This window comes from Heteronotia binoei, chromosome 3 (assembly GCF_032191835.1).
Source record: "Heteronotia binoei isolate CCM8104 ecotype False Entrance Well chromosome 3, APGP_CSIRO_Hbin_v1, whole genome shotgun sequence".
Taxonomy (NCBI): domain Eukaryota; kingdom Metazoa; phylum Chordata; class Lepidosauria; order Squamata; family Gekkonidae; genus Heteronotia; species Heteronotia binoei.
In genome coordinates this window covers 4,164,975-4,309,153 of record NC_083225.1, presented here as the reverse complement: position 1 = coordinate 4,309,153, position 144,179 = coordinate 4,164,975, and positions in this window count along the sequence as shown.

Genomic DNA, 144,179 nt, shown 5'->3' with positions numbered 1-144,179 from the left:
ACAGCTTTTCAATTGGCCATTTAAGCCAAACAGCTGAGTGGCAAAGATCTCCATGCTGCTCAGCTGTTATTCATGAACAGCCAGAAACTGCACCAAAATTAATGGAGCTGTGGGATGGGAGACCACCAAGGACACCACCGTACCTCCACCAGAGTCTCTGCCAATAGCACGGAAAAATGAATTCTGTTTAAAGAACCATGAGTCCAGCTTCAGTTTGGGCAGAAAGTTAGGTTTATAGGGAGGGGAAGGAGATTGTAAGCTGCTCTGAGACTTTAAGTGAAGGGCAGGGTATAAATTCCATCTCCTCCTCCTCTTCTTCTCTTTCCGCTTCCAGCCACCACTTCGTGAATGAAAGTAGAGGGGGGGGGGGTTAAAGGAAGAGAATGTCAAAATAGATGGAAGAAAAAGAATGGCATACTTTTAGATGGCTCTATATAGGACAAAAGCAGGCTCACAGTATTCTCTGGAGGAAGAAACTTAAATAAATATATTATCTTTTCTAGGAAACATTTCTTCCTCCCCCTCATAAAATAAAACAAAACCTGTTAGGCCTGTCATGACCATAACTCTGATAAAACATTTTTTTTCCCCAGCCAGTACCCCATTCCATCTTTTTTGTAGTCTACAGAATACAGGGGGAAAGTCGAAGTAGGCCTGGGCAAAAGTAAGTCCTATCTCTAATGGAGCTTAATCCAGCAAATTCTTCTCAGGGTTGCAGTAGTAGTCTATCGAATGTCATTTTATGGCTGTGGGTGCTGTCATTATGAGAAGACAAGAGTTGCTGGAAAAGACGATAATGGCAGGAAAAATTAAGAACATAAGAGAAGCCATGTTGGTTCAAACCAATGGCCCATCCAGTCCGACACTCTGTGCCACACAGTGGCCAAAAAACTCAGGAGCCATCAGGAGGTCCATAAGTGGGCCAGGACACTAGAAGTCCTCACACTGTTGCCCCTCCCAAGCACCAAGAATACAGAGCATCACTGCCCCAGACAGAGAGTTCCAACAATACGCTGTGGCTAATAGCCACTGATGGATCTCTGCTCCATATGTTTATCCAATCCCCTCTTAAAACTGGCTATGCCTGTAGCCGCCACCACCTCCTGCGGCAGTGAATTCCATGTGTTAATCACCCTTTGGGTGAAGAAGGACTTCCTTTTATTGAAGTTGAAGGCAGCAGGAAAAGCAGAAGACCCAACATATGATGGACTGACTCAACAGAGGAAGCCACGAGGGCCTTCAGTTTGAAAGACCTGAGTAAGGCTGTTAATGATAGGACAGTGTGGAGGTCATTAATCCATACAATCCCCAGAAGTCAAAAGTGACTGGATGTCACTTAAGACACAACACACAAAAGTGCTGAACTTGGACCCTTCATCAGAACCACGTCTATAAGTTTTAGCACTAAAGATGGCAATTATTCTCTGAAATCCATCTTTCTTCTGAAGGTCAAGTGAAATCAAAAGATTACTGCCAGACATGCCATTCTGGACCCCTGAAATTTCTGCAGATCTACAATATCCTGGTTATAACATGTGCTTCATGGTGAGATTTATTCCCAAATCGTTATATTTTATATTGTCTATTGTCTTAAGAGTTGCCACAAATTAACTCATTTTATAGCCTTCATATACCTTCTTACATCACTGGGTCATCGTTTAGTCATCCACGTTTTATCTTCTTCTTTCTGCTCATAGCCTGATGGATGGGATTCACAGGAGACAAGTAAGGTGTAACAAATACTACTTTGTTCCAGCCCATTTGGTGCAAATCTATTTTACTTCTGCACTCAGGGAACAAAAAGAGGACGTGATGTCCCCAAGTGTATTGTACTGTCCACTTTCCCAGCTTTCTGTTTCCTTATCTCGCTACCTATCTCCACAGCGGACAAACCCTCCAACACAAAAAAGGACTGTCCTTAGAGGGAGATGAGTCAAGATTAGCATGTGCAATGTCCATATAATCACTGTTTTATTCAACACCTTTGAATGGATAAATCTCAACTCCAATGGGACTGCGAGAACTGAGAAAGCAAACAATGAATTCCAATCAAGCCGCAAACCTCAGCCACAAATAAAAACAGTGACAAAATTAAGCTTCCAATTAAGAAAAATAAGTTCAACAGATTCCCCCCCCCCCCTGCCACCATCTCAGGGTAAGATTAATTTCTGTAGGGTGACACTTTTCCTGATACTTCAGAAACTATATAAAATAGGCTTTAAAAATGGACAGTTCTAGCAGAAATTAGCCCGATGAATGTCTGGGCCATTCACCTACCCATTCAGATCCTAGAGAGGGGAGAGGAGCAAGCCTGGATTAAAAACTGTGGAGGCCCCTAGGCAGTCAGAATCTCAAGGGCTTCCTCACAAATTATTTCAGAGTGGGAGTGTCCGCCCCACCATCCACGGCCCCTGCTGCAGCCTGCAGGCACCTTCTAGGGTTGCCAATCCCAAGGTGGGAGCAGGGGATCCCCTGGTTTGGAGGCCCTCCCCCCAATTCAGGGTCATCAGAAAGTGGGAGTGGAGGGAAAGGTCTGCTGGGTACTCCATGATTCCCTATGAAGACCCATTCCCATAGGAATTAATGGAGAATTGATCTGCGGGTATCTGGGGCTCTGGGGGCTATTATTTGAGGTAGAGGCACCAAATTTGCAACATAGCATCCAGTGCCTCTCCCCAAAATACCCCCCACATTTCAAAATGATTGGACCAGGGGGTCCAATTCTGTGAGCCTCAAAAGAAGGTGCCCCTATCCTTCAGTATTTCCAATGGAGGGAAGGCATTTAAAAGGTGTGTGGCCAGAACTCCCTTTAGAGTTCAGTTATCTCACAACCATGTTCCTGATTCCACCCCCAATGTCTCCTGGCTCCACTCCCAGAGTCCCCAGATACTTCATGAATTGGACTTGACAACTCTAGCACCTTCTCAAAAGCCCCTTTGACAAAGCTGCGGGGGAGAGGCAGAGAGAGGTAAACATGGCAATGATGCCAGCATCAGCCGCACCAGGCAAGTTGGGCAAAGAGCGGCTCAATAGATGGGCCTAAATGCGAGCGTGTTGGATCGAGCATTGCAACAAGCCCACCCTACCACGCTGGTGGGGTGGGTGCAGTTACCTGGTGTGGTCAAAACCAACATGAAGAGAGTGGCCCTTCAATGACAGCAGCAGCAAGGGGGAAAGGGAGGATGTGAGTCTCGGTCTGGGGCAAAACCAGATGGGAAAAAGGCCAACCTCACAGGAGGAGCTACCAAACCAGCTACTCCGCGACGTTGCTTCTGATGTGGAGACCTGAACCACTTGGCTGCGAATTGCCCCGAGTGACCTCGAGGTCCCCCTTACTCCAAAGCCCGGCACCCCAAAGCCAAAGAAGAGCGAGGGACACCAAAAGGATTCCGCCAAAGAGAGCACCATTGCTGCCACCTCAGCGGACAAAGAAACCATCATAATCGATGAGCTGAGCAAGACGTCCTGGGAGGACGAGCCAGCGGGAAACAGGGACGGCCTGCACTGAGAGGTGCCAAGCAGCAGGTCGCGGAACTAACGGCACCACTAAGGGTGAGGATAACTGGAACTTTATTTTTCATTCCCCTGATGTTGTTGAACCCAACCTTAAAGCGATTTATCCATGTTTGGACCCTAATCAATTCTGGGTGTACAAAAGACATAATTACACCTAAGCTGGTGGAAGCCCTGGGCCTCCATAAAACATTACTAGCAAACCCCATTCAATCGAGCAAATGGATGGGACTATAATGAGAGGGGAACCATGTGTGGAACAGACGCAAGAGGTGCCAGCTGGGATAGAGAACCACTGGGACACTGAACTCTTTGTAACAGCCCCCTCTTCATCCTTCGACATTGTATTAGGGGTGGGATGGTTGGCGAAGCATAAACCTGACAATAAATGGGGGGGGGGACAACTATAGACTTTACCAATAAAAGGTGTGAGCACCATCACTGGGACAGAGACTGGGGAGCCAAGCCCCCCCCCCCCCAGGAATGAAAAGCTGTGTTTGACAATAGAGGAGGTATGTTCGATCCCTAAAGAATACAGAGACTTGAAAAGAATGTTTAGTGAAGAGGAGGCAAATGAACTTCCTCCCCACAGAGACACTGATTGCGCTATAGAACTCATCCCAGGGCAGGAGCTCACTAGAGCTAAGCTCTACTCAATGGGATGGGCAGAGAAAGCCGAACTAAGAAAGTTTTTGGACAAAAATTTAAAAAGAGGTTTTATTCAGCCAGCCACAGCCCCTCACACCGCTCTGGTGCTCTTCAGGAAGAATAAGGACGGTGGGCTTTGGCTTTGCACGGATTTTCGAGGGATTAATGGGATTTCCACCTCGAATGTTTACCCCATACCTCTGATCAAAGATCTGTTAAGCACAGTATCACAGGGGAGGATTTTAACCAAGCTAGACTTGCGAGCTGCATACTTTTGGATGCGCATAAAAGAGGGAGATGAATGGAAAATGGCTTTCGACATGCCCATGGGCCAATTTGAATACTTGGTCATGCCATTTGGATTACAAGGGGCACCTGGGGTATTTATGAACTTTATAAATAAAATTCTATGAAAGTACTTGTACAAAGGGGTCATGGTGTACCTGGATGATATAATTATTTATTCCAAGGATTTACAATCGCATGTGAAATTAGTACGGGAAGTGTTAAACACCTTATATGAGCACCAACTGTATACCAAATTGTCAAAGTGTGAATTCCACAAAACGGAGCTTGGCTATTTAGGGTACCGAGTGTCCAAAAAGGGGTTAGCCATGGATCCCGCCAAAATTCAAGCAGTATTAGATTGGGAACCCCCGAGGACATGTAGACAGCTCCAATCTTTCCTCAGTTTCGCAAATTTTTACCATAATTTCATACAAGGATTTGTGCAAACGATGTTACCCCTGACTGACCTTCTAAAGACTAAAGGAAAAGGGGCTGAAGCCAAAAGACCAGGGGCTAAATTGGAATGGACAGCCAAATTCCAAGAAGCCTTTAATAAATTGAAGACTGTTCACCAGTGAACCTATCCTTATTCACCCAAATGAGTTAAAACCCTTCATGGTCCAATGTGATGCCTCCGATTTCGCTGTGGGAGCGATACTGATGCAGCCCGATGAAGAGGGAGGGTTGAAGCATTGTGCATATATCTCTAAAAAGTTTCCTCAGGAATAACGGAATTGGTCTGTTTGGGATAAAGAGGCATTCACGGTGATATTTGCACTGAAAACCTGGAGGTCATGGTTAGAAGGGGCGAGGGTGCCATTCGAAATTTGACCAGACCATAAAAATTTAGAGGCACTCACGGGATGCAGGAAGTTAACAGAAAAGCAGATTTGCTGGGCGGGTTTCTTTGCCAAGTTTGATTTTACCCTGAAACACATCCCGGGTTCTAAAAACTTTTTAGCCGATGTCTTGTCTTGTCTTCCCCAACATAATAGCCAAAGAGAAGAAGTCATTGACTCTATTATCTCGCCAAGTCACTTGGGAGGGGCCGTAACCACCTATTCCAAAGCAAAACGAGAAAACCTAGAGAAGTGGGAGGGAGAAAGACTGATTGCAGAAGTAGAAAAAGAAGGCGCACAGAAACCTGATGGAGTTATTAAGGGAGAAGGGGGTTTCTGGTACCGAGAGTGGAAGCTCTATGTACCCGAAAGCCTGAGGAAAGAAGTGTTATAATTTTGCCATAACAGTAAACTGTCTGGACATTTTGGGTATGTGAAAACTTTTCATTTAGTGACTCAGCAGTTTTGGTGGCCATCCATGAAAAAAGACATTTCAAATTATCTGGCATCTTGCCCAATATGCATAATGGCCAAGAAAAGGGGAGGGAAACCCCTGGGGTTATTGCAACCTCTGGAAACCACTACCAGACCATGGGCAGTGGTGTCAAAGGATTTTATAGTAGAACTCCCGATGTCCCAAGGGAAAACAGTAATTTTGGTGGTGGTGGAGACATTTTTGAAATAGGCGCATTTCATTCCCTGCGCCCAACTCCCCACTGCAAAGAGACTGGCCCAGTTGTTTTTCCAACACGTGGTTAAACTACACTCATTCCCAGATAAGGTCATTAGTGACAGAGGACCTCAGTTCGTTGCCAACTTTTGGGAATAGAGCAAAGTCTGAGCTCGGTGTATCACCCTCAAACTGACAGACAGATGGAAAGGTTGAATGCGCTCCTAGAACAGTACTTACAATGTTTTGTAAACCACCAACAATCAAACTGAGTGGAGCTCTTACCTTTCACGGAATATGGATATAATAACAGTGTGCATAGCTCCACCAAAACCTCTCCCTTTTTGGTGGTGAATGGGTATGAGGGGAAACTTTCCCCCTTATTACCGGGTAGAACCACCCCAGAATTGCCTTCCTCTTTCGAACATTGGTGGGGGAATTTGGGGAAGACATGGAAGGTAATACAAGAGAATCTAGAAGCAACTAAAGACACCTACAAGAGACATTATGACAAAAATCATGCTTCTGTGTGGGACTTTAAAGTAGGAGAGATGGTCTTTGTGTCTACCAAGAAATTACCATTGCCTCAACCTTCCAAAAAGCTAGCATGTAAATTTCTTGGTCCCTTCAAAATAAACAGAATAATCAACAAAGTGACCGTAAAACACATCCTGTTTTTCATTGCAGTCTTCTCCGTCGAGATCCTGGAGCTACGTCTTGGCACCCTTGACCACAATCACAACCTATCCAGATTGGGGGTCAGAGTCACCATGAAGTTAAAGAAATTTTAGATGCTAAGCTAAAATGGGGGGTGTTGTATTTCTTAATTAGATAGAAGCATTTCTCACTGAGCCACAATGAATGCGTAGAGAGCTCGAATGTACGAGCGAAAGACTTAATAAGAAAATTTTACGATTTGCACCCCTCCAAACCCCGAGCAAGATCTTGTGGGGGGGGGGGCAGTATGTCAATCATGATATTTCTGGTTATTAATTTAGTATGCATTCTGTGCTCATACCTCCACCCTCCCTTCCCGCTTGCCCTCTTTTATGAATAAAGACTTCTCTTCAAAGTCCCCCCCACCTGTTGACTCTCAAGGATGTAGGATATGCAAGTAATCTTCCTATTGTAAAGCAGAAATGCCTCTCCCCCAAGTTCCCATACATATCAGCAAGCCAGGAATGTGTGGGAAACAGGAGATGTTGTAGTACCGAAATGAATAGTTGATGGCATGCTTTGAACCCTTTATATAATCCACATCTGTATGTTATGCTTTTGAAGTTATCTGAACTTTGTCTTTGAAGTGGCTGTCAAGCATGGTAAAAGCTCAATGGTAATCTATGGTTTTAGGGCCCTCCATAAAGATGGTCTGTGAAACATCATGGAGAGTCAGTGTAGTTTGGCTCTGTTATTCTTTCTCTTCCCCCTTCTTGCTATATTGCTTTGGGTAGTAGAATAATGTGAAACGAAACTAGCAGCAGAAGGAGAAGAAGGAACATCTTCCCATACATTCCTACATGGGAGTGTATGCCATCTGGGAAAGCAAGGACAAGACACTGATAACATTGTGGGAACATAGACATTTATGATAGTTTTTGTGTTGGCTGGCATTCCTTATCCCCTCCTTTGAGGATTCTTTGAAGTATGTCTTAAAAGAATTGTATCAATGTGTTTCTAGCATCACTCTCAAGGTCCTGAACCAAGAGAGCATCTCGATTTAACAATAAACGTAGTTTTGTATCTACTTGACTCGTTCTTTTGAAAATCGCATGTTTGACAGTGGCCTTTAAGATGCTATGCTGTGTAACATTCTGTATCACTTCCAAGGTATCGTTCCTTGGAGCAAGTATTGGATTATCAATAAAATGAGTCTTTGATTTAAACAATAGCTCGATTATTCAAAATACCGATGCTTGACAACCTGGACAGCCCAGGCTATCCTGATCTTGTCAGATCTCAAAAGCTAAGTCGGACAGGGCCTTGCTTAGTAATTGGATGAGAGACCACCAATGAAATCCAGGTTCACTTAGGTAAAGTATGAACCACCGTTGAAATCCACCAATTTGGATGGGAGACCACCAATGAAATCCATGTTCACCTAGATAAAGAATGAGAGCCAGTTTGGTATAATGGTTAAGTGTGCGGACTCTTATCTGGGAGAACCGGGTTTAATTCCCCAGTCCCCCACTTGCACCTGCTGGAATGGTCTTGAGTCAGCCATAGCTCTGGCAGAGGTTGTCCTTGAAAGGGCAGCTGCTGTGAGAGCTCTCTCAGCCCCACCCACCTCACAGGGTGTCTGTTGTGGGGGAAGGAAGATATAGGAGATTGTAAGCCACTCTAAGATTCTGAAATTCGGAGTGGAGGGCGGGATATAAATCCAATGTTACCATTACCAAAGTTACTCTGTCTATGGGTATGTTCCTGACCCTCCATAATTTCAAGAAAACAAAAGAAATTATGGTGTCCTAAAACCACAACTTGTACAGGTCCTCATAGGCTATCAGCTGTTGGTTTAGATAGCAATCAAGTGCATTTAACAATTGAGAAGAGGAGGAGAGAAGAGATTGGATTTGTATCCCACCCTTCACTCAGAGTCTCAGAGGAGCTTACAATTTCCTTTCTCTTCCTCTCCCCACAACAGATACCCTGTGAGGTAGGTGGGGCAGAGAGAGCTCTTTTGGGAACTGCTTTTGAGAAAGCAGCTTTTTAAGAATGATCCAAGGTCACTCAGCAGGTGCTTGTGGAGGAGTGGGGAATCAAACCTGGTTCTCCTAAATGAGAGTCCGCACACTTAACCGCTACACCAAACTGCAGAAAAGTAGTCATTGGACAACTAAACCATACTAGATCCCTGTGCCCACAAGGTCATTTCATAATCCATGTAGAAAAGAACTTGGAACTGTAGTAAACCACAATCTAAACAAGTGTTAGATGTGGATGAAAAATATACTACTGTGATTTTTAGCCTGCATTAACAGAAGCACATCGTCAGAATGACAAGTTAGAGGGCCAATGTACCCCATGCTTAGGAGCCCTGTGGCACAGAGTGGTCAGCTGCAGTACTGCAGTCCAAGCTCTGCTACAACCTGAGTTGGATCCTGGCAGAAGCTGGGTTCAGGTAGCCGACTCAAAGTTGACTCAGCCTTCCATCCTTCCGAAGTCTGTAAAATGGGTACCCAGCTTGCTGGAGGTAAAGTGTAGATGACTGAGGAAGGCAATGGCAAATCACCCTGTAAAAAAAGTCTGCCTTGAAAATGTCCTGATGTGACATCACCCCATGTAATAACCTGGTGTTTGCACAAGGGACTCCCTTTTTTTTACTATGTCCCATACTTAGATCCCATACCATTTTAACTCTGGGTGCCATATTTTAAGAAGCTCTTAGCTGCAGTGGAACAAGTGCACAACACATGATAGATAGTCAGGTCCAGAAAATAATCCCTAAGGTTAAAAGAACTGGTATATTTATTGTCAGAACTGGCAGAACGTCAAACAAGACCCAAAACTTGTTGCAAAGTACAGGCATTTATTCGAGAACTACAGTACTGGAGCTTCAAGATAACACTGATGCCTGAGCCTGGCATCTAGTTACATTTTATGCAGTTAAGACAGCAACAATAAAGCAATCTTTCACACGGTTTACAGACAAGTGTCTCGTTCTCAGGAGTTGTTATCAGAAGGGAGGATGCAGTCCCGCTGAGAGGGCCTGATTCGCCTGGCTTCAAAGGGCCACCTGCAGATGTTGACCAGGGGTTATCTGTCACCCTCCAGTGATCACAGGGTGTTTGAAATGCAGAGCATTTTGTGTTAGTTACAGAGGCAAAGCATTATGTGTTAGTATTGGATTACAATATGGAGTCAGTATGGCTAATATCATGTAAGAAAGTTACAAGTTCTGACATTTATCCTGTAGAAGAGAAAATGGAAAGAGGACATGATGACCATCATCAGATACCTGAAGAGCTGTTGTATGGAATAATTTCTGTTGCTGCAGAGGTCAAGACCAGATCAAGGCAGCTTCATGTGTTCATGTGGTTACTACATGAACTTGGTACTCTTGGTTCCTCTTAGAAAGGATATGGGCTGTACTGATTTACTCTACAATACATATAGAGTGTTTGTCTCGCAGCTCTCTCATGGACTGATTCCGCACTAACCTTGCTCCATGCCAGGTTTCCATTTCTCTCCGGAGCAAGCTGGCGATTTCGCACCAGTCACTCCACGCTGCCATTTTTACCTGTTTTTACCTGTTGTTTTACCCTGTTGGTCACGCAAATCTGATTGTGTGACCCATAACCTGTGAGCCACCCTGAGCCTGCCTTTGGCAGGGAGGGGAGGATATAAATTAATTAAATAAGTAAATAAAAATTTTGTGCAGGGAAAACTCATGATTTGCCACGCCACAGCATAAATCTGTTTTTTCAGGTTTACACTGCAGTGCAGCAAATCATGGGTTTTCCCTGCACAAAATGGCGACGCGGAGCAACTGGTGTGAAATCGTCAGCTTGCTCCAGAGAGGAACAGAAGCCTGGCACAGAGCAAGATTACTGCGGAATCAGCCATAGTGACTCCATCTCATTTTCAGGACAAGAGACATTCAGAGCTGGTTTGCCATTGCCTGCCTCTGCATAGCAACCCTAGACTTCCCTGTTTGTCAGGTGCCCTTGCCATGTATTCACCTTTGCAATGAATTGGTGTTTTGCTTGCTGTAGTTCACTGTCTACTCCATAACAGAAACAAGAACGCTGCACCCCACCCTCTGAGGCAGCACAGACTGTCTCTCAAGGTCTTCATTCTCTAACTGTGGAGACAAAGTAATTGCTTGCCTAACTTTTCAGTGAGAATTAACTGTATTTGCCAAGGCGTGCTTTTAGAGACTTGAATTTAGGTGGGATGCTTTAACAGTTCCAGATAAGGTATGTAACCTGTAACCTTCATTGAGACCCTTAGTTCTGACACTTTTTTGGGAAGTGTCTGACCAATTTCCCACTAGCCTTTTGCTGCTCTCACACTCGTCTTCTCAGCCGGGCTTCTGTCGGATTTCACACTGTCTGCCCCGGGGCTGCAAGTCGCTTTGCCTTTTTTGAATGGCAAACAGAAACCAGTTTTTAGAGGATCTTGTTTGCTGCGCAAAAGAGGAGGAGCGAGTTGCAGTTCTGGGACAGATAGTGTGAAATCTGATGGAGAAGAGGAAAGTGAGAACGACATAAGGATAGTGGGAAATCGGTCTCTGTTTCTGTCTATCAATAAAGGAACTTATCCATACAACCTGGAGAGTTTCTTTAATTGAGGAGACCCATACAGCTGATACTGACGGCCTCCCATCCAAGTACTGATCCTGCTTCGCTTCCAAGTTCTGATAAAATAGGGCTAGTCTGGAGTATTAGGGCTGCTACAACGTACATAAAATGTCAGATTTTAACTGCTGGTTCAACCCCTCCTCCAATCCCTGTATAAATGTTGCATCTCTCTTGTGTGAATCAAGCCCATGATTCTTTATTTGCACACAATTTTCTCGCAGATTGTTTCCCATGAAATATGCATATTTGTCAGTGTTTTTTCTGAGAATAAGTCAGCATTATGCATTATATGTATATGATACATCTATATTGCGTACGCGGCGTATAAATATTGCATGAAAGCTGTACAAGATGCCTAGGCATTCAAACAAATCTACAAAGGCAGCATGAAAAGCAGGAAACCAAAAGTGATGAGAAAGATACAGAAACATATACAAAGAAATGAAATGGCAAACATCTGTTTTTGTTTTAATGTGCCGTGCCTCTGTTCGTTTTATAAAATTCTTGATTTCCACTTGTACGTTTTGCCTGTTTGCTCTTCTGTTCATTTGTATGACGTTACCAGGCCTTGAATTCAGCAGGAGCTCACAGGAGCACAGCTCTTGAACCTTTCTGAGGGTTCCTCCTCCTCCTCCCCACCTACCTACCTTGTCCATTGAATAATAGGTGCAGCTGCATAACAATCCCTGGATGAGCTCCACTACCTATTTTTCTGCAAAATGACCCCTGGATGTTACACACATCCCCATTCAAAGGAGGAGCCCGACAAACTTAGAAAACTGTGGCTGATGCCCCAAGAACACTGTGCTTGGAGCAAGCCCCATTGAATAAAATGGGATTTATGGGGTTCAGGTAGCCAGCTCGAGGTTGACTCAGCCTTCCATCCTTACAAGGTTGGTAAAATGAGTCCCCAGCTTACTGGGGGGAAAGTGTAGATGACTGGGGAAGGCAATGGCAAACCACCCCGTAAAAAGTCTGCCAAGAAAACAACGTGATGTGATGTCACCCATGGGTCAGTAACAACTCAGTGCTTGCACAGGGGACTACCTTTACCTTTAGACCTACTTATAAGCTTCCTCCCTAGATCAAAATAACTGTTGTGTCGTTGTGTCAAAGGGGGAGGAAAGGTAGGGTAGTATAGCCCACTCTTCTCAGATCTGGGAAGGTAAGCAGGGTCAGTAAGGAAGGAAGTAAAGAAGGAAGTAAGGAAGACCACTGAGGCAAACATCTAACCACCTCTGCTTCTCACTTGCCTTAAAAGACCCTTGCTACGGTCACTGTAAATCAGTGAGATTTACACACAATTGAGTCAAAACCAGATTGAAATCAATGTGATTTGCTTCCAGTTTGTATGCATCCCTAAACTATAATCCTGTCCAGAGTTACCTGGGAGTAAGGTCCATGGAACACCATATGATTTACTTCTGAGTAAACAAGAAGGATTGAGCTACAGCTTTTACTTCTGCTGATTATGAGGTCCTTCTGTTTCCTTTTAACAAAGTTAAATTGATAACTGGGTTTTTTTTCTTGTTCTACATTTAGATCTCAGTTCAATGCTAATAGCTGGATTTGCCAACCTCCAGGTAGGGCCAATTGATCTCCAAATTACAGAACTCCGTTCCCCTGGAGAAAATATCTGCCTTGAAGGGTGGGCTCTATGGCATTATACCCACTGAGGTCCTTCCCCAAACCCTACCTTCCAGCAGTCTCCATCCCCCAAGTCTCTAGGAATTTTCCAGTCCCAGGTTGGCAACACTATTAACAGTGCAATCCTTAAAAAGATGGCATCCTTCTAAAACCGTTGAAGCCCATGGGTTTAGCAATGTGGAACTAGGCTAAAAATGACACTGTGAGTGTTCTCTTTTGTACGCTTGTTTTAGTGATCCCTCAGTTCAGGGGTTGTTTTGTAGAAAAATTGGTGGCAGAGCTCATTAGCATAACTCATTAGCATATGCCACCACCCCTCACCAGACAAAAGCAACCCAATGCAAGAAGGGAGAGCCCCAGGCGAGCAAGGCCTGCTTGGACTGGCTAGAGATCCAGTCAACCCAAGTATGTCTTGCTCGTCTGGGGCTCTCCTGGGCTGTTACCTCCCCAGTCAAAAGGCCAGCAAGCCACCCACCACCCAAAATCACATCAGAAGTGGAGAAAGGGTGGTGCCGGCTTCTCCAGGCATTAATGAGGGCTGCTGGGGGTGTGGCAAAGCCCCTGATGGCTGGCTGGCTGCCCACTTTCCTAATCCAGGGATTGTTATGCAGCTGCACCTACTATTCAATGGAAAGGTATGTGGGGAGGAAGAGGGGGAACCCTCAGAAAGGTTCAGGAGCTGTGCTTCTGTGAGCTTCTGCTGAATAGAGGCCAGCCTCAGTTAAATATTCTCATTTATTGATTCACATACATAACTATCATTGTGAAAAAACTGATTTCTCATTAATTTTATTTTCCTGTATATGTTTGTTCTTGTCCAATCTGGAAAACTCCTAATGAAGTTTTTAGAAAAGAAAGAAAGAAAGAAAGAAAGAAAGAAAGAAAGAAAGAAAGAAAGAAAGAAAGAAAGAAAGAAAGAAAGAAAGAAAGAAAGAAAGAGAGAGAGAGAAAGAAAGAAAGAGAGAGAGAGAGAGAGAGAGAGAGAGAAAGAAAGAAAGAAAGAAAGAAAGAAAGAAAGAAAGAAAGAAAGAAAGAAAGAAAGAAAGAAAGAAAGAAAGAAAGAAAGACCTCAAAATGGATGTACTTAATTTGCATAACCAGCTATTTGCATAAAATGCTAATTATTATGCTTGGATTTGGAGGACTAAGAGGTGCAGCAATTCCAAATAGGCCTACAGCCCTCCTCCCCAAGTCAACACCTGAAATGCCAAAGTCAAGGAAGACTTCTATAACCTGATTCTGCCAACTGTACAAGCTGAAAACAGTGTTCAAGAATACGGCTCCCTCCCGACCAAGTCCTGTCTTCAGTTTCCACACGCAACCCACCCTCTTTCTTCCTGCTTGTTCTTCCCCAGTCCAGATGCTGATCTGTGGAAATTTCTTTTCCAGCAGTAGCATCTGTCTCCCTGGCAGCTTCTCCTTCCCTTTCTTCTGGCACAGCCGGCATTTGTCTTTAGGCTGTGAAGTGATTAGGATGCTGATGTGATATCTTATTCACTTGGATGCCAGTTGCTTGTAGCAAACTCCCGTGCTTCTGTAGATACCCCAGCAGTTTTATGTAAATGCAATTGCTCTCAAGGATTTCTGCACAAAATGAGGGAGAGCAGAGAAAAGGGGGGGGGGCAACCCTGATACGTGTGTGTGTGTGTGTGTGTGTGTTTTGAGAGCCAGTTTGGTGTAGTGGTTAAGTGGGTGGACTCTTATCTGGGAGAACCGAGTTTGATTCCCCTCTCCTTCACTTGCAGCTGCTGGAATGGCCTTGAGTCAGCCATAGTTATCTCAGAGCTATCCTTGAAAAGTCAGCTTCTGTGAGAGCTCTCTCAGCTCCACCTACCTCACAGGGTGTCTGTTGTGGGGGCAGAATGAGCCCTGTGGCACAGAGTGGTAAAGCTGCAGTACTGCAGTCCTAAGCTCCGCTCATGATTTGAGTTTGATCCCGGCAAAAGCTGGATTCAGGTAGCCAGCTCAAGGTTGACTCCCTTCCATCCTTCTGAGGTTGGTAAAATGAGTACCCAGCTTGCTGGAGGGAAAGTGTAGATGACTGGGGAAGGCAATGGCAAACTACCCTGTAAAAAGTCTGCCGTGAAAACGTGAAAGCAACGTCACCCCAGAGTCAGAAACTACTGGTGCTTGCACAGGAGACTACCTTTACCTTTTTACTTGGTGTAGTGGTTAAGTGGGTGGACTTTTATCTGGGAGAACCAGGTTTGATTCCCCACTCCTCCACTTGCAGCTGCTGGAATGACCTTGAGTCAGTCATAGTTATCTCAGAGCTGTCCTTGAAAAGGCAGCTTCTGGGAGAGCTCTCTCAGCCCCACCTACCTCACAGGGTGTCTGTGGTGGGGGAAGAAGGGAAAGGAGATTGTAAACCACACTGAGACTCTGATATTCAGAGTGAAGGGTGGGGTATAAATCCCACTAGAGTCAGAGTTGACATGGGGAGGGGCATATCATTTTTCAAAATTCACTTTTTAGGTACAGAAATTGGTTCTCCCCCTCCCCTCTTTTGTTTGTTTGCTTTATTTAGTGTTCCCTTAGAGATCCCTTCTTCCTGCCCAATGTTTAAATTGTTGTGTGTGTGTTTTGCTTTTGTTTTAATGATACATTTCATCTTGGTGTTAATGGCTTTAAATGCTTTTTTATTATAAAAGGTTTAAATCTGTTAGTCACTTCGGTAGCCCCTGATGAGGACAGAAGGGTGGGGTATAAATTTTGTCATTAAATAATGACACATTCAAAGGAGCCAATCAGGTGCCAGATATCCACCCATTCTGTTCATGCCAAAGAGCTGCTAAGTCTGAAAACTGGTTTGCATCATGTGTTCAAAAAACTGCATGTGCAAAAATACCACTGAACCTTAGTAAGGACTATTCAAATAAACACGGAAGACATAAGACAGTGCAAGGGTGGCCAATCAGCCCCAGCCATTGGCCATGCTGGCTGGGTCTGATGGGAGTTCTAGGCAAAAACCATCTGGAGAGCTACCGTTGGCCGCCCCTGAGATAGTGGGTTCAACGCATGGAAGAAACGAGGTCACTTTAAAAACGATGTTAAAACTTAGTCCTCCCAACAACAATGGCCACCGATGTTTCTCTCTGGTATTATAATCCTAGAGTAGGCTGTTTACTTCGTTGACTTCCTTCCTCTTCCTCCAATACTTCCTGCTTTTCTTGCCTTCAAATCTCGTTTCACTGGTAGAGAAATCTCACGATATCTGACGTATTTCCTGTGTTGACTGTGAACATTGCAGATCTGTAACACTGGAGCTGCCTCCTCAACCACAGATAGACTAAACAATAAATTCCTTTCTTCTTTTAAGTTTACAAAGTTCAAATTTAGCCCCTTATCTTCTCCTTTCAGGCTTTCAGTATTTCCAACTCCCACCTTTTACTTTTGTTTAGTTTAACTTTAATTAGTCCCGGAATAAAGAGATAGCAATCAGTACCTTTTTTCTGTAGTTTATCCAAATTAACACCAGTCCTTTGTAGATTAGATGTTTAAAATTGTAAAAGAAGGTTTGGATCCTGTCGAGCTTATGCCAAATTGATGACTCTGGGAACTTCTGCAGACGATGAATATGCAACTTCTCTCTGGAGATCCCTCAAAGCCTCAAAGGAGCCCCCCCCCCCGGGACTCCCTTTCAGCCAAGGTAAGTCTCCTCAAAGTATCTGTGCATATCTTGGACAATTCTCTAGCTGAGAAATGTAGGCAGAAGGCATTAATTTGCCGTTTACTACCCTGAGCAGAAGTGCCAGCCTGCCCCCATTAGGGAAAGCAACTCAGCTCGCCATTTTCCATTCCCGGAAGAAGCAAACCTAGCACTTATTTATGACGGATTTATAAGATTTGTGAATAATTTAATTGCCTATTTAAACAATTGCCCACTGTAGATACCCCAGCAGTTTTGTGTAAATGCAATCGCTATCAAGGATTTCGGCACAAAATAAGGGAGAACAGAGAAATAGAAAAAAGAATGGGAGAGTAGTAGTAGAACATAATTAGACTGTGTGAGAATACATATGTACAAAATGCCAATTGAATGGCATGGCATGGTTAGGAAACAATATGATGAAGGAATGCAGTGAAGCAGCTGTTCAAACACTGGTCAAAATAATCAATGATGCATTGAACTGATAGTAACCCCCCCCCCCAAAAAAAAAAAAAAAACAGCAAACATGAACATGAGAGGAACATAAGAACATAAGCAGAGCTCTGCTGGATCAGACCAGTGGTCCATTTGGTCCAGCATTGTGACTCACAGAGTGGCCAACCACCTTCACTGGAGGTCCAGCAACTGAGCAAAAAGGACAAGGAGAGCCAGTTAGGTGTAGTGGTTGTGTGCGGATTCTTATCTGGAAGAACCGGGTTTGATTCCCCACTCCTCCACTTGCAGCTGCTGGAATGGAGTTGGGTCAGCCATAGCTCTGGCAGAGGCTGTCCTTGAAAGGGCAGCTGCTGTAAAAGCTCTCTCAGCCCCATCTACCTCACAGGGTGTCTGTTGTGGGGGTGGGGAAGGTAGAGGAGATTGCGGCCACTCTGAGATTCAGAGTAAAGGGCAGGATATAAATCCAATATCTTCTTCCCCTGAGATTGCCTCTTGACACTGGTATCCAGAGGTTGATTGGCTTTGAACATGGAAAAGTCCTTCAAAAAAGTCTATGTATGTTCTCCCTCATTCCGCATCTCACGGTGAACAAAAAAAGTAATTAGAGCATCAAACCCCAGATCCAGCCTCTGCCCAGCTTCCTTCATATCATTACCTTTATTCTGCCCTGTCCAGCTCCAGGCTTGTCTCTACAGCCTCTGGAACAAACCAGTGGGTTTGTAAGAACCTCTACCCTGATGCAGGGGTGGAATTCTAGCAGGAGCTGCTTTGCATATTAGGCCACGCCCCCTGTTGTAGCCAGTCCTCCAAGAGCTTACAAGGCTCTTTTTTGTAAGCTCTTGGAGGATTGGCTACATCAGGAGGCGTGACCTAATATGCAAAGCAGCTCCTGCCGGAATTCCACCCCTGCCCTGATGCAAAAGGCTATTCCCGTGGAACCATTGGATAGGGGTCGCCAGCCTCCAAGTGGTAATAAAGAAAGACTGTGGAACTGTTAATGACACCAAATTTATGAATAAAGATTACTCTGTGCCCTTATGTTGTCACTAACCTCCAAGGAGATCTCACAGAATTACAACTGGTCTCCAGACAACAGAGATAAGTTCCCTTGGAGAAAACGGATGCTTTGGAGGATGGATGCCATGGCATAATATCCTGCTGAGTTCCTTCTGCTCCCCAAACACTGCCTTCCTCAGGCTTCACTAGACTCCACCTCCTCCCCAAATACTGAGGCAGCCTCCCCTCCCCCGCCAGGAACTTCAGCTATTCTTGGTTAAAACAATTTTATTGGTAACATATGGTAACAAAATTATTTCTTAAATCTTAATGACTTCTTTTATCTACCCCACATATTACTTTCTACCCACCCCTCCCTCCGTTACTTGACTCCCGCCAGTGTTATTTACTTAAAAGTTAATATTTAAAGGTACCCATAACTATTAAAACAAAAACTTATGTTCTTCTTCTTCTAAAACTTAATCATTATCAAAAATTGTCCAATGTCCTTTTATTTTCCACTTCTTTTCTACATATCTTCTAAACTTTTTCCATTCTGTCTTAAAAACTTCTAAATCATAGTTTCTTAATGTTCTTGTTAATTTGTCCATTTCACTCCATGTCATAACTTTTATAATCCAATCCCATTTCTTTGGTATTTTTTCTTGCTTCCACAACTGTGCATATAATGTCCTAGCAGCTGAAAGCAAGTACCAGATTAAAGTTCTATCTTCTTTTGGAACTTTTTCCATTTGTAATCCCAACAGAAAAGTCTCTGCAATTTTCTTAAATTCATATCCCAAAATCTCAGTAATTCCTTGCTGAATCATCTGCCAATACTTTTTCGCCATTTCACAAGTCCACCACATATGGTTGAAAGAACCTTCATGTTTTTTACATTTCCAACACCTATCTGGCATCTTGTTATTCATCTTTGCCAATTTTTTAGGAGTCATGTACCATCTGTAGATCATTTTAAAACAGTTCTCTTTAATACTATGACACGCTGAAAGCTTCATAGAATTTTTCCACAAGTGTTCCCAAGTTTCCATCTGTATTTCTTTATTTACATTAATTGCCCACTTAATCATTTGAGATTTCACTACTTCGTCTTCCATGGACAATTTTAACAGTAATTTATATATTTTTGAAATTAATTTTTCATTATCTCCAAGTAGAACTATTTCCATTTTTGTTTGTTCTTTTCTTATCCCTTCAGTTTTGATATCATTATCCACCAAGCTCTTTATTTGTTGCATTTGGAACCAATCATATTTATTGTTCAACTCTTCAGCAGTTTTCAATTCTGCTTTGCCACTTTGTATTTTTAATAACTGACTATATGACAACCACTTTTCTTCACCTATTTCAGCCGTTATTTTTATTACTTCAGCCAGCGCTATCCATAACGGTTTTCTCTCATCCCCATATTTCTTGTACTTCATCTATGTATTTAACAAATTATTTCTTATATAATGGTAAGAGAAAAAAACATGCATCTTCTTTTTTCCATAATACAAATTCGCGTGCCAGCCAAATTTATTTCCGTGACCTTCCAGCACTAAGAGTTTTTTGTTTAACAGTGTTATCCATTCTTATATCCACACCAAACAAACTGCTTCCTGATATAATTTTAAATTCGGTAGTTGAAATCCACCTCTTTCTTTTGCATCTGTCAAAACTTTCATTTTAATCCTTGGTTTCTTCCCAGCCCACACAAATTCTAAAATTTTCCTTCACCATTTATCAAATCGTTTACTTTCTTCCACAATGGGAATAGTTTGAAACAAATACATTATTCTTGGTAGAATATTCATTTTAATTGCAGCAATTCTACCCAGCAATGACAAATTAAGTTTGTTCCATTTTAACATATCTTCATCCATTTTACGCCATAACTTCTCATAATTGTTTTTGAATAGATCAATATTCTTCATTGTTATCTCCACACCCAAATATTTTACCTTGGAGGTAACTTCACAGCCCGTTAGTCTCTGTAGTTCTTTTTGCTTATTTAGTTGCATATTTTTGCATAGAAATTTTGATTTTTCTTTATTAATACCAAGTCCCACCAACTCCCCCTATTCTTGTATTTTAGCTAACAACAAAGGTGTAACTTGTATGGGGTTTTCATTTATAAACATTATATCATCTGCAAATGCTTTATATTTGTAAATAAATCCGTTTATTTTTAATCCCTCTATTTCTTTGTCTTCTTGAATCTGCATCAGTAATATTTCAAGAGTCATTATTAACAACAATGGGGAAAGCGAACAACCTTGTCTTGTGCCTTTGCTAATTATCATATCTTCTGTAAGGTCTGCATTTATACATAGCCTTGCACGTTGTTCAGCCTTGCACGTTGTTTATCATTCTAATAAAGCTTTCTCCCAACTCCATCTTCTCCATTACTGCAAACATAAAGTCCCAGTTTAAATTGTCAAATGCTTTCTCTGCATCCACAAAGAATAATGCTACTTCCTTTTCTGGATGTCTTTCATAATAGTCTACAATATTTACAACAGTTCTGATATTGTCTCTTATTTGCCTTTTGGGAAGAAACCCTGCTTGATCCTCCCTTATGAAATGTATCAAATGTTATTTAAGCCGTTCTGCCAAGATTTTTGTATATATTTTATAGTCATTATTTAATAACGAAATTGGTCTATAATTTTTTACATTCGTGACATCTCTATCTTCCTTTGCTATCAACGAAATAACAGCTTCCTTCCATGTGTTTGGTATTTTCCCTTTTATTCTTACCATGTTCATCAACTTCTGCAATTTCAGTGTTAACTCATCTTTTAAGGTTTTAAAATATTTAGCTGTATATCCATCTGGCCCAGGTGCCTTTCCAATTTTCATTGCATTAATTGCAGCCTCAATTTCAATTTTTTCAATTGGATCGTTCAAAACTTTTCGCATATTTTCTGTTAAGGGTTCTATTTTTATCTTTTGTAAATACTCATCCATCTTTTCTTTCTTTATTTTAACATCTTTAAACAACTTGGCATAATACTTAAAAAATTCTCTTTTTATTCCCTTTTGATTAACCACCTCTCTTCCATCTACCACAATTTTATTAATAATTTTATTTTCTTTTTTTTTTCTTCAGCTGCCAAGCCAAATACTTTCCAGGTTTATTTGCTCCCTCAAAAGATTTCTGCTGCAGTCTTTTCAAATCCCATTCCAATTCTTTATTTAACAAATGTCTCATTTGCGTTTGTAGTATTGTAATTTCCCTTATAATTTTCTTTTTCCCTGGCCTTATTCTCAACTCCCCTTCTTTTTTCTTTATTTTATTCTGAATGTCAAACAACTGTTTTTCTTTTTCTCTCTTATCTTTATTATTCAAAGTAATCAATAATCCTCTCATTACTGCTTTATAGGCATCCCAGACTGTCTGAAATTCCATATCCTCTTTATCATTCACTTGAAAGAAAGCTTTAGTTTCATTTTCTAGGTATGTCACTATTTCTTTATTCTGTAGTAAATCTTCATTTAATCTCCATCTTCTCAACTTCTTGGACAATTTTGTAATCCACATTATTGGGTTATGATCAGCCCCAATTTTGTGTAAAATCTCTATTTTCCTTGTTATAAGACCTAAATCTTTAGTGCCCCACAACATGTCAATTCTGGAAAAAGTTTTATGTTTTGCTGAAAAAAAGGTATAATCCCGCACCTCAGGGTTAAATTTCCTCCATATATCCTCCAAATTTTCTTGTTTGACCAGTTTAAAAAAAGATTTTGGCAATTTTCCTTCTTTGTTATCCCCCCCCCCCCCCGGACCTATCCAGAGAGTTCTTAATTGTTCCATTAAAATCTCCCATTATCAAAACTTTTTCATACATAAGTTCATCAAATTGTTGTGCAATGTCTTTTTTAAAAAAAAAAACATCCTTTGCACCATTAAACGCATACAATCCCAATAATAACGTTTTCTTTGCATTTAATATTATTTCTATTGCTACTTTCCCTGGGGGGGTAGAATTCCCAGAGGGAGCCCACCCCCCACCCCCCCCACCTGGCAGATGGTCACTGCAATGGCCTCTCCTGCATTACTGCATCCGTAGCAACACCTTCTCGCTGGTCCCCCCCGTTTTCACAGAGTTTGCTACGTCATGGTGCGACCGAATTGTCCGGCGGTATAACCGGATGGGCAGGCTGGGCCCACCAACCTCGTCAGCCTAAGAGAAGGAAAACTCTAACATCAAACCCGGGCAGATAGAGCTCGTTAATGTAACACCTACCACATGGAGGACTCACTGCCGGCGTCCCGGCTTACTGGGCCATGGCAGATGACCCCCAGGTGAAAGGGTGGAGCCAGTACCGCGCACACTGCGCTTCACCTAAAAAATTCCTCTGCGCAGGCCTGAAGGGCATATCCACACACACAACCCACAACGCATCAAGTCCTGCAGCGATAGGCAAGGGGCGAAACGGCAGGTGGAAGGTGCCACTGGAAGCCGCAGTCCCGATCCTGCATGTAGGCGGTTCAGGATATTGGTCGCCTGATGCTAACGCGGAGACGAAAGCATCTTTCGGCAGCACCCTGAACGACCAAGCAGCCTTATCTAAGGACAGCACTGCTTGCTCCACACGGAGAGGGGCCTAGAAAAGGTGGCCTAAACAAAGCTCGTCTCCCCCACCCCAGTTGGCTAGCCGCGGTCAACGGGCATCCTTACTTGCGGTCGAAAAATAACAACAAAGAAAAGGCATGCACCTGCCTCACAAAGTGTGCAAAGACTAAAGCTTGCGTGTTGGAACATCAGAACCATGCTTGACACAGTAGGCAGTGGTCGCCCTGAACGACGCTCTGCTCTAGTTGCCCACGAACTTCTCAGGTTGAATATCGACATAGCAGCTCTCAGTGAGGTCCGTTTCCCTGAGGAAGGTAGTCTTCAAGAACACGGTGCTGGCTACTCCTTGAAGAAATCCCTTAGCACCTGTCACATCAACCATCACCAGTGGTCTGACCTAGCCTCAGATCGCAAAGCATGGAGGCACACCATCCACCAGGCTGTCTCTTCCTTTGAGAACACACGCATAGCTGGTCTTGAGGACAAAAGGAGATTGAGGAAGAATCGCACTGCTACAGGACCAACCCTAAATCAGACTTTTCCCTGCAGCCGCTGTGGCCGGACCTGCCTGTCCCACATTGGTCTTGTCAGCCACCAGCGAGCCTGCAGCAAACGTGGACTATTGCACCCTTCTTAAATCTTCGTTCGCGAAGCCAAGCCGAGAGAGAGAGAGAGAGAGAGAAGATTGCTACAAATCTTCCATCTTTATCTTTAAACACTAATTTTGGCTCCAGTTCTTGTTTGATGTAAAAAATCACTCCCCTTTTTTTCTGTTCAGCCAATGAAAATTTTTAACCCCAATTGTTTATTCCATAAACATTTGTAATCCTTTTGTTTAATATGCACTTTTTGTAAACAAACTATGTTACAATTTTGTTTTTTAATCCAATGAAATGTTGCCCTTCTTTTTTGTGGTGAATTTAGTCCATTTACATTCCAAGACAATATTTTGTAATGTATCATGGTGCAAATTCTTTATGTTCATCATAAAAACTACGCAGTTCCTGTGCATTTGTGATTGTGATTCTTTTCTCCTGAAGTTCAAAACTCAAACCTTCAGGTGTTATCCACCTGAACCTCATTCCATTGTCCCATAATTTTTATATGTTCTTCTATCATTTATCACTTGCCTTGGCAACTCCTTCATGATTCTTAATCTGCTGCCTCCCACTATCAATGTCTTTTCAAAGTTTTTACTCATAATCTTTCCCACCATTTCTTTTGTCATGCATCTTATCACAACATCTCTTGGTAAATTATTTTTCTTGGCATAAAGTGAGTTCACTTTATACATATAGCCATAGCCATATAGCCTCTAAAATTCTGCAATTATTTTTATGATATATTCTTTTAGGTCACCATCTTCCTTTTCAGGTACTTCTCTCAGACGTATCTGAGTTTCCATCAATTTGCAATCATGGATTGTCACTTTTTCTTGCATTTTCTTTGTGTTTAAAACAATTTTATTAATAACATATGGTTACAATATTTAATTATATCCTTGCTATCTCTAACCCATATGATATTTTCAATCCCCCCTCCCTCCATTACTAGACTTCCGCCGAAGTTATATACTTAAGTTCAATTATGAAGGCACCCCTAACCAATCAAAAATCAATGTCTTTTTTTCTCCCATTCATATTAAAAAAATTGTCCAATGTCTTTTTACATTCCACTCTTGCTCTATGTATTCTCTAAATTTCTTCCACTCCTTTTTAAACAGATCCAAATCATAGTCTCTTAAAGTTCTTGTTAGCTTGTCCATCTCACTCCACGATAAAACTTTCACAATCCAGTCCCATTTCTCTGGTATTTTTTCTTGCTTCCACAACTGCGCATACAATGTCCTAGCAGCTGAGAACAAATACCAAATTAAAGTTCTGTCTTCTTTTGGAAATTTTTCTATTTGTAGTCCTAGCAGAAAAGTCTCTGCAACTTACTTAAAGTCATATCCCAAAATTTTAGGGATTTCTTGTTGTATCATCTGCCAAAACTTATTCACTTTTTCACAAGTCCACAACATATGAAAAAACCCTCATGGTTTTTACATTTCCAACATCTATCTGACATCTTTTTACTCATCTTTGCCAGTTTTTTCAGAGTCATATACCATCTATACATCATCTTAAAACAATTCTCTTTAATATTCTGACATGTTGATATCTTCATCGAGTTCTTCCAAAGGTATTCCCATGTATCCATTTGTATTTCTCTATTCACATTAATTGCCCATTTAACCATTTGAGATTTTACTACTTCTTCTTCTGTAGACCATTTCAATAGTAATTTATATATTTTCGATATTAATTTTTCATTGTCTCCAAGCAGAACCCTTTCCAATTCTGTTTGCTCACGTCTAATTCCATCAGACTTAATATCATTTTCCATCAAGCTTTTTATTTGTTGCATTTGAAACCAATCGTACTTATTGTTTAACTCTTCTGCAGACTTTAATTCAACTTTATCACCTTGAATCTTGAGCAGTTGATTATATGACATCACTCTTTCTTCATCAGATTCAGCTGTTATTTTTATTACTTCTGCTGGCACTATCCAAAGCGGCTTTCTCTCATCGCCATATTTCTTATATTTTATCCAAGTGTTTAATAAGAAAAAAAGACCATCCATCTTATTTTTCCCATAATACAAATAAGCGTGCCAGTCGAATTTATTCCCATGAGCTTCTAATCGTAGAAGTTTTTTTATCTAACAGCATTATCCAATCTTTAATCCATGTCAAGCAAACTGCATCATGATAAAGTCTTAAGTCCGGAAGCTGAAAACCTCCTCTCTCCTTAGCATCTGTTAAAATCTTCATCTTAATCCTTGGTTTTCTTCCCAGCCCATACAAAATCAGAGATCTTCCTTTGCCATTTATTGAATTGTTTGCTATCTTTCACAACCGGGATAGTTTGGAACAAATACATTATTCTTGGCAAAATATTCATCTTAATTGCAGCAATCCTACCCAGCAAGGACAAGTTAAGTCTATTCCATTTCATCAAATCTTTGTCCATCTTGCACCATAGCTTTTCATAATTATTTTTGAACAAGTCAATATTCTTCATAGTTATTTCTAGACCAAGATATTTAACTTTAGAAGTAACTTCACATCCCGTCAAAGTCTGCAATTCTTTCTGTTTGTTTGGTTGCATATTTTTACATAGAAATTTTGTCATCTCTTTGTTTATACATAATCCTGCTATCTCTCCATATTCTTTTATCTTGGCTAACAACAAAGGTGTCTCTTGAATAGGGTTCTCTATAATGAACACAATATCATCTGCAAATGCTTTATATTTGTAAGAGAATCCTCTAATTTTTAATCCTTCTATTTCTTTATCATTTTGTACTTGTTGTAATAGAATTTCAAGCATCATTATAAACAACAATGGTGAAACCGGGCATCCTTGTCTTGTACCTTTGCTCACCTTCTACTCTTTTGTAAGATCTGCATTTACACACAGTTTTGCATGTTGTTCCATGTATATTGCTTTCATCATTCTTACAAAATGTTCCCCTAAATTTATTTTTTCCATTACTGCAAACATGAAGTCCCAGTTCAAATTATCAAAGGCTTTTTCTGCATCCACAAAAAATAAAGCCGCTTCTTTTTCTGGATGTTTCTCATAATATTCCACAGTATTAATAACAGCTCTTACATTGTCTCTTATTTGCCTTTTAGGGAGAAATCCAGCTTGGTCTTCTTTTATAAAATTAATCAGATATTGCTTCAGTCGTTCTGCCAAAATTCTTGTATAAATCTTATAATCATTATTTAGTAGTGAAATTGGTCTATAATTATTTACATTTGTGACATCTTTATCTTCTTTAGGAATCAACGAAATTACAGCCTCCTTCCAAGTATTTGGAATTTTCCCTTTTTCTCTTATCGTGTTCAACAATTTTTGCAGTTTGGGTACTATCTCATCTTTAAGAATTTTATAAAATTTAGTTGTAAACCCATCTGGCCCAGGAGCTTTACCTTCTTTCATTGCTTTTATAGCTGTTTCAATTTCAATTTTTTTCTATTGGATCATTTAAAATCTTTTTCATGTACTCAGTCAGGGGTGCTATTTGAATATTTCGTAGATACTTTTCCATTTTTTCTTTTCTGATTTTCACACCTTTGAATAGATTTGCATAATATTTAAAAAATTCTCTTTTAATTCCATCTTGATCAACTATCTCTTTTTGATTTACCGTGATTTTGTTAATAATTCTATTTTCTTTCTTTTTCTTCAGTTGCCAGGCTAGATACTTCCCAGGTTTATTCGTGCCTTCAAACGATTTTTGTTGCAAACTTTTTAAATTCCATTCTAATTCTTTATTCAACAAGTATCTTACTTGGGATTATAATATTGTGATTTCTTTTATTAACTTCTTCTTTCCTGGACTTTTTTTTAATTCCCTTTTTTTTCTTTATTTCATTTTGTAAACCTAGCAACCGCTCTTCCTTGGCCCTCTTATCTTTATTATTCAATGTGATTAGTAATTCTCTCATTACTGCTTTGTAGGTATCCCAAACTGTCTGAAATTCCACATCATCAGTCTCATTTATTTGAAAGAACGCTGCAGTTTCCTTTTCTAAGAATGTCACGGTGTCTTTATTTTGTAGTAGATCCTCATTAATTCATCTTCTTGTTTTCTTTTGCAATTTTGTAGTCCAGCATATTGGATTATGATCTGCACAAACCTTTGGTAGAATCTCCACTTTTTTAGTTATGAGGCCCAAACTTTTGGAGCCCCATAAGATATCTATTCTGGAAAAAGAATTATGTCTTGCTGAAAAGAAGGTATAGTCTTTTACTTCAGGATTAAACTTTCTCCAGATATCTTCCAAATTTTCTTGTTTAACCAACCCGAAAAAAGAATTTGGTAGTTTTCCTTCTTTGTCTATCTTCTTTTGGCTTGATCTGTCAAGTCGGCTGAATTCAATAACGAGTCTCTTGATGAAATAGAGTAACAAGTTTATTGTAAACAGAACTAGAGACCATGGCAGAAATTGAAGGACTGAAATACATAGGCACTAAACCAGCATTTAAGGTATGGATTAAAGGAATTCCTACGGTGGGGGTAATCTATGCAACACATTTTCGCACTAGGATGCTACTCCCTTCATTCCCAGGCCGAAGCCTTGACGCCCCATCCTGCCACGGAGAACAAGGCTGGGAAGGCGCCACTATCTTTTTCACATGTTAGCATTTCAAAGCAGACTACACAACAAAGGCCTCTCTAGTGAGGGGGCAGGAAAGTGAGCTAGCAGCAATCGGTGTACACTGTAAAGTACCCAGACTCCTTCACTTCAGAACCAAACTTAATACAGGTATTGAGTAACTCATAGCAGACTTGACATACTGCCCCCCCTAGGCCCCCCCCCCCGCCGGGCGGCCTTGCAAGGAGGGCGAGTCACATTTATGGCTCAGCAACTCGGGCCCCGAGAGGCTCCGGCACTCCCCCTTCGAGGGGAGGGTTGGTGAATCTTGTGAGTGCCACTTGGATGGCTCCGGAGATCGGCGCAGTAGGCTGCAATGAAAAACAGGGTGGACTTTACCAAGAGCAGGGGGGAGGTCTAGCTCTACTGTCACCGGGTTGATTACCCGCTTGATCTTAAATGGCCCTAGGAACTTAAAAGCTAACTTCCTAGACGGTTGTACCAGAGGCAGGTTTTTTGTTGACAGAAATACAGAATCCCCCACCTTCAAGTCCCAGACTGGCACATGGCTTTTATCATACTGTCTTTTATACGCCTCTTTGGCCAGCTTCAGGTTTTCTTGTATGGCTGGCCAACATTGGCTGGGACCTTGCCACCATTGCTCGAAACTTGAGCCCGTCAATCCCTCCCCCCCTGGCAACATGGGGATCGGCTTCCCCTCATACCCAAACACTGTTGCAAAGGGAGATGCTTTGGTGGAACTGTGAGCGCTGTTGTTGTAAGCGTATTCTGCGAAGGGGAGGAGGTCCACCCAGTCTGACTGGCGTAGGCTTACAAAGCACCGTAGGTACTGCTCTAGCACCCCGTTCACTCTCTCAGTCTGTCCGTCCGTCTGGGGGTGATAGGCAGAGTTTAGCCCCTGTTCCATCCCTAATAATTTACAAAACTCCCGCCAGAAGGTGGCAACGAACTGAGGTCCCCTGTCACTTATGACCTTGTCAGGGATGGAGTGATGTTTGGCCACGTGGTCGAAAAATAAAGCTGCTAGTTTCTTGGCTGTGGGTAACTGGCTGCAGGGGATGAAGTGGGCTTGTTTTGAAAACGTGTCCACTACCACCAGTATGACTGTTTTTCCCCGGGAGGATGGCAGCTCGACTATGAAGTCCATGGACACTACGGCCCATGGCCGTTTCACTGTTTCTAACGGCTGTAGGAGCCCCGGGGGTTTCCCCCCCCTCTTTTTTGCCATCACACACACCGGGCAACCAGCCACAAAGTCCGACACATCCTTCTTTAGAGACGGCCACCAGAACTGCCGGTGCACTAAGTGCAAGGTTTTGACATAGCCGAAGTGCCCAGCCAGCTTGGAGCAGTGACACAGTTGGAGAATTTCTTTCCTTAAGGTTTCCGGGATGTACAGTTTCTCTCCCTTGTACCAAAGACCGTCTTTTCTTTTCTGCAACCCCTCTGGCCGCCCACCTCCCTCCCGTTCGGCCTCTAGGGCGATTCGTTCTTTGCTTAGCCCACTCAATTCCTTTTTCCTATGCGAGTGGGTAGTGACCATAGCCGCCACTTGCGTGGGGGGGATCAGGGAGTCTACCACCTCCTCCCTCTGGCTCTCATGCTGTGGGAGCCTGGACAGGGCGTCCGCTAGAAAATTGCGGGTCCCCGGGATGTGCTTCAGGGTGAAATCGAATTTGGAGAAGAAGCCCGCCCACCTGATTTGTTTTTCACTCAATTTTCTTTTCCCTGTTAGGGCCTCTAAATTTTTGTGGTCCGTCCATATCTCAAAGGGCACCCTGGCTCCCTCCAACCAGGACCTCCAAGTTTTCAGTGCAAACATGACAGCGAAAGCCTCTTTGTCCCACACCGACCAGTTCCTCTGCTCCTCCGAGAACTTTCGCAAAATGTAAGAGCAGGGTCTTAGCTTCCCCTCCTCATCCCTCTGCATGAGAATGGCTCCTACGGCGACATCGGAGGCGTCGCATTGGACCACGAAGCCCTTCCGCTCATCTGGGTGGCTTAAGACCGGCTCGCTTGTGAACAGTTGTTTAAGCCGGTCGAAAGCCGCCTGACAAGTCGGTGTCCAATTCAGCCTGGCCCCTGGCCGCTTTGCCTCTTCCCCCCTCCCCTTCGTCTTCAGGAGGTCTGTTAGGGGCAGAGCGATTTGGGCGAAGCCCTCAATGAATCCCCTATAGAAATTGGAGAATCCGAGGAAACTTTGGAGCTGTCTACGTGTCCTCGGGGGGGCCCACTCTAACACTGCCTGAACTTTGGCTGGATCCATGGCCAGCCCGTCCCCAGACACCCGGAAGCCCAAATAGTCTAGTTCCGTGCGGTGGAACTCGCATTTGGACAACTTGGCGTAGAGCTGGTGCTTCAACAGGGTGGCCAACACTTCCCTCACTAGTTTCACATGGGACTGTTCATCTTGAGAATAAATAATGATGTCATCAAGGTACACCACCACCCCCTTGTACAGAAATTTCCGCAATACATCATTTATGAAATTCATGAACACCCCAGGTGCCCCTTGCAATCCAAACGGCATGACCAAGTATTCAAATTGTCCCATCGGTGTGTTGAACGCCGTCTTCCACTCATCCCCCTCTTTGATGCGCACTCGGAAGTACGCGTCCCGCAGGTCAAGCTTTGTGAAAATTCCCCCCCCCCCGCCACCGTTCTTAGCAAGTCTTTGATGAGGGGGATGGGGTAGGCATTTGACATGGAAATCGCGTTAATCCCACGAAAGTCAGTGCAAAGCCTAAGACTGTTGTCCTTTTTCTTCCTAAACAACACGGGGGCCGCGTGGGGGGCCGTCACGGGTCTGATGAACCCCCTTTTCAAGTTCAAGTCTAGAAATTTACGCAACTCCTTCTTCTCAGCCCACCCCATTTGGTAGAGTTTGGCCCTGGGAAGGCTTTCCCCGGGGATCAGTTCTATCGCACAGTCTGTGCTCCTGTGGGGGGGTAGCTGGTTGGCCTCCCGCTCACTAAAAACTTCCATTAGGTTGCGGTAGGCGTGCGGGACATGGTGCACCTCTTCCACCAGGACGCACGCCCTCTCCCGAGCGGCTGGCGCTCGTGGCCCCCATGTCACTTGCCAAAGGTGCTGGCTGCAACTTGGGTCGGGAAATCTGATGGTCTGGGCTCTCCAGCGGATGAGGGGCTCGTGCTTCTCCAACCACCCCACTCCCAGGACCACGGGGTAGCCGCAGGCGGGCGCGATCACAAACGTCTCTGAGTCCCAGTGGTCCTCAATCCCCAGGGGGCACGGCTCAGTCTCTTGCGTGCAGGGTTCCCCCCCCCCATTACTGACTCATCCATTTGTTCAAAGTGCATGGGGTGGGGCAGTTGTAAGCGTTCCAACCCCAGAGCCTCCACCACCTTGGGGGAAATCAGCTCTCTATTACAGCCCGAGTCTATGAGGGCCCGGATCTGTAGGAACCTTTTTAGCTTTGGGTTCAACAATTTGACCACTATGAAGTACAACCTTCCCGTGGGTCTCACCGTTAGCGGTGCCTCCTCCCGGTCGACCTGCTGGTTGGCACCGTTCAAAGCAGGTCGGCGTCGTTTCCCGCCGGCTCCTCTTCCCACGCCAGCTCGGCCAGCTCCTCGGACAGACGCACCTCCTCCTCTTGCAGGTCCTCTTGCACCAGGAGCGCGCTGCCCTTCGCCGCATCCTTAGGGCGGCCGGTGGTCTTCTTGGGGCCGGGGGTGCCCGGGCGGGTGGCTCCCTGCGGTGGGGCAGCCCCGGTGGCTGGTTGGGGGCAGCCGGAGGCCAGATGGTTGGGGTCCCCACACCGGAAACAACGTCGGGGCCCCCCCGGGGCAGCCGCCGCCGGCTTCTTGACTTTAGGTGGCTCAGCCTTCCCGGGGGCTGCTTTCGGCGTTCCCCTGCCGGCGGCTAGTGCTTGGCGCAGCATTGCCACTCGTTTCAGGTTGGTCTCCACCTCCCCCGCCAGCTGAATCCACCCCACCAGGGTATCGGGGCTGGCTTGCGTGAGCGCCCTATCCAGGATGCTCGGGTTCAGCCCATTGGTGAAGTGCTCGATCTTCATCACCTCGTTCCAATTCCGAGCCCGGGCGGCGTTGGCCTGGAAGTCGGCCGCGTACTCTCGGATGGATCAGGCCCCGTGCTTCATGTTCCGCAGCGCCGCTAGCGCTCGGGTTTCTTGCAGGGGGTCCTCGTACTGGGTCAGTAGAGCTTGCACGAAGGTGTTTACGAAGTGGAGGACCGGGCTGTTAGTTTCGCATAGGCTCACATACCACTTCTTTGCTGCGCCCCGCAGCTTCGACCCAAGGTAGTCCACACGGCTCATCTCATCGGGGAATAGGTCCCCCCAGTAGTACATGTAGCTGTTCGCCTGGATCGCGAAGTAGTTCACTTCCTCCGGGTCTCCGTCAAACGTGGCGTCCAGCTCCTGGCCTCCCCCCAGGTCTCTTTGTCTGACCGGGGCAGGAGGGGGCGCCGCTGGGGCTTGCGGGGCCGCTCTGGGTGGAGGGGCGGCAGGGCCCGGGTGAGCCGGGGGTCCCCCGCAGACCCGCCGGGGCTGGCTGCTGCTGGCGAGCTCCGGTCACCCCCAGCGCTCTGCCCAGCTGCGCGGTCAGGGTCTGCATCTGGTTCTTGAGGTCTCTCACCGCCCCGTCGATCTCCCGGCGGACCATCGCCCGAAACGTTTTGTAATCCTCATCGGCCTGGTCCTTGGGTCTCGCCCCTCCATCATCCGCTCCGCACTCGGCCCCTTCGCCTCCACTCCCGGGGTCTTGAGTCCCCACAGCTCCGGCGCCTTCGCTCGTCTCGCCCGGGTTGGCGGCGGCGGCCTCCGCCAGTTGGACCCGCTTGGTGTGGCGGGTCATGATCGCCTCCCGTCGGACCGGGGCTTGATCCATCAGCGTGGTGGAGGTCCTTGGCTGGTATTGCCGTGGGGTCACCACCAGCTGAAACTGGGGAGGGGAGGCCGCGGTCCTTCTGGCAGTATGGATGTGCCAGGGTGTCTCGGCCCCCTCCACTCTGGTTGGGAGTTCTCCGTTCTCCGGAGACTGTTCGGACATCACCTTTTCAGTTGCCGGAAAGGTTGAACTCCAAGATAGGGCAGTCCTTCAAAATGTCAAGTCGGCTGAATTCAATAACGAGTCTCTTGATGAAATAAAGTAACAAGTTTATTGTAAACAGAACTAGAGACCATGGCAGAGATTGAAGGACTGAAATACATAGGCACTAAACCAGCATTTAAGGTATGGATTAAAGGAATTCCTACGGTGGGGGTAATCTATGCAACACATTTTCGCACTAGGATGCTACTCCCTTCATTCCCAGGCCGAAGCCTTGACGCCCCATCCTGCCACGGAGAACAAGGCTGGGAAGGCGCCACTATCTTATTCACATGTTAGCATTTCAAAGCAGACTACACAACAAAGGCCTCTCTAGTGAGGGGGCAGGAAAGTGAGCTAGCAGCAATCGGTGTACACTGTAAAGTACCCAGACTCCTTCACTTCAGAACCAAACTTAATACAGGTATTGAGTAACTCATAGCAGACTTGACATTGATCTATCAATATTATTTTGTATTGTCCCATTAAAGTCACCCATCATCAAGATCTAGTCATATGACATTTCATCTAACTGTCGATTAACGTCTTTAAAGAACTTGTCTTTCGCTCCATTGGGCACATATAATCCTAGTAACAACGGTTTTTTTGCATCCATCATCACTTCCACTGCAATATATCTTCCTTCTTTATCCTTAAATATCAATTTTGTTTCTAATTGTTCTTTAATATAAAAGACTACCCCTCTTTTCTCTTGTTCTGCCAATGAAAGAAATTCCAGTCCCAAATTTTTATTCCACAAAAATTTATAATCCTTTTGTTGTATATGAACTTCCTGTAGACAAATTATATTACATTTTTGTTTTTTAATCCAATGAAATGTTGCTTTTTTTTGTGGTGAATTTAGTCCATTTACGTTCCAAGATAGTAACTTGTACTCCATTATGATGCAGAATCCTTATTCTCTTCAAAAAAACCTATACATCTCTTGTTCATTCTTTATTGTAATCCTTCTTCCATGTTGTTCAAAGCCAAGACCTTCAGGTAATATCCATCTGTATCTTGTGCCCTCCGCACGCAACTTCTCTGTTAACCTCTTGTATTTCTTCCTGTCATTAATCACTTGTCTTGGTAACTCTTTCATTATTTTAACTCTACTCCCTTCTATTATCCAAGCTTTTTGAAAACCTTTGTTTAGAATTCTTCCTGCTATGTCTTTAGCCCTTCATTTTATAACAATGTCTCTTGGTAGGCCTTTGTCCTTTGCATATGCTGAGTTAACTCTGTAGACACTATCCAGCATGCTTCTGAATTTTTCAGGATCTTCTTCTAAGTATTCAGCAATGATTTTCACCAAGTAATCCATTAAATTCGTCTCTTCCCCTTCAGGTAGTCCCCTCAGACGCACTCGTGTTTCCATTAATCTGCAATCATGAATTGTGACCTTCTCTTGGAGTTGTAGAAGGGTAACAGCATGTGTATCCACTTTCTCTTCAACACCCTTAACTCTGTCCTTGATCATACCCAGTTCATCTTTAAAGTCCTCAACATCTTTTCTAAGATCTCCAATATCTTTTTAAAGTTCTTTATTAAGGGCAATTAACATTTTGTCCACCCCTTTCATCATCCTGGCTTCTAAGGCATCAAATTGCTTTGCATTTTGTCAAAAGAATGAGCCTTGCACGAGTTACCCTTCCTTCTGACATAAAAACCTCACCAAAACTTAAAAAGGTCTCCAAATCAAAATCCAACACCAAGTCCAATAGCTTAGAACATGCTGTTTAAAACAAGACTAATTTCGTCTTTCTCCTACCTTCCTGGGCTGAGATAATGATTTTTAACAAATTTGGCAGTTTTCCTTCCTTTCAAAATGGCGATCGTTGTTTCTCTATGGTTAAAAGAAGTTCCTAGTGAGGACTTTCTTGGTTGTGGTCAACTCCTCCCTGGTTCAACTGTCACAGTCTTTTTCATTGGCCAGCAAGCTTTTACTTCCTGGTTTAAATTGCTCAGTTCTCTTTCACCAAGTATCGCAGCCTTTGGAGCTTGTTATGTTGATTAAAAGTGTAGAGCAAGAAGCAAAAGAGCCTGCGTCATCAGCCACAGGTATTCAAAACAATTTCATTCTTCTTCAAATTTTATTAAAGCTTTTAGTTTAAAAGAATCCAAATTAGGCAGACTCTTATCTTCATTCTGTTTCACATCAGTTCTGTTTATTTTTAATTCTCACTGTTATTTAGATTAGCTTAGAAAAGTCCCGGAGCAGAAATATAAATCAAGGTACCTTATCTGTTATGTTCTTGCACTTCGGCCTTTCTGTTCATTAAGTTGTAAATCAGTCCTTAAAGTGAATGAGGTCCGACAGGCTTAAGCCAATTTTTATGGCTTTTAATCCTTTGTAGATGATAGAAAACATTCCCTCTTTAACGCCGGATCTTCTAGGCTTCCAGAAGGCAGGTTTAATTGCCTAATTTCAGGCGAGATCTACGACTGAAGGTATTCTGACGTTATCCTGGTCCAATATCTAACTGATATTGGTGGGCAGAGATCCCCAGAGGGGTCTTTACTACCCTGAACAAAGGAATAAAATTCCCCCTTAGTCAGAGGGATGCAGCTCTGTAGGCCACTCAGACCGGAAGCCCCTTTTTCTTGCATTTTCAACAAGATGGAATCATATACTTTCATTCTGCCTTCTACCTCCTGCACTTTTTTAGATGCTTCCTCTGTTTCTTTTCTGAGATCTTCCATATCTTTTTTAATCTCTTCATTAATTTCTTTTTGGATTCATTTATCATCTCTCTCTTACCTCTCATCATTCTGGCCTCCATTGCTTCTAATTGGTCCTGCATTTTTTCCAATGAAGTAGCCCTTGTACGGGGTTGCTTGTGTTCTGACATTTAAAAAACAGCGAAAATTTGGACCTCACCAATTTCAAATTCAACTATCAGATTCAAAAGTATAGGAGTTCCCTTTATAACAAGCCTAATTTCGCCATCCTCAGAGCTCCCAAAGCCAAGATATTTATTTTTAAAGTTTTTAAATCTTTCAAAATGGCATGCACAACTTTTTGTTGCTCCTTACATTTTTTCCCCTTTTAAAAACGCTTAAAATCCACACAAATAATATGTCCAATAGTACTTATCTTCTTGTCCTCTTCTCAATTAATTCCAACAAAATTCAAAAGCCTGGGGGTACTATTGGAGTCCTCCTTAACGATGGAGGCTCAGATAGCAGCCACTGCCAAGTCCACTTTTTTTCATCTTAGGTGGGCAAGGCAGTTGGCCCCCTTCCTGGAGTGCGACGATCTAGCAACAGTGATCCATGCCACGGTCACCTCGAGGTTGGACTACTGCAATGCTCTCTACATGGGGCTGCCTTTGTGCCGAACCCGAAAGCTACAGCTAGTGCAGAACGCCGCGGCCCGGCTGTTGTTAGGACTCCCAAGAAGGGAGCACATCCGGCCAGGGCTCCGGGATCTGCACTGGCTGCCAATAGCTTACCGAGTCCGGTACAAGGTGATGGTTATTACCTTTAAAGCCCTATATGGCCTAGGACCTGCCTACCTGAAGGACCATCTCTCCCCACATGTGCCCCAGAGAGTACTGAGATCGGGAACTCGAAATCTCCTAGTTATCCCGGGCCAAAAGAAGCACACTTAAAATCCACCAGGGACCGGGCCTTTTCTGTGGCGGCCCCCTCCTGGTGAAACCAGTTGCCGGAGGAGCTGAGGGCCCTGTAGGACCTTGCCCAGTTCCGCAGGGCCTGTAAGACAACCCTCTTCCGGCTGGCCTATGACTAGCTGGTACAAGAAATCCAGGTGTAGTTATATTAGAGGTTGCTGTCCCTAATGTTTTAAATGGTTTAAATGTCTTATAATTTTAAATATTTTATAATTTTAAATGTATTAATTAATTTTAACTGTTTTATGTTTAAATGTTATTATGTGGAATTTTATGTTGTGAGCCGCCCTGAGCCACTTGTTGGGAAGGGCGGGATATAAATTAAATAATAATAATAATAATAATAATAATAATAACAACAACAACAACAACAACAACAACAACAATTTTTAATGTCCCGAACATTTTAAAAACCTTATTTTAATTTTGACCTCCAAGCAATGGCCGCCGCTATTTCTCAATGGTATTATATTCCTAGAGTAGGTTTTCCATCTCCTACTTCCTGCTTTACTTGCCACGAAGTCTCATTCACACTGGTAAGGAGATCTCACGATACTTGACATACTTCCTGTGTTGCTTGAATATACTGCAGGTGTGGGATGATGGTGCTCTTTTTTTCAAAACTGCAAGTAGACCAAACAATAAATTCCTTTCCACTTTTTAGCACTGTCCTTTATATTTACAAAGTCCAAATTTCAGCTCTTCCTCCCTTCTTCTTCCAAGCTTTCTAAATTTTCATTTCCCACCATTGAAACCCTCCATTAAACTGTAAATAGTCCTGGAATGAAAGATAGTAATCTGTACCTTCTCTTTTTATTATCCAGGTTTCCACCAGTCTTATGTAGCTTTAGATGTTTAGCAATGTCCAAGAAGGTTAGGATTCTGTCGAGCTTATGTCAAATAAATGACTCTGAAAACTTCTGCAGATGATGAAAATGCAACTCTTCCCGGAGATCCCTCAAAGCCTCAAAGGAGCCCCTCCCGGGACTCCCTTTTAGCCAAGCTAAATCTCCTCAAAGTTTCCTGTGCATATCTTGAACTAATCTCTGACTGAGAAAAGTAGGCAGTAGGCATTTATTTGCCTTCCACTACCCTGAACAGAAGTTCCAGCCTGCTCCCGTTATGAGAAGCAGCTCAGCTCGACATTTTCCTCCCCCGGAAGTCCAGGAACTTCAGCTATTGATCAACCCCACCACCCTCTTGCAGCAGTAGACTTCAGGAGAAGGCCACAGGAAAGGGCTGTAGCAGGAACTCCTTTGCATATTAGGCCATGCCCCCTGATGTAGCCAATCCTCCTGGAGCTTACAGGAGGCCCTGTACTAAGAGCCCTCTAAGTTCTTGAAGGATTGGCTACATCAGGGGGGCATGGCCTAATATGCAGAGGAGCTCCTGCTAGAAAAATAGCCCTGCTTCAGTTTCCACAATTTTGCATAACAACAATAATAGATTTTTGTATATAAAGAGTGTGTGTGTATGTGTGTGTGTGCACGCATGTGTGTATATACATGCATTCTGCATTCAGGGGTTGTTTTGCAGAAAAATAGGTGGTGGAGCTCATCCAGGGATTGTTATGCAGCTGCACCTACTATTCAATGGATGAGGTGGGGAGGAGGAGGGGGAACCCTCAGAAAGGTTCAGGAGTTGTGCTCCTGAGTGCTCCTGCTGAATTCAAGGCCTGCATACATACATGTACACAGTGTATGTGTACTGTATATATCCTGTATGTGTGTATGTATACATATGACTGATTCCCCACTAACCTTATCCCGCTCTCACGCTCCTCTTCTCTGTGGGACTTCCAACCGATTTCATACAAACTGCCCTGGGGCTGCAACTCATTTCGCCTCTTTCATACAGAAAACAGAAACTGGTTTTTAGAGGATCTTGCTTGCTGCATGAAAGAGGCAGAGTGAGTTGCAGCCCCAGCGGCAGCTTGTGCGAAATCCGACGGAAGCCCCGTGGAGAAGAGGAGACTGAGAGTGGGACAAGTTGAGGCTGCGGGCATCTATTCTTGATCCATTCTTGATTTGGTTGGCCTCCCCTGTCGGCACTGTCATCTGTGCTATAAAATGGAATGATATCTGCCATCTCTATGGGATAGCATCTCATCATGATGTGAGACAGTCAGGCTGGGCAATATTGTGATGATATGGAAAGTTTTCTGAGTGCTGTTGAGTTGTTCGTGTATAAATGTTTATTTATTGTTTTTTATTGTTTTATTATATGTTGTACTCTGCCCTCAGCCCTATGAGAAATGGGCAGAATAGAAGTATACTACACAAATAGTGGGGGAATCGAGTGTGTGTATAGTACTTATGTATGTATATGTGATTGTTTGTGTGTGTGTGTGTATATATATATATATACACACACACACATACATAGATATACATATAAAGGTAAAGATAGTCCCCTGTGCAAGCACCAGTCATTTCCAACTCTGGGGTGACATTGCTTTCACAACGTTTTCACAGCAGACTTTTTTTACAGGGTGGTTTGCCATTGCCTTCCCCAGTCATCTACGCTTTCCCCCCAGCAAGCTGGGTACTCATTTTACCAACCTTGGAAGGATGGAAGGCTGAGTCAACCTGGAGTCTGCTACCTGAACCCAGCTTCCACTGGGATCGAACTCAGGTCATGAGCAGAGTTTGGACTGCAGTACTGGAGCTTTACCACTCTGCGCCACGGGCTCTACATATACAAATACACACACACACACACACACATACATACATACTCTGTGTGTGTGTGTGTATGTATGTGTGTGTGTATACAGTATACACACTACAACTCATTCGAAGTACCTAGCAATGTATATGTTCAGTATCATCCTCTGCCCACCAATTGTCATTGAGAACAAACTTGTTATTCTACTTATAATAATGTGAAAGGAAGCAGATGGTAGAGAGACCTGCTGACCAAATGGGAGCGGGGGGACAGAATTTGGATGGGTCAGCTTCTCTGTAATGGATAATCCCGGCTGTCCTTTACACACATCAATTATTTCCAGCGCCTCTGTGTTTTGTGTAATAATTTCACAAGCTGTACATCTTTCCACAAACATTTAAACCCAATCCTGTTGAGACACTATTCCAGCATTCTCTCCCAACGGACCAAATTGGTTTATTCAATCCTTCTCTCCGATCAAAAAATTAATAGACATAATTGTATAAGGAGGACATTTGGGATGTAAAAACTCACTGAGATACCAAAACAGTTGTGGGACCTCCACAACAAACAGAGATCTGAAATTTCATATACACATAATGCATGATGCCCTAATTTCTAAACAAATCTGAATTGATTCTATATTTGTCCCTTGAAGTCTGGGATGTAGCATACTTAGACAAGCCTCAGAAAGGAGGCAGCTGAGAGGTGATATGATCACCATCTTCAAGTACTTGAAGGGCTGTCGCATAGAGGATGGCGTGGAATTGTTTTCTGTGGTCCCAGAAGGTAGGACCAGAACCAATGAGTTGAAATTAAATCAGAAATGTTTCTGGCTCAACATTAGGAAGAACTTCCTGACTATCAGAGCGGTTCCTCAGTGCAACAGGCTTCCTCGGGAGGTGGTGGGCTCTCCTTCCTTGGAGGCTAGATGGCCATTTGACAGCAATGAGGATCCTTTGAATTTAGGGGGAGGTATTTGTGAGTTTCCTGCATTGTGCAGGGGTTGGACTAGATGACCCTGGAGGTCCCTTCCATGATTCTATTATTCTAAGTTTTTCACAACACCCCTAACAGGATTCCTCTAATGGCTATCGGTAGGGCCACCTACAGATAAGGTAGGGGGTTCTGTATATTTAAGGTGAAGAGAAGTTCACTACTATCTCCCTGCCAGGTCTCAACAAACACTTGGCCATTTCTCACTTATAGGTGCTCACTACATCTAATAATAATAAAAAATATTAAAGGTTAAAAAGCACCGAGTCATTACCAGTTCATGGGGCAACATCACATCATGACGTTTTCTTGGAAGACTTTTTTTTTACAGGGTGGTTTGCCATTGCCTTCCCCAGTCATCTACACTTTCCCCACAGCAAGCTGGGCACTCATTTTACCGACCTCGGAAGGATGGAAGGCTGAGTCAACCTTGAACTGACTACTTGAACCCAGCTTTCACTAGGATCAAACTCAGGTCGTGAACAGAGCTTGGACTGCAGTGTTGCAGTTTACCACTCTGCTCCACGGGGCTCCTCCAAAATAATTATTACATGCCATTAAGTAAGAAGTGACTCATGGTTATGGGGTCTTCAAGGCAAGAGATGAGCTGAGGTGGTTTGTCATTGCCTTCCTGTGTATAGCAAACTTGGTGGTCTCCCATTCCGTCACTATCTACATCCAGCCCTGCATAGGGTCCAAGCTCTGGCAAGACCGAGCTAATCTGGGCTATTAGGCTGCTCTAGACTCCTTACAAGGTAGAGTTGAAGTAATTAACATCTTTATAGCATCCCTTACAGATGTTAATTACATGTTAATTGCACATGTTAATTACATGTTAATTACTTCAACAGTACCAATTACCTTGCACTAGACCTATTTTATGTTAATCCCACGTTGCCTGTCTATCTAAAGTTAGGAGTGGTCCTTGCCCACTTTCAGGGTCTGGTTTATTATTTGGATTGGCTATTGGTTGAAACCTGACTGCCACATTTTGACCCATCCACCTGTTTGTGGTTTGGGGCTTTGAGTATTCAGACATTTGCCTAATAGTTGAACATGTCATGAATGTGATCAAGGAGCAGGGGTGGAATTCTAGCAGGAGCTCCTTTGCATAGGCCACACACCCCGATGTAGCCAAGTCTTCAAGAGCTTACAAGGCTCTTTTTTGTAAGCTCTTGGAGGATTGGCTACATCATGGGGGTGTGGCCTAATATGCAAAGGAGCTCCTGCTAGAATTCCACCCCTGTTAAGGAGGCTCTTGTTCCCAGAAAGCAATTTGGTAATAACAAATGATGATTTTTTTAAAAAAAAATGTGCCGGTGGGTTCCTGTTTTCTTATGCTGAACACTCGGGGGCTTACCAGGCATTCTGTAGAATGTTAAGGAGAGTGAACATTAGTTAAAGGGGCAGAACAGAGGTAAGGGGAAATTTGTGGTAAGTGTGGTAAGAACATAAGATTATTATTAATGCTGGATCAAGTGAAGGAAGTGCTTCTTCACCCAAAGAGTAAGTAACACATGGAATTCACTGCTGCAGGAAATGGTGGCAGCTACAAGCACAGACAGCTTCAAGAAGAGATTGGATAAACATATGGAGCAGAGGTCCATCTGTGGCTATTAGCTATAGGGTATAGAGGAAACACTCTATCTAGGGCTATGATGCTCTGTATTCTTGGTGCTTGAGGGAGGAACAGTGGGAGGGCTTCTGGACTTTTGGACCCACTGGTGGACCTCCTGATAACACCTGAGATTTTGCCACTGTGTGACACAAAGTGTTGGACTAGATGTGCCACTGGCCTGATTCAACATGGCTTCTCTTATGTTCTTATGAAGGACAATCTACACAGAGACATCATAGATACTCCTGTGGTGGAGTATCTGCTTTACACAGAGATTGCTCCCATATACACTCTCAGGCATCTCCATGTTGAAGGATGAAGTCATGTGAAAGACCTGTCCCCAAGACCCTATTGAGCTGTTGCCAGATTCAGAAATACCAACCTTGATAGACTAATGGTGGTGGTGGTGGTGGTGGTGGTGGTGGTGGTGGTAGTAGTAGTAGTAGTAGTAGAAGAAGAAGAAGAAGAAGAAGAAGAAGAAAAAGAAGAAGAAGAAGAAGAAGAAGAAGAAGAAGAAGAAGAAAAAGAAGAAAAAGAAGAAAAAGAAGAAGAAGAAGAAGAAAAAGAAGAAAAAGAAGAAAAAGAAGAAAAAGAAGAAAAAGAAGAAGAAGAAGAAGAAGAAGAAGAAGAAGAAGAAAAAGAAGAAAAAGAAGAAGAAGAAGAAGAAGAAGATGATGATGATGATGATGATGATGATGATGATGGTGGTGGTGATGATGATATTGGATTTGTATCCCACCCTATACTCTGAATCTCAGAGTAGTCACAATCTCCTTTACCTTCCCCCTCCCCCAACAATCACCTTGTGAGGTAAAAGGCAGCTCTGTGTGTTTATGTGTGCAAGAAGAGCAGCCATGCTGGATCAAACCAATGGTCCATCTCAGGGCATTTTTTTGTAGCAGGAGCTCCTTTGCATATTAGGCCACACATCCCTGATGTATGCAATCCTCCAAGAGCTTACATTAACCCTGTATGAAGAGCCCTGAAAGCTCTTGGAGGATTGGCTACATCAGGGGTGTGTGGCCCAGGGCTTTTTTTCTAGAAAAAGCCCAGCAGGAACTCATTTGCATATTAGGCCATGCCCCTGAAATAACCATTGTTTCACACAAAGCTTTTTTCTAGAAGAAGACCAGCAGAAATTTATTTGTATGTTAGGCCATACACCCCTGACACCAAGCCTATGTGTTCCTGCTCATAAAAAGCCCTGGTGTGGCCTAATATGCAAAAGAGTTCCTGCTACAAAAAAAGCCCTGGTCCTTCTTATCCAGTGTCCTGATCCAATCTGCAGAATCATGCATAAAGATGTGTGCGTCCCCCACGATTCATTGCCTCCATGTTTATCCCCCAAGATCCATGCAAGTCCTCCATGTACACATACGCACAGTTTGTTTCAGTTAGGCCTATCTCATAAGTTTTGTTTTTTCCCCTGCTACTTTACATATTTTGTATTTCGACTCTGTAGTTCTGACTGTAGTATGTTCGGTCAAAACAGACCAGTGCCTAATTACCGTATTTTTTGCACCATAAGACTCACTTTTTCCCCAAAAAAATGTGGAGGGAAAAGTGTGTGCGTCTTAAGGAGCGAATACTGCAAAAAATTCACACAAATGCCTCTAAATTCACACAAACAGCTCTAAAAACTAGGTGCGTCTTATGCTCAGGTGCGTCTTATGGAGCGAAAAATACGGTAATTCTACAAAGCTGCCATAATCTTGATGCAACATAAAGGTCACACTTGGTGATGTTCTGCTAGCTGATTACATGCTCCGTCCTAAGCATTTATTTGCTGAAACAAAAAGTCCTCACATCGCCAGGGGAGGGGGGGGGGGTTTGCTTTTTTGAAAGACCAAGAAATATTCTGTCAGTCTTACTGTTTAGGACAACAATCTTGTTGAAGAAGAAGAGCAGTCACAATCTCCTTTACCTTCCCTCCCCTCCACAACAGACACCCTGTGAGGTAGGTGGGGCTGAAAGAGTTTTCACAGAAGCTGCCCTTTCAAGGACAACTCCTACAAGAGCTATGCCTGACCCAAGGCCATTCCAGCAACTGAAAGTGGAGGAGTGGGGAATCAAACCCAGTTCTCCTAGATAAGAGTGCACACACTTAACTACTACACCAGACTGGCTCTCCAGTTTGCTCAGTTTTTTCTTTTTTCTTTTTTTTTTTGGGGGGGGGGAGTTGGTTCATGACTCAGAAGATGTTTTCTGATTGGATCTCACTGTTGTGAATATGCCTAGCAAAGCAAAACAACAGAGCGGGGAGGAATATTCTTTCCACTTCTGGCAGTGGCTGAGAATATACAGATAGTGTCCCCCTGTGCCTCTTCAGCCTCTTTTATGATTATTGCAGCTAGTACAGATGTTTTGCCACCAGCTCCTCCAACTACTGAAGCGGTGCCAGCCCCCTTGGTGGGAAAGGGACCTGAGCCAGCAAAGAAGTTTGAGGATCACAATCTGGGTCTTAGAAAGCTTACCTTTCCACAAATAAAGGTTTAATAAAAGCCAAGAGATATTCTGAAATCTGAGACACTTTACATAGCAATTCTTGCTGTTTGGGTTTTTTTTCTGCTTATGCAGCTGGCTAAATCTTTAAATTGTGTTAATTGAAAATAATCCACTATGCATTACTAGACCCTGAAGCCATTTGATGCAATCTTATTTTCTTCCTGCAGAGGACAGAGTGTGACGCTGCAGACTATAACAGGGGTGGCCAAACTTGCTTAAAGTAAGAGCCACATAGAATAAATGTCCAGTGTTTGAGAGCCTCGAGACATGAACGTCAGATGTTTGAGAGCCTCAAGACCAATACTCCATCTAAGCTGTGGGCTCTTGTGAGCAAAAATTCTGCTTCATGAGCTACTGGCATTAAAGCTGTGAGCAAGTGATTTGACTACTGCATAAATTAGTTTGCTCTGGGGCCATCCGTCCTAAGTGAGACAAAAATGTGTGAGCTGGAGGCTAAAAAACTGGAAGCTAACACACTAACTCAGCTTAGAGGGAACACTGCTCAAGACATGAACATCAGATGTTTGAGAGAAGGAAGGAAGGAAGGAAAAATAGATTGGGGAGAGAGGAGAGAAGGAGAGGTGGAAAGCAACCAACTTTAACATTAAATGCATTCTCCAAGCCACTGGCTGGCTTTGCTTGGAGAAGTGATTCAAAGAGAGAACTGCTTCTCCAAGCTGGCTGAGGGGGCGGTGGGGGCTTTGAGAGCCGCACAACATGTGTGAAAGAGCCGCATGTGGCTTCTAAGCCACAAATTTGGCCACCCCTGTACTATACCATCAGTGCAGCAACATACCAGTCCCCAGCAAGGAAAAGCTCTTGGCTCCACCCATGTAATAGTCAGTGACCAGTTACTGCATACATATGCCTCAGGAAGCGCCTAGGGTTTGTTGTTGCTTCAGGAAGCAGAGGTCAGGAAGCATAGCAAGCATGAAGACAGGATTGCCAACCTCCAGGTGGGTAATACAACAAAAAATGCACGCTAGTGACCAATTTCCTAAGAAGCATATAGAAATCAGTCCAAAGGTCCAAAACATGTATATTCAAGTCCCAAAGTAGTGTGGTGACAAGCCAATCGATTAAGTACTTGTTTCTTTCCAGTCTTCATCAGACCTGGGACCAATATTGATTCAATTATATAGATTCTTTACACAATTTTCGCAATTGCGCAAGAAGCCACATACTGAGCTGTAGCTGATGTGAAATTGCTGCTGGAGATGCTCTGCGTCCCTCTTTTTTGAAAATTGTGTAAAGAATCTATATAATTGAATCAATATTGGTCCCAGGTCTGATGAAGACTGGAAAGAAACAAATACTTAATCAATTGGCTTGTCACCACACTACTTTGGGACTTGAATATACATGTTTTGGACCTTTGGACTGATTTCTATATACTTCTTAGTAAATTGGTCACTAGCTTGCATTTTTTGTTGTGTTATCCATTCTAGTGACCTCTCTTGGATTGTATTCTCAACCTCCAGGTGGGGCCTGGCGATCTCCTGGAATTGCAACTCATCCCCAGACAACAGAGGTCAGTTTTCCTAGAGAAAATGTATTTTTGGAGGGTTCGTTCTATGGTGGGGTTGCCATATTTTCCAAAACAAACAAGAGGACCTATTTCCTGACTAAGGCAATGGCAAACCACCCTGTAAAAAGTCTGCCATGAAAACATTGTGAAAGCAACATCACCCCAGTCGGAAACGACTGGTGCTTGCACAGGGGACTACAGTTACCTTTTTTCAAGCAGGTGATCACTGTGACAAATCTCATTTTAAATGCCCCTACTATTTAAGCTGTGATAATTGCTACTAACTAGGAATATTCCTGATCTTACAACCCCCAAAAAGGACATTTTTATCTTTTAAAAAAAGCCCAAAAGAAGATGGGCACAAAAAAAGAGGACATGTCATCTAAAAAGAGGACATCAGGTAACCCTACCATATGGCATTATAATCCACCTGAGGTCCCTATCTTTCCCAAACACCTCACTTCCTACTCTCCCCCTCCAAAATCTACAGGAATTTCCAAACCAGGAATTGGCAACTGTCACTGAAGACAAGGGTAGGGACAGAATAGGCTGCAATGGCCTAATACTTCCTATTTGCTACATTATCATAGAGGATAGGGGAACATAAGTACATAAGAGAAGCCATGTTAGATCAGGCCAATGGCCCATCCAGTTCAACACTCTATGTCGTACAATGGCCAAAAAACCCAGGTGTAGGGTTGCCAAGTCCAATTAAAGAAAAATCTGGGGACTTTGGGGGGTGGAGCCAGGAGACTTTGGGGGTGGAGCCAGGAGACATTGGGGGTGGAGCCAGGAACAAGGATGTGACAAGCATAATTGAACTCCAAGAGAGTTCTGGCCATCACATTTAAAGAGACAGCACACCTTTTAAAATACCTTTCTTCCATAGGAAATAATTAAGCATAGTGGCACCATCTTTTGGGGCTCATAGAATTGGACCCTCTGGTCCAATCGTTTTGAAACTTGGGGGGCATTTTGGGGGGAGGCACTAGATGCTATACTAAAAATTTGGTGCCCCTACCTCAAAATATAGCCCCCCCAGAGCCCCCAATACCCACGTATCAATTTCCTATTATTCCCTATGGGAATCGTTCTCCATAGGGAATAATAGAGTGCCCAGTAGACATTTCCCTCCCCCCCCCTACGCTTTCTAAAGGGGGGGAGGGCCTCCAAACTAGGGAATCCCCTGCCCCCTCCCTCTCACACACACTTACCAGATCTTCCTCCGGACAACTCTACTTCCTGTGAAAACGAAAGCAAAAGAAAGGGAGGGGCCGTTCTCAGAAGCCCTTCCTGCTTCCTGCCCAGCCTTAAAGGGGCAGACATTTTGCAAACGGCTCAGGAGCTCTACAACATGAAGCCTAAAGGTATGTTCTCCCCCCCCCACCCTTGCTTCCAGAGTTTTGAAGAGCGGGAGATGAGGCTGCGAACCCAGAAGTCTCCCGCCAGAGCGGGAGGTTTGGGAAGCCTACCCAGGTGCCATCAGAAGGTCCATCAGTGGAACCAGGACACTAGAAGTCCTCACACTGTTGCCCCTCCCTAGAATGCAGAGCATCACTGCTCCAAACAGAGAGTTCCAACAATGCGCTGTGATTAATAGCCACTGATGGATCTCTGCTTTCTAGAAATTTCTAGAGTTCACTGTATAGACATACTTAAGGAACTATCTCTCCCCATATACCCCTTGGAGAGCCTTGTGCTCTGCTGACCAACATCTACTGCCTATCCCTGGCCCAAAGGATTAGCCTCAGCCAGGGCAGGGCCTTTTCTATCCTGGCCCCCACCTGGTGGAAAATGTTCTTGTCTGAGATCAGGGCCTTGCAGGACTTAGTACAGGTTCACAGGGCCTGTAAAATGGAGCTATTCTGTCAGGCTTTTGATTGAGTTGGCACACATTCAAGCATTTGGCCTCCCTGCTGAAAGCTGCCATATTGCATCTGTCCATGTAGAGTGGCATTACTATTATTTTGCTGTGGCTCTTGTTCTGCCACCTTTTGGGACCATAATGTAACGTACATTTAACCATCTTTTAACTGATCTTTACATATTTTACAGCGATAACTGGTTTTTAATGTTTTCGTAACTCTTGGTGTACCCACCCTGAGCCCACCTACAGGATATCTAACAAATAAAATAGTGGTTACTTCCCCCCCCCCCCCCCACTCCTCATTTCCTTGTAGGTGGGAAATTGGAGCTGGGTGCTGGTAATTCACTGCCCTAAACAGGTAAAGACCCAAGTGAGAACCAGTTTAGTGTAGTGGTTAAGTGCACGGACTCTTATCTGGGAGAACCAGGTTTGATTCCCCACTACTCCACTTGCACCTGCTGGAATGCCCTTGGGTCAGCCATAGCTCTCACAGAGTTGTCCTTGAAAGAACTGTTGTGAGAGCTCTCTCAGCCCCACCTACCTCACAGGGTGTCTGTTGTGGGGGGAGGGGAGGTAAATGAGATTGTGACCACTGTGAGACTCTAAAATTCAGAGTACAGGATGGGATTAAAGTCCAATTTCTTCTTCTTCTTAAATTGTAGGACTAGTTGCAGAAAGGATTGTCAATCCTAGGGTATAACTCCACTTAGAATTGCACTAATGTAATAAAATCCTTTGAATTTATTTGGAAAGGGAGACCTTCATTTTATATTGATCATCAAACTCAGCCAGGGGTCCAGAGCCCTATTTTTGTATTTCAACCATGGAGCCAAAATAGGTAACGTTTTCTTTCCATGAAACAGCACAATATCACAAATGCGGATATCCCTCCTGAAGCTTTTTGCCGTGTTGTTTATCCAAGTTCTCTCATTGATAAATGCAAAACTGTGATTTGCTTTTAAAAAAATTTAAAAGCTGTGAGTGTCCATAAATCAGTTATGACAATCATTGTCAAAGCAATCGATAAGCAAGGAATCTGCATTAATTCAAATAATATCAATGGCCGGATGAGTGTGCATCAGACTTCTATGAAATAAGAAAAATGAGACATCTTCTTGTGGAATCAATATCTCCCCGTTTATGTCACTCACTTGAAGTGTATCAATAATACATTACTTTGTACCTTGCATGTCGGTGGCCTCTGAGATATCAAGGTAGCTTACATATATATTCAAGGAAGACTGAGGGAAAGAACATACTCAAACAACATGTTGCCAAAAAGCTTAAGTTTCCTGTATCACTAGGCTGGGTCTTGGTACTAAACCGAAATATAGATGCAAAGCATTTATAGATGCCAGCCTCCAGGTGGGATCCCTCAGAATTACAGCTCATCTCAAGACTACAGAGATCAGTACCCCTGGAGAAAACGACTGTTTGGGAGGGTGGCCTCTGTAGCATTGTACCCCAGGGGCCTCACACCCCTGTCCTCCCCAATAATGGAACTTGGGTACTCTGTTTCTGTCCCGTCCTGTCGGAGAGTGAACCCAACAAGCCACAACTCGCTAGTAGCATTCTTTCTTCTTGCTAGCCCAAAAAGTTACTCAGGTGGGCACACGTTAAGGTGAAAAATACAAGTTGCAGAATTACGACCTCCATTCATCACAAAAGAAACATTTTAATTGGTTATAGGTGGGAAATATCTACTTGACAGTCAGTTTCTCACTTTTCACATAAGTGCCTTGCTGCTCGGATGCCTAATCTTGTTTAGTATAGGGAAAGTAATTTGACATGAAAGTACCTCGATGGCTGCCGAAAATTAATTGCCAATTAAAAAAGAAAAATGTTTGTGCTACTCTATAAACAAGCCAACGTATAAACCTTTCAGTCTTGTTCTTTTATTTATGTCTTTGTAGATCTGGTTTCCAGCTATTTGCATACAATTTACAAATTCACATTATAATTCTCTGGTATATTTATGATTTTATAGTTGTATATATTTTACCTCAATGAAAAATATTTATTTCTGGGTGCTGCTGTTGCTTATTATTTAACAAAAAAAACCCATTTCATTACATTTGATAGTTTATGTGTCTTCTTTAGAATGAGGCATTTTTTATTTCCCAGGCTAAACAAAAAAACCCTCTTCTTAAACCTGCATGTTAACAAGAATACAGTATTTCCTAATTTCTTTTAATTTCTATGTGGTGTCTGAGGTAAATACAGTCACAAGTCATTGAGAAAGGATGAAATTCAACTTGTCCGTGTGATACAGAATATCAGATTTGGTTTCGCTATCGGTGGGATTTGAAATTTGGCGTTCTAGTTTGTAGTACTAAGAAGCTCCAAGCATTCCAAATCTGAAGAATCAGAGCCAGTAAAATTCTCCTATTTTCAAAAAAAAAGAAAAACCCAGCAAAGTATTAAAGTACTGAAATTTTAAAAATATAAGGAAATAACTCACACTGCAAAGTATAACAATGGAATAACAGCACTAACATTGATGAACTGTCACTCATCAAATCATGTTCTTAGACTTTTTAGCTAGTTTAAAGCAGAAGAATAGATGCTTTTGAGATGTGGTGCTGGAGAAGAATCTTGAGAGTCCCTTGGACTGCAAGAAGATCAAATCAGTCAGTCCTAAGGGAAATCAGACTGTTCCCTGGAAGGTCAGATGCTGAAGCTGAAGCTCAGATACTTTGGCTACCAAATGAAAAGGGAGCACTCACTGGAGAAGACCCAGATGCTAGGAAAGACAGAAGGCAAAAGAAGAACGGGACAGCAAAAGATGAGATGGCTGGTCAGAGTTACTGATGTAAAAAACACGAATTTGAGCAGACTTTGGAGGATGGTGGAAGACAGGAGGGCCTGGTGTGACTTTGTCCATGGGGTCGCAGAGTCTGACTCGACTGTGCGACTGAACAACAACAAAACTGACACCACAACTAATATTGGCTACTATGCAATACAGGATGAGGGAGTTCAGAGGTGGGTCCTTGGCAGGGAGGTGAACGTAGGCCTGTGCATCGTAAGATAGAAAGTGGAGATCTGAGGTGCTATCATACAAGAGATTTGGCCCGACCTAGCCACAACCATTCAGATTAAATTTGCATGATCACATGATCACATCTGCCCTCCTCTCACTCTATCTCCTATCTGGAATAAAAAGCCATATGGATCTTCCCGGTAGTTTCCCCCTGAATTGCATTTAGGTCACATATTTTCTGGCCATCTGAATGCCCAACCTGAGTCATAAGGAGGAAGTCAGAGCCTTGTGGGACCTTGCCCAGTTCCGCAAGGCCTGCAAGACAACACTATTCCAGCTAGCCTTTAATTAAACTTCCGATATAGCGATGCAAAGGACACCTAAGAGCACAGAATACCATCAAAAATTAATCTGATATTAGCACCAAATTGTTGTTATTGTTTTAAACTGTTTTAATTGCTGGAACTGTACTATTGATGTTTTAGTGTAATCTATTGCTTCTATTGCTGTGAGCCACCCTGATCCTGCTTCAGAGGTGAGGGTGGGATATGAATCCAATAAATCTAAATCTAAACAAGTGGAAGAGCAGTGTGATCACATCAAGCCATTTCCGACATTTGAGGATTTCCTCCCCCCCCTAACCCTGCTCTGGGGAGTGCTTGTGCACTTCTCTGCTTGAGCACACACACTGGGGGACTTTAAAACAAAAATCCTTTCCACGGCAGATCCATGGTTGAGGAACAGTAGCAGTGGAATGGCCAACTATGGACCGCTGTCTGATAGCCTGGAAATGGGTCAAACTCAAGTGGCTTTTTTGGAGCCAAGATAATATCATACCAATTTCCCAGTGTGTTAGCACCTCCGGTGTGCACATAGCCATACTCAGATTATTCCCAATGCTTGACAGGGGAGTCGGAGGGTTTAGGCCCACAAAGCTAGGTCCACTATCCTTTGTGACAACACTCCTACCTAATATCTTGAACACATGAAGCTGCCTTATACGGAATCAGACCTTTGGTACATCAAACTCAGTATCGCCTACTATGACTTTAGGAAAGGAACCCCCTATTGTCCTCTGTATTCCATGAGAGTGGAAGGGCACCATCTTTTTGCCCAGATGCTTGATTGTCACACCCCAAAAGTTTTGGGATGCTCTTCTCCTCATCTCATTTTACGGGCAGAAATCTTTTTACGGCTGCAACCATTTTCTCGGTCTCTGCTATATTGATTGCCGCTGTTGAAAGGGAAGGAGGATCCTGATTGCATTCTACATGAGAGATTGTTAATGCAGAACAAACCTAGAGATGCTAAGCAGGTCACTGGACAGTCTTTCATAAATATTCAGCAGCAACAAACATCGTGAAAGACACTAATGCTGATAGAATTCGCAGATATGCTAAGTAAGAGTAAAGTATTTCCTGCCGAGACCTCCTGCTGAGACTATATGGCCTTCTGCTTTAATGAAGTTATACCATCGCCTAATGGAAAATGATGTCAACATCTTCTTTCTTCTTTTTTTTTTTTATCACGTACATAAATCATTGGGATGATGAAGTGCTGAGCTGAGCAGTTTAGCGGTTGGTTCTTTTGGATCACAAATGGATTTCCAATAAAGCACAGTTTCAAAATATCACTTTTCTGCTGTGATCACACACACTAAAGAATGCACTTTCAATCCAGTTTCAATGCACTTTCTAAATGGATTTGACTGTGTGAACTGGCAAAATCCAGTGGGAAAGTGTACTGAAAGTGGATTGAATGTGCATTATTAGTGTGTGTGATCACAGTCTTCTAGAATCAAAACTCTTTGTCATTACAAAAAAACCCATATTCTGTCACTGGGTCAAAGCAGCAATTCTCTATGCAGGGTCTTTCCCCCCTCTTAAGCTTGAACCCATTCTGTCAAGCAGTCTGCTCTCAATTGCTTATTATATGGCAGTCCCGGAATTACTTCTCTTTGTCATACTCCAATGTGACGGGGATTAGAACTCCGTGAGAGAGAATGTGGCTTTGAGTCTCGATGTCTTCATTCAGTTTTATAAAACAAAGGAAACAGGTGGAAAGATGCTTAGGACAAAACATGCTTACATACATATGTCTCAGTGCCTTTTAGGTCCATGCTCTTTTAGATCCATAGATTTCTCAGTACTCTTTTAGATCTATGAATTTCTCAGTACTCTTTTAGATCCAGGGATTTCTCAGTGCTCTTTTAGATTTATGGATTTCTCGGTACTCTTTTAGATCCATGGATTTCTCAGTGCTCTTTTAGATCCATAGACTGCTCAGTGCTCTTTTAGATTCATGGATTTCTCAGTGCTCTTTTAGATCCATAGATTGCTCAGTGCTCTTTTAGATTTATGGATTTCTCAGTACTCTTTTAGATCCATGGCTTGCTCAGTGCTCTTTTAGATCCATGGATTTCTCAGTACTCTTTTAGATCCATGGATCTCAGTGCTCTTTTAGATCCATGGATTGCTCAGTGCTATTTTAGATTCATGGATTGCTCAGTGCTATTTTAGATTCATGGATTGCTCGGTGCTGGCACCCATGGTGGTGAAAAGTGCTGACAAGTCACAGGCAATTTATGGCAACTCCTCATGGGGTTTCTGAGGATAAATATGCTCAGAGATGGTTGGCCATTGCCTGCCTCTGGGTAGCAACCCTGCATTTCCTTGGTGGTCTCCCATCCAAACACTCACCATGGCCAACCCTGCTTAGCTTCTGAGATTTAACAAGTCTTGACTAGCCTGGGCGATCCAGGTCAGAGTGTGGCGCCCACGCTATGTAACAATCCAGGAAGGCTGTTCCTATCAGGATGTGTTCTCCTGGAGCATCTTGTTTTTAAAAGCTTTCCTATTGTAAATTTATAATATTTGGGGTTTTTTAAACTCCAGTAACTATTTTTGTTGCTAATTCGTAATCTTACTGCTTCTTTGATTAAAACTCATTCTATGTAATCTTTAATTGCAATCTTTTAAATTATAAATTTAAATTATAATATTTTATTTTTTAAAATTTATTTCTGCACATTTCTATCCCACCCTTCCCAAATGGGCTCAAAGTGGGTCACATCAGAGATAAAACAATTACAGAAGTAAAAAAGCATGAAATCAAACAAACAAATTCACAATTAAAATTCAATAATTACCATTTCAGATGGCGTCCATTTCAAAAACCTGGTCCCTGGCTGAACAAGAAACAGATAAATAGATGATAAGAATCAAAACAGCCCTGATTGGACCAGTATGTGGCAGGGATGGCATATTGATGGTCAGTGATGTCTACGACCTCAACTAAAGGCCTGGTGGAACAACTGAGTTTTATAGGCCCTGCAGAATATTATTGTCCATTGCACTGAGCCCTTGGTGAAAAGGTGAAACGTAAATGTTACGATGGATGGATGGATAGACAGACAAATGGATGGGTGGGTGGATGGATGGACAGATGAATGGATGGTTCAGTCCTATTAATCTCCCTATATATGTCTTCCCAACGACTTCTGCGAGATGTGTATCAATACTTACATAACTGTTTTTAAATTGTGTTATGTATTTATTATTATTGCTTTTAGGACTGTTTATTGAATTGAATTTTACTTTGATGTAAGCCACCCCAAGCCTTGCTTGGCGAGGGAACGGCAAGGTATAAATCTGATAAATAAAATAAATAAATACTTGGGAATGTAGCAAAAGTGGGTGTTGAAGAGCACTTTTCCTAACACAGCATCTGAAACACTTTATAAGAGAAAATAATTGAATTCAGGGATGATGCTGAGGGCATAATAGGAGGCTTAGAAGGCTTGGGCTAAGCCACTTCCCAAAACACCAGTTCCCAAACTTTCTAAAATGTTTTGCTGCCCTGTTACTATCCATTATTTAAAAGCATATAGTCATTTCAACAGCTGTTCTAAGGACAGCTGCTTGCATTTCTTACATGCCCATTGAAACCAGTGCTCATTGCCTTTTGCAGCATTTCCCCAGCCATCAAAAATGCACAACTTCTACAAGTACACAGCTAGAAACAAACACTAGCTACAGTTTATCGCTCTGAAAAATAGAAATGGCTTGATAGGTAAGCACAAAACCTATTATAACTTCTCTTCCTATTAATTGCATAGCAGGTATGCCACGGCCTTTTGATATTTCTGGGAAATTATTAGCAGCACTGTTCCTCAGTTGATAGTTGCATAACTGTAGCAATCCCAAATTGGACATCAATACTCGGTTCATTCTGAAGGCATTCACTCAGCAGAACCCCAAGACCTACCCTGGAGATCAAAATAGGGACACATGAATTATAACATAATCTATACTCCGGGGAGGGGGGTTGGAGGGGGAGGTTGATCATATAGGAAACTATAGGATACAAGTTCACATTTTGTATGCACACATGCATGAAGGCCCATTTTCTAAGCCCATTCACTTAAATGGATTCTTCTTCTTCCTTCTCCTCCTCTTCCTCATTCTTTGTACCGGGTTTCATTGTAACATATACCAGTCAGCTTTTCAACAAGGACTCAGTGCAATGGACAATAATATTCCGCAGGGCCGGTAAGACTGAGTTGTTCTACCAGGTCTCTAGCTGAGAGGCAATGTGGTGTAGTGGTTAAGTGTGTGGACTCTTATCTGGGAGAACCAGGTTTGATTCCCCACTCCTCCACTTGCAGCTGCTGGAATGGCCTTGGGTCAGCCACAGCTATTGCAGGAGTTGTCCTTGAAAGGGCAGCTGCTGTGAGAGCCCTCTCGGCCCCACCCACCTCACAGGGTGTCTGTTGTGGGGGGAGAAGATATAGGAGACTGTGAGACATTCTGAGTCTCTGATTCAGAGAGAAGGGCAGGGTATAAGTCTGCAGTCTTCTTCTTACTGTTTTCATATTCACTGTTACACTGAGATTTTTTACAAATCACTTGTTTTGAGCACTTACAATAAACTTGTTAGTCTTATGCTGCTTGGGTCCTCACATCTCTTCGATCCTGGACAGAAGGTGTTTTGTTAAGAAGGAAGACACGGGGGTGGGGGATGCTCTGGACCCTCCCGGACAGACCCTTACTAGCCAGTTGAAGGCCCTTCCTGGTCCTCTGCTGTGCGACAGCACGGGATAACCCCATCCCATCTTCGAAGGCACCCATTTTGGCCAGGGGAATTGATCTCCCCCTGAAGTCTGGCAATCCTACCTGAGCCTCAAATATACAGCTACAGCCTCCTTACCACATTATAAAGTAACACAAAGATGAACCACCATAAAGTAGAAGAACTCAACCCGCGGTATTTTAAGTTGCAGTCCTATGCACACCAATGGACTCCATAAGAGTTAATGCTGAGTAAGTGTGGGTAGGATGGGGTTGCTTATCAGCGCTCTGGCTTTGAAAGTCAGAACATCAAAGAGAGCCAGTTTGGTGTAGTGGTTAAGTGTGTGGACTCTTATCTGGGAGAACCGGGTTTGATTCCCCACTCCTCCACTTGCACCTGCTGGAATGGCCTTGGGTCAGCCATAGTAGTTAAGTGAGCGGACTCTTATCTGGGAGAACCTGGTTTGATTCCCCACTCCTCCACTTGCACCTGCTGGAATGGCCTTGGGTCAGCCATAGTAGTTAAGTGAGCGGACTCTTATCTGGGAGAACCGGGTTTGATTCCCCACTCCTCCACTTGCACCTGCTGGAATGGCCTTGGGTCAGCCATAGTAGTTAAGTGAGCGGACTCTTATCTGGGAGAACCTGGTTTGATTCCCCACTCCTCCACTTGCACCTGCTGGAATGGCCTTGGGTCAGCCATAGTAGTTAAGTGAGCGGACTCTTATCTGGGAGAACCGGGTTTGATTCCCCACTCCTCCACTTGCACCTGCTGGAATGGCCTTGGGTCAGCCATAGTGGTTAAGTGTGCAGACTCTTATCTGGGAGAACCGGGTTTGATTCCCCACTCCTCCACTTGCACCTGCTGGAATGGCCTTGGGTCAGCCATAGTGGTTAAGTGTGCGGACTCTTATCTGGGAGAACCGGGTTTGATTCCCCACTCCTCCACTTGCACCTGCTGGAATGGCCTTGGGTCAGCCATAGTAGTTAAGTGAGCGGACTCTTATCTGGGAGAACCTGGTTTGATTCCCCACTCCTCCACTTGCACCTGCTGGAATGGCCTTGGGTCAGCCATAGTAGTTAAGTGAGCGGACTCTTATCTGGAAGAACCTGGTTTGATTCCCCACTCCTCCACTTGCACCTGCTGGAATGGCCTTGGGTCAGCCATAGTGGTTAAGTGTGCGGACTCTTATCTGGGAGAACCGGGTTTGATTCCCCACTCCTCCACTTGCACCTGCTGGAATGGCCTTGGGTCAGCCATAGTAGTTAAGTGAGCGGACTCTTATCTGGGAGAACCTGGTTTGATTCCCCACTCCTCCACTTGCACCTGCTGGAATGGCCTTGGGTCAGCCATAGTAGTTAAGTGAGCGGACTCTTATCTGGAAGAACCTGGTTTGATTCCCCACTCCTCCACTTGCACCTGCTGGAATGGCCTTGGGTCAGCCATAGTGGTTAAGTGTGCGGACTCTTATCTGGGAGAACCGGGTTTGATTCCCCACTCCTCCACTTGCACCTGCTGGAATGGCCTTGGGTCAGCCATAGTGGTTAAGTGTGCGGACTCTTATCTGGGAGAACCGGGTTTGATTCCCCACTCCTCCACTTGCACCTGCTGGAATGGCCTTGGGTCAGCCATAGTGGTTAAGTGTGCGGACTCTTATCTGGGAGAACCGGGTTTGATTCCCCACTCCTCCACTTGCACCTGCTGGAATGGCCTTGGGTCAGCCATAGTGGTTAAGTGAGAGGACTCTTATCTGGGAGAACCTGGTTTGATTCCCCACTCCTCCACTTGCACCTGCTGGAATGGCCTTGGGTCAGCCATAGTAGTTAAGTGAGCGGACTCTTATCTGGAAGAACCTGGTTTGATTCCCCACTCCTCCACTTGCACCTGCTGGAATGGCCTTGGGTCAGCCATAGTGGTTAAGTGTGCGGACTCTTATCTGGGAGAACCTGGTTTGATTCCCCACTCCTCCACTTGCACCTGCTGGAATGGCCTTGGGTCAGCCATAGTGGTTAAGTGTGCGGACTCTTATCTGGGAGAACCGGGTTTGATTCCCCACTCCTCCACTTGCACCTGCTGGAATGGCCTTGGGTCAGCCATAGTGGTTAAGTGTGCGGACTCTTATCTGGGAGAACCGGGTTTGATTCCCCACTCCTCCACTTGCACCTGCTGGAATGGCCTTGGGTCAGCCATAGTGGTTAAGTGTGCGGACTCTTATCTGGGAGAACCGGGTTTGATTCCCCACTCCTCCACTTGCACCTGCTGGAATGGCCTTGGGTCAGCCATAGTGGTTAAGTGTGCGGACTCTTATCTGAGAGAACCTGGTTTGATTCCCCACTCCTCCACTTGCACCTGCTGGAATGGTCTTGGGTCAGCCATAGTGGTTAAGTGTGCGGACTCTTATCTGGAAGAACCTGGTTTGATTCCCCACTCCTCCACTTGCACCTGCTGGAATGGCCTTGGGTCAGCCATAGTGGTTAAGTGTGCGGACTCTTATCTGGGAGAACCGGGTTTGATTCCCCACTCCTCCACTTGCACCTGCTGGAATGGCCTTGGGTCAGCCATAGCTCTCACAAAAGTTGCCCTTGAAAGGGCAGCTGCTATAAGTGTTCTCTTAGCCCCACCTCCCTCACAGTGTGTCTGTTGTGGGAGTGAAAGATTGTGAGCCACTTTTGAGACTCTGACTCAGAGAGAAGGGTGGGGTATAAATCTACAGTCTTCTTCTTCAAAGGTGGGAGAGGGTGCATGGATAAAGCTCAGTCATCCATTCAGGTTCAAGCCTAGAGAAGACAGTATACTATCCTCCAGAAAGCATCGCCTATAACCGCTGAAAGGTATATTTGCTCAATAATTCACCTTTTAGTTTTAGAATCTGGAATTTTGACTCTGGAACCACAGCCTGAAAGAAAATTTTCTCCTCAAAAGTCAAGTCCTTTCAACATCTCCAATATGAAATCAAACATAACTGTCTGGTCAAAAAGATAATGATGTTACGTACAGGGCTTTTTTTTTGTAGCAGGAACTCCTTTGCATATTAGGCCACACACCCCTGATGTAGCCAGTCCTTCTGGGGCCCTGTACTAAGAGCCCTGTAAGCTCTTGGAGGATTGGCTACATCAGGGAGGTGTGGCCTAATATGCAAAGGAGTTCCTGCTACAAAAAATGCCCTGGTGACATACAAAATGCCATCTGCCCAACACCATGGGGTTTTTTGCTTTCTTCTTCTGGACAGTCAACGACCTAAGTGTATTGTTGTTTAAGCATGCTTTGGTGTTCTGAGAAGTCCATCTCGGAGCAGCAAAGACAGTTTTCAGGGAGGGAAGCTCATGGTTTGTTCCCTCCTGTTATGTTGTTCTCCCTGATCAACGCAAACAAAAGGCCACTGTGACAAAGCGTATGGGAAAGCCTCTTTGTACAGCAAGATGTAAAGTGGAAGCCCGAAGTGGATTCCCGAGCAGCAAAAGAAATGTTAGATTTTCCTTAGCGGTAGACACAGCTTCATTTACAGCAGCTGAGTGCCAACTTACTACAGCAGCTCCAGACTTCCTTGGGACTAATATGAATCTATTTATAATATGATTAGGCAGGCAAAGAACACTTAAATGCTCTCTTTCGCTCATCCTGTGATCGCTATACAGCTGTAGTGGGACCCTTTTGACTTCCAGTGGGTTGAAATAGCAATACTTACACATATACTTATATCTTCAAATTAAGACAGACTTGGCCTCAAATACGGCAGCAGTACCACAAATACTAACAGGTTTCTTATGTTTTTATTAGCCATAATTTTCTCACTCAAACTGGGCATTTCACTGAAATCTCAATATCCCCAAATGCGCCATTCAAAAATACACTTTCCCCTCCCCTCTCAATCTGCTATTTTCCCCCAACGCTTATGAGATCAAAGAGAAGAATTTAATACACATTTGTGACCATTTAGACTATACTTTCAAGGGGGAAGCATTACTGTGGGACTGGCAAAAAGAGTTCTATACAAAACCGGCTAGAATTTCTGAAGACTTCTGGATTTGCATTTTCTTTGTAGTTTCATTAACATAATTGGAAAACAGATTTAATTAGTGTCTTAGCACTGTTCACATTGGGCTTTTTTAAACAAAAAAAAATCTTTGCTTCCTAGAGAGACTTGGGACCATAGAGCATGATAAGGTACTGAGACAGCAGTTTTGACACCATGTGCATTTTCATAGTTATCCACACACACAAATACAGAGCAGAATCTACTGACTGAAATCCTTCATTTATTTGCTCAGGAATAAGGTTCTCTTCTCATGAGCCTGTATTACAGACAGAATTTTACACACACATACACAAAAATGTATCTGTTCATGAAAGAGTGAAGACAAATCCAATACCAAAACCAAAAAAGAAAGGAACAAGAAAGGAGAAGGCACCTGTTTGGAGAAGGCATTTAAATGTTGTTTAAGGATGGATGCTGTGACACCTGAAAAGAAGAAGAGTTGGTTTTTATACCCTGCTTTTCTCTACCTTGCAAGACCCCCATGGTGCAGAGTGTTAAAGCTGCAGTACTGCAGTCCTAAGTTCTGTTCATGACTTGAGTTCAATCCCCGGCGGAAGCTGGGTTTTCAGGTAGCCGGCTCGAGGTTGACTTAGCCTTCCATCCTTCCGAGGTCGGTAAAATGAATACCCAGCTTGCTGGGGGGAAAGTGTAGATGACTGGGGAAGGCAATGGTAAACCACCCCATAAAAAGTCTGCCGTGAAAACATTGTGAAAACAACATCAACACAGAGTCGGAAACGACTGGTGCTTACACAGGGGACCTTTCCTTTCCTTTCTCTACCTTACGGAGCCCCATGGTGCAGAGTGGTAAAGCTGCAGTACTTCGGTCTGAACTCTCTGCTCACGACCTGAGTTCGATTCCGGCGGAAGCTGGATTCAGGTAGCCAGCTCCAGGTTGACTCAGCCTTCCATCTTTCCGAGGTCGGTAAAATGAGTACCCAGCTTGCTGGGGGGAAAGTGTAGATGACTGGGGAAGGCAATGGCAAACCACCCCGTAAAAAGTCTGCCGTGAAAACGTCATGATGTGACGTCACTCCAGAGTCGAAAACGACTGGTGCTTGCACAGGGGACCTTTCCTTTCCTTTCTCTAACTTAAGGAGTCTCAAAGTGGCTTACCATCACCTTCCCTTCATTTCCCCACAATAAACACCCTGTGAGGCACATGGGACTGAGAGAATTCTGAAAGAACTGTGACTGGCTCACAGTCACCCAGCAGGCTTCATGAGAAAGTGTGGGGAATCAAACCTGGTCCTCCAGATTAGAGTCCATCGCTCTTAACCACTAAACCAACAGGAGCTTAGTGAGATTTTACCAGCAGGCCCCTTGTGAGGTAGATGGGGCTGAGAGAGTTCTGAGAGAACTGTAACTGGCCCAAGGTCACCCAGCGGGGTTCATTTGGAGGAGTGGGGAATCAAATCTAATTTTCCAAATTAAAGTCTACCACTCTTAACCACAACAACCATGCTGGCTCTCTTTTTGGGTCCAAAAAACCTGTAGTCAAAAAGCTATGCATGAAGGAGGCAGAGTGATGAAGAGTGAATTAGTGCAAAAATGATGAGGAATTAGGAAAAATCCCTCTCCACTTTCTTCTGCTCCAAAAGCTTCTTGTACCATAAGAACATAAGAGAAGCCATGTTGGATCAGGCCAATGGCCCATCCAGTCCAACACTCTGTATCACAAAGTGGCCAGAAGTGCCATCAGGAGGTCCACCAGTGGGGCCAAGACACTAGAAGCCCTCCCACTGAGCCCTCCCAAGCACCAAGAATACAGAGCATCACTGCCCCAAACAGAGAGTTCCAACAGTACGCTGTGGCTAATAGCCACTGATGGACCTCTGCTTCATATGCTTATCCAATCCCCTCTTGAAACTTTCTATGCTTGTAGTCACCACCACATCCTGTGGCAGTGAATTCCACGTGTTAATCACCCCCATTCCTCCATTTGCACCTGCTGGAATGGCCTTGGGTTAGCCATAGCTTTGGCAGAGGTTGTCCTTGAAAGGGCAGCTGCTGTGAGAGCTCTCTCAGCCCCACCCACCTCACAGGGTGTCTGTTGTAGGGGGAGAAGATATAGGAGATTGTAAGCCACTCTGAGTCTCTGATTCAGAGAGAAGGGCGGGGTATAAATCTGCAATTCTTCTTCTTCCTTTTATTAGTTCTAACTTGACTGCTCAGCAATTTCATTGAGTGTCCACAAGTTCTTGTATTGTGAGAAAGGGAGAAAAGTACCAGTGGAATCTCTAGTGAATTGGCAGATTTTCTTAACTTTCCTTTTTCATTGCATTATCTGTTCTTCTTGTGAAGGTGTTTGTCCCAAACCCCTCAAGAAGCAAGGAGTAAGGAGTGAGCAGAAATGATCGATTTCTGGTGGCAAAGAAGGAGGTTTCTACCTCAGTAACTGACTGAAGGAAAGCAACGTATCTTGGCATTTTAAAATATCACACAAGCGGTCACTTGGTGTCACCTGACTCTCAGAGTCAATGGTTTCTACTCTGTAGTATAAGAGTCCCATTTGGAAAAGATCTGTAATTATCTTCTCTGACCAGCCACCATGTTGATATAAATTGAATGTAAAAACACCTGAAACCAGCTTGAATAAGGGGAGAAGTAAATGACTCCCGGGAAATAGCGAAGGGATATACGTCTCTAACCTCCGGGTCACCACTCACATCAGGGCAAGTCATTAGCAGCTTGCCATTGTACCATCTGCTGACTCTTTAGGGTTATTAGTGAGGTGCTGATGATTTTAGTCACATTCCTAATTGGCAATTTAAACTTATCCCAGGAACCTTCCTGCAATTGATTGACTTTGTGGAGAAGACTGAATATAAATATGTTGGGTTGGATCCTACAAGTCTATTCTGTTGAGTCCAACAGAGAAAGACTTCCTCCGATGGAGAATGGTGAAGAAGAGGATTTTGTTCTTGAAGGAAGTCTTTCTCTGTTGGGAGAAGAATAGAAAAGAGCAAGAGTCCTTTTTTGTTGTTGTTCAGTCCCACAATCAAGTCCAACTCTTTGTGACTCCATGGAGAAAGTCACGCCAGGCCCTCCTGTCTTCCACCATCCTCTGAAGTCTGCTCAAATTTTTGTTTGTTACATCAGTCCAGCCATCTCATCTTTTGCCATCCCCGTCTTCTTTTGCCTTCTGTCTTTCCCAGCATCAGGATCTTCTCCAGTGAGTGCTCCCTTCTAATTTGGTGGCCAAAGTATTTGAGCTTCAGTTTCAGCATCTGACCTTCCAGGGAACAGTCAGGGTTGATTCCCCTTTGGACTGATTTGATCTTCTTGCAGTCCAAGGGACTCTCAAGAGTCTTCTCCAGCACCACAGCTCGAAAGCCTTTCTTAGGGTCCAACTCTCACAGCCATACATTACTACTGGGAATACCATCGCTTTGACTATACGAACTTTTGAGATGTGGGGCTGGAGAAGAATCTTGAGAGTGCAAGAAGATCAACTCAGTGACTCCTAAGGGAAATCAACCCAGACTGTTCCCTGGAAGGTCAGATGAAGCTGAAGCTCAAATACTTTGGCCCCCAAATGAGAAGGGACCACTCACTGGAGAAGATCCTGATACTGGGAAAGACAGAAGGCAAAAGAAGGAGACAGGAGGTGGGGGAGATGGCTGGACAGCATTACTGATGTAACTAACACAAATTTGAGCAGACTTTGGAGGATGGTGGAAGACAGGAGGGCCTGGCGTGACTTTGTCCATGGGGTTGCAAAGAGTCGGACTTGACTGTGCGACTGAACAACTACAACAAAAATGGTATCCTTACAACTCTCAAAAAGGAAGAACACAAGAAAATCATTCTTGATGGTGACAGTGATTGATATTATTTTTTTAATATGAGACAAAGGCATGGGATGCCTCCAGGTTACAGTCAATATTAACATTGGTCCCAACCCCGATAAAATTGGGTTACAGTACCAGGGGAATCAGTTGCCAAGCTGGTTGCAAATAATGTAAGACCCATTAATTCCAATAGGACAAAGTGCAATGAAAGTGAGATGACTGGAGTCACAATCAATGCCTCCTTCTTAATATCACCTGCAGAAGTCATCCTGGACTCTTGGAAGCAAAATTTTGAGGAAATCAATTTCTGTTATATGTGGTGCTTAAAAAGCTGTCATTCACCAGACATACTGCAAATCTACTGATAATCTTGATACAAAGAGACTCTGTTCCCTGGATATCATCAGAGGTAGTACCAGAACTGCTACTAGGATGGCTACAATAGCTTGATTGGTTGTGAGCCTGCCAGAATGGTTTATAATCAAATAGATATAAAAGAAATGGCATTTGTTTATTTTATTCGCTTTGTTTATTGTCTATCTTTCTCACTTGGATTCAAGGTGGATTACACAGAGGGGGTAGTTTCACAATGGGAAATTGACCCGTTATTATCCCATCAGCAAAAAACCCCATGAAACAGGACCAGTTTTGAAGTTAGACTGGTTTTGCCGGTTGCGCTATCAAACTTATTGTGGCTGCCAAGAGTAGAGACGATTCTATACGCAGCTTATTTACAAGATTTTGGGGGGGACAAATCTCCTGAACTTGGTTACAAGACTGTCTCGACACAGTTTTGGAGGTTTATTGCCAATGGAATAAATTGAGATTATTGAACATTTAAGTTTGCATGAATTGGGTGATACGTCTTTAAAAGGAAATTTTCATCTATAGCTGCTTTTTGCACGGAGCGTCCCTGGAGGCGCAGAGTGGTCAAGCTGCAGTCCTGCAGTCGGAGCTCCCTGCTCACGACCTGAGTTTGATACCGGTGGAAGCTGGATGCAGGTAGCCGGCTCCAGGTTGACTCAGCCTTCCATCCTTCTGAAGTCGGTCAAATGAGTCCCCAGCTTGCTGGGGGGGAAAGCGTAGATGACTGGGGAAGGCAATGGCAAACCACCCTGTAAAAAGTCTGCCATGAAAACGTTGTGAAAGCAACGTCACCCAAGAGTCGGAAACGACTGGTGCTTGCACAGGGGACTACCTTTACCTGGAGGTTGGCAACCCTACTAGAAATGCCCACAAAGCACACCCACAAAAAATTTAGAATTTCAATACAGGTTTTGCTTGGAAATCTGAAGCCCTCATTTAAAAAAAAAAAACAAAACATGGGAACAATCTTGATTTTTGAGGGTGGTGAGAAGAAAAAATGGAACTTTCAGCTCCTTGAAGGAAAGTTAATTTTGCTTTTTTGATTCTGATCACTTAGAACAATTCCTAACTCATCTTTACAAACTGTCCAAATTGGATAAGTGGCACAGAGTGGTAAGCCGCAGTACTGCAGTCCAAGCTCTGCACATGACCTGAGTTCAATCCTGGCAGAAGCTGGGTTCAAGTAGCCAAGTCCAGGTTGACTCAGCCTTCTGTCCTTCCGAGGTCGGTCAAATGAGTACCCACTTTGCTGAGAGGGAAGTGTAGATGACTGGGGAAGGCAATGACAAACCACCCTGTAAAAGTCTGCAATGAAAATGTTATGATGCGACATCACCCCGGAATTGGAAACAACTGGTGCTTCCACAGGGGACTACCTTTACTTTTCTTTTTTTTACCTTTACAACAGGGATGGCCAACAGTAGCTCTCCAGATGTTTTTTGCCTACAACTCCCATCAGCCCCAACCAGCATGGCCAATGGCTGGGGCTGATGGGAGTTGTAGGCAAAAAAACATCTGGAGAGCTACCATTGGCCACCCCCGCTTTACAATATTTTTAATATCTTCACAAATATGGGGGGGCGGGTTTATACCATATACCAAGTCAGACCATTTGTACATCTGGCTTAATGTGGTGTACTCTGATTAGCAACTGAGTCAGTGTCTTTCCAGGAGCTAAAATTTCCATTAATATCAGGCCCCATTTTGGACAGGAGCTCACAAGAGTGAAGCACCAGAATCTCTAAATTTTATTGTGCTCTTTCTTTCTTTCTTCCCTCCACCCCCCACCCCCCGCCGCAAAATAATTGCTTCAGGGCTCCATTGTTTAAACCCCCTGTGAGAATTTTGCTGAACTCTAAGATTTGACAAACTTTCAAATATTTTTCCCCACAAAAAATGGGGAAAGAATCAAAACATATAAAGCACATAGATGGAAATCCTCAACCTGCCACATAGGGAAAAATAATTTAAAAAGTATGATGGGAGCAATGTTCCCTCGAAGCTGCAGAGTCTCGTGAGCAAAAATTTTACTTTGTGAACTGCTGGCATTAATGTGGGCTACTGCATGAATTGGTAAGCTCTAGGACCATTTTTCCTGAGCTAAGATTAAAATGCATGAGTTGGAGGCTAAAAATCTGTGAGCTAACTCACACTAACTCAGTTTAGAGGGAACACTGGATAGAAGTAAGATTTTATTATGACAATTATAATTCAAGAAGCCTTTTAAGGTAGATGCTGAGCTGATATAATTTAGTGCACCTTCCGGTGACATCAGGGGTGTGCAACATATGCAAATCAGTTATGCAAATTAGTTGTGCTAATGAGCTCCTGCACCTCATTTTCTACAAAAGGACCCCTGATTAATATTAAACATAGAACTACAGTTTCCAAAATGCGCTAGAGAAAAGGAAAGACTCCTAAACCCATATATTTGTGGTCAGGCCTTGAATTCAGCAGGAGCTCACAGGAGCACAGCTCCTGAACCTTTCTTTGGGATCCCCCTCTTCTTCCACACCTACCTTGTCTATTGAGAAGTAGATGCAGCTGCATAACAATCCCTGGATTAGGACAGCGGCAGCCCACCAGCCACCAGGAGCTTTGCTACACCCCCAGCAGCCCTCATTAACCCCTGGAGAAGCCCACGCCACCCTTTCTCCACTTCTGATGTGATTTTGGTGCGCGGGGGGCTTGCTGGCCTTTTGACTGTGGAGGAGAGCAGCCAAGGAGAGACCCAGGCAAGTCCCAGGATCTCTAGCCAGCCCAAGCAGGCCTCGCTCACCCAGGGCTCTCCTTTCTTGCATCGGTTGCTTTTGGCTGGTGGGGGGTGGCATATGCTAATGAGTCATGCTAATGAGCTCCACCACCTATTTTTCTATAAAACTACCCCTGTTTGTGGTATAGATATATCATGAGAACAGCAGGAGAAAGAAAAAAAAAGAAAGAAAAAAGCAGAAGGCGGAAGAAGAGAAATGGAAGCATATATATTAATAAAAGTAAAATTAGCTGGTATCTTTCAGGCTGGGATTAAAAGTGGGCCCTGGGTCTATGAAGGTTGAAGACCAATGATCTATACCATGAATTAAACCAGCTGCTCATAAAGATTTTGGCAGAGTATTGGACACATTTGTGGGGAGGGGAAAAGATTGCTTATAAAGACAGCAGTTAAAAGTGTTTTCGGTGGACAGGATCATTCCAAATGAATGAGCAATCTCTGTCTATCCTAATGATGCCCATTTATCATAGATACATCAGTCTGTGTGTGTGTGTTGGGTTATTTTTCTGCGTTTCTAATCTTTTATAGGAAAATGGCAGAAGATGAGGGTTTGCCTTTTTTAATGAACACATTAATTACATAATTTTACTCTGTACTGAGTTTTTTTTTTTAAAGTCCATTAGGATTAACCAAATGCTATTTAAACACTGTTTTATATGGCAGGAAGTATAGTCCTCATCTGGGCTCTTTTTTTGAGCAGGAATGCACAGAAACAAAGGCCGTTTTCCCACTTAGCGTTTGCTCCCCTTATTCCGCGGCGCAATTATGTCCGGATCATTTTTATCATTTTCCCACTAGTGACTCTTTGCGGAGTCGCCTTCCCTGAAGCCCCGGCTCAAATCGTTTTCCCACTGGCATCGACTTGAGTTCGATGCCCTGTCAATCATTTTTTTTTTTTAAGCGCAAGTCTGGTTGCGTAATGACGTACTAACGTACTAAGGTAACATCGAGCTGTTCCCTCCCCTTCTTTTCGTGGACAAACCGCATCACGTGTGCTGCTGCTGCTTATGGATTGGCTGCAGCTGTAGAATCCTCCACAGCCCTTTATGTATTAACAGAAGCATTCACAGTAGAAAATCCTAGCACTATATTCCCCCCGCAAATTCTGAAGTTGCGAAATATCGCAATAACGAAGAGAGAGAAATCGAGGGGTTTGTGTGTGTGTGTGTGTGGCAGCTTCTTCCCTTCGCTCCCTCCCGGGTGGCGAAGCTGGGATTTCCTCCGCTCTCTTTCCCCTCTCCGGCTGGCGCTTGCAACGGAGGACCTGACTGATTCCTGCTGCCAGAGCTCCCCCCCGCCCCATTCTCTCCTTCCCCTTCTGTGGCGGGTGTGAAGAGCGAGCTCCGTCTATTTTCTAACCGAGCGGAATGTAGCCACGGAGAAGAATGCAGGACTCCAACTTCCCATTTTATACATGGCGATTTTGTGCAGGTCCAGAAATCCTGGTGGCACAGCTGAGGGAGGCATTCCCTTTTTAAAACACACACACATGAACGCTTTGGCCCGCACCGGCACTAGATCCCCCCCCCCAACAATGGTCGTTTTCGCATTATCGAGATAACGCAACAGCGAAATTACGCAACTAAAGTCAATAATAATAATAAAAAATTCTAACGGAACCAATTGAAGTGGCAATTGAGGCTATTCCAGGAGGGGTTTTTTTTTTCCTTTGTTAATTTCGAAATATCGCTATTACGCAAAACTGTGAAGTTAAAAAAAAAAATGGCCACGCCGGCACTTCGGGGAAGCGCCGCGAAAGGCTGATGATTGGCCAAGGGGGTGGATGGGGTGGGAGGACGGAAAGGGAGAGGGTGCCGCTCACACAGCAGTCGATCCGGCGTGGATGGATTTCCCACTGCAAAGTCCGCGGAGTGGATCCGGCGTGGATCCGGAGGTTTTCAAAAACTCCAGCAGCATGCTGAAAAACATACTCCGGTGTAAAACCCCTGAAGCGCCGGAGCAAAGCGCGGCGCCGGAGCAAGAGGTGTGAAATCCAGGAAAAGATCCGGAGGTAAATGGGGCGCTACGCTGGAGCAAAGGCTAGTGCGAAAACGGCCAAAGTTCCGGCTGGCTTGGTGTTGCGGGCTGTGGCCTAATATGCAAATAAACTCCTGCTGGGCTTTTTCTACAAAAAAAAAAAAGCCCTGTGTGAAACAATGCTGACCTCAGAGGTTGTGGCCCAATATGCATATGAGTTCCTGCTGGGCTTTTTCTACAAAAAAAGGCCTGGTCTTCATTGAATAGAAACAAAACTTCTCCTGTACACATATTAATTCTCTCTATATATAGTGTGGTGTACTGGTTAGAGAGGCAGACTTTAATTTGGAGAATAGGCAGGCCTCATTTTGGCCAGGAGGTCATAGGATTGGAGCTTCAGAAACACTAAATTTTATTTTATTTATTTAAATTTTAGAAACACTAAATTTTATTTCTTTCTTACCTCCCCTCCCAAAAAAAAAATGTTTCTGGGCTCCATTGTTCAAACCCCCTGTGAGAATTTTGCAAAATTCTATGATTTGACAAACTTCTAATATTTCCCCCCACAAAAAAGGGAAAATAACCAAAACATATAAAGCAAACAGATGGAAATTTTCCTCATGCCACTGTGGCCACATAGGAAAAAGGGGGAGGGGTGGTAGCTCAGTGATAGAGCATCTGCTTGGTAAACAGAAGGTTCCAGGTTCAATCTCTGGCATCTCCAACTAAAAAAGGTCCAGGTAAGTAGGCGTGAAAAACCTCAGCTTGAGACCCTGGAGAGCCACTGCCAGTTTGAATAGACAAGAGTGACTTTGATGGACCCAGCATCTGATTCAGCATAAGGCAGCTTCATATGTTTATATGTCTTCATATGTAATTTTAAAAGTATGTTCCCTCTAAACTGCAGAGTCTTATGAGCAAAAATTTTACTTTGTGAGCTACTGACATTAAAGTTGTGAGCTACTGCATCAATTATTGTGCTCTGGGGTCATCCTTCCTGAGCTGAGACAAAAATGTGTGAGCTGGAAGCTAAAAATCTGTGAGCCAGCTCATCCTAACTCAGTTTAGAGGGAACACTGGATGGGAGTGAGGGTTCTTATGCCCATTCTAATTCAAGAAGCATTTTAAGGCAGATGCTGAGCTTGTCAAGTCTGCTATGGGTTACTCAATATCTGTATTAAGGTTGGTTCTGAAGTGAAGGAGTCTGGGTACTTTACAGTGTACACCGGGGGCTGCTAGCTCACTCTCCTGCCCCCTCTCTAGAAATGCCTTTGTTGTGTAACCTGCTTTGAAATGCTAACCTGTGAACAAGATAGTGGCGCCTTCCCAGCCTTGTTCTCTGTGGGGAGTATGGGGTGTCAAGACTTCGGTCTGGGAACGAAAGAAGTAGCATCCTAGTGTGAAGATGTGTTGCATAGATTGCCCCCCGTAGGAATCCTTTAGATTCATACTTTAAATACTGGATTAGTGCATATGTGTTTCAGTCCTTCAATCTCTGCCATGGTCCACAGTTCTGATTACAATAAACTTGCTACTTTATCAAGAGACTCGTTATTGAATTCAGCCGACTTGACATTTTGAAGGACTCCCTATCTTGGAGTTCAACCTTTCCGGCAACTGTAAAGGCGATGTCCGAACAGTCTCCGGAGAATGGAGGATTCCCAACCAGAGTGGAGGGGGCCGAGACACCCTGGCACATCCATACTGCCAGAAGGACCGCGGCCTCCCCTCCACAGTTTCAGCTGGTGGCGACCCCACGGCAATACCAGCCAAGAACCTCCACTACGCTGATGGATCAAGCCCCGGTCCGTCGGGAGGCGATCATGACCCGCCACACCAAGCGGGTCCAACTGGCCGAGGCCGCCGCCGTCCACCCGGGCGAGGCGAGCGAAGGCGCCAGCGCCGCGGGGGCGCAGGACCTCGAGAGTGGAAGCGAAGGGGCCGAGTGCGGAGCGGAGGACGGAGGGGCGAGCCCCAAGGACCAGACCGATGAGGAGTACGAGACGTTTCGCGCGATGGTCCGCAGGGAGATCGACGGGGCGGTGAGAGACCTAAAGGACCAGATGCAGACCCTGACCGCGCAGCTGGGCAGAGCGCTGGGGGTGACCGGGGCTCGCCAGCAACAGCCAGCCCCGGCGGGTCCGCGGGGACCCCCGACTCGACAGGGCCCCGCCGCTCCTCCACCCGGAGCGGCCCCGCAAGCCCCAGCGGCGCCCCCCCCTGCCCCGGTCAGACAAAGAGACCTGGGGGGGGGGGCCGGGAGCTGGACGCCACGTTCGACGGGGACCCGGAGGAAGTGAACTACTTCGCGATCCAAGCAAACAGCTACATGCACTACTGGGGGGACTCATTCCCCGATGAGATGAGCCGCGTGGACTACCTCGGGTCGAAGCTACGGGGCGCAGCGAAGAAGTGGTATGTGAGCCTATGCGAAACCAACAGCCCGGTCCTCCATTTCGTAAACACTTTCGTGCAGGCCCTGCTGACCCAGTACGAGGACCCCCTGCAAGAAACCCGAGCGCTGGCGGCGCTGCGGAACATGAAGCAAGGGGCCCGATCCATCCGGGAGTACGCGGCCGACTTCCAGGCCAACGCCGCCCGGGCTCGGAACTGGAACGAGGTGATGAAGATCGAGCACTTCACCAATGGGCTGAACCCGAGCATCCTGGATAGAGCGCTCACGCAAGCCCGCCCCGATACCCTGGTGGGGTGGATTCAGCTGGCGGGGGAGGTGGAGACCAACCTGAAACGAGTGGCGATGCTGCGCCAAGCACTGGCCGCCGGCAGGGGAACGCCGAAAGCAAGCCCCGGGAAGGCTGAGCCACCTAAAGTCAAGAAGCAGGCGGTGGCTGCCCCGGGGGGGGCCCGACGTTGTTTTCGGTGTGGGGACCCCAACCATCTAGCCTCCGGCTGCCCCCAATCAGCCACCGGGGCCGCCCCACCGCAGGGAGCCACCCGCCCGGGCACCCCCGGCCCCAAGAAAACCACCGGCCGCCCTAAGGACGCGGCGAAGAGCAGCGCGCTCCTGGTGCAAGACGACCTACAAGAGGAGGAGGTGCGTCTGTCAGAGGAGCTGGCCGAGCTGGCGTGGGAAGAGGAGCCGGCGGGAAACGACGCCGACCTGCTTTGAACGGTGCCAACCAGCAGGTCGACCAAGAGGAGGCACCGCTCACGGTGAGACCCACGGGAAGGTTGTACTTTATAGTGGTCAAATTGTTGAACCCAAAGCTAAAAAGGTTCCTACAGATCCGGGCCCTCATAGACTCGGGCTGTAATAGAGAGCTGATTTCCCCCAAGGTGGTGGAGGCTCTGGGATTGAAACGCTTACAACTGCCCCACCCCATGCACTTTGAACAGATGGATGAGTCAGTAATGGGGGGGGAACCCTGCACGCAAGAGACTGAGCCGTGCCCCCTGGGGATTGAGGATCACTGGGACTCAGAGACGTTTGTGATCGCGCCCGCCTGCGGCTACCCCGTGGTCCTGGGAGTGGGGTGGTTGGAAAAGCACGAGCCCCTCATCCGCTGGAGAGCCCAGACCATCAGATTTCCCGACCCAAGTTGCAACCAGCACCTTTGGCAGGCAGCATGGGGGCCACGAGCGCCAGCCGCTCGGGAGAGGGCGTGCGTCCTGGTGGAAGAGGTGCACCATGTCCCGGACACCTACCGCGACCTGATGGAGGTATTTAGTGAGCGGGAGGCCAACCAGCTACCCCCCCACAGGAGCACAGACTGTGCGATAGAACTAATCCCCGGGGAAAGCCTTCCCAGGGCCAAGCTCTACCAAATGGGGTGGGCTGAGAAGAAGGAGCTGCGAAAATTCCTAGACTTGAACTTGAAAAGGGGGTTCATCAGACCCGCGACGGCCCCCCACGCGGCCCCCGTGTTGTTTAGAAAGAAAAAGGACCACAGTCTTAGGCTTTGCACGGATTTTCGTGGGATTAACGCGATTTCCATGTCAAACGCCTACCCCATCCCCCTCATCAAAGATTTGCTAAGCACGGTGGCGGGGGGGAAGATTTTCACAAAGCTTGACCTGCGGGACGCGTACTTCCGAGTGCGCATCAAGGAGGGGGATGAGTGGAAAACGGCGTTCAACACCCCGATGGGGCAATTTGAATATTTAGTCATGCCGTTTGGATTGCAAGGGGCACCGGGGGTGTTCATGAATTTCATAAATGATGTATTGCGGGAATTTCTGTACAAGGGGGTGGTGGTGTACCTTGATGACATCATTATTTATTCGCAAGACGAACAATCCCATGTGAAACTAGTGAGGGAAGTGCTGGCCACCCTGCTGAAGCACCAGCTCTACGCCAAGCTGTCTAAATGCGAGTTCCACCGCACGGAACTAGACTATTTGGGCTTCCGGGTGTCTGGGGACGGGCTGGCCATGGATCCAGCCAAAGTTCAGGCAGTTCTAGAGTGGGCCCCCCCGAGGACACGTAGACAGCTCCAAAGTTTCCTCGGATTCTCCAATTTCTATAGGGCATTCATTGAAGGGTTCGCCCAGATCGCTCTGCCCCTAACAGACCTCCTGAAGACGAAGGGGAAGGGGGAGGAGGCAAAGCGACCAGGGGCCAGGCTGAATTGGACACCGACTTGTCAGGCGGCTTTCGACCGGCTTAAACAACTGTTCACAAGCGAGCCGGTCTTAAGCCACCCAGATGAGCGGAAGGGGTTTGTGGTCCAATGCGACGCCTCCGACGTCGCCGTAGGAGCCATTCTCATGCAGAGGGATGAGGAGGGGAAGCTGAGACCCTGCGCTTACATTTCGCGAAAGTTCTCGGAGGAGCAGAGGAACTGGTCAGTGTGGGACAAAGAGGCTTTCGCTGTCATGTTTGCACTGAAAACTTGGAGGTCCTGGTTGGAGGGAGCCAGGGTGCCCTTTGAGATATGGACGGACCACAAAAATCTAGAGGCACTAACAGGGAAAAGAAAATTGAGTGAAAAGCAAATCAGGTGGGCGGGCTTCTTCTCCAGATTCGACTTCACCCTGAAACACATCCCGGGGACCCGCAATTTCCTAGCAGACGCCCTGTCCAGGCTCCCACAGCATGAGAGCCAGAGAGAGGAAGTGGTAGATTCCCTGATCCCCCCCACACAAGTGGCGGCTATGGTCACTACCCGCTCGCAGAGGAAAAAGGAATTGAGCGGGCTAAGCAAAGAACGAATCACCCTAGAGGCCGAACGGGAGGGAGGTGGGCGGCCGGAGGGGTTGCAGAAAAGAAAAGACGCTCTTTGGTACAAGGGGGAGAAACTGTACATCCCGGAAATATTAAGGAAAGAAATTCTCCAACTATGTCACTGCTCCAAATTAGCTGGGCACTTCGGCTATGTAAAAACCTTGCACTTGGTGCACCGGCAGTTCTGGTGGCCGTCCCTAAAGAAGGATGTGTCGGACTTTGTAGCTGGTTGCCCGGTGTGTGTGATGGCAAAAAGGAGGGGGGGAACCCCCGGGACTCCTACAGCCTCTGGAAACAGCAAAACGGCCATGGGCCATGGTGTCCATGGACTTCATAGTCGAGCTACCCCCCTCCCGGGGGAAAACAGTCATACTGGTGGTGGTGGACACGTTTTCAAAACAAGCCCACTTCATCCCCTGCAGCCAATTACCCACGGCCAAGAAACTAGCGACTTTATTTTTCGACCACGTGGCCAAACATCACTCCATCCCTGACAAGGTCATAAGTGACAGGGGGCCTCAGTTCGTTGCCACCTTCTGGCGGGAGTTTTGTAAGTTACTAGGGATGGAACAGGGGCTAAGTTCTGCCTATCACCCCCAGACGGACGGACAGACTGAGAGAGTGAACGGGGTGCTAGAGCAGTACCTACGGTGCTTTGTGAGCCTACGCCAGTCGGACTGGGTGGACCTCCTCCCCTTCGCTGAATACGCTTACAACAACAGCGCTCACAGTTCCACAAAAGCATCTCCCTTTGCAACAGTGTTCGGGTATGAGGGAAAGCCGATTCCCATGCTGCCAGGGGGGGAGGGATTGACGGGCTCAAGTTTCGAGCAATGGTGGCAAGGTCCCAGCCAATGTTGGCCAGCCATTCAAGAAAACCTGAAGCTGGCCAAGGAGGCGTATAAGAAACAGTACGATAAAAGCCATGTGCCAGTCTGGGACTTGAAGGTGGGGGACTCCGTGTACCTGTCAACAAAAAACCTGCCTCTGGCACAACCGTCTAGGAAATTGGCTTTTAAGTTCTTAGGGCCATTCAAAATCAAGCGGGTAATCAACCCGGTGACAGTAGAGTTAGACCTCCCCCCTGCTCTTGGTAAAGTCCACCCTGTTTTTCATTGCAGCCTACTGCGCAGATCTCCGGGGCCGTCCAAATGGCATTCACAAGATTCACCAACCCTCCCCTCGAAGGGGGAGTGCCGGAGCCTCTCGGGGCCCGAGTTCCGGAGCCATAAATGTGACTCGCCCTCCTTGCAAGGCCGCCCGGCAGGAGGGGGATCCTAGGGGGGGCAGTATGTCAAGTCTGCTATGGGTTACTCAATATCTGTATTAAGGTTGGTTCTGAAGTGAAGGAGTCTGGGTACTTTACAGTGTACACCGGGGGCTGCTAGCTCACTCTCCTGCCCCCTCTCTAGAAATGCCTTTGTTGTGTAACCTGCTTTGAAATGCTAACCTGTGAACAAGATAGTGGCGCCTTCCCAGCCTTGTTCTCTGTGGGGAGTATGGGGTGTCAAGACTTCGGTCTGGGAACGAAAGAAGTAGCATCCTAGTGTGAAGATGTGTTGCATAGATTGCCCCCCGTAGGAATCCTTTAGATTCATACTTTAAATACTGGATTAGTGCATATGTGTTTCAGTCCTTCAATCTCTGCCATGGTCCACAGTTCTGATTACAATAAACTTGCTACTTTATCAAGAGACTCGTTATTGAATTCAGCCGACTTGACAGAGCTGATATAATTTAGTGCACCTTCCGGTGATGTCAGGGGTGTGTGGCAGATGCAAAGGAGTTGTCCAAATGAGTTGTGCCAATGAGCTCTGGCACCTCTTTTTCTACGAATGACCCCTAATTAGACGTAGGATATAAAGAACTGCTACATTTGGAGAATGTCAAGATACAGTTAAGGTGGTCCCCAAAGAACACGAACAAGGATTCAAATTAATGTTCAGGCTGGTCACATGGCCATATTCTATTTGGAAAAGTAATGAACGGATTTGCTTTATTAGTAATGACTCTGCTCCACCACGTAGCTGTTGTGAAAAGCAAAATGTTCTCTCATCCAGAAAGTGCTATACTAGCAAATATCACTCAAATTCTACTTGCATTAATTACAACTAAGGAATAAAAATAAATGGCTTATCCTCTGTTTACTTGGGAAAACAAGAGATCAATAAAGCCATTAATTGCCCAAATAGCAATAAATACCTTGTCTGCCTTCCAAGAGGTGTACCGACAAAAGACTGCTTTCCCCCATTATTGCTGGTTTCATCGCACATACTTTAAAGTCATAAGCAATAAAGGGAGTAGGCTGAAGTCCGGTTTGCTAAATATAGCAGCCTGTATCCAGCCATAGATCCTGAATACTTAGAATCATAGAAACATAGAGTTGGAAGGGACCTCCAGGGTCATCTAGTCCAACCCCCTGCACAATGCAAGAATCTCACAAACACTTCCCCCTAAATTCACAGGATCCACATTGCTGTCAGATGGCCATCTAGACTCTGTTTAAAAACTTCCAAGGAAGGAGAACCCACCACCTCCCGAGGAAGCCTGTTCCACTGAGGAATCGTTCTAATGCCAGTTACATACCGGGTTCGTTACAAAGTGCTGGTCATCACCTTTAAAGCCCTATATGGTCGAGGACCTGTCTACCTTAGGGACCGTCTTTCCCCATACGAACCCCAGAGAGCACTGAGGTCAGCTGGAAAAAACTTGCTGACCACCCCCGGACCAAGAGAGGTGAAGCTGCAATGCACCCGTAATCGGGCCTTCTCCTCTGTAGCCCCGAACCTATGGAACCAACTTCCAGAGGAAATGCGGGCCCTGCGGAACCTTGAACAATTCCGCAGGGCCTGCAAAACTTTCCTCTTTCGACTGGCTTTCGCTGATGAAGGAAGTGATTGCTGATGAAGGAAGTGACTGCTAAGGATTACTGCCATCATATAAAGAACAAACAGCACTAGCACTTTTATTACTAATTAATTAATCAATTTTAAACTTATTAGAATTTTAACGTTAAATGTAACTTTGTTGTTTTGTTGTTTTTGTATAATTGAATGATGTTGTCAGCCGCCCTGAGCCTGCTTCGGCGGGGAGGGCGGGATATAAATAAAATTACCTACCTACCTACCTACCTATGGTCAGGAAATTCTTCCTAATGTTAAGCCGGAAACTCTTTTGATTTAATTTCAACCTATTGGTTCTGGTCCTACCTTCTGGGGCCACAGAATACAATTCCACCCCATCCTCTATATGACAGCCCTTCAAGTACTTGAAGATGGTGATCCTATCACCTCTCAGCCACCTCCTCTCCAAGCTAAACAAACCCAGCGCCTTCAACCTTTCCTCATAGGACTTGGTCTCCAGACCCCTCACCATCTTCGTACATTTTCAAAAGAGGAGGGGGGGAGTGATTTCTTCCAGTTCCCTCTCCCCAGTTTGCTCCCTGTGCTTTTCCTGAGCATCTCTTGAACCTCTAAGCCAGGGATGACCAAACTTGCTTAACATAAGAGCCTCATAGAATAAATGTGAGTCTCAGATGTCTGAGAGTTGGAAGACATGAACATCAGATGTGTGAGCGCTGTGAGACAAGGGAGGGAGGGAGGCAAATAGATGGGGGTGGGAGGAGGGAGAGAGAAGTGGAAAGAAAGCAACTTTAACTCTAAATCCATTCTCCAAGCTGCCAGCTGGCTTGGCTTGAAGAAGTGATTTAAAGAGACAAATGCCTTCTCCAAGCCAGCCAATAAGGCAGTGGGGGCTTCAAGAGTCACACAATATGTGTGAAAGAGCCAAGTGTGGTTCCCGAGTCACAGTTTGGCCACCCTTGCTCTAAGCAAAACTTTAATGGGGTGCAGTAAGCTGCAGAATCATCTATTCTGCCATATTAGTTAATGAGCATAATGGGGTGACACCCAAATGTAGATCTCCTGATGAGTTCATCTACCAACCTGATGCAAATAAAAAACATTCAGAACCTTGAGTAACACCATAAGAGAGATTCTAGGCAGATGACTCAAACAATCCGATGTAACAAAACACAAAAATGGGAAACACTAAAGAGCAGTTGCTAGAATCCCAACCCTCTATGCCATTGGATCATCTGAACCAGGACACAGAGTGTGGATTAATAGATGAACAAAACCCAGGTACAGATGGAGGGTGGGATTTCTCTACAAACCTGAAGAAAGTTGTAAATTTGGGGAGGGGAGAATTGTGATCTAAGCAGGGGTCATTGTGTAGAAAAATAGGTAGTGGAGCTCATCCAGGGATTGTTAAGAAGCTTCACCTACTATTCAATGGACAAGAAAGTGAAAATCTCAGAAAGATTCAGGAGCTGTGCTCCTGTGAGCTCCCGCTGGATCTGAGGCCTGGATCTAAGCAAAACTACAAAAATAATAAAAACAATGCCTGTTGCTTTAAGGGGTAAATGTCCACTAAGCTCTCAGGGGGCACTTCAGAGGTTGCTTGGCAACCAAAATAATATTGTGAAGCCTTCCAGGTCTTGGTTTGTGTAAAGTGAACCTGGTGGGGGAGAGAGGAATGGGCATCCCAGGAAAGGTCCCATCACCCTCCCCATCGTATCATAGGGCTGTGAATTCCAACATGGGAAATTTGGGGAGGGGGGTTGGAAATTTGGAGAGGGGTTTCATCTAGATGAATCTAGAGTCTGCCTTATGAAGTTACCATTTTCTCTAGGGGAACTTATCTATGTAGTCTGAAGATCAGCTGTAATTGTGGAAGAACTCCAAGCCCAACCTGAGGGATCAATCTTAGGCTGATTCCACACTAGACGTTGCTCCACATCTCTCTGGAGCAAGCTGGTGATTTTGCACCAGTTGCCCCACACCACCATTTTGTGCTGGGAAAACACACAATTTGCCATGCCACAGTGTAAACCTGAAAAAACAGGTTTACACTGTGGCACGGCAAATCACAGGTGGTGTAGGGCATCTGGTGAGAAATCGGCAGCTTGCTCCAGAGAGAAGTGGAAGCCTGGTGCAGAGCAAGGTCTAGTGTGGAATCAGCCTTAATGTCTCCTTGATGGAGGACTTCCTGGAGATGGCCACTGCCCACACCACTGTGCCTTGTGCCAGACTTTGCCTGGGAAGAGGCTTCTGGGGGCAGGAAGGAAGAAAAGCTGAAGCCAGGGGACCAGATAAAGATAGGTTTGGTGGTGAATGAGAAGAAGACAAGCAGGAAAAGGGTGAGAGGCCATAAGAACCAGTGCCAGATTAAACCCTGTGGAGGCCCCTAGGCAGTCAAAATCTCAGGGGGCCCCTAGCAAATTATCTCAGAATTGGAGGGCTTGCTCCGCTGACTACGGCCCCCACTGAAGCCTGCAGGTGCTTTCCCAAAAGCCCCATTGACAAAACTGTGGGGGAGAGGCAGAAAGAGACAAACTTGGTGGTGACACCAGCAGCAGCCGCACCAGACCAGCTGGGCAAAGAGCGGCTCAGTTGCTGGCTGCACATGTAGACTGGGAGGTAGAAAACCAGGGGAGTCAGCCCAGGACCCCTAAAGGCATGGGGGCCCATAGGCCTGTGCCTACTTGCAGGGGCGTAGCTAGGGCTTTGGGGGCCCGGGGCCCAAGATTTATGTGGGCCCCCCTACGTGTGTGCACGCCGCCAGAAACAGGATATGATGTCACTTCCAGTGATGTCACTTTCGCAAGATGGCCACCACTTGCCAGGGAGTCCTGCTGGAAACAGGAAGTGATGTAACTTCCCCAAAATGGCCACCACTTTTTTGGGGGGGAAACAGGAAGTGGTGTCACTTTGGGGGCGGCACCCCCCAAAAAATGGCACTGCTGGTGCGATCTAGGTCATGTAATTGATAACCTGGCTGGGGCTGATGGGAGTGGTAGGCAAAAAAAAATCTGGAGAGCTGCCGTGGGCCACCCCTGCAATTAGATCCCTGTGTGTGTCTTTTGGGTTGCCACGTGGAGGTGCAGTGAAGCCCCCTTGGCGACGGGGCTGCTGCGGGGGTCCTGCCCCACGGCCCCCTCAGGTCTTGGGGACGCGTGTGTGGGGCACGGCCACCCCCGCCCCGGCTCCCGCTCTATGACCTCGGCGGCCGGCAGCAGTACAGGCCCCTTGCGTGCCACATGGAGCGCAGCAGCGTGCTCCCCGGGCTGCCTCGCCAGAGGCAAGGACCAGCTCGCCCTAGCAACTGGCGGCGCCTCCTCGTGGCGCGCAGGGCAGGGCAGGGAGGCCCTTGGACTCGCAGGTGGGCGGAGAGAGCCCCCCTGTTGGAGCGGCGCAGCATGGCCCCGGCAGCCGCCCGCCTCAGCCCCGGATGCCTCTGGCGCTAGGCAGCGGCGGCGCCCAGCTCCTCTCCTCGCCTATGATCGCCAGCATGAACGTGGCGCTCCAGGATCTTGGTAGCAACGTGAGTGGCGGCGGCGGGGATGCCAGGCAGCCGGCTTCTGAGGGGCCCCTTGGCATTGCCAAGGGGCCCCCCAGACCCTCCAGACCTGGGGCGACCCGCCCCCCCCTCCCTACACCACTGTATATCTTAAAGGTGCCACTGAACTCAAACTTTGTTCTGCTGCTTCAGACCAATATGGCTACTCCACCTGAATCTAGGGTCTTTAAAATATATGAATCCAGAGGGTCATTTCTACAAATGCCACTATGGGATATCAAGGTTTTTATAAAACACAGAACAATATCACAGGCTGCATATGCACATTATTACGCTACAGCATTTGTCTCCAACTGGATTTTCTTGCACTGACAACCAATGTTCCCTCTAAGCTGCAGAGTCTTGTGAGCAAAAATTCTACTTTGTGAGCTACTGGCATTCAAATTGTGAGCTACTGCATAAATTAGTGTGCTCTGGGGTCATCCTTCCTGAGCTAAGACAAAAATTTGTGAGCTGGAGGCTAAAAGTCTGTGAGCTAGCTCAGCTTAGAGGGAACACTGCTGACAACAGAACCAACAGGCAAATGACTGCTACAGTGCAATGCTACTGCACTACCTATCAGTATGTAGATTAAGCAACGGTTACATCCCAAAATCTATGTGATTCCTCAATGCCATTTTTTAAAAAACTGCCAACAGGAGAAACAGGATCAGGGGAAATCATATAAACACATTAATTTTGGTCCGGTTAAATCATGACTCAAATTCCACTCCTCCCCCTCCCCCAATGCCGTTTCACTGGCAAAATTGATTTCAAAGGGGCCATTTCAGCGAGGCTATTCTTGAATATACTCATAATGAAATTGCAAAACAATGTGCGCTGCCAGGTACTTCATTTAGTAGTACCTGATGCCCTCAGTCTTTTGAACTATAAACATATGTCACCACTCAAGTCGCGACGCAGGCCCTTTAAAAAAAAATTGAAAAAAAGCTCCGTACAAAGGCCCGCTTTAGCAGGTTGCAACAATAGTACGTAGAAGCGAGAAGTTGGCCAGAAAATGTAGGTATCCCTAAGCGACAACAACATACAGATACGAGGGGAGGAGACGCCCACCCTCGAAGATGTGCTTCCTTGAAGAAAAGGGGCGAAAGGGAAATATCCTTTTCCACCCCGGCTTCGCGGTGGCTTCAGAGCCCAGGGGGGAAGGGTTCCCAACGGGTCAGCAAGCCGGGCAGCCTCTCGGCCGCAAGAAGCTGCGATTCGGCTGCAGCGTTTCTAACGAAGGGAGGGGAAGAAGGCGCCCGGGGGTGAGCACTTATACCTGAGGCGCCGTTGCTTCCCGGTGGGGATGTTTTGGGCGGCCGAAGCGGCTCCTGATGGCGCAGGAAGCTTTGCCTGAGGAGCTGATCCGGGCCGCCGAAGCTCCCGACGCCTATGCCCAAGCCGGCCCCGCTCTCGGGAGCCAGCGGGCTGCTGCCTCTACCTCGGCCTCGACCTGCGCCAGGAGTCCGGTCAAAGTCATTGTCGGACATGTCGGCCTCCTCAGTCCTTCCCGGCGGCGGGGACGCCAGGCTGCCGGCTTCTGTGGGGCCCCTTGGCATTGCCAAGGAGCCCCCCAGACCCCCCAGACCTGGGGCGACCCGCCCCCCTCCCTACGCCACTGCCTACTTGGCCTAATTGTTAATCTGGCCTTGATAAGAACATAAAAGAAGCCCTGTTGAATCAGGCCAATGGCCCATCCAGTCCAACACACAGTGGCCAAAACCCATATGTCATCAGGAGATCCATAAGTGAGGCCAGAATTCCAGAAACCCTTCCACTGTTGCTGACAAGCTCAAAAATATCATTGCCCCAGACATAGCGCAAGGGAAGAGACGCCATTTAGCACAAGGAGAGCATGAGGCGCTTTCAAAGCATGTGGGATTGACTCAGGCTGCCTTGCAAGGGTGTTGAGAAGCTCACTTAAATGATTTCTAAAACAAAATGCAGTGCGGAGAAGTGCAGGGTGGGAATAAGGGGGAGTACACACATTTGCTTTCAATTGCACTGGATCATCATTGCATTGTAATGTGAAGTGTTTGGGGTTTGTTTGTTTTTTTTAAAAAGGACAGTGTGGACTGGTTAGTGTCCAGTGTGGTTATGCATTCAATAACGAAGGAGGTTGCGCAACAGTGAATGACGTAAGGAACTTGATAGGCTCATGTGCGTGGAAAAAGGAGAGATTTTCTGCACAGGGTCTGCATGCAGTGGGGAGTTCTCTCTCTGCTGCAAACAGATCCTGAGGCATATGCAAATGAGTTATGCTGCTGAGCTCCTGCACCTTTTTTCTACAAAATGACCCCTGGATAAATGTACAATATCTGCAGAAATGTACATATCTGCAGAAATAATAGGTTCTTGCAAATTCTTACCCAGCCTGATATGGTTTGTTTTGTTGTGCACCCATAGCTAGAGTGCAGGGTTTGATTGAAATGTGTCATGAAGCTACAAGAGGATTTCATGGAGGGTTTCCCCCCTAGAATTTTCCACTACTAAGCTGTAAAGTACTGGGGTTGGCGCAGTAAGAGACCAGAGTCAGAGAGTGATTTCAGCAAACTTTACTTCAGGAACACAACACAGACTGAGCTCTATTCAAACCTCCCGCTCCTTTATACAATTCTTGCCCCCTTCTGATTGGACCTTAACTATGTACATGGATTGGCTATTTACAGAGGCCTAAGGGCCTATCAGGGTACAGTATGAGCCTAGATGTTGATTGGCTACTTATGTTTCAATCTTTCCCCTGATTGGGCACGCTTAGGCCTTCTCTGGAACCCTGGTGTGGAGTACAAGCTTGGTTTGTTCAGCTGCCCTCCAAAAGTAACAGTTCCCTCCAAAAGTAACAGTTCTCCATTTGAACCTAGGACACAGCATAAGCTTACTGACAAAGACTGTGGATAGATTTCTTTTTCCAGAACTCCATATAGTATTGTGATACATCTCCCACCCTTTGCCCCACATACAGTTTCACATTCACATACACTAAATAACAGACTTTCCAACCACTTTCAACACACTTTGCAACTGGATTTTACTGTGTGAAATGGCAAAATCCACTTGCAAACAGTCGCTGAAGTGACGTGAAACTGCATTATTTAGCACGTGGGAAAACGAACTCTACCGATTCTACGGGACAAAGGTGACTAGAAGGGTTACCCATGTCCCGAATTAGTGAATGTCCTTTGGGAAAGGAGGAGCGACTGAATATTTTCATTCATGCCAAACCAAGTCTGCGAGAAAAGAAATTTTGATGACTCTAATTCACCTTTTAGTTTGTTTAGCTATTAAAGATATTTTCCCCCCTCCGGCTGCCATTGCTCATGCCTTTAGAGGCACGCTGACAGAGAACCGTTCTAATCAGTATCAAGGATATGAAGTCACAATCAGAGTGGAATTCTTGTTTACAGTAGAGAAGCCACCATGCTGCGATGGTTTGAATTAGAATCACAGGGCGGGGGGAAGCATAAAAGCCTAAAACATAAGAATAGATTTGGGTATTTTCCAGTTTGCTCAAGGGCCTGTCACAATCCTAAAATATTATGATTTACCCTGGTCGTCATTGCCACTGCACTCTGTACGGAACCCCTTCATTTCCACAGACTTCTCACACAGAACGACAGGATACACCAAGCTAAATTTTTTTTTAAAAAAAAATTCTTCTTAACTGCGACTGGAATATTCGTGTATGCTTAGCGACACAGAGGAAAGACTGGCGGAGAACACAAAAATAGATCAAAAGCATGCATAGAAGGTATTATGTCAGAGCAAGGTTATCCCTTCAGGTGATTAAAGAAAGGTTAGCCCCCCACTCACCCCCCAGTTCAAAAACAAATCCCTGAAAGAAAAAGAAGAATAACTGAAGCTTTAGTTTTAATCTCAGAGAAGAGAAATGTTTTAATATGGAGGAAAGGGGGCTCAAAGTCGCTTTTAAAAATCCAGCAACTATTCTCCAGAGATAGACCAAATGTATCTCTAATTCTCAACACAGCCCTTGCAATTTATTAGGGTTTTTTTTTATTATTATTAACATGCTAAGCTTTAGGCTGTTTAAATTTTCCAAGACACTTTGGCAGTACAATACCATGCACGGGATCAGAAAGCTGACTACTTTATCTTTGTTCCTGAACAAAGCTGTGTCAACTCAGTAATGAATTTGTTCTAATTCTTTTTTGGGGGGAGGGGGTTTCCCTTCAGGAGAGAGTGCTAGCTTTTCATTACTTGGTAATATCTCATTATTCTTGTGAACAAATTTCCCGGAACCGTCTCAAAAGCCACCGTTCTGGATAAGGTCAGTATTTGACACAGCTACACATGTAAAGTGATTTTTACAAGGATCAGAGAAATAAGACCCTCCTTTGGAAAAAGAAACGTCTTCAGTGTCCTCTGCCCTGAGGATCTGAGAAGAAAGACATTGGATTTATACCCCACCCTTTACTATGAATCAAGGACCGATTCCCCACTCTCCTTATGCCACTCTCACTCTCCTCTTCTCTGCGGGGCTTCCATCAGATTTCACACTCTCTGCCCCAGGGCTGCAACTCACTCCACCTCTTTCGCACAGCAAACAAGATCCTCTAAAAACCAGTTTCTGTTTGCCACGCAAAAAAGGAGGAGCGCGAAAATGTTAGTTGCAACCCCAATTTCCATTGTGAAATCCAATGGATGCCTCGCAGAGAAGAGGAGCATGAGAGCGGCGTAAGGCTAGTGGGGAATCGGTCATGGAGCAGCCTACAATCTGCTTCCTCCCCCACAACAAACACCCTGTGAGGTGGGTGGGACTGAGAGGGCTCTCACAGCAGCTGCTCTTTCAAGGACAACCTCTGCCAGAGCTATGGCTAAGCCATTCCAGCAGCTGCAACTGGAGGAGTGGGGAATCAAACCTGGTTCTCCCAAATAAGAGTTCGCACACTTAACCACTACACCAAATAAACTGGCTGCAGCGCTGCAATAGAAAGTAAATAAGTGCTGCCAAGTTGGAACTGATTGGTGACCCCAGCGAAGGGATTACAAGGCAGGTGAGAAGCAGAGGCGGTTTGCCATTGCCTTCCTCTGCTGAGTCTTCCGTGGTGATCCCATATGCAAATAACAACCCTGCTTAGCTTCTGAGATCTGAGGAGATCAGGCTATACCATTTCACCTTCTGTCCCCTTTAGAGAGGAGGGAATGGTGGTGGGAAATGCTATCAAGTCACAGCTGACATGACAACCCTGAAGGGTTTTCAAAGCACGAGATGGTCAGAGGTTACTTGCTATTACCTGCCTCTGCAAAATAGTTCTGGGCTTCCTTGATGGTCTCCAATCCAAATTTAGTCCAGGGCTCTGATTCAGCAGCTTCTTCTTCTGTTCTTACTCACCAGCCATTTAATATAACTTACCAGATGGAGAAAGAGGAGGAAGAGGAGGAGATTCGGGGCTGGATGAAACCCTGTGGAGGCCTCTAGTTAGTCAAAATCTCAGGGCCCCCCTCACAAATTATCATAGAGTTGGAGCACCCACCTCACCACCCAAGGCCCCCATTGCAGCCTGCAGGCACCTTCTCAAAAGCTTCTTTGACAAAGCTGCGGGGGGGGGGGGTGCAGAGAGAGGCAAACGACACCAGCAGCAGCCACACCAGGCAAGTTGGACAAAGAGCGGCTCAATCGCTGGCTGCGCGTGCAGGCTTCACTTGGAGTCTCAGAGTGGCTTACAATCTCCTTTCCCTTCCCCTCCCCACAACAGACACCCTGTGAGGTAGGCGGAGTCGAGTAATCTCTTTTAAGAACTGCTCTTGAGAGGACAGCTCTGAAAGAACTTGTAACTGACTCAAGGTCACATAAGCAGATGCATGTGGAGGAGCAGGGAATCAAACCCAGTTCTCCCAGATCAGTCTGAGCTCCTAACCGCTACACCAAACCACCACACCAGACAAAAACACCCATAGGGTTATTTGTTTATTTAAAAAAATTTATGTTACCTTTCCAGAGTCCTGACCAAGGTGGCTTAAAAATCAAATCACCAAATCATCTTAAAACATCAATAAAGCAAGCCATTAAAAAGCCAAAGACATAAAATAAACATAAAGATTAGCTATTAACAGGATACCATGGTGTTCAGATACTCTGTGGCTCAGCTTCAAAGAACATGTTTGTAATCCAGCATAACCAAGGGAGGGTTGGACTTGTGTTTCTTGAACAATAGACTCCCTTGTTGCATGACAAACCTCTGCTGAAGTAGAATGGCATTTAAGAAATAATTTGTAACATGTCCTAAAGAATTTGACATTAAAAAAGAGGTCAGAAATTTCACTAAGCATAATTGAGATTTTGACCATGCCTAAAATAATTTTTTAATATCTTTCCGACCACTAATTTGAAAAGGAGACCTGGAATGATGTCAATAATACTCCAGGCCAGGGATACAGATCACCCACCAGTATAGCTCAAATCCTACTTGAGAAGAAGAAGACTGCAGATTTATACCCCGCCCTTCTCTCTAAATCAGAGACTCAGAGAGGCTTAGAATCTCCTATATCTTCTCCCCCCCACAGCAGACACCCTGTGAGGTGGGTGGGACTGAGAGGGCTCTTACTGCAGCTGCCCTTCCAAGGACAGCTCCTGTGATAGCTATGGTTAACCCAAGGCCATTCCAGCAGATAAGAGTCCACACACTTAACCACTACACCAAACCACTACACCAAATTTGTTGGTTCCATTCTGGGAACTGATCATTCTGTGAATTGATCATTCCTTGTGTTATGCAGTTGTGTTTAGATTGATCTGGATGTGTCTGTTTGCACAATCAAGCAGCTTTCTCAGAGCTGTTGCCAACTCCAATGTTCAATTGTTATTGTGACGGAACCGGCCCAATTCTGCCTTCAGACCCGGTCCCGTCAACTCCCTATTGAGTTGCCAACTCCTGGAGGGAGCTATTTCTCCTCCGGCCACTTAGGCTCGCTGCCACCACCTGCTCAGTCTAGGGGTTCAGATTGAGAGGAACAGGACTCCCAATCCCCCTCTCTGTCAAGTCGGCTGAATTCAATAACGAGTCTCTTGATAAAGTAGCAAGTTTATTGTAATCAGAACTGTGGACCATGGCAGAGATTGAAGGACTGAAACACATATGCACTAATCCAGTATTTAAAGTATGAATCTAAAGGATTCCTACGGGGGGCAATCTATGCAACACATCTTCACACTAGGATGCTACTTCTTTCGTTCCCAGACCGAAGTCTTGACACCCCATACTCCCCACAGAGAACAAGGCTGGGAAGGCGCCACTATCTTGTTCACAGGTTAGCATTTCAAAGCAGGTTACACAACAAAGGCATTTCTAGAGAGGGGGCAAGAGAGTGAGCTAGCAGCCCCCGGTGTACACTGTAAAGTACCCAGACTCCTTCACTTCAGAACCAACCTTAATACAGATATTGAGTAACCCATAGCAGACTTGACACTCTCCAGCTATGAGGCCAGGCCTCAAGGTCCTCTGCCACCCTGTACTTGGGTATCACAGAGACCACAGCACTTATTCGGGGAACACCTGGAGGATTGGCACCTTATCCAACTGCATGCCTTCCCCCTTCCCTGGGGCCCCCTTCATAAAGCAGCGTGGTCTAAGCGGTTGGGGATCTATGTGGTACAGAGTTTGACTGCCAGCATTCAAAACAGTAAAAATGTTTAATAAGAAGAGAAAAAAAACAAAACAGTTACATGTAAATGTTTAGCACAGCACCTGAACAGCAACAAGAAGGACAAATAAAAGCTGGATTTAAACGCCTCCTCTCGTCCCTGGTGTAAACTTGCCCTACCTTGTGAATTACTGACTCGGTCTGACTTCCTGGGGTCCTCTTCCTCTTGAGTAGACCTCTCCCACAGTCAGGAGCCCACAGACTGACAACCTCTCTCTTTGAGGACCAGCTGAGAACTGCCCTTTTCCCGCCTAACTCAAATAAAAAGAACAAAAGAACTTCCTGCCCCTCTAGGAGGCTTTCCCCCTAGAGTTGATGGTTTAACTCCGGAAGGGAGGGGGGAGTGAAGGGAAGGCTAGGCTCCAAAGCCTGCCTAGCAGTTTCATGTTCCCTCCCAACTAAGATGGCATTTCTCCACAGTTATTAAAAGAAAAATATCTGATATATTTGAGTTGACTTACTACTTAGGTATTTCTATGTCCCTTCCTTGTTTGTCCGTGAATCTAACTAATATTGCAATCAGGTCTTGCAATAACTTCATGAATAGATGCTACTGACCACACAAGCAAAAAAAAAAAAATGCAATGTCAGTCATTTAAAGGATGCCAAAACCCAAATAATTCTTTGACAAGTAGGTCACTTTGATGGTCCAACCGTGACTTGTTTAGAATCTTTTCTTCTGTGGCAATTAAGAAGATTTAGTGGGCTGAAGAAGCACAAAAGCAGCTGCAACATATTTGTTATTTATTACCCAGGCACAACCTGGCCTTGTCATACAAGAGCACACACCTGTGCACAGATGGATAGCTCTGCAGAACAGTGCTCAAGATGAATTTTGATGAAAAGGAAATCTGGTCACAGGCTCACCTCACAGGTAAGTGACAAAGTCCTAATCAGGTAAATGACTGCATTCATGGTGATCATGTTCATGCTGAAGTGCTCAGCATCCATGGTCTTGCTGGACATGGCCATATACTTCAGGGGTGTCAAACTCATTTGTTATGAGGGCTGAATTTGACATAAATGTGACCTTGTCGGGCCAGGCCAGGTGTGTCACAAAATGTAATGCCACATCGGGGCGATATAAACTTTATAAATGACACACACACACACACTCAGCCTAATCCACCTCACTGGCTTGTTGAGCCTCAGCCAACAGAAGGAAGAGAGGCTTGGCTCAGAACCTCTGCTGTGCGATTGAGAGAGCCTGGTAAAGCTTGCTCTCCTTCCCCCACTGCCTCCCAAAGGGAGGAGCTTTGCTCTGTTGCTCCTGTGCAATTGAGCAAACCTGGCAAAGCAAGTTGTGATGCAGAAGGAAGCAAGATAGGGAGAAGGAAGCAGATGACAGTGAGTTTCTCATGGGCCTGATAGAAGCTCCCTGAGGGCCTGATTCGGCCCCGAGACCACATGTTTGACACCCCTGATATACATGCTAATAAAGAATACTGCTTGGGACGCTCAGCTTTCCATTGCTGGCTACAAGGGCAATGTTCTTCTCTTTAATGCTGCCATGGCTAAATTGTAGAGGTACATACACTATTTCCTTTCATTCATTAAAAGCCACGAACGAACATATTTCTTTCTTTCTTTTTTTTTACAGAGCGCAGTTACGCATGATTTCTCATTGTTTCGTACTTAGCGCCATAACCTCAGAGTCCAATTTCAAACGCTAGCGAGCAACAATGGAAATGCTTAAATTCTGCAGATAACTAAATAAATTAAACATGCCACAACATTTAATTGCCCATAGAACAAGTAGAATTAGATTCACATAAGCAATATTTCTATGCTGGGCTAGCTATCCTAATTGCTTGTGGAGAGAAGGATTATTACTTGGCACAGGCGGCTAGAGCCCGGCGGTGCCCATCTTTTAAGCAAGGTCGCTGAGGGGTTTTCTCCAAGCCACGCTGCATTTTCTCCTAACACCAACAACATGTAATAAAATATGCTTATCCAAATGGACTCATATTCATAATCTAAGAGTGGCTTTACAGCAAAAACTCAGTGTTCTGAACATCTGGGATTCTGGCATTGTGGATTATTTCAGAGTAATTCTGATTCCAGAATGCTGTTCTCCTATGTCAGGAGCCAAAAAGTTAGTTTAGGCATACCCTACAGAGGGGTTTGTTATGAGGGCTAGATCTGACATAAATGAGACCTTGTCAGGCTGGGCCATGTGTGTACCTATTTAAAATTAGGTAGTAGAGATATAACTTTATAAAGGGCACAGACAAAAACAATTAAATATATATTTTTAAAAAACGTAAAGTAAAACATGCTTTAAACATTAGCACTTTTTGGTCTTAAAGGTGCTTTCATTAGTATTTTTCCCATGGGATCCAGGGAACTGAGCAAAGGAAACTCTGGTTCTTTCCTTCCTTCCCCAGAGGACCAGGAGGGGGAGGAGTCTCAGCCAATAGAAGGAAGAGAGGCTTGGCTCAATAGCTCTGCTGTGTGATTGAGAGAGCCTGGCAAAGCAAGCCTCCTTCCCCACCCTTCGTCCCATGGGAGGAGCCTCAGCCAATGGAGAAAATAGAGGTTTTGCTCTGTAGCTCCGGTGCAATTGAGCAAGCCTTGCAAAGCAAGTTGTTATGCGGAAGGAAGTAATGACAGCCAGTTGTTCAGGGGCTGATAGAAGCCCTCTGTGGGCCTGACTCAGCCCCTGGGCCACATGTTTGACACTCCCAACATAACTTTTGCATTAATGTATTATGTTCATATCTGCACTTTTCTTCAGTTCTGTTTCAAGTTTCTGGTTGGTTCCAGATTTCTACCATCCAGTTCTTACTGCATTCATTGTTTATTGGATGTTCCATTCTGTGATTGTATTGACTTACTCTGTGAAATCCGCTTTGAGTTCCAGTGAAAAAGGCAGACTATGAATAATATAAATAACACCTCTTGTTGGAAAAGGCAGTGTCTAGTGTACAAAGAAGAGACGAAGACCCTGCAGGGGACAGCAAGAAGACAATTAACTCTCCTGTTAAGTGTCATTCCTTGTCTTCAGGGCTTTGCATGTTAGGCCACACCCCCCGATGTAGCCAATTCTCCATGAGCTTACATGGCCTACTGTAAGCCCCAGGAGGATTGGCTACATCAGGGCTGTGTGGCCTAATATGCAAAGGAGCTCCTGCTACAAAAAAGCCCTGCACACCAGAAGTGTCCTGCTGGATCAGAGAGTGGCAGGGCTGACAGCTCCAGGTTGGGAAAATCTTGTAGATTTCTGAGTGGAGTCTGGGGAGGGAAGAGACCTCCATAGGGTATGATGCCACAATCATTACCCTCCAAAGCACCCATTTTCTCCTGGGGAACTGACCTCTAGTCTGGCGATCAGTTGTAATTCAAGGAGATCTTCAAGCCCCACCTGGAGGCTGGTAACTCTAGACAGTGGTCCATCTGGCATCCTGTTGCACACTGTGGTCTAACAGTAGCCCTGGATGGCCAATGAACAAGGCACAGAGGCCAAGGCCTTCCATGGTGTTGCCTCCCATCCACTGTCTCTGGATATGGAGGCTCCCTTTTCAAAGATGAACGTAAGAGCCTCAGATGGACCTCTCCTCTATGAATCTGTCTCATCCTCTTGGACAGCAGTCTTTTCTAGTGGCCATCACTAAAGCTCTGGCAGTGAATTAGAACACTGAAATCTATTGCTCATCAACTCCATTGGGTGCCTTTGCATTCCAGTGATATGGGAGAGGGCGAAAAAGTTCCTGCTATCCACTTTCTCCACTTTGTTATGCACAGTGTGATGAGTTAGTTACCACTAAGTAAATGGCTTTATATATTCATCTCAATGTGCTGCTAAGGAAGGCAAGCCCTGACCTGAATGGACCAGGCTAGCCTGATCTTTTGGGGTCTCAGAAGCTAAGCAGGGTGGGTCCTGATTAGAACTTGGATGGGAGACTGCCACGGAAGTCCAGAGTGACTATGCAAACCGACTCTGAAGTCTCTTGACTGGAAAATCCTAGGAGGTCATCATACATTGGCTGTGACTTTATGGCACAAAAAAAATGGAAGGAGAAAACAAGGTGCAATAACTTAGAAAGCACTAATGTATTTCCTGTGAAATGGCCACCGCTGCCTTTGTGTTTCTTCTGTAGCTTGAATATTTGGTGGAATACTGCTACTTCTTTTAAGCATTCAGTTTCCTCTGTAGTTTGAATATTTGGTGGAATACGGCTACTTCTTTTAAGCATTCAGTTTCCTGAGCCAAGACAGTAGGATGTGTGATTGAACACTGTATTAGACATCATTCTCATCAGATTATTGTTATCCTTTAAGAGGGAAATTTTATACAGAATAACTTAATTGGAGCAATTTATCTCATTTAAATCATGCTAGGTAGAAATGATCAAATATTGAGAAATAGTATTTATCAAGTAAATTGAGGGGAAATGGTGAAATCTAGGAAATAATATTTGGCAAACGTTATTAATCTCAGTCTCTGAATATGTGCAGATTTTGACTCATCTGGATAGCATGCAATGTCTGAAGGAAAGACCACCCAGAAAGCTGTCATTCTAATTTACCTTTACCTTTATATTACTCAAATTAATATAAAGGTTAAGGTTGCTTAGGAATCTATTGACTAACTTTAGAGAACTCAAAGTTGGTGGCTTAATAGAGTTAAGATATTTTATTCACTTAATTTCATATTTTTCATTTGTATCTCATCTTTCTTTCCAGTGGAACCCAGTCTTGTTCTCCTCTCCTCCATTTTATCCTCACAAGAACTTTATGAGTTAAATTCAGCTGAGCCCAGGCCCGGCATGTGGGGCTCTGCCACCCAAGGCAGAACCCCAATGCGAGCCCCTCCCCCCTGCAAGTAAATTTTTGCACGCACACTTCACATGGGTGCAGCATGATGACGTCACCCAGAGGTGATGTCATCACACAGGGCACTCAGCACGTCCCTTCTGCAGCACTTGCCGAGTTCAGCGGGTGCTGCAGAGTGGAAGCGCCGTTCTTTCTTGGCTTTAAGGGGTCGGGGGAAGCAAGTTCGAGCTGGGAGTTGCTGCCCTAGGCAGTTGCCTGGTTTGCCTACTCCCACATGCCAGCCCTGGCTGAGAGATAGCATGAATGGCCCAAAGTCACCGTGGCACCTTGAGTCCAGTGGCCCCTTTAAGACTGACAACCTTTTTTTTTCTGATATGAGATTTCAGGAGTCAGAACTCACTTCTTCAGAAACTCACATTGTATCCGAAGAAGTGAGCAGCGACTCATGAAAGCTCATACCCAACCACAAATTTTGTTAGACTTTAAGATGCTACTGGACTCAAATCTTTTCTAGTGCTCTGACTCACACTCTGTAGGAGTCCCGTGGCACAGAGCGGTAAAGCTGCAGTACTGCAGTCCTAAGCTCTGCTCATGACCTGAGTTCGATCCCGGTGGAAGCTGGGTTCAGGTAGCCAGCACAAGGTTCCATCCTTCCGAGGTTGGTAAAATGAGTACCCAGCTTGCTGTGGGGAAAGTGTAGATGGCTGGGGAAGGCAATGGCAAACCACCCTATTAAAAAGTCTGCCATGAAAATGTTGTGATGCAACGTCACCTTTTTGGAATAATTAAGGCCAAAAGGTCTGGCTCATTCAGGAAAGCCCCAAATGTAAATATTCACACACACACACACACACACACACACACACACACACATATATATGTACTTATGTACCAAATCTATATATTTGGACGAAGAATGCATTGATGTGGCAGGAGGCAGTTCCAGTGTTGAAGCAGCAGCCATGAGGGAGGGACTGAATTCTGAGTCCACCTTTTTTGCTTCTCTCACTTCACTGTTTTCCTTCACTGAGGATCATGTTCTCCTTGGCCTGGAGACCCCAGTCTTGTCTGATCTCACCAAATCTCAAAAGCTAAGCAGGGTCAGATCTGGCAAACACTTGGAGGGGAGACTTCCAAAGAATATGCGGGTCATGACATGGAGACAGGCAATGACAAACCATCTCTGAATTACTCTTGCCTCAAAAATCCCATGGAGTTACCATAAGTCCACTGTGACTTGACGGCACTTTCCAGCACCACCAGGACCATGTTTGGTCTTGAGGCTTGGACAAGAAAAATGGGTATGGGGAAGAAATGTGGAAGTGGGCACAGCAATGGTAGAAGGTCTCCATGACCTTCTTCCTCTTTGCCATAAATCATCCTCCATCTCATCTTTGTTTGGTTCTGCATTATGTGTGCTTGTAGAAGGTCCCAGGATTCATTCCTTACATCTCAGGTCCAATTCCAAAAACAGCATCTCAAGTCAAAGGCCTTGAGAGAGCTATGGCCCATTAAATAGTAGCGAACTTTATGGACTTTATGGACCATTGATTTGACACAATATAGGGCAAGTTCTGGGAGGGCAGGCAGCACGGTATAATGGCTATATTATACTATATATAGCCCAAACTCATCAGATCTTAGAAACTAAGCAGGGTTGGTGCTTGAGTATGAGACCACCGAAGAAGACTCTGCAGTGGAAGGCAATGGCAAACCACCTCTTCCTTTCTCTTGCCTTAAAAGCCCCTTGCTGTGATCACCAGCAGTCAGTTGTGACTTGATATGTTTTGGTTATTTTTCCTTTTTTGTGGGAGGGAATATTAGAAAGTTTGTCAATTCTTAGAGTTCAGCAAAATTCTCACAGAGGGTTTGAGCAATGGAAGAAGAAGAAGATATTGGATTTATATCCCACCCTACACTCTGAATCTCAGAGCGGTCACAATCTCCTTTAACTTCTCCCTCCCCCCCCCCCACACACACACAGCAGACACCCTGTGAGGTATGTGGGGTGGAGAGAGCTTTTACAGCAGCTGCCCTTTCAAGGACAACTTCTGTGAAAGCCAACCCAAGGCCATTCCAGCAGGTGCAAGTGCAAGAGTGGGGAATCAAACCCGGTTCTCCCAGATAAGAGTCCGCACACTTAACCACTACACCAGTCAGTCAGTTAGTCAGTCAGTCAGTCACATTTTATTTGTATCCCACCCTCCCCAACCAAGCGGCTCAGGGCGGCTAACAGCATAAAATTCGATACATACATTGTATAATAAATAACATTTGAAGACAGTTAATTAAAATCCATAAAATTCTAAAAACATTAATACATTTAGTGCTATCCATCGGCAAGTTTACTTGGCAATTTAGTAGTATCAGCTGGTGAAGGCCATTTGGAACAGAATGGTTTTGCAGGCCCTGCGGAATTGTTCAATGTCCCGCAGGGCCCGCATTTCCTCTGGGAGTTGATTCCACAGCTGTGGGGCCAAAAATGAGAAGGCCCGAGTACGGGTACTCTGGAGTCTTACCTCCTTTGGGCCAGGGATAGCCAGCAGATTCTTCCCTGCTGACCTCAGTGCTCTCTGGGGTTCATACGGGGAGAGGCGGTCCCTAAGGTAGGCAGGTCCTCGGCCATATAGGACTTTAAAGGTAATAACCAGCACTTTGTAGCTAATCCGGTATACAACTGGCAGCCAGTGCAGTTCACGCAGCCCCGGCTGTATGTGCTCCCGCTTTGGGAGCCCCAGCAGCAGTCTGGCAGCTGCGTTCTGCACTAGCTGCAGCTTCCGGGTTCGGCACAAAGGCAGCCCCATGTAGAGGGCATTGCAGTAATCCAGTCTCGAGGTGACCGTTGCATGGATCACTGTTGCCAGGTCCCGACGCTCCAGGAAGGGGGCCAACTGCCTTGCCCGCCTCAGATGAAAAAAGGCTGACTTGGCAGCGGCTGCTATCTGGGCCTCCATTGATAATGAAGGCTCCAGTAGAACTCCCAGGCTTCTAACCCGGTGCGCCGCTTTCAGCGGCGCCCCGTCAAAGACCGGAAGAGATATTTCCCCTCTTAGAGCGCCCCGACCCAGGCAAAGGACCTCTGTCTTCGCCAAACTGGCTCTCAGAAGCAAGTTTTTTGGGAGGTGGGGGTGTTAAGAAAGAAAGAGCACAATAAAAATTAGAGGTTCTGGAGCTCTGCTCCTTTGAGCCCCCGCCCCAAACGAGGCAAGTGTGTTTGACTTAGTGGATCACACATTTGACAGACCTTCATGGAAACATCAGAATCACAATCGTAGTAAACTGGGAAATATCAACTGAGTTACTAATCCCATGTTTTAATATGACAGCAAAATATCTCTTCAGAAAAAAATGCATAATGTATGAATACATCAATGCAGAGATTTGAACATTTTAATCGGAGTTTATGATTATTTGGAAGCAGCTGAAAAGAATCCATCCGCATGGCGTGTGTGCCTCTAAATTACAAAGACAATTACATAGTTTAAGATAAACACAATAAAAGTCTATTTTTTTTTGCAACTGGAGAGGCTTCCCCTTAATTGCTTCTAATCGTTCCCAAAGAAAAAAATGAATAGACTAGCTAATGGCATAAGAATATTTTACCATTCATCAAGAATAATAAATGATTAGAGATTTCAGTACACACAGTACTAATTTTAATATAATTTTCTGCTTAAACACGATAACATGCTCTGAGGAAAGAATTATAAAAAAAATTAAGGGTGTTGCATTTCAAAGAAAATCACTTATTTCCAATATGTAGATTTGTCTGTTTGCATGTAGGTGGGTGAGCAGCTTTCTTTTTTCAGTTTAGACTAGGTATAATTCTTCTCTTACAGTCCTGCATTGTTCTTCAGATTTGCTCTGCCTTGCATTCCGGTCCTTCTGAATTCTGGTTTAATTCGTAGTATTTGTTAAATTAATTCCAGAACATTTTGTAATAGCTCTCCATTCCTTCCTGCCTAGGGTTGCCAATCCCCAGGGGATCCCCCAGTCTGGAGGGCTTAGTCCCATTTCAGGGTCATCAGAAAGCAGGGGAAGGGGAAGGAACTGCTAGGTCTGCTAGGAACTCTATTATTCCCTATGGAGACTTATTCCCATAGGAAATACTGGAGAATTGATCCGCGAGTATCTGGGTCTCTGGGGGAGCTATTTTTTGAGGTAGAGGCACCAAATTTTCAGTATTTCATACAGTGCCTCTCCCCAAAATATTCCCCAAGTTTCAAAAAGATGGAACCAGGGGGTCCCATTCTATGAGCCCTAAAAGAAGGTCCCTATCCTTCATCATTTCCTATGGAAGGATGGCATTTAAAAAGGTGTGCTGTCCCTTTTATATGTGATGGCCAGAACTCCCTTTAGAGTTCAATGATGTTTGTCATGCCCTTGCTCCTGGCTCCACCCCCAAAGTCTCCTGGCTCCACCCCCAAAGTCCCCAGATATTTCTTGAACTGGATTTGGCAACCCTATTCCTGCCCTTTCCATCTTCAAAAATGCTCCCTCTAAGCCAGTGTTTCCCAATTGCAGGGTTGTGACCCGGTACCGGGCCACGGAAGCTTCACTACTGGGTCACAAGAATAGCCAAAGCTAGACCCTCCCCCAGCATAGCTACCCCTGCCCCATCGCTGTGTTGTGCAGAAAGGAGTTGGGCTGCCTCTCCTTCTTTCTCCCCCGCTCCCAGTTTTTGTGAGAAAAGCTGGCATCCACTGGCACTTTAGACCCATGAAGTGTTCTTCAAGGTATGAGCTTTCATTTGCCTTGCAATATGTTCTTTTGGGGAGATTTCCCCAGGAGGCCTGGGTGGCAAAGAAAGGATTTCCCCAGGAGGGATGGGGAGTTTGGGCATTCTAGTAGCTCTTTTTTTTTTTTTTTAACCAAATGACCCCTGGGCAGAATTGTTGCTGGTTGGGGTCATCTGCTGGTGAGGAAGGCTTTTTTTTCTTTGCCCACTCCCTTCTTTCTTTCTTTCCCTGCAAGTGATGCTCTGTCTGTATTCTTGGTGCTAGGAGGGGGGGGAGCAAAAGTGGGAGGGCTTCTAGTGCCCTGGCCCCACTGGTGGATATTCTGGTGCTTTTTGGGCATTGTATGAGGGAATTTTGGACTGGATAGTCCACTGGCCTGATCCAACATGGCTCCTCTTATGTTTATGTTCTTTCTTTCCATGTCTTTCCTTTCCTTTCCTTTCCTTTCCTTTCCTTTCCTTTCCTTTCCTTTCCTTTCCTTTCCTTTCCTTTCCTTTCCTTTCCTTTCCTTTCCTTTCCTTTCCTTTCCTTTCCTTTCCTTTCCTTTCCTTTCCTTTCCTTCCATTTCATTGTTTCCCTTTCTCTTTCTTTCCTTACATTTTTACTGGATGAAACTTTTCTGTTCATCATACTGTTGTTGCAGACATAGGAGCTGTTCATCATACTGTTGTTGCAAACTGGCTCTCAAGCACAAGTCCTTCAATGCCTGCGGAAGACCTTCCCACCACACCACCTGCAGCTATTTGAACAGTCCAGCAGGTGGATGTATTTAGGAAAGCCTGTGACCTTACACAGATCTGCATGTCCAGATCTGGAAAATTGCCTCCTGTTTTTGCCACCTCTTCTCCTGTGAGCTCCTGCTGAATTCAAGCCCTGGGTCTAGCAGTTATTGTACGCGTAAACAATATTTTGGTCTAGCGTTTATTGTTTATGCAACTTATATTTCTTGCTGTGTGCACTGTCTTAATGGATGTGATGCAATATCCACAACCCTTTTGTTTTTAACTACATTCTACTAAGGCTAATTTGTAGTTACTGTGCACTTTTCAATAAATATATATGTTTTGTTCTATGTCTTAGCTGACCAACCTTCTAGATTCCTGACTTGACTCTCAGGTTGAGTTCTCCCCCCCCCCTTTTTTTTTGCTGAACTAGTCATAACACCAAGAGTATCACAATTGTAGCTATCTACCATTCTACAAAGGAGCCCCATGGTGCAGAGTGGTAAGCTGCAGTACTGCAGTTCAAGCTCTGCTCATGACCCAGCTCGCTGGGGATAAAGTGTAGATGACTGGGGAAGGCAATGCCAAACCACCCCATAGCAAAAAGTCTGCCCAAAAATGTTGTGATGTGATGTCACCCCATGGGTCAGTAACAACTCAGTGGTTGCACAGAGGACTACTTTTACCTTTACCCAGGGTTCATTTTGTGGCTGATGTAGCCAATACTCCAAAAGCTTACAGGACTCTTAGTACAGAGCCTACTGTAAGCTCTTGGAGGATTGGCTACATCATGGGAGTGTGGCCTAATATGCAAAGGAGCTTTTGCTACAAAATGGCTCCTGCCTTTACCATTCTCCAGGGAGCTTGGTCTTCTGTGTAATAATGATCATCTTGTGAACATTGTGATGAAGCAAGGATTTGAACCCAGCTCCCCCCTCCGGGTATCATGACAAGCAAATGTGAGGAACCTTTGTCACCTTACTGGAGAAAATTGTCATACATGAATCTATGCTAAAGATAAAACTGTATGTTTCTAAAACACACCAACGTACTTCTCAGCCTTAGGTTATCAGTGAAATTGTTCTGGGAGATAAATTCTCCTCTCGGTTAACAAATAGCCTAGTTCACTTCTCTAAGCCTTTTGATATGCATGTCGAAAAAACACACATAGGAGATGGCTTTCTATGACTCCGGGGTCTGTGATAAAGTTCTTAATTAGCTGGAATTGATCACTTCCAGAGGGATAATAAGTATGCATAGTCCTCAAGTGTCCTTTGGATGGGGAGAGAACAACAACAAAAAGGAATGCTGGATTGATAAGTATCGCAGTAGTTCTTGAAAAGCATCTTTTCTTAAAGCAACGGTGAGAACTCTTGTCTATCAGCAAGTGGATATAAAGAAGTCAGCCAGAAGAGGTGACAAAAACAAGAAGCAATTTTCCAGATCTGGACATGCAAGTCCGTGTAAGGTCACAGGCTTTCCTAAATACATCCACCCGCTGGACTGTTCAAATAGCTGCAGGTGGTGTGGTGGGAAGGTCTCCCACAGGCATTGAAGGACTTGTGCTTGAGAGCCAGTTTGGTGTAGTGGTTAAGTGCACGGACTCATATCTGGGAGAATCAGGTTTGATTCCCCACTTCTCCACCTGCAGCTGCTGGAATGGCCTTGGGTCAGCCATAGCTTTTGCAGAGTTGTCCTTGAAAAGGCAGCTTCGGGGAGAGTTCTCTGAGTCCAACCCACCACACAGGGTTTCTGTTGTGGGGGAAGAAGATAAAGGAGGTTGTAAGCCACTCTGAGATTCTGATTCAGAGAGGAGGGCAGGGTATAAATCTGCGGTCTTCTTCTTCCTGTGTCCTACTCCTGCATCATGCAAAGACCACCATCACTGACTGCCGATGGACAAGTTAGCCTGACCTGGATGGCCCAGATTAATCTGATGTCCTCAGATCTCAGCAGTGTTGGCCATGCGAGGCCACCAAGGAATTCTAGGAGTTGCTATGCAGAGGCAGGCAATGGCATACCCACCTCTGAACGTCTCTAGCCCTGACAATGCTATGGGGTCACCGCACGTTGGCTGTGATTTGATGGCACTTTATGCACACCCAGAGGGCATGGCAAGTCAAATAACTCTGGCAGCATCACACAAGCATCTTTCTGCACATGCTACAAAAGTGCCTTGCCACAGGAGAGAACTGCTGACCTCGTCTGCTGTGCTGTAGTGCCACCACTGTAGACAGCTGGAGGTACTGTCATTCCCAACCCAGTAGGGATCAGATGACTGGGGCTGCCAGGTCTTTGTTGGAAAATATATGGAGACTTTGGGGGTGGGGTTTGGGGAGGGGAGGGGCTTCAGCATGGAGTCCACCACCCTTCAAAGCAGCCATCTTCTCCAGGGGAGCTGATCTCTGCCAGCTGGAGACAGGGCCGTAGCCAAGATTTCATGTTTGGTGGGGCCCACAGCAGGATTTGTTGTTTGGGGGTGCCAGGGGGCCACCCGGTTTGGCAGCTCAGGGCTCTCGGCACTGTAAGGTGCCTTGAGTCCCACAAGCTAGCCTCCCTTTGTCTGGGCAGTCACAGCAGTTCTGCTCCCCCCACCCCTTTCTTATGTGCCCCTCTCTCGGAGAGACAGAGACCCCTTGACTCCCCCCTCCCTTGCTCTACAAGGTGTGTGAGGGAAGGGGAGAGAAAAAGCGAAAAGACCAGCAGCAGTGCTTATACTTGTTCAGAGTGGCGGTGAGCAAAGGGGACAGATTGGGGGCCCTCCAATGGAAGGGCTTTATAGTTGGAAGGGGGGGTTGAAAGGATGGCCTGGCCCCTCCCGGGCCCCACTGTAGCTACAGGCCTGGCTGCAGAGCAGTTGTAAAAGTGTGAGACCTCCAGGCCCCACCTATGAGATGACGCAAGAAAACAGCAGAGATGCTCTATGTCCTGCAGTGCGGGCCTGCTTTTTCAGGTTGAGATACTGGTCGCTTGGATTCTATAAGGTGCTGGGATCTCAAACACAGAACCTGGGGACCAGGGCCTGGATTCCCACTTCCTGAGTCACCATACCCACAAGCAAGCCAATTAATCTACACTTGACGTAGGCCATGGTGCCTTCCCACAAAGAACAACTGCCTGGTTGTGAATGGAGATCTCCTGGGATCATGACTGATCTCAAGGCAACAGATATCAGTTCACCTGGAGAAAATGGCCACTTTGGGAGGTGGAGTCTATTCCATTATACGCCACTGAAGTCCCTCCCCTCCCCAAACCCTGCCTTTCTCAGGCTCCACCCCCAAAATCTCCAGATGTTGCCCAACACCTGGAGCTGGCAACCCATAATAGTAGTGGGTGCTTATTTGTTTGTTTGTTTGTTTATGTTAATTTCTAGTCTGCCCTATCCCAAGAGGGGGGTCAGGATAGATTACAACAAACTTAAACATTAACAATAAGCAATAAAAATTAGAACTAAATTTAAACAGTTAAAACAATACAAACAATAAAATTACTCCATTTCAGTTGGCAAGACAGCTAATCAGACCATAGTGTGAACAGGGTTGGAACTGACGATATCTCAATAGGCTTGATCAATAGTGGAATACTGCAACAAGGGAGGCCAGATTATTTGTACTATGGACGTCTGTTGCCTCACTCAAAGAGCTGGAGGAACAGCTCCATTCTACAGTAGGGTTGCCAAGTCCAATTCAAGAAATATCTGGGCACTTTGGGGGTGGAGCCAGGAGACTTTGGGGGTGGAGCCAGGAGACATTAGCGGTGGAACCAAGATCAAGGTTGTGACAAGCATAATTGAACTCCAAAGGGAGTTCTGGCCATTACATTTCAAGGGATGGCACACCTTTTCAATTCCTTCCTTCCATAGGAAATAATGAAGGATAGGGGCACCTTCTTTTGGGGCTCATAGAATTAGACCCCCCTGGTCCAATCTTTTTGAAACTTGGGGGGTATTTTGGGGAGAGGTACTAGATACTGTGCTGAAAATATGGTGCCTCTACCCCAAAAAACAGCCCCCCCCCAGAGCCCCAGATACCCACAGATCAATTCTCCATGATTTTCTATGGGAATAAATCTCCCTAGGGAATAATAGAGTTCCCAGCAGACATTTCCCTCCCCTCCCCCCGCTTTCTGACGACCCTGAAGCGGAGGGAGGGTCTCCAAACCGGAGGATCCCTTACCCCCACCTGGGGATTGGCAACCCTATTCTACAGACACTACGAAAAGGTAGTAAATCACATTCATTAGCTGCCTTGCTCCCTTGAAGAACTCAACATAGCTTACAATATAAGCAAAATAATTGTTTTTTTAAAAAAAACACACAAATAAAACCATACAAATAAAACAATTATAAAAGCACATCAAGGGTCACAATTTAAAAACTCCAACTGCTAATGACTAAAAACTGAATCAGTCAAATGCCATCCTAAATAAAACTGCCTTCAACTCCTTCCTGAAGACTGAAAATGAAAGGCCCAGGTTCATCTCCCTGGGGAGGTTGTTCCATATTTGTGGGGCTGCCACTGAAAAGGCCCTCTCTTGTGTGCCCACCAGACAAGCTTCTCTGATAGGAAGGAGAGTCAGGAGGACCTGTCCTTGTGCATTGAAGGTGCATTTTCCAGTTTGTGTGAAAGTGCCACCACCAAGGTGATCTTGGGCTCATCATACACTCTCAGCCAAACCTGATTCACTGGGTCATTATGTGGATAAAATGGTGGACAGGAGAATGATGTAAGCTGCATTGGGTCCCCATTGGGGGGAAATGGTGGAGTAGAAATTAGTTAAAGAAATAAATTGAAGGGTTTTTTTAAACCCTGATTTCTTCGTAACCCTGGTCTCCGTATAAACACCAAAGCATGGTTTCCAGTGCTGGCTCTGCCAGTAGGCAAACCAGGCGATTGCCTAGGGCACCAGCCTTATGGGTTCCCCCATGTGACTCGCTGATGGTATCAGTTTGGGGAAGGCGCATCAGAAGTTAGCCTTACCCAGGGTGCGGGACAGTCTAGGGCCAGCCCTGGCGGCTTCACTACTAGCCCGTCATCAGAATTCAGAAGCTAAGCAAGGTCAGTACTGGATTAAGAGGCCACCAAGGAGGAAGCCCCAGGGCTTTTTTGTAGCAGGAACTTGTTTGCATATTAGGCCACCCCCCACTCCTGATGTAGCCAATCCTCCTGAAGCTTGCAGTAAGTCCTGTAAACTCTTGGAGGATTGGTTACATCAGGGGTGTGTGGCCTAATATACAAAGGAGTTCCTGCTACAAAGAAAGCCCGGAGGAGGAGGAGGAGGAAAAAGAAGAAGAAGAAGAAGAAGAAGAAGAAGAAGAAGAAGAAGAAGAAGAAGATGATGATGATGATGATGATGATGATGATGATGATGATGATGATGATGATGATGATATTGTATTTATATCCCACCCTATACTCTGAATCTCAGAGTCTCAGAGCGGTCATAATCTCCTTTACCTTCCCCACACATACACACACACAACAGACACCCTGTGAGGTAGGTGGGGTTGAGGGAGCTTTTACAGCATCTGCCCTTTCAAGGACAACTCCTACAAGAGCTATGGCTCACCCAAGGCCATTCCAGCAGCTGCAAGTGGAGGAGTGGGGAATCAAACCTGGTTTTCCCAGATAAGAGTCTGCGCACTTAACCACCACACCAAACTGGCTCTCAATCACAAGTCCTTCAGTGCCTGTGAAAGACCTTCCTACCACACCACCAGCAGTTATTTGAACAGTCCAGCAGGTGGATCTATGCAGGAAAGGCAATGGCAAACTACCTCAGCCCATCTCTTGCCTTGAAATGCCATGACGTGGAACTTCCTGGGGTCACCACGAGTCAGCAGTGAGTTGACAGCAGAGTTTACCTTCTGGCCTCTTTGGATCCTTAACCACAGCGAATGCTCAAATTCCTGATCAGTCCTAGCTGTGCTTAAGCATTAAGACAAGGCCAGCACGATGCACGAGTAATGCTTCGAATACTCAACCTTTATGTAAATATAAAACGTTATTAACTTAAGTTCAATAAATAATTTCCCATGGCTAACAGTAAAATATTTAACATTTAAAGCCATGGTATGTCTTTATCTCCTGCTGATAATGGTATTCTTTAAAAAGAGCTGTAAGACACATTATGAACAGATGGCCGCGAGTTTTGCTTTATCCCACATCTCTTCATATCTGCCACGGAACTTTTACCATTCATTAATCTTCCACAGACTTCAGTAGTACAGCGACGTAAATCACACACGCACGCACACATACACACATGGTGCCCAACACTGCTGTCAGACTTAAAATTAAACCGCTCCATGCTGTGCCAAGTCTTTTCACCAAACTCTACTATAAAAGTTAGAAAAATCAACATTTAGCTTGGCGCTTGACCCAAGACCATTCCCTCCTGAAACGGGAAGCAGCCAATTGTATTTCAGACATAAGGCAGGGAGCATTTCAGGCCGAACACAATGAGTTTCACCAGGGGTCATTTTATAGAAAAATAGGTGGTGGAGCTCATTAGCATAACTCATTAGCATATACCACCCCTTCCCCAGCCAAAAGCAACTTGATGCAAGAAAGGAGAGCCCTGGGCAAGCGAGACCTGATTGAGATCCAAGCAGCCCAAGCAGGCCTTGCTCACCTGGGGCTCTCCTGGGCCACCACACAATCAAAAGGCCAGCAAGCCACTCGCTTCCCAAAAACACATAAGAAGTGGAGAAAGGGTGGCATGGGTTTCTCCAGGGGTTAATGAGGGCTGCTGCGGGCATGGCAAAGCCCCTGGTGGCTGGCTGGCTGGCTGGCTGCTCTCCTAATCCAGGAATTGTTATGCAGCTGCACCTCCTAGTCAATGGACAAGGTAGGTGGGGAAAAGGAGGCGGAACCCTCAGAAAGGTTCAGGAGCTGTGCTCTTGTGAGCTCCTGCTGAATTCAAGGCATGAGTATCACCAATGCACCAAAGGAGGAATAGAAACAAACAAACCTCTTGGTTGAATTTGCCTTGATTTTGGATCGACCGATCGATTGATAACATTTCTACGATCTAAACCTACAACCTACAGTCTTACAAGTATTGTACAAATCTGCTTTGCTTCAATAGGATTTGAATCAGGGTGGTATTTATTAATCAATCGACCAATCAATCTTTATTGCATTAAAAAAATCCATAACAATACAAAGTAAAAGCAAATGTCCAATGATAAAATCTAAACAATCATTAAAAATTGGACATTTTATAGAAATATCTAATAACAAAAAGGGACACTGTATGGTCCAGAGACCAATGACAAATGAAAAGTTACCCAGAGTGGAACAGTCATGAGTGTGTTTGGTAACACAATCGTCCCTTTTCGTCTCACTTTGAATTAAAATAATGCGCTGCCAATATTTGTAAGTGTTTGCAGTGGAGCCTCAGAACAGCAGATGGTGGCAAAATGCAGAGGCCTTGCATAATGATCCAGTTTAGACATCATTGAGGTGGGGGGGAAGAGAAATGGTTTTATTAAACTAGCTATGGTTAGTGTGGATGTCTGAATACAGGCCACTCTGGTAACCCATGAAGCGCTCAAGCACACACATGAAATCCTGAAGTGGCACGGGACAGAAAAGCAAGTGATTATGCTGATTCTATAATATTCACTACGGACAGAGAACACAGAAGCTAGTTGGAGCACAGCCTAACATCCTTTAAATCAGCATGTATAATATTCTTCTGTGACCAGATGCTTTCAAAAATCCAAGTGGCAAATGGCACGTTCCACTAATCAGAGAGAAGAAGCTTTCTTTCTTTCTTTCTTTCTTTCTTTCTTTCTTTCTTTCTTTCTTTCTTTCTTTCTTTCTTTCTTTCTTTCTTTCTTTCTTTCTTTCTTTCTTTCTTTCTTTCTTTCTTTCTTTCTTTCTTTCTTTTTCTTTTTTTCTGTAAGAAAAAAATATTACATTTTAAGTTTGCAAAGTTTTATTGACTAATCTCATCATTATCTTTCAAATGCAAATTTGAGGTTTTAATTTAGAAGTGGTGCTATCTTTTAATTGCATCAGTTTTAGCTGAGAATTAGTATGACTATGTAATCTCCAGGATCTCTATAATTATGGTGATTTCTGCAGTGGGAATCATGGAGCTTCAGATATACTGTATCTGGATTTCTCCATTTATTTTATATAACAACTCCAGGTACCGGATGCAACATAACAGTGAGCACAAAAGCAGACAGGGGAGGGCGTGACTAGAAATGATCTGAATGCTGCTAAGTATTCCAGGAATTTAGATAGCTGTGCAGTTTCACATTGCTCACCATTTATAGGGATCTAACAACTAAGGAGAGCCCCGTGGCACAGAGTGTTAAAGCTGCAGTACTGCAGTCCAAAGCTCTGCTCATGACCTGAGTTCGATCCCAGTGGAAGCTGGGTTTTCAGGTAACCGCCTCGAGGTTGACTCAGCCTTCCATCCCTCTGAGGTCGGTAAAATGAGTACCCAGCTTGCTGGAGGGAAAGTGTAGATGACTGGGGAAGGCAATGGCAAACCACACCGTAAAAAGTCTGCTATGAAAACGTTGTGAAAGCAACGTCACTCCAGAGTCGGAAATGAATGTTGCTTGCACAGAGACTACCTTTACCTTTTTAACAACTAAGGAGCATAATTAAAATGTATTGAAAAATCCATCCAACTCTGCTCATGCGGATATGCTCCAGTGTTGCCAGTTCTTACAAGCAAGCTGACCACTTGGGGGCAGGGGTGGAATTCTAGCAGGAGCTCCTGTGCATATTAGGCCACACCCCCTCGGTGTAGCCAATCCCAAGTTTACAAGGCTCTTTTTCGTAAGCTCTTGGAGGATTGGCTACATCCGGGGGGTGGGGGGTGGCCTAATATGCAAAGGAGCGCCTGCTAGAATTCCACCTTTGCTTGTGGGTGGCAACCACATGTAATGGTTTGCTTGTGTAAATGACCACAACAGATCTCAGACCCAAAATTTTAAAAATGCATGGTCCCCCTTGGACACCTCCAGGCAGTGTTCCCTCTAAGCTGAGTTAGTGTGAGCTAGCTCACAGATTTTTAGCCTCCAGCTCACACATTTTTGCTTAGCTCAGGAAGGATGAACCCAGAGCACACTAATTTATGCAGTAGCTCACAACTTTAATGCCAGTAGCTCACAAAGTAGAATTTTTGCTCACAAGACTCTGCAGCTTAGAGGGAACATTGCTTCTAGGGCTTTTATGTGGCAGGAACTCCTTTGCATATTAGGCCACACACCTTCCTGATTTAGCCAATCCTCCAAGAGCTTACAGGGCTCTTCTTTCAGGGCCTACTGTAAGCTCCTGGAGGATTAGCTACAACAGGGGTGTGTAGCCTAATATCCAAAGGTGTTCCTACCACAAAAAAATCCCTGGCCACTTCAATGAAACACTGATGCTACATCTTGCTATTCTGAAGCCAGTACTAACTGAAATCTTTGCAGGGCATGGTGGACAAGAGAAATGAGACCTGAGAATCAAACAGCTGGCTATGGGGAGAGGCATGGGTCAACTAACTCTGAGGTCCTGTACTAAGAGCCCTGTAAATTCTTGGAGGATTGGCTACATCAGGGGGTGTGGCCTAATATGCAAAGGAGTTCCTGCTAAAAAAAGTCCCAGATCTTTATTTTCAGTTCTTTAAAAAAGGGGACAATTGTATTTAATGTTATGCATAGCATAGAAGGTAATGGGATTTTTACTAGCTAATAGCAGGAAGGCAGTAATACATTTATATTATGTCACCAATTTTTTTACAACTATGCATGACAAGGAAGGTATGAGTTAGTTGCACCCCTGCCTCTCCCCATAGCCAGCTGTTCCATTCTCAGGTCTCATTTCCCTTGTCCACCATGCATCATTTGTGATCCATCAAGCCAAAGGCTACCCCGCCCCCCCAAGATTTGTCAAGCTTCCCACTTCGTTGGCTGCTCAAGACTACAAAAGCAATGGGTGATGGTCCTAACCCAAAAAGACAGAACACAGTCTACATAATACCATCTATTTTATTTATTTGCTCCTGACCTGAGTTCAATCCTGGTGGAAGCTGGGTTCAGGTAACTGGCTCAAAGTGGACTCAGCCTTCCATCCTTCCGAGGTCAGTAAAATGAGTACCCAGCTTGCTGGAGGGGAAAGTGTAGATGACTGGGGAAGGCAAGGACAAGCCACCCTGTAACAAAAAGTCAGCCAAGAAAATGTCGGGATATGATGTCACCCCATGGGTCAGTAACAACTTGGTGCTTGCACAGGGGATTACGTTTACTTTTTTTATAGACATTTGTTATTTAGAACAGGGATCATCAGCTCCTGCATGCTCAGGGGAACGTTAAAATGTAGAATTCACTACTAGATTAGTGATAGCTGCAGGCATAGACAGCTTTAAAGGGGAATTAGATGGATTCATGGTCTATTAGTGGCTACCAGCCAGGGTAACTAAGGGGAAACTCCGTCTTCAGAGGCAGTCAATCTCTGAATCCCAGTGCTAGGAGGCAACATCAGGGGAAGGCCTCAGCCTCTTGGACAGCCTGAGGAACTGGTTTGCCAGTGTGTGAGACAAGATGGTGGTCTTCATGGACCACTGCTCTGATCCAGTAGAGCCTATGTTCACTAGGAAAGTCACCTAGAGTCTAAATATGCTTGCCCATAATTTGACATTTTTAGAGAGGCCAGATTTAGGGATACTTTAGGGTTACCAGCCTCAAGGTGGGGCCTAGAGTTCTTCTGGAATTACAACAGGCTTCCAGGCTATTAGGGTTGCCAAGTTCCCCATGTCTTTCCACTTCATTTTGGTTATAACCAGGGCTTTTTTTGTAGCAGGAACTCCTTTGCATATCAGGCCACACACCCCTGATGTAGCCAATCCTCCTGCAGCTTACAGTAGACCCTGTACTAAGAGCCCTGTAAGCTCTTGGAGGATTGGCTACATCAGGGGGGTGAGGCCTAATATGCAAAGGAGTTCCTGCTACAAAAAAGCCCTGGTTATCATTAGGTTAAAAGGGTGTCCGCCGATACCTTCATGGAGAAGAAGTATTGCAATTGGGAGGATTTGACTGACATGTCCTCCTTATTAGACCCTATCATCACAAAATAATTTTTATTAGCCTTCTGACTGCACCAAGAAACCTTTCTTTGACTTCTGTTACTTTTACAAAATTACACTGCTTTTCCTAAAGATTACAAACAAGACAATAACAACCCACGCCGCCCATAACAAGGGATACAATATTTCCTGTAATGTATGCCTTGTGGATACAAATAATGGACGTTTGTCAGATGATTGAATTAAGTAGCACTCTCGGAATCCTTGAGTTATAGCACAGCTAATGAGCAGTTGGATATTCGGCGCATAAGAAGGGCACACAGGGTAAGAGCCGAAAGTGCTAGGCTGCTTATATATGTCAGTCCAGCAGTTTGAAGATAGTATCTTTGTAGCGGGGAGGCAAAAAAGTGCAGCATCTGCTATATTTCTAGCAGATGCTGCTGTTTGGGAAAGACATTTTTGCTACCAGGCACTCTGACGGATCCACAGTTGCTCTAAAGGAGTTGCCGCGCACCAAAACCCCAAGTTCAATTAGCATGAAAGCCTCAGCTCCGAGGTGCCTTATGGCCAGAGCAGTAGAAATCTGTTCAGCGAAAGGATTTGAAAACCGAAGCAGTGTGAGGATACTAAACGGATATAAAAGCTGAGTTTTAAAGGCAAGCGGTGAAAATATGTTGCCCTTGGATCGAGCGATAGGTAGCCAAACAAAAGAAAGAATAGCTAATCAAAGGGAAATCAAAATAAGATTTGGCATGTTAGAAATGAATTGCAGACTCCAGAACGTACGGAAGGAAAGAAATGGAATTTCCCCAGTTGACAAATGCGAAGGAGCACAGGGCTAATTGTAAACAAGGCAATTCGAAATTCAGTCTAATTGGCGCCCAATGAAAAAATAATAATAATATTCCAATGGAGAAGTCGGGGGAGCTCGCCATGCACATCACACACCAGGACCTGAGTGATTACGGGGATGGCCATCAAATCATTTTCAAGCCGTGCACAATAATGGAAAATAACACAAGCAAGTCACAAACTGTTCAAGCCCCATCGAGTGGTTTTCAGCACGGAGAAATACAACCTGGAGGGGGAGAGAAAGTGTTGAGAAAACAGGGTGTAATTACAGGAGCCTCATCACTAGTGGATCAGAAAATTAACAAATGCAGAACAGACACATGCACTCTTTCCGCAAACTGAGTCTTTGTCGCAGTGGATTAGGAAAGCAAGACAATCTTGCTTCAGACATGCTATTGTTTTTTTGGTTATAGTTTCAGAGGGAAGCTTTCAGCAGAACAGCCAGATTTAAGTCCAGTGATGTCTTGGGGACCAACAGGATTTTCAGGGTATAAGCTTTCAAGAGTCTGGTCAGAGTGTAAATTAGGATCTAGGAGATCTAGGTTGAAATCCTAGGTGACTTTGAACATTCCTTCTCTCCTGGCCCCACTGATGGACCTCCTGATAGCACCTGGGGTTTTTTGCCACTGTGTGACACACAGTGTTGGACTGGATGGGCCATTGGCCTAATCCAACATGACTTCTCTTATGTTCTCTCTCATCATAGCCTACTTGGCAAGGTTATTGGGGGGGGGATGGAGGAGGAGAGAACTATCTATGCAACTCTGAGCTTCTTGGAAGAAGGGTGGAATAAGATGCAGCTAGACCTTACAATTTATTTGTTTATTTTGTACACTTTATTGCTTATTAATACATATTAATGAAGTTGTGACATCTGCTAAAAACCATTCACTGGAAGCCCTCACATATGCCACTCATTCTCAGCTTCACCCTCTTCTTGCAAAGATGAGTACATTATATTTTGTGAACAATACAACATGCATCACAATTGATCGGCATTCTTAAAAGATGCTTATACTGGGATGGGTCCTGTTCCTAACATACCACTCCACTGAGCAAAGTTTGATGCTTTCCTCCAGGCTAAGTCGGCTTCCCCCAACTTAAAGTGCCTCTTCCAACTGAAGAAACACTGTAGTTGAAAGAAAGTGCTGTTGGCTGGAGGAAGGCTTATGTTTTTTGTTGGAACTCTCTGTCTGAGGCAAGTGATGCTCTGTATTCTTGGTGCTTGGGAGGGGCAACAGTGTGAGGAATTCTAGTGTCCTGACCCTACTGATGGACCTCCTGATGGCACCTGGTGTTTCTTTGGCCACTGTGTGACACAGCATGTTGGACTGGATGGGCCAGTGGCCTGATCCAACATGGCGTCTCTTATGTTCTTAAGGCTCCTTGAGGGATGGTTGGATCCACCCCACAGTGGTCATTCCAATAGAGAGCAAAACCCAAAAAATTGGCTTGCAGATTAAAAAAAAAATCAATTATCTCTTTTTATTAAGAAAGCCGGGCTTGTCCTTTGTATGTTGTTTTTTTTTTTGGGGGGGGGGGGTATTTCTAATCAGTTTGGGAAGAATATGGCAAAAGTGGAACTGCATTAATACTTCTCTTACTCTCTTCCCAGCTGCATCTGATTTGGTTTTACTTCCCAGCTGCTTCTGTATTTGGAAACATCTGATGCAGTTGCTCATTTCTATCCAATTTTCCGAATGTTCTCCTAGGACCAATTTACACAGCTGTTCCACCCCCATGAGGTGAGCTTTGGCAGTTTCTAGGTCTAGTCGCATATTTGCAAAACTGTGTGAATGCAAGTGCACTACGCTGGGGCAGGGGGATCAATTGCAGGGCCATCGAGCTCCTGACCTCAGTTTTCCCCAAGAAATTAAGGGTCCACATGCACAGAAAGTCCAATGTAAATACACCCGACATGTGTGACCAGTCAAAGAAATGTATACATAGCAGGACTGTACCCAAGTCAAGAGTTTCTTGTGTTTCAGCCACCCAACTAGTGCATTTGTCATCTTTCCACACAATGTCATCATCTATCAGCAGTTCTCGAGGGCAGGTAAAAGGGGCTTAGGGGAAGTTGAATTCACTACGCACATAATTCTTAGGTGCTCCTGGAATAAAGAAGCCTGTGTGAAATATAGAGAGCCTATATTAAGGGCAAATTCTGGGATGCTGGAATCAGAATGTCTTAATCTCATGCTTTCGGATGAAAATCACCTTATTTCCGAAGCTGTTGCTAAGATCTGAGCTGCCTGCTAGAGCATCCGAAAGATTCATTTTACTGCTTCTCAATTTTAAGATGTTCTGTTTTAACATGCGTCTTGATATAACACTGATATTGAACATATTAAGACATTTGTCTGTCCTAATACTTATTATAGCAGATTTTATCTTTTGTTTTGAAGTTTTTAAATTCTTGTATTTTAATTGGTCTGTGACCATAAATAAAATGTCTGTCTGTCTGTCTTCTATTAGTGCCCAGATCATTAATGACCATTGTTCCCTCTAAACTGTTAGCATGAGCTAGCTCACAGATTTATAGCCTCCAGCTCACACCTTTTTGTCTCAGCTCAGGAAAAATGGCCACAGAGCACAATAATTTATGCTGTAGTTTACCACTTTAATGCCAGTAGCTCACAACTTTAATACCAGTCGAATGTTTGCTCACAAGACTCTGCAGCTTAGAGGAAACATTGTAAATGACCTATTCATTTCACTGAAAAATCTGCTTCATTTTAAACCTGTTAAACAACTGTCATTTCCTGAGCAAAACCCTGTTGGCACGAGTCACTTCTGTGTCTGAAAAGGGCAAAGCTCAACTGCAGGACTTTGGTTAAGAGCTTGTTGATTATTTGTCGATTAATCTTTTCATTTATTGATGATCTCAGGACTTTTTTTGAGCTGGAACATGCAAAAACAGAATTCCGGCTGGCTTGGTGTCAGGGGTGTGTGGCTTAATATGCAAATGAGTTCCTGCTGGGCTTTCTCTACAAAAAAGCCCTGCACAACAGTGTCGATGTCATAACATAATAAATGAAAGTTTAATACAGTCAAAGACCAATCAATTAAATACAAATAACTTAATAAGATACAGTCAGGCAATAGTAAAATGGGAATAAAACATACACAGTATAAAATATAATTAGGCAATACTATAATGAGAATAAAACATAGACAGTATAAAATATAATTTCCTCCCCAAAACACTGATTAAATTCCAGAACCAAGGCGTTCAATTGGGTATTCCCCTTAAGAATTGCTTCCGGAGACTTATGGCTCGCGAAGCAAACTTTGCCACACATAAAGTGGTTCCTTTGTTCCTATCAGCCAATAATCTGTCTAGCTGAAATCTAATATTTCTTCCAGGGACACTGGCACAGATCGGGAGTATATACTCGGCCCTAATATGCTGATGTGAGAGCGATCTGGCTGCGACATCTGTCACCCCATTGATCGCCAGGGTTGATTCGGCTGATCTGGCTGGCTAGGCGGGTGTCCCCTACCTCCCTCACCGCTCCATGTGCGTCCCTCCCGAAGCTGCACGCTCGGTGGAAGAGGACGACCATCCCAGATAGAAGGAGTGTACCGTTCTTCGGTCAAGGGTATACGATAGCTGCGCTCCCCTGCTAGAACCTCCAAACAAGCTCAGTGTCGATGTCAAGGGGCGTGGCCTAATATGCAAATGAGTTCCTGCTGGGGATTTTCTACCAAAAAAAGCCCTGGATCATTACCTCAAGTGACCGGTTCCTGGCAACAACGAGCTTAATCAAATCACTTGCTTTTTAGATCGCTACTAAAAATGGAGAGAAAATGGATTGTCCTGGGCTTCCTGGAGTCTCCATGGCAAGTGTGTTTTCAGACAGAATGGCATCAGCAACAAAACAACCCCAGAAAATCATCCTGGTGTGAAAGCAGTATAGATTTTGAAGGGTAAAGATCACATTTTACATGCTCTGGGGGAAGCCATGTTAAATTTTTTGGCAAAAATAAACTGAAGTCCCATGGCACCTTGAAGACCTTGAGTTTTTATTCTAGCATAAGCGTTTGTAGATCAGAGCCTACTTGGTCAACTGCTTGAGATGCATCCTCACTTAAGAACATAAGAGAACATAACATAAGAGAAGCCATGCTGGATCAGGCCAGTGGTCCACCCAGTCCAACACTGTCACATAGTGGCCAAAAAAAAATGGAAGCCCTCCCACTTTGCACCCCCCCCCAAGCACCAACAATAAAGACCATCACATGCCCAAGACAGAGAGTTCCATCTATACCTTGTGGCTAATAGCCACTGATGGACCTCTGCTTCATATGTTTATCCAATCACCTCTTGGGAGCGGTCGCTATGGATGGGGAAATATGAGGAGCAATTTTATCTAGAATTTCGGATATTCTCTAGAGTCTGCCCTCTGAAGCTCTAAATCTGGAAATCACTTGTAAGATTCCAGAAGAACCCCGGCTCCCTCAACATGGAGGTTAGCGACTAAATATCGGACTTGGAAATGCACAGAAAGGCTCTTTGTGTCTTCCTGTTTTACTGCATTTTTTTGTTACGCAAGTTATTTCGAGCCCTGGAAAGGCAGGATAATGCTTGTAGCTGCTACCACCTCACATGGCAGTGAATTCTTTGGGTGAAGAAGTATTTTCTTTTATCCATTCTAATTCAACTGCTCAGCAATTTCATTGAGTGCCCATGAGTTCTTGTAAACCTCTATCATGTCACCCCTCAGTCGATGTTTCTCCAAGCTAAAGAGCACCAAGCGCTTTAAACTTTCTTCATAGGGAAAGTGTTCCAACCCTTGAATCATTCTTGTTGCCCTTTTCTGGACTTTTCCCAATGCTATAATATCTTTTTTTAGGCGTGGTGACTCAAACTGAACACAGTACTCCAAATGAGGCCACACCACCAATGTATACAGGGGCATTATGATACTGGCTGATTTGTTTTCTGTTCCCTTCCTAATAATCCCCAGCATAGCATTGGCCTTATTTATTGCAGTTGCACAGTTTCACTTGGCAGGCTCACCCACAGAAAGTTACAAAAAATGGTAAACATTAGGGCCAAAGAACCATAAAATAAAGGAAATACAGGGTGACACGTAATTATACAAGAGATAACACCAGTGGTTGTCACCTTCAGTGCCCACCTCAAACTGGTCCAAAGCACTAGTCCAGAGAATCCTCAGTGATCTACAGCTCATCCCAGGTCATGGTGGTATTCTCTCATGGGCTTTCAGTGGTAGGACTTCCCCAGCTTACAGACAACTTACTGTTGTTGTTCAGTCGCACAGTCGAGTCCAACTCTTTGCAACCCCATGGACAAAGTCACATCAGGCCCTCCTGTCTTCCACCATCCTCCGAAGTCCGCTCAAATTCGTGTTTGTTACATCAGTAATGCTGTCCAGCCATCTCATCTTTTGCTGTCCCCTTCTTCTTTTGCCTTCTGTCTTTCCCAGCATCAGGGACTTCTCCAGGGAGTGCTCCCTTCTCATTTAGTGGCCAAAGTATTTCAGCTTCAGCATCTGACCTTCCAGGGAACAGTCAGGATTGATTTCCCTTAGGACTGACTGATTTGATCTCACCCCAGTCTAAAACAGTGACTTACCAAGAACAAAGGGCCAGATCAAGTATGCCAACCAGAAATCAGATCCCGCTACTAACCTGGATGCAAACTCTGTCCTTGTATCCACTCAGGCAACATCTTTACAAGAACAAATTACCACATCTGATCAACTTGTTCATCATTTGATGCAGCAAATGCCACTGTGTGTCAACAATGCCCTTCTCCTTTCTGCATAGGACAAACAGGTCAGTCACTACACAAAAGAATAAATGCATAGATCTGACATAAAAATTGCAGTCTTCAGAAAATGGTGGAGGAACATTTCAGTCTCCCAGGACACTCTGTTGTGGATCTAGACGTCATCATTCTCTAGCAAAGAACTTCAAAGGAAAATCAAGGATGAGTTTGACAGCATCCTTTAAAAAGTCCTTAGCCACTGCAGGTATTAAATAGTCTACAGAACTTTGGGAAATTGTTTTATGAATCATCATCATCACCATCAGCTTTTACATGAACATTTTTAGGCTGTTTTTTTTCCCCTTTGGAGGGAACAGAAATGACTTGCAAAAAAGGCAAAGTACCAAGTCACAATGATAGCTATTGTTCACTGTCTCTGTGCTATTCTTTATCTCATTAGAAAGGTACATAATTATGTCCCACCTTATTCTTCTGGAAGAAGAAGAAGACTGCAGATTTATACCCCACCGATCTCTCTGAATCAGAGACTCAGAGCGGCTTACAATCTCCTATATCTTCTCCCCCCACAACAGACACCCTGTGAGGTGGGTGGGGCTGAGAGGGCTCTCACAGCAGCTGCCCTTTCAAGGACAACCTCTGCCAGAGCTATGGCTAACCCAAGGCCATTCCAGCAGCTGCAAGTGGAGGAGTGGGGAATCAAACCCGGTTCTCCCAGATAAGAGTCCGTGCACTTAACCACGACACCAAACTGGCTCTCAAGCACAAGTCTTGTAATGCCTGTGGAAGACTTTCCCACATGGCCCTTTGGCTCTTGATTTTCATAATTTTTCTCTTTATAACTTTGTGTTCCTGCCAGTCACACTCTTTTTAAAAGTTTAAATTTTTTATTGAAATTTCAAAAAGCGCATAACGATCATAAGTACAAATATAAACGGCACATTAACTGGAGAGAAACAATTATATAGAGTAAACTGTCATAGATGCAGTAACAGTGGCAGGCTATGAATTGGTAAAATAGGTAGGGTGGCCATAATGTCTGAAGGCCAGCCAGGGACACCTTTTGGGGGGGAAGGTAGGGGTGTGTGCGCGCGAAGCGCACGCGCCGCCGGAAACAGGAAGTGACGTCACTTCTGGAGACATCACTTCTGGTGATGTCATGCCACCGCCGGAAACAGGAAGTGACATCACTTCCTGTGACATAATTTCCCCCGCGCCACCTGCTGGAAACAGGAAGTGACATCACTTCCTGTGACATCATTCCCCCCGCGCCACCTGCCGGAAGCAGGAAGTGACATCACTTCCTGTGACATCATTTCCCCCAAATGGCATCATTTCCCCCAAATGCCACTGCCAGAAACAGGAAGTGACTTGACAGCACTTCCTGTGACGTCCCCAAAAATCCCCCAAATATCACCGCCGGAAACACCAAGATTATTTATAGAGAGGGAAAGGGGGAAATAAAGTTAAATAAAACTCTTTTTTTACTTTTTTCAAAGTGAGAAGACTAGAGAGACTGGGTTCCATGCTGAGAAGCCAGTCAGATTCCAGTGAGATTCCAGTGAGACTGTGCTGCATAATGCAGCCTATTTATTTTGTCCTGTTTGCTCTGTTGGCTCTATCTGCGCCACCTTCATCACTTTCGGGGTGTGGATCCCCCAGTGGGGTGGTCTCCTGACTTCCTCCGCCGGCTGTTTCTGATAGCCCTGCGCCCCCTCTTTCATTTGATATGTGTCCCGTGCGAGTGCCACCCTCCCGCCGGGAGATGCCGCAAAATGAGCCCCCTTGAGGCTTATGGCGGCAGGGCTCGGGGGAAGCGAGCTAGACTGCTGTTCTTTTGAGGGGTTATAGAGTGTTTCGAGCCCGTCCCTGTGGCATCGGTCCCATCATTGTGGGACCCAGGGGGCCGGCGCAGCGGCACGCCGAAGCAGCCTGTCGGTCACTAATAACACAGGTCGAGATGCAGGACAGGAACCCGGAAGTGACCGACAGGCTGCTTCAGCGTGCCACTGCGCTGGCCCCCTGGGCCCCACAACGATGGGACCAATGCCACAGGGACGGGCTCGAAACACTCTATAACCCCTCAAAAGAACAGCAGTCTAGCTCGCTTCCCCCGAGCCCTGCCACCATAAGCCTCAAGGGGGCTCATTTTGCGGCATCTCCCGGTGGGAGGGTGGCACCCGCACGGGACACATATCAAATGAAAGAGGGGGCGCAGGGCTATCAGAAACAGCCAGCGGAGGGAGTCGGGAGACCACCCCACTGGGGGATCCACACCCCGAAAGTGATGAAGGTGGCGCAGATAGAGCCAACAGAGCAAACAGGACAAAATAAATAGGCTGCATTATGCAGCACAGTTGAGAAAGTGCCTTATCCCATATACTGATGTAAATACAGGATCTGAGAACAAAATTGCACCAGAAGACACAAACACAAAGCTCCCTTACACTGAATCAGTGCTTGGGTCCACCAAAGTCAGTATTGTCTAGTCCAGTCACAAACACAAAGCTCCCTTACACTGAATCAGTGCTTGGGTCCACCAAAGTCAGTATTGTCTAGTCCAGTCACAAACACAAAGCTCCGTTACACTGAATCAGTGCTTGGGTCCACCAAAGTCAGTAATGTCTACTCCAGGGGTGGCCAGAGGGAGGGAGGGAGGGAGGAAGGAGGGAGGGAGGGAAGGAAGGGAGGAGGGAGGGAGGGAAGGAGGGAAGGAAGGAGGGAGGGAGGAAGGAGGTAGGGAAGGAAAGGAGGAGGGAGGGAGGGAGGGAAGGAAGGAAGGAAGGAAGGAAGGAAGGAAGGAAGGAAGGAAGGAAGGAAGGAAGGAAGGAAGGAGGGAGGGAGGGAGGGAGGGAAGGAGGGAAGGAAGGGAGGAGGGAGGGAAGGAGGGAAGAAAGGAAGAAAGGAAGGAGGGAGGAAGGAAGGAAGGAAGGAAGGAGGGAGGAAGGAAGGGAGGAGGGAGGGAGGGAAGGAAGAAAGGAAGGAAGGAGGAAGGGAAGGAAGGAAGGCCGCCCCCTCTCGCCAGCCGCCCCCCCCCGCTTTCGCCCTGCTTCCAGGGCAGCGGAGAGGCCGGCGGCGGCGAGGGAGATGCCGGCGGCGGCGGAGAGGCCAGGGAGGCGTCGGAAAGGCCGGCGCTGGTCGCTGGAGGGCCTCCAACGACCAGCGCCAGCCTCTCCGACGCCCTCCCCGGCCTCCGCCTGCACTGGAGGCCCGCGCGCGGGGCCCTGCGGCGGTGGCGGAGGCCGGGGAAGCATCAGAGAGGCCGGCGCTGGTCACTGGAGGGCCTCCAGCGACCAGCGCCGGCCTCTCCGACGCCCTCCCCGGCCTCCGCCTGCACTGGAGGCCCGCGCGCGGGGCCCTGCGGCGGTGGCGGAGGCCGGGGAAGCGTCGGAGAGGCCGGCGCTGGTCGCTGGAGGCCCTCCAGCGACCAGCGCCGGCCTCTCCGACGCCCTCCCCGGCCTCCGCCTGCACTGGAGGCCCTCGCGCGGGGCCCTGCGGCGGTGGCGGAGGCCGGGGAAGCGTCGGAGAGGCCGGCGCTGGTCGCTGGAGGCCCTCCAGTGACCAGCGCCATCCTCTCCGACGCCCTCCCCGGCCTCCGCCTGCACTGGAGGCCCGCGCGCGGGGCCCTGCGGCGGTGGCGGAGGCCGGGGAAGCGTCGGAGAGGCCCGCGCTGGTCGCTGGAGGCCCTCCAGCGACCAGCGCCGGCCTCATTGCTGCTTCCCCGGCCTCCGCCACCGCCGCCGGGCCCCGCGCGCGGGCGGGGAAGGTGGCGAGTGAGGGAGGGAGCGTCCCCGCGCATGCGCAGAGCCCGCCACAATGGCCCTGCGCACGCGCAGGGACGCTCCCTCCCTCACTCGCCGCGTTCCCCGCCCACGCGCGTGGCCCCCGGCTCTCTGGCTGGCTAAACCGGGACCTCTAATGGTCCCGGTATAGCCAGCCCGGGAGCCGGGAATTGGGTGGCCAGAACCGGGACTTTCCCGGGAGACCGGGACGGTCTGGCCACCCTAAAAATAGGTGACTCAATAGGTGTATATAAGAGAACAAATAAAATATATAAGTTAAATAGGTAAATGAGCTTTAAAAAAAACAGCAATATCAAGATAAGGAAGTAGAAAAGAAATATATGAATCTGTGTCAGGTCAAGGATAACTGCATAGTGCTAAGGCAAGAAAATCCTCAGAATAATTAAATAGAGGTTGTCAGGGGTGTGCAAAAAATAAATAAATATGGAATTACATGGATTCGGAAATACATGGGGCCAAAAAGATACGGAATACCGTGCATTTCCTATTCTGTACTCGGAATAGCCGCATATACAGTAGATGCGCGGCTATTTCCGAATATACGGCCCCATTATACCCTATGGCCATTGAAATCAATGGCAAATAGGGTATATTTGAAGCCGCCTGGAGGGGAGGCGGTTTGAGGGAGAGCCCCCAAATTTGCAGGGACCATGCAGGGGACTCTCCCCTACAAACCCCCCAAGTCCCAAAAAGATTGGGCCAGGGAGTCCCATTCCAGGGGCACCCAAAGAGGGTGCCCCTATCCTACCATTATACCCTATGGGCCATTGAAATCAATGGCAACATAGGGCATAATTAGAGGCTACTGGGGGGCAGGGGGTTTGAGGGAGAGCCCCAAAAACTGCAGAGATCCCGCAGGGGACTCTCCCCTATAAAACCCCAAAGTCCTAAAAAGATTGGGCCAGCGGGTCCCTGTCTTTGGGCTCCCCAAAAGGCCCATTGCCACCAATGATGGTGAAAGCCCAATTAGCCACTTCCTCCACTATAATTGCTGTGGGAAAAGTGGCTCTGGCCAGAGGGGAGTTTGAGGAAGAGGCCCCAAAACTGCAGGGCAGCTTCAGGGGACTCCCCAGCATGAAACCCCCCTGGCCCAAAAAGACTGCACCCATCTGTGGGCACCCCAAAAGGAATACTGCTCCTAATGGTGAGAAAAAAACAATTAGAACCACTTCCTCACTGTAATTGTCGTGGGAAAAGTGGCTCTGGGGAGCAGGTTTTGATGAGAGTCCCCCAAACTACTGTGCAGCTTCAGGGCACTGTCCCACACAAAACTCACAAGGCCAAAATAAAATTGGACCAGGGGGTCCAATTCCTGGGGCACCCAAAGCCAAACCTAACTTCACACCAGAGAATCTCTATAGGACCCAAATGCACTACATCACTCTATCTACTCTATGAACCCTGCAGGCCTGGAACCAGGCCAGTTGCCAACGTCACTGCCACACAAAGCACAATCTGCTCAAGGTCTGCTCTGCAGACCTGGCTGCAGAAAACCCAGATGCCAGCTCTCTAGCCCTGCCCCAAACAACACGGGGAGAGCTGGCCAAGCACAACAAGCCTGCTGGTTCTTGGTCTCTCACCCAGGTGCCAGCTTCCCTGCCACAGAACACACAATCAACAGATGCCAGCTCTCCAGCCCTGCCCCAAACAACACAGGGAGAGTTGGCCAAGCACAACAAGCTTGCTGGTTTGGGGTCTCTCACCCAAGTGCCAGCTTCCCTGCCACAGGTCACACAATATACAGATGCCAGCTCTCCAGCCCTGCCCCAAACAATGCAACTCTCAAACAAAAGAAGCAGTGAACTACACCTAGCTCCACATCATTCTTTACCTGACATAAAGCAAGAAGCATTTAGACTTACCTTGAGTGATGGATGGTTGGCTGGTCCAGGCTCTTTTGCGTTACCCAGGGTGCACTACGAGGAGGTGAGCCAGAATTGCACCCCAAATGAGGAAGATTACTAGGAGGGCCTCAGATTGTGTGAGAGGAAGGCAACCATTCCTTCTCTCTCAGCTCAGCAGCAACACACCAGCATCACTGTCCTATTAGTGGGGCCTCAGCATTGGTATGATTGCTGGCTGCGTGTCATCATCACTGGCACCTCCCTCTTTCTTCCTCCTGCCCCTGAAAAAAAAACCTGGGTTATCCTGGCTGAGCCTGTCGGTGCTGTCGGTTACAGTTGGGGGCTGCAATGGCCCTTTCAGTATTATTAGGCATGTGTGGATGGGGATTGGGGAAATTTGGATTGCTTTGCAGTTTTTAAACCAGCATTCACTTTTGGTTTGGAGATGGATGAGGGGTGGGGGGGGGGGATGCACTGCTAATCAATTTGTGAGTTGAGTATTTGGGCTGTCTTTGGACTCCAGTCTATTTTTAGCATTTTACAACCACCTTCCAAGCGCAAGCCAAGAGAGGATGCAGGCACAAGTAGGGGCTCACTTCATTCACTCTCAAAGTCTACGTTTGGGGAGCCAAACAGAAGCAAGTTGACCTTCAGGAAGACCAACTGCTCAACTGTCCAGGGTTGCAGGCAATTGTGATGTGGGCAGGCAATGTCGCCCATATGCGAAAAGACGTGCTTACTCTTCATGCTCATCAGTGGGCATGAGAGGAACACCTTGGCCATGGAGGAGAGGGCCAGCCAGACCCCCTCCTTCGTGACCCAGTAGTCCAAAGGAGACATTTCTGAGATTCGATGGGCTCCGAAAGATAGTCCCTCACCATCGCAGCACCCGTCTCAGCTCTCAGGGACCTACCGCCGTTCCTAGAGGGGCCAACGAGCCGCCCGATGAGTGTCATCTCAGGACTCTTCGCGGCGTGAGTCTGCCGGGAAACACAGCCTAGCCAGGGAGGTTGGGGATGAACAGCAGTGGAAGTGGCAGATGAACTGCTTCCACCCCCCTCCTCCTCAGTTACTGGCCCACCCTGACTCTGCAATGCTCGACCTTCTGGGAGAGCTCATCTCGCCAGCAATCAAGCTCGTTGGCCCGCTTGGCAACTGTGCCCTTAAGGCGCTGGTCTAACATGGTCGCCACCATGTATACCTTATCCTGGGTGAAAGTCTGAAAGCGGGCCTCAAGCCCTTCCTGCAGCCTAACAACCAGGGCGCGCACCACTGGAAGAACGTCTGCACGGACTTGAGCTGGTACTAGAAACGAGGCCAGGTCCTCACGGGCCATATGGACCATGGGGACGACCACTGTGATGCTCGCCGTGTAAGACGAGAGCATTTCTGTGTGGGTCTTGAAGGGCCCAAGAACCTCCACAGTCTGAGAAATGACCACCCAATCCTCTTGGGTGAGACGGTTCTCATCCCAAAAGACCCTCGTCTCAGAGACAAAGGCATCCAGGGCTGCTCTCTGCTCCACCATGCGCTCCAGCATGGCACAGGTGGAGTTCCAGCGTGTGCTGACGTCACCAATCAGGCGGTGCCCTGGCACGCCTGTCAGTGTCTGTTTCTCACGCAGCAGATACGAGTCCGTATTGCTGCGTGAGAAGTGACCCGTGATGTGCCAACACTTCTGGAGCAGAAGTCGGTACTCATGGGTCGTGGCTAGATACCGATAATCCTGGCTTTTCATCTGGCCCAATGCATCCTTAACCATGAGGTGGAGAAGGTGGGCCACACAAGGAAGGCATTTTAGGCCCTGACGCTGGACAGCCGCCTTCATGTTGGAGCCACCATCAGTCACCACGAAGCTCTTGGCGACGTCCCCACTGCCTACCCAGCCCTCTAACTGCTGTGAGAGGATGGCTCTGAGAGTGTCCAGCATGTGCACTGTGTCGACTGCTTTGGCGTGCAGCAAGGCCCAGCGATAGCCGGCCTGGTGGCCCTGACCCTAACTGTCACTACTGCCACTCCCACCCTGCACCTCACTGGGTTGCCACCAATGCGCAGTCAGGGAGAGATACCCCTCAAACGCATGTTGGGAGCTCCAGGTATCTGAGGTAAAATGAACAGTCCCCCCCCCCCCCGGCAGCAGAGGACAAATGCTTTTTCACTACAGATCTGGTTGCCCTGAAAACAGCTGGCACAATGGTCCTACTAATGGTGGTTCTAACAGGAACTTTGTACCAGGGCGCCAGGTACTCAAGCAACCCTAGCACTCCAGGATTCTCGACCACTGAAAATGGAAGCCCATGGGCAACCGACCTGGCAAGGTTCCAGGCGATCACCCTCCTGCCGTACCTAATTCCCCCTCTTGGCATACAGGTGCCACCCCTACCAAACATCTCAGGCAGATATGGCTGGCGTTCCTGTACTCCCACGGAATGCTCCTGGAGAGCTCCGGAGGTAGTCGCGATGGGACTGACCTCCTGGCTGGGTGATGTTGGCCGCTTGGGCACCCCAGCACCAGCCTGCTTCTCCCCCTTAAGACGCACCACCAGGTGGTGCTTCCGCAGGTGGTTCCGCATCCCTCCCGGAGTAAGGTGGGCAGGGTCCCGCCCACGACTGATCCGGGCCCTGCACAGCTGGCACTACGCATAGCGTGGATCTTCCATAAGTTTGAAATACTTCCAGACTTTGGAGGTGTACGGATGCCCAAGCTGACTGGCAGCTTTGGTGTTCGAAGCCACCTCCTGTGAGGTGCTTGGGGCAGACACATCGTGTCTCGGGGTGGCAGGAGGGGATGGCCGCCAGGGGGAAGTGGGCGGAGATGGAGGCACCTTGTGTGTCTCCATCTCTTCCCCCTCCACCCCATGCGACCTCCGCTCCTGGCCATCCCCTGAAGGACTGCTGGTGCCCGAAGAAGTGGGCTGGTCCTCCTCAACCAGCTTCTCCTCCAGCTCCTGCACGACAATCTGCATCCTCCTTGGGGTGATCGTTTTGGACAGAAAACTGTCCCCAAAGCTCATCTCCAAGGAGGGCTGCTCTTGCTGCCCCTCCGCCGGCTGCTGAGGCTGAGCGACATCAGCTGGAGGAGAGACTGCCCGAGCAGCAGACCCCTGCTCAGTGCCAGCACCTAATGGCACCTCTGCTGGGGGCGTCCCAGCAGCATCCTCGATGAAGGGCCCAAGGCGGGCCTTCTTCTTCATCACACTCTGGCCAGAAATCGGAGTGCTGGAAGGCGGCTGTGGAGTGGCCCTACGCACAGGTGGGGGGGGAGACCTGGGTCCTCCCCCTCCCCTCCACCCCTCTAGCCTTCTCCTTGGCCTTGCCCCCAGGGCTCCTCTTCTGCTGCCTGTCACTCATGTCGCCCTTGGCCAGTCTCACACAACCTGAACTGAGAATGGTTTTTTTTTTTACAAACCTAACCATATACGGCTCCCATTTAATGGCCTGAAAATGGGATCGGTAGTATATGGTGCCGTATACTTCCGAATCAGGGGTGATTCAGTGCTCTATGCGGTTTGGCCAAACCGAATGCACACCCCTAGTTGTCATGCAAAGGTTTAAAAAGAGCAATTTAAGTGTAGTGGATCATGCAGTAAGGAATCATAGGACAAGTTATAGTCAACAAAAGGCATTCATTTTCCAGAAAAAAATTAGTGCTTTTAGGATATATATCAGAATACAACAAGCAGTCATTAATTTTTTTCCATAAGAAAGCGGTCCCAGACTTTTTAAAGCCAAGTTTGGTGTAGTGGTTAAGTGTGCGGACTCTTATCTGGGAGAACCAGGTTTGATTCCCCACTCCTCCACTTGCACCTGCTAGAATGGCCTTGGGTCAGCCATAGCTCTGGCAGAGGTTGTCCTTGAAAGGGCAGCTGCTGTGAGAGCCCTCTCCAGCCCCACCCACCTCACAGGGTGTCTGTTGTGGGGGAGGAAGGTAAAGGAGATTGTGAGCCACTCTGAGACTCTTCGGAGTGGAGGGCGGGATATAAATCCAATATCTTCATCTTCTTCTTCTTCATCTTCATCTTCAAGTTGTTTTGGTTGGGGCCAATGAAGCTTTCCAGGGTGAGGCAACTGAAGATTTTGCAGCTATGAGACAAACAAATTATTTTTTGTTGTTCAGTCGCATGACCCCATGGACAAAGTAACGCCAGGTCCTCCTGTCTTCCACCATTCTCTGAAGTCTGCTCAAATTTGTTTTGAATTACAGTACAATCCTAAACAGAGGTGGGCCCTTCTAAATCCATTGACTTGAATAGATTTTGTTGTTCAGTCACACAGTCGAGTCTGACTCTTTGTCACCCCATAGACAAGTCATGCCAGGCCCTCCTGTCTTCAACCATCCTCTGAAGTCTGCTCAAATTTGTGTTAGTTACATCAGTAATGCTGTCCAGTCATCACATCTTTTGCCGTCCCCTTCTTTTGCCTTCTACCCTTCCCAGCATCAGGATCTTCTCCAGGGAGTGCTCCATTCTCATTTGGTGGCCAAAGTATTTGGGCTTCAGCTTCAGCATCTGGCCTTCCAGGGAACAGTCTGGATTGATTTTTCTTAGGATTGACTGATTTGATCTTCTTGCAGTCCAAGGGACTCTCAAGAGTCTTCTCCAGCACTGCAGCTCAAAAGTATCTATTCTTCTGCTCTCGGCCTTCCTTATGGTCCAGCTCTCACAGCCATACATTACTCCTGGGAATACCATCGCTTTGACTATACAGACTTTTGTAGGCAGGGTGATGTCTCTACTTTTTATTATACTGCCCAAGTTCATCAAAGTTGTCCTCCCAAGGAGCATGCGTCTTTTAATTTCTTGGCTACAGTCACCATCTGCAGTGATCTTGGATCCAGAAATGTGAAGTCTGTCACAACTTCCATGTCTTCCCCTTCTATTTAGCAAGGAGTGATGGGGCCAGATGCCATGATCTTAGTTTTTTTGATGTTTAGTTTCAAACCTACTTTTGTGCTTGCCTCTTTCACCCTCAACAAGAGGTTCTTTAGGTCCTCTTCACTTTCTGCCATTAGAATAGTATCATCTGAGTATCTGAGGTTGTTGATGTTTAGAAGGGTATAACTCCATTTAAGATTGCATTTGTTAATGTGCATCATATTGCATGCATGGAAGCTATGGTGAAAGGGGGGAAGGCTCTCACCCCAACTAAGAGCCCATTTCACAGAGCAGGCACCACAGTGGATAAGAACCTAGCTCTGTTTGATGCCAGACGGGCCACCTTAAGCAGTGAGATAATATTAATGGCATAAATTCCACAAAAAAATTCTGGTGATTGAACAGACTTCCAGCAAAAGGATAGAGGACCCTCAGAAATATTGGGGGGCAGGTTCCAAAATCTTCAGCAGCAGGAGGAATCTTCTAAAATCACTGTGTCCTTCCATTACCAGACTTTTTTCTGCTGGATCCAACCCATCAGTTCTATTTCTGTTAGTCAAGAACAAGCCCAGAGGAGGGGAACGAAAATGGTGAGGAGTCTGGAGACCAAGTCTTATGAAGAAAGGCTGAAGGAGCTGGGTATGTTTAGCCTGGAGAGGAGGCAGCTGAGAGGTGATATGATCACCATCTTCAAGTATTTGAAGAGCTGTTATCTAGAGGATGGTGCGGAATTGTTTTCTGTGGCCCCAGAAGGTAGGACCAGAACCAATGGGTTGAAATTAAATCAGAAGAGTTTCTGGCTCAACATTAGGAAGAACTTCTTCACAGAGTGGTTCATTGGTGCAACTGGCTTCCTTGGGAGGTGGTGGGCTCTCCTTCCTTGGAGGTTTTTCAACAGAGGCTAGATGGCCATCTGACAGCAATGCTGTTCCTTTGAACTGGGGGGGGGGGGGTATTTGTGAAGTCCCTGCATTGTGCAGGGGGTTGGACTAGATAATCCTGTAGGTCCCTTCCAACTTTATGATTCTATAAAAACTTTTGATGTGGAAAACCAACTAAGAAATGCTTTAAAATAAATATATGACACAAAATACTTTGGATTGCAAAACAAACTGTGTCATCAGCACTCAACCACAATAGGTTCATAGAGAATCATCAAGGGTGCGTTCAGTGAAGATGAATGACTAGAATTATACTTTCTGCACACCTTAGTCTTCATTTAAGTGCCCCAAATTTGAACACTTGTTTTGGGGTTTGAGAAAAACAAATAAATCATTTAGGAATGAAAAGGAAATGAATCATTTAGGAATGAAAAGGAAATGACGTTCCCTTTATTACACATATTTACTTCCCCTTTGATGTTCATGTCAAATTTGTTCATTTTTTAAAAAAAGAAAAATAATCCCACAACAGTCATTATGGTTATTCAAGTTCAAACAGCAGAGGAAATGAAACTGGATTCTTTTTTTCTTTGAAGATCTGTTAGTTTTTGAATACACTTCAGAAAGAAAATAACACAAAAAGAAGGCAGATCGGCAATACGGGAATGGAATTGCTTTAACACGCAATGCAATCATCTCTTTGCAAAAAAAATTTTTTTTAACTTTGTAGGAAAATTACAACATTTAATATCCTTCCAATGAGTCCCCAAATTATAATAATATTGTATTTTTTTAAAAAATGAAACAGGCTTTATGGGACCCCGATCAGAAGGAAAGGCGGCATAAGCAGGCTTTTTTTTTTTTGTAACAGGAACTCCTCTGCATATTAGGCCACACACCCCTGATGTAGCCAATCATCCAAGAGCTTACAGGAGGCCTTGTAAGAAGAGCCCTGTAAGCTCCAGGAGGATTGGCTACGTCATGGGGGTGTGGCCTAATATGCAAAAAAGTTCTGCTACCCAAAAAAAAGCCCCGGGCATAAGAATCCTTCAAATAAAATGAAACTTAATCTGAATAGGACAGCATACCTACAGTTCAGTCATGTGGTTTGGGGGACACATTTCTGACACATGGAGGCACCTTCCACACCGATGAAATGATCGCTCTGGCTCCTCCTTTTCTGCCATATCATTCTGGTTTCATAAGATTCTGATGACGTGTCTTCCTGCCATGCCTTTGTAACATTGTAGGTTCCATGCTGCCTTCTTGTAGTTGAAAGATGGAACCTGATTCTTCCTGAAGACCACTGGCTTACACTATTCAGCATTTTTTTCACCAAATGAATCATCGCATGGCAGCTCAGTTGAGAGTCTCTGGGTAAAAATAACAGGAGTAAGAAATAACAGATATCATTGTGGGGGTCTGCTATAGACCACCAAGTCAGTCAGAGGACTTGGATGAGATACTTCTACAGCAGATTGCAAAGTTCTCCAAGAGAAGGGATACAGTGATCATGGGAGATTTCAATTACCCAGACATCTGTTGGAAGTCCAACTCTGCTAAAAATGAAAAGTCAAATAGATTCCTGACTTGTCTGGCTGACAACTTCCTTTTCCAGAAAGTGAAGACGGAAACAAGAGGATCTGCTATCTTGGATTTGATTCTCACCAACAAGGAAGAATTGATTGAAGAAGTGGAAATAGTGGACACCCTGGGCAGTAGTGACTATGTGATTTTGGAATTTACAGTCTTAGGGAAGGGAAAACCTATACGTAGTCAGACATAGGTTGGACTTCAGAAAGGCAAACTTTGATAAACTTAGAACTATGCTGGGTAAAACCCCTTGGTCAGAAATACTTAGGAGGAAGGGGGTTCAGGAGGGTTGGGAGTTTCTTAAAAGCAAAATATTGTGCAATCACAGACGATTCCTATGAGAAGAAAAAATGGAAAAAGTCTAAAGAAGCCGAAGTGGCTCCATAAACAGCTGTCTAAAGACTTGAGAAATAAAAAAAAGACTCCTTTAGGAATTGGAAGGCGAGCCTTATAACCAAGGATGAATATAAACAAATCACCAGTGCTTGTAGAGAAAAAGTTAGGAAAGCTAAAGCTCAATATGAGTTTAGGTTGACCAAAGATGCTAAAAACAACAAAAAAGGGTTCTTTTCTTATGTTCAGAGTAAGAAAAAGAGCAAGGACACGGTAGGCCCATTGCGAGGGCAAGAAAGTGAAATTGTAACAGGTAATGAAGAGAGGGCAGAACTGCTCAATCCCTACTTTTCCTCAGTCTTCTCTTCTGAGGGAAACAGTGCTCAGCATGGCAAAAACAGAACATATAAGGAGGGTATGAAGTTCCAACCTAGGATCAGCATAGGGGTAGTACATAAACACCTAGTTTCTTTACATGAAACTAAGTCCTCAGGGCCAGATGAATTGCATCCAAGAATTCTAAAAGAGCTTGCGGATGTAATTTCTGAGCCTCTAGCTATTATTTTTGAGAATTCTTGGAGAACAGGAGAGGTGCCGGAAGATTGGAGGCGGGCGAATGTTGTCCCCATCTTCAAGAAGGGGAAAAAAGAGGATCCGGGTAACTACCGACCCATCAGCTTGACGTCTATACCTGGAAAAGTTTTAGAACAAATCATCAAACAGTCGGTCCTGGAACATTTAGAAAGAATGGATATGGTTACTAAGAGCCAGCATGGTTTTCTCAAGAACAAGTCATGTCAGACTAACCTGATCTCTTTTTTTTGAGAAAGTGACTACCTTGCTGGATCAGGGGAATGCTGTAGACATTGTTTATCTTGATTTCAGTAAGGCTTTTGACAAAGTTCCACATACTATCCTTGTTAACAAGTTGGTAAAATGTGGTTTGGATTCTGTTACTGTTAGGTGGATCTGAAACTGGTTGACAGATCGCACCCAAAGAGTGCTTGTGAATGGTTCCTCATCCTCTTGGAGAGGAGTGACAAGTGGAGTGCCTCAAGGATCTGTCCTGGGACCTGTTTTGTTCAACATCTTTATCAATGATTTGGATGAAGGAATAGAGGGAATGCGTATTACATTTGCAGATGATACTAAATTGGGAGGGGTTGCAAACACAGAAGAAGACAGAAACAGGATACAGGATGACCTTGACAGGCTGGAAAACTGGGCTAAAATCAATAAAATGAATTTTAACAGTGATAAATGAAAAGTTCTGCATTTAGGTAGGAAAAATCCAATGCATGGTTATAGGATGGGGGAGACTTGTCTAAGCAGTAGTATGTGCAAAAAGGATCTAGGCTTCCTCGGGAGGTGGTGGGTTCTTCCTCCTTGGAGGTTTTTAAACAGAGGCTAGATGGCCATCTGACAGCAATTAAGATCCTGTGAATTTAGGGGGAAGTGTTTGTGAGTTTCCTGCATTGTGCAGGGGGTTGGACTAGATGACCCTAGATGTCCCTTCCAATTCTATGATCTTACAGCCCTCAAAGACAATGCCTACAAAGTGCATTGTCTGTCTGTAGTACCAGCTCTTTTAGGGAGAGGGCAACCCATTTAGAATTGATTGACTTCTTATTTTCTGTTTAGTGATATCATTGACCAGCAGTTTCTCAGGAATATCTGGCTGGACTTTAATTTATTGGCCATTGCCCATCCCATTACCTGCTCCAGAACACCCACATTCCCATTGTATGTGCAATCTAACAGGTGGATTTCATGGTTTTCAGATGGTGCACTTTCCAATGGCACTTCTCATCCCATCTGAAAGATCATGGAAGAGTTTCAGTTTTGTTCAGCTCAGTTGCTGACAAGAATATGTTCGGCTGGATCAGATGAAGGGTTTGTCTTGCTGCATTTTGTTTCCAACAAAGGCCTGACAACTTTTTTGCATATTGGGCCACACACCCCTGATATAGCCAATCCTCTAAGAACTTACAGGGCTTTTCTTACAGGGCCTACTGAAAATTCTAGAAGGATTGGCTACATCAGGGTTGTGTGGCCTAATATGCAAAGGAGTTCCTGCTAAAAAAAAAAGAATCAGTGATAAATAACAATGCTTAAAACCTAGCAAAATACATCAAGAAGGGAGATATGAGCCTTTAGGAATCTGACATACTTAATGCATTTAGATCTAAGCTCAAATAAAGCTCTTTAAACAGTTATATAGAGAGAAATTTTTCACTTTGCTTTCTCTTGCTGTGAATGGAATAGAAAAATGGCTCCATTTCCATTTCCTTTATTAGCTTCCTTGACCAAAAGTCTTAATCTCAACCAGGATGTATCAATTATCAAAACATACATGGATATACAACATTACTCAGAATTCACAGAATTCAAAGGTTACAGTCAAAATATTCAAATCTAAAAATAAATAAAATGTTAAAACAGGAATTTCTAATAAAACCTATCATTCAGTTAAGTAAATCTAAAATCATCATGTTAGCCAAATATATGCCAGATTCTGTTACAATCGGATCAATCCAATTTTTTGTCGTTTTACAGATAAAATTATCATTTTAAAAAATTGTAACAAAATAGGCGGTTTCAGGATTAATTGTCAACAAAAAGGGGACCACCCAAAGTTCAGTTGGTGATTGGTGTTTGGTAAGAATGGGAATTCTCCAAATTGATCTAGGAATCAACCGATGATGACAAAATACTAGAAGATGGCCGAGTGTTTCTATAGCTTCATAAGTGATCTTAGTACGGGACTTTAGAAAAACGACCTGTCAGCTTAGCAGTGGGGAAAGAATTAAGCCTAGCAAGAGTGAAAGCATGTCTATGATTAGGTGTTTTTAGCGATCCAGTATATGAAGGAAAGCGACTCGAGAGGAGAAAAGGTACTCATTCCCTTTAACAGGGTAGTCAAGGCAGGTTTATTGCATTAGCTCACACCTGGGGCTGCCAGATCCCTCCTGACAACCAGCGGAGGATGAGAAGGGATTTTCCAGGAGCAAAAGGCAGGCCCACCTGTCTACATCACTGACCTCATGACCCGGAAGTGACATCATCACTTCCAGGATGCCAGGGTGACGTGCTGCTATTTAGGCAAAAAAAAAAATCTATGGTAAATTTGGCTTCTACGATAGAGTTGGGAGGTTTTGCCCAAATAGCAAAATGTCACCCCAATGACCCAGATGTGATGATGTCACTTCTGAGTCACGTAGGCAGTGACACAAACACATCATTGCACATCAAATGGATCTCTCTCTTTTTTTAGTACGTTTCTCCCCTGCCAGCCAGCTGATTGGTGATTAGGCAGTGGGGCCTGGCAACAGGGAACCTCCACCTCCACTGGGGGGTGGGGGGGGGGTCTGGTAACCTTATCACATCCATAGCAAATGGCATTAAGAAAAGCAGTGCATCGTAGTATAAAACGATCAAAATACACATTAAAACCCAAAAAATAGCCATTAGAAATCTAGAAACATAGTATATAATTAACAAACATGAATCTTAGTAATGAAGGGTGGGACTTAGCGACAAACTACTGATCCTATAATAGCACAGAAAGACCCAGTGTGAGCAAAATAACTATTCATTAACAACACTGGCACCAGAGGGTTTTGACTAAACCTCTATAACAAAAGCAATACATTTTATGATTTGTAAAGCAACCCATTTTGTTCATTCTGTGAGTAATATTACAAGTGTGAACTGATCTGATCATCCTCGATATCTTTTTAAAGTGTTCACGAGGCATGGCTTTTTTTTTTAAAGCAGGAACACACTGGAATGCAGTTCCAGCTGGCTTGGCATAAGGGGATGTGACCTAATATGCAAATGTATTCCTGCTGGGCTTTTTCTACAAAAAAAGTCATGTCATGAGGGATTGTTCACAATCCACTGCAATTCCTGGGCACCAAAACCCCACTTGGGACAGGTCCTCAACAGATTTCTGGTCGCAGGAGGAGATTCACTCATTATATAGTCTATAAGTAACCCCATCCATAAATTCAGACATATATTGGATTGAGGCAAAGTTTGTTACAGTAATCTTTTAACAGCTGGATTTCCCTGTTCAACAACATGTGGATTCTAACTCAGTTGACATTAGTGGTCCTCTGTAGTCACCAGCCTATCTATTTGGCTTCACCAGCTACATCTTCTTGACAGAATACACAAACAACACACACTTTCCATAGCCGCTTACTAACCTTCTTGTAGAAGCAGATATCCACATCATACATCTGACTGTAAAATTCTTAATTACCGATCTGTTGACAACTTATACAAGTTGTCCAGTCAGCAAAACAAAATATGTCTAATGAACTCTTTACAACGCATCAGCAGAGCAAAATTAGATTTACTCCTCTTTTTTTTGGCACAACAGCAAACATATCTACGCAATAATGAACAGGCTAGAGAAGTTCCACAAACATTTGAATATAGAAAAAGGATAGAATTCATGGAATGAATTATTCAGTTCTAGTTATAAGCTCTGCATTATAATAGCATATTCAGTCTTGTCTTCAAAGAACTGTGCTTAGATTTACAAAAGGACATGACTGGGACAGTATTGCTTTTGAACTGCAAAGTGCTTATATTAAATGTTTTCTCTTTTTTTCCTTTTGTTCTATAATTATTTTCCCCAGTTCCAAATTAAACAAACGATATTCCATGTATAAGAACTGGTAGCATTCATGGCAAGCCCTTGTCTTGAATTGTGGGGTCATTCCTGAAAACTCCACAGGAAGATTTTTGGTATTAGTTGCCATTTTTTGAGACATAGGCTAGCTGTTATTTTGCAGTGTAATTCCTTAAGTATATAAAATATGAACCAATTCCAATAAGGCACACATTACGTTGTTCACCAAGATGCTAATGAAAATTATGTCCTAGTGTCAATCAGTGTTCCCTGTAAGATGAGTTGTTGCGAGCTAGCTCAGTTTTTTAGCCTCTGGCTCACACATTTTTTGTCTTAGCTCAAGAAAAAATGGCCCCAGAGCAAACTAATTTATGCAGTAGCTCACAACTTTAATGTCAGTAGCTCATGAAGTAGGGGTTTTGCTCACAAGGCTCCACAGCTTAAAGGGAGCATTGGTACCAACAGTTTTCCTTTTACTCACCTTTCTGTAACAGCTTAGAAACATTCATATCATTTATCAGATCTATCATGCTTTGAATCTCCATTTCCATAACCTTTATTGCTGGTAGCTACAATAGAGGACAAGAGACCTGTAGTGCAGAGTGGTAAAGTTGCAGTACTGCAGACCTAAGCTCTGCTCACAACCTAAGTTCAATCCCAGTAGCAGCTGGGTACAGGTAGCCAGCTCCAGGTTGACTCAGCCTTCCATCCTTCCGAGGTCAGTAAAATGAGTATCCAGCTTGCTGGGGGGAAAGTGTAGATGACTGGGGAAGGCAATGGCAAACCACCCCATAAAAAGTCTGTCATGAAAACGTCATGATAAGACGTCATCCCAGAGTCGAAAATGACTGGTGCTTGCACCTTTACCTTTTTTACAATAGAGAATGGTGGAACTTCACAATGTGAGATCTCTGTTCCATGTCAGATCACTTCTGAGCATTGTGGCACAAATGGGGGGAATCAGTTGCCATAGGGAATCCATGGATGAAATGAGCAATTATGCTATAAGAAACAGGACCAACAGAATAGAAACAGTTATCCAAAGATACATGCATACCAGGTCAACCACCACACCAGAACTCTGGTTCCGTGTTCTGTGTAGCAGTGTCATCCTCCACCCGTAATCCTGGGATCTCTCTCCCACTCTTTCCACCAACAAATGTTTTCCAAAAATGTCATAGCTGTTTTAAAAACAAAACAGAAGACCAGTAGTGGTTAAGTGTGCGGACTCTTATCTGGGAGAACCAGGTTTGATTTCCCCACTCCTGCACTTGCAGCTGCTGGAATGGCCTTCGTCAGCCATAGCTCTAGCAGAGCTGTCCTTGCAAGGGCAGCTTCTGTGAGAGCAGTTTCAGCCCCACCCACCTCACAGGGTGTCTGTTGTGGGGGAGGAAGGTAAAGGAGATTGTGAGCTGCTCTGAAACTCTGAGATTCAGAGTGTGGAACAGGGTATAAATCCAATTTCTTCTTCTTCTTCTTCTTGATGTGCAACACTAATCTGAACTGTTATGTATGTGAATCTATGTGTTACCAGATGGTGTTCCTGCCTGGCTCATTGGAGCCTGAAGGACTGAGCTTGGGGACTTAGGAACAATGGGCAGTAGGATCCAAATCTCAACTGCCCTGCTCCAATCACAGGCCCCCTGCTGGTTTGAATGACCCAATAACATGATAGCATGGGAACCCAGTGTTGTATATAGTTGGCCCAGCAGGCCCCGTTCCTCAGCCTCATTAGTGCAGCCACCACCAGGCTGTACTCATTATCACTATCACCTCGCCTCTTCAATGCCTAAGAACCTACTATATTATATGAACAGTCAACCATGAAAGAAGAGTGAAGTGAGCCTAGATAAGGGTGGAAGTCTGATCAAAAATTTCAGTCATAAAATGCAATGGAGTAATTAGCAGAGCTCCCAAACGGCACCAACCTTCCAGTCTGACCGCAGCCTTGGATTGCTATTCTTCCTGTGATGAGAAGATCCTGGCATTCTCACCCACATTCAAAGAACTTTTTCCTTTATAAAAGATGCTGAAGTCTTATTACAGAGAAGGGAGAATTCTTAAGAGAGCCAGGTTGGTGTCGTGGTTAAGTGCGCTGACTTATCGGGGAGAACCAGGTTTGATTCCTCACTCCTCCACTTGCACCTGCTGCAATGGCCTTGGTTCAGCCATAGCTATTGCAGGAGTTGTCCTTGAAAGGGCAGTTTCTGGGAGAGCTCTCTCGGCACCACCCACCTCACAGGGTGTCTGTTGTGGGGGGAGAAGATATAGAAGATTGTAAGACATTCTGAGTCTCTGATTCAGAGAGAAGGGCAGGTTATAAATCTGCAGTCTTCTTCTAACTGTTTTCATATTCACTGTTACACTGAGGGCAGTTTTGGGAGAGCTCTCTCAGCCCCACCTACCTCACAGGGTGTCTGTTGTGGGGGGTGGGGAGGTAAAGGAGATTGTGACCGCTCTGAGACTCTGCGATTCAGAGTATAGGATGGGATGTAAAGCCTATATCATCTTCATTTTCTTAAAAAACAAACAAACAAAATGTAGTCCCATCCACTCAAAAAGTGACTAGCGGACATTAAACATATATGAACATATGAAGCTGCCTTCTACTGAATCAGACCCTGAGTTCATCATCAGACCCTGTCTACTCAGACTGGCAGCGGCTCTCCAGGGTCTCAAACTGAGGTTCTTCACACCTATTTGCCTGGACCCTTTTTAGTTGGAGATGCCGGGGATTGAACCTGGGACCTTCTGCTTACCAAGCAGATGCTCTACCACTGAGCCACTGTCCCTCCCCTTGGGTCTTGGGGTTCTGTTGAGTTGCTGGTTCTTAACGCTGCAACTGCTTCCACTATTCCTCAGAACGAATCTTCTGTTTCTCTTATTTATTCCTGCAGCCTGAATTTTTCACCTGGCCATACATCATCAGCAAGCATCGTATTGATCCTGAGAGAGCCATCCAACTGAATGTAACATTAGAGCCTTACATGTCTGTATTTTCCCCTCCCTCTTGCCGCCCTGAGCTCATTGACAAGTTAAATATTTACTGCCTGATGTGCATAAATTCAAAGTTGGCAGTCCTCTCTGCTTACAGTATCATCTCGGCGGTGCAGGAAAATGATTCATTTCTCAGGCTGCTCGTTTCGCTTTCTCCCGTCACGTCTCCAGATTCGGTCGGAAATCTCAGCCTCTTTTGTCTGCCTTTACAAAGGCTCAGTGGAGACTTAAACTTGACAACAAAATTCTATATTGATATTCTCCACGCAAAATCTGTCAGGACGAAAAAAACAACTCAATTTTTATACATTCCCAAGCAAGACTGGCAAGACAGTTAAAGTGAGCAGAATCAGCCAGCTCCACATTAAATATACTATCCTGGTTTTTAGAAAGGATTGAGGTAGCTACCTACAGGCCCAGGAGAGCCCCAGGTGAGCAAGGCCCGCTTGGACTGACTGGATCTCTAGCCAGCCCAAGCAGGCCTCACTCACCCAGGGCTCTCCTTTCTTGCATCAGGCTGCTTTTGGCTGGGGGGGATGGCATATGCTAATGAGTTATGCTAATGAGCTCCACCACCTATTTTTCCACAAAACAACCTCTGGCTACCTAACTCTAGAGAAGGATTTAAACAACCAGGACCCTTTTTAGTTTACATATGATTGATATTTATCATGTGCTAAGCTTAGATGCTAGGATGTTTTATTTTGTTCATTAATAGCCCACCTTTCTCACAGAGGCAATGTAATAAGAACAACATTCATAGAATCAGGGATGGAATTCTAGCAGGAGCTCCTTTGCATATTAGCCAATCCTCCAAGAGCTTACAGGACTGTTTTTGTAAGCTCTTGAAGGATTGGCTACATCAGGGGGTGTGGCCTAATATGCAAAGGAGCTCCTGCTAGATTCCACCCCTGCATAGAATACTGATGTCTTACAACAGTTTGATCCTCTCCACAGTTCAAGAGAACAGGCACAGGTGTCCCCTTTTGTCAATAGGGTTTTGTTTGTAGCAGGAGCTCCTTTGAATATTAGGCCACACACCCCTGATGTAGCTACTCCTCCAAAAACTTACAATAGGCCCTGTAAGAAGAGCCCTGTCAGCTGCTGGGGGATTGGCTACATCAGGGGGTGTGGCCTAATATACAAAGGAGTTCCTGTTACAAAAAAAAAGCCCTGTTTGTCAGTATAATAAAATCCTTCATTGGAATCTCCAGAGTGTCAGACATTGTACCTGCTTTAACTCACTGTTAGCCTATTGACCTGACTAACGCCATCTTGTTTGCTATTACTAACCATGAGCCTGCGACTGTGCATTTCAAATGGGGAGGGAAGGTTGTAAATCCCATGGGAGGAATTTCTCACTTGGCATCCATAGGCTCTCCAAGCCTTTGAAGATGGCAAGCTTCAAGGTAACCAGTGGGGAGCCTTCCTGGGAATGAGATAAGGGAATGTGGGAACAGACAACTGTCTCTCAGGGTGTGAGAATGAATTCTTTGTTATGTTATCCTCTTCTACAAAAGTCCAAGAGTAACCTTGGAATGTATCAAACTCAATCTGCTTGTATCCCAGACCACTAGTTCTTGAATAAACAAATTAATTTTGCAACAGAATGATTCGGGCTTATTTCAACGTTCAATGTCTGACACAGAGACCCTACTGAAATTTTCTACTCTACTAAATAAGGACCAAACTGGCCCTATGCATCAAGATCTCCTTCTAGAAACAATGCCATAAAAAACTGGATAACAAAATTAGAGAAGGAACTAGAAATACCAGCCCTGACCTGGATGGACATCACAAAATGGCTGCTTGGGGAGGTGGAGCCAGGCACGCACTCCGAAGGCTCAAGGGTAGGGAAGAGAGGTAATTTTAAAATATATACTTGGAAAGAGGAGTGAGAGAGAGTGAATGAAGCCAATGCTGTGGGAGGCTAATAGGCAGTTAATGAGATGGTAGCTAAGTATGGTTGCCAATTTCCAGGTGGTGGCTGAAGATCTCCTGGGATTACAACTGATCCCCAGGTGACAGAGATTGGTTCGCCTCTAGTAAAAGGCTGCATTGGAAGGTGGACTCAGTGGCATCATACCCCACTTGTCCCTTCCCAAACACCACCATCCTTAGGTTCAACCCCCAAAGTCTTCAGGTATTTCCCATCCTGGAGCTGGAAACCCTATGGGATTTGAACCTGCAACTACTTCAACCTCAGACCCCACACTATGTTCCCACTTCCTGTTATCCTGGATCCTTAGATCCCTAGAATATTCAAGGTAATGCTGATACAACCAAAGTCCCAACTGGGGTGAAATCTACATTACACCATGACTTCTACAATATGGTTGCCCTTTTCCCGATGAGGTTCTGATTGGTTAATCTTGATCTAAGGCAGGGGTGTCGAACATTTATGGCCAGGTCATGTCAGGTTGGGCTGAGTCATGTTGAGCCAGGCCATGTGTGTACCTATTTAAGATTAGGTAGCAAAGATATTAATTTTATAAACACAGAAAAACACAAAAAAAATATGAAAAAATTAAACATGCTTATGGCAAACCACCCCCGTAAAAAGTCTGCCGTGAAAACATGAAAGCAACGTCACCCCAGAGTCAGAAACAACTGGTGCTTGCACTGGAGACTACCTTTATAAAACGTTAGCACTCATTGGCCTTAAAGATGCTCTCTTTGTATTTCTCCCATGGAACCCAGGGAACTGGGCAAAGGAAGCTCTGGCTCTTTCCTTACTTCCCCAGAGGACCAGGATGGGAAGGAGCCTCAGCCAATGGAGCAAAATAGAGGTTTTGCTCTGTAGCTCCTGTGCAATTGAGCAAGTCTTGCAAAGCAAGTTGAGATGCAGAAGGAAGCAAGAGAGAGGGAGAAGGAAGCAGATGACAGTCAGTTGCTCGAGGGGCTGATAGGAGCCCTCTGGGGGCCTGATTCAGCCTCCAAACTGCATGTTTGACACCCTTGATCTAAGGAATGCTACTAGACCGACATTCTCAAGAAAGGAACAACCAATACAGCAAAAAGACGGTCAAACTACCATTTCTGAATATGTGCCTGCATGCTGTAAAAAATGTCAAGTCTTTGGAAATTCTGAGTTTTTTGCCACATGCAATGACTCGTGGCAGTATGGATGAGGCTGCCAATCTATCATTCTGTGTGTGTGAATTATAATGTTGTGTTTTAATAACAAAAGGAAACAAAGGGCTCCATTACAGCCTATTCAAGTGACTGTCAAGAATTATGGGAGGATGGAAGTGTGTATTTAATCACTCGTGGATATTCGTTAGGGAGGCAAGTAACCTCACGGGGGATTTTTTTTATTTAGAAGCTTTACACCAAACTGTAGAGCATGAAGACTTCAGAAGGCCGTGTCTACCTGGTGATTTGCATTGGCTTCTTTGTGTAGTTGTAGGGGAAAGGCAACTGAACTTAATTCAGTCTCACAGCCCTGATATAGTGTGGACAATCAGTGCACTAACGAATGCTTCTGCGCCCTGATCAGTGTCTGAATTTTATGCACACAGAAAGTAAACAAACCCACATGCCACATTTGGGACTAGCACTCCCATTGGGATAGGGGGTCTGTAAAGATGACCTCTCAAACAGAGGCAGAAGGAACAAACATTAGTTGAAACAAGAGAGGGTCTCAGCTATATTACTGAATAAAGTCTGAGTCCAGTGTAACCTTTAAGACCACCGGACTCACACTTTGTTCTGCTGCTTCAGACCAACATGGCTGCCCACCTGTTCTTAGCTTACTGTTCTTCTAACTCAAAGGTCTTAGACCAGGGGTGTCGAACTCATTTTTTGTGAGGGCTGGATCTGACATAAATGAGACCTTGTCATGCTGGGCCATATTGGGCTGGGCCATGTGTGTACCTGTTTAATATTAAATAGCAAAGATTACTGCTAACATGACTAAATTTTTTAACTTAAAAAAAAACATGCTTAAAACATTAGCACTCATTTCATCTTAAAGGTGCTTTCTTTGTATTTCTCCCATGGGATCCAGGGAACTGGGCAAAGGGAGCTCTGGCTCTTTCCCTCCCTCCCCAGGGGACCAGGAGGGGGGAGCCTCAACCAATGGAGAAAACAGAGGCTTTGCTCTGTAGCTCCTGTGCCATTGAGCAAGCCTTGCAAAGCAAGTTGAGATACAGAAGGAAGCAAGAGAGAGGGAGAAGAAAGCAGACAAGAGCCAGTTGCTTGGCTCTGATAGGAGCCCTCCGGGGGCCTGATTCGGCCCCCAAGCCACATGTTTGACACCCCTGTCTTAGACAGATCAAAATCCAACACAACTTAAATTTTAGTTGCAACCACTGCAGCTAAATGTTTAGCAACTGCTAAGGTGGTTTTCCAATCCTCATCTAGAAAGAAAGAAACAAGAAATTGACCGCAGTAAGAATATATTTAGGAATAATATCTGTTTGGGTTATTTAAAAATAAAACCTCAACCCTCCTACCCAAAGGTGGCACATGTGTAAATGCTCAGCCATAAAATATGATGGGAACATGATTTCCTTCTATATGACACACCACAGTTTCTCCCATTCTTTATGGTGTGGAATGTGCAGCGCTATATAGTCTGTAGCAGGATGTTTTAGGTATATTTTACTTTAGAGCTCAACCAACAACAGTGAGGTGTGAAGGGGAAAGAAAATGCAGTCCCAGTCTTTGGACCATTGTCCGGAGAACAGGGCATCTCCCGAGAAATCAGAAGTTGGCCATTCCTAACAAGTTGTGTTCTGCAAGGATATCCTTTGCATGTTCACAAGCATCACGTGAAGCTGCCTTCTACTGAGTCAGCAGTGTCTCCTCAGACTGGCAGCATCTTGGCAAGAGCTCAGGCTGAGGTCTTTCAAATCACCTACCACCTGTCAAGAGTGCCTCTTGCCATGTTTGTTATGCTTATTATAGATGCTCACCTATTATGTCTGTACCTCACACCAAGTAATCTCTCTACCCTGGGAGAATGTGCACACTGGTCCCCAGGCCATGCTGTGTTATCTGACTCTTGGAGAATGCACTTTCGCTTCTTTCTCACAATGAATGTCTGGGTTGTAACCGGGGGGAGATGGGGGGGCTTGCTATTGGTAGATTTTGATGCTTAGCACTTTGAATGTATAACGGATGGACCCGGCCCCATATCTGAAGGGACTGAGGCCCTGTGCCTCAGTTTCAGCAAGAGAAAGATTGTCTCCTGCATCCAGGGGTCATTTTGTAGAAAAATAGGAGTGAGGCTAATTAGCATAACTCATTAGCATATGCCCCCCACCAGCCAAAAGCAACCCTATGCAAGAAAGGAGAGCCCCAGGCGAGCAAGGCCTGCTTGGACTGGCTAGAAATCCAGCCAGCCCAAGCAGGCCTTGCTCACCTGGGGCTCTTCTTGCCCCCCCCCCCAGTCAAAAGGCCAGTAAGCCACCCACTGCTCAAAATCACATAAGAAGTGCAGAAAGGGTGGTGTGGGCTTCTCCAGGGGTTAGTGAGGGCTACTGGGGGTGTGGCAAAGTTCCTGGTGGCTGACTGGCTGCTCTCCTAATCCAGGGATTGTTATGCAGCTACACCTACAATTCAATGGACAAGGGAGGGAGGAGGGGGGAGGCCATTAGAAAGGTTCAGGAGCTGTGCTCCTGTGAGCTCCTGCTGAATTCAAGGCCTGCCTGTATCTGTGTATCATCTAATAAACCACTCTATTCACCAATAGAGGAGTGCTTATTGGTGAGAAGTGCTGCAGAACTTGACACCACCTGGAACTTTCAGCTGGAGAGGCTGGGGATCAAAGCTGGAACATCCGGCATGCTCAGTTCAGTTCAGATCTTTATTGGCATAAAAGCAATCATGATTCACAATCAAAAGTAGGTACAAAGGCCTGAAGCATAGTAAGAACAATACATAAAGCAATACATTAGAATGGCAGCCAATAATACTAATCAAAAGTAGACACCCGGCAATTAAAAGACAGAAGTATGCCTAGATTTAATTTTATACCCTTCTACTAAGAAATTCGCAACACATGTAGTCATGTGGGGATTAACATCTTCTAAAAAGTAGATTAGAGTTTTCCTTTTAGTAAATACATTGTGTTGGAGATATTCAGCTAAAAATTGTCTACGTTGTGAGGCCAGGAAAGGACATTCTAAAATAATATGGGATATAGAATCAAGGACTCCTAATTCACATGGACATAATCTATTTTGGAGAGGTATCTGTCTAAAGCTACCAACGAGAACTGTTGATGGGAAAACATTTAAAAATGCCAGAGTAAAAGTCCAACGAAAAAAATAACGGGGTATCTTCCCATGTCTTTGGAGTATACCCAGATTGGCTGCAGAGCAAATGGGGGGATGTGAGGGAAACACTTTTTGGTATTCGTGATCCATACGCCTTAGTTGGATTGTTCTTAAAATATATATGTTTTGCATCCAGCATGCAAAACAGAGGCTCTTCTGCTGAGCCACGTCACTTTGATATGAGGCAATCATAGGTGGAGGCGGCGTATCTGGCAATACAACGTGTTTTCTTTTGCATAACGTAACAGAGTTTGGACCCAATGTGAGACCAGTGTAGAGCTTGTTGGACACTATGCAAAGGATCCTAAACTGCGACGGTGAGGGGGGAGGGGACTGAATTGAGTTCTACAAGGAGGAGCCGACTGGAGACAGAGACAGAGCGAAGTCCTGATGTCTGGCTCTCTTTGACTCTTAACGTCTATTTGCTTTGCTTTGTCAAAACATATGAAAAATCATTAAAGTGTTTTAATAAATGTCTGCTTTTTCTTACTCATTCATCTTATAAATATTAATTAGCCATGGATCAGGCAATTAAAGTTTAATCAATTTGCACTAATTAGCACCACAGACTTGCATAAAAAGATAAAGCCGGCTCCTGCATCTGCCTGCTATTTGCAGTTTTTGTCAAGTGCTGATGAGTTTAATCTTGAAGGGAAGATTAAGAAGAAAAGAGGAAAATAAGTCAAGAAAGTGGTGTTAATTTTATTAAAGCTTCAATCAAACTGCCTCTTATGAGCGGTGCAGGAACAATGTAAAGCAGCCTTTTCATTTTCTGCGAAGCCGAGTACAGGGAGCTGGAATGGAAATTAGGACCACTCTACAGTGCAGCCTGGTGAAGAAAATGAAAACTAGTTGCTGGCCCCCTCGTGATAACGAGTAACCCATGCTTTCAAGATACTTTTGACCAGCAGTCCCCCACCTTTTTAGCACCAGGACTGGTTTTGTGGAAGACAATTTTTCCATGGACTGGGGGGGGGGGGGATGGTTTCAGGATGATACAATTGTGCACTTTAATTCTATTAGTCTGATGTGATGGTTAAGTGTGTGGACTCTTATCCAGGAGAACCGGGTTTGATTTCCAACTCCTTCACTTGCAGCTGCTGGAATGGTCTTGGGTCAGCCATAGCTCACGTAGGAGTTGTTCTTGAAAGG